General features: G+C 31.4%; 2 protein-coding genes across 2 annotated transcripts; one reads left to right on the top strand and one right to left on the bottom strand.

The window, feature by feature from the left end:
• Positions 1–33,716: 33,716 nt before the first annotated feature.
• Positions 33,717–99,888, top strand: LOC148282169 (diuretic hormone receptor-like). Its single transcript, XM_088225530.1, has 9 exons — positions 33,717–33,726; positions 34,934–35,132; positions 46,303–46,396; positions 48,757–48,850; positions 52,552–52,632; positions 61,122–61,204; positions 72,247–72,366; positions 99,569–99,754; positions 99,844–99,888. The coding sequence occupies exons 1-9, from the start codon at positions 33,717–33,719 to the stop codon at positions 99,886–99,888; spliced, it is 912 nt and encodes a 303-aa protein (XP_088081656.1).
• A 2,947-nt stretch (positions 99,889–102,835) lies between these two features.
• Positions 102,836–103,659, bottom strand: LOC148282170 (uncharacterized). The gene is made up of 2 exons (XM_088225531.1): positions 103,051–103,659; positions 102,836–102,928 (listed from the first exon to the last, which is right to left on the bottom strand). The coding sequence occupies exons 1-2, from the start codon at positions 103,657–103,659 to the stop codon at positions 102,836–102,838; spliced, it is 702 nt and encodes a 233-aa protein (XP_088081657.1).
• Between the last annotated feature and the right edge of the window lie 25,358 nt (positions 103,660–129,017).

Raw genomic sequence — 129,017 nt, forward strand, 5'->3', positions numbered from 1 at the left:
TAACCCCGTATCTTAATACTTAGTGTTCAGGTCAAGCCAATTTATTAGACTGGTGTCAGCATCATTATTCTATGTCGAAACATAAAACGCTTTATAAAATAGTAGATTTTAAATTGACGCGGACTTGCCATAAGCAATAAAAATTAGTTTCACGGTGAAGCACTCGGCGACTCTGCCGTGCAGAACTAAATTTAATCAAAAAAGAGAGTTTAATCCCCGTAAATCGCACCCCGTGGCAAACGGCAATTGAGTGGTATTCTAATTTTGAAAAAACCTTACAAAGAAAAATTAATTGCTAGTTGCTAGATGTGCGTTGAAAATGAAATAGATTCTACAGTGGCCTCATTTTGTAACTTATTCGTTTTGCAAATTCATTCGTACCGTGTGAGGGGGAACGAGAGCGAAATACGATTTTGATTGCGTTAGAGTGAGATAAATATATGACGAACGAACGAACTTACAAAACGAAATTGTGACTGAATGATCCTCGAGGTTTTTCGACACTTTTTATCCATGCTTTTAATTTTATAGTTTTTTTAGGCACCCGACTTGGATTTAATATTCAATAGTGGTTTTTTTTTCTGTACATAATTTATTATGCTTGTTTAACCTTAGATTAATTAACAGTAGTCACTGTTTTTCTAGTATTTTTAAAAATATGATAGATGTTCTGAAGAATCATTTGAAAACAATCATTTTGACCAACCCACATATAAGTTTTTATGCGTCGGTGCTTTTTTTATCTAATAAAGTTTGAATCAAAAAAATTACGTTTTTGCAGAGTAAGGTTATGATGATATTACTCAAAACAAACGTCCATGTATCATCACCCTAGACTGCAGAATTCTTAACTCCCAATTTCGCCAAAAATGAGATTTGAATGATATTTGAAAGTTTAAACTATTTTACATCGTCACACAAAGTGTACTAGCCTTCCTTACGCAGGTAGATACTCATGGGATCACTCAAATGGTATGAATTGCTAACTGGACAGGCATCAACCATACAAAGATTTCCCTTCCAACCATAACCCATAAATTCAAAATTGAGTCTCAGACATTTAAAAAGTGGTCTTCTAGTGGAATATAAAAAATAGATATTCAAGAAATCCCAGAAAAAGAGTACTATAAAAATAAATATTCATTCAATTTAAGCGTTTTCAGCTCTCAAAGACAAAATCTATTTTCAAAAAAGAGCTTCAGAACTAGATTTTCCTCTGAGGGAGGGATTTTGAGTGAGAAACTCCTTGATGGTTTTTTCAAATATTTTAGGTAGTTTATTTTAGTTTTATTTTTTCATGTAGATACTTTAAATGTTTTTTTTTATTGCATGAATATTTATTTTTTACGTTAAAATGCACTTTTTTTTTATGTTTTTGTTTTGTGCAGATATTGGTTGTTGAAGCTTTATACGTATATTCGTCCCAATTCAACACAGAATTTTGGTTTCATGGGGTTGGAATTTGTGTCTCAATGAAATGTAACGTACATATACATATTGAAAATTAAATAAAATAATTAAAATCCAAAAAATGAGATTACAGGGGAGGAAAATATGAAATAAATAAAAAACAAATTTGGTGTGGCTGGAAGGTAAAATAAAATAAGACTCACCATCTTACCTTCACGCAGCAAAAAAAAAATCAAGATACGCTGCAACTGATGTACTAATGCAGTGCCCTATGCACCACTCGGTGCGTAAATGGAATGATGATGATATAAATTTCCTTACTCCGTTTATTGGTTCTAGAAATATAGTGAAAAAACATATAATACGAGTATTAAAAACAATAAATTATCATACGTAAATCAGTCAACAACAAAACCCTTTTTTTAAATATCTGTATTCATTTACATAATTAAGAAATTAGGTTTTAGGTCTCTCCTGAAAAGTTGCAGTTCATGGAGTTACAAGGTTTGCAATTTAGAGAGACGATATATAAAATGTATTTTCTTCGAGAAACGATTATTCGAACTATACTACTAGTCCAACTCATTTCGCAAATATTTACAAATAATACGTTTAATACAAATAAACCCGAAAGTTGTACTTGGAGAAATCCAAAAACAAGCAGAATCTTCGCAGAAAGGACATAAGAGCTAAGCTAGAAAAAATACTAAAATATAATAGTCTTTTTTCTAGCTTAGCTCTCGCAAAAAAAAATATAAATAAATATATATATCATACGTTTATAAAAGTTCTTTCGCACAACGTCATTTTACTTTTAAAGCATCGAATATGTACTTTTATCTCCAGCTGGATATATTTTTATTTTATTTTATTTTATTAATTTATCTTTGAAACCAACGCAGTCATAGTAATAAACAATACATAAAGAAAAACAACAAATAACAAGACAAATTATGGGTTTCATATAGGAACAAAAAATATTTAAAGCTAGGTGTATATACAACATCTGGACGGAAAAAAAACCAAAAGTAAGTTTTTGGCTAATAATTTGATGAGCTGTTATTTGATATGTATTACGTAAATGCTGACGTGATATTATTTCCAATATGCACTTATTATTCAAATTTTAAGGCAAGATATTGTTTTTTATAGCTCGCTTCTTGTTTTGAAGTTAAAACCCATTATATATAGTGGGATTTTTAGAGACTACGAAGTTGAAACAGCTTGTTTCATCACTCTTTTTTCATTTTTTTTTTTCAAATATATATGAATTGTTTATTGTTCTTGTTCCAGAATGCCCAATCAATATGTAAAAATCACAGATAGGAGCAGGGCTAGCATAGAAATTTTTGAGTTAGCCTATGAAGAGGTGACTTAAGGTAGTAGTTTCAGAAATTCCGCATCATCATACAATTTTAACTACATTTCACTCTTTCGATTTATGAAAAAGAAAACACACAGTCTGTGATAATTGGTCGTGTTCAAATGCCGGAAAACTCATGTCCATTTATTATATTCCGTTCAATAAAAAATACCAAAAAGTTACAACTCACCTTGACCTTTGTTTCAACTTACCTTGGTACTAGGAGAGTTGTAACGCGGGGAGTTGTTTTAGTTTTGGTCAATTTTCTCGCTGACCCTGATTATTTCCACCTATTCTTAATTAAGATTGCATATTGTATAGGTTTGGCTATTTTATTTTTTATTTGATGGACTTATGCAGTCCAATCTAACAATGGTAAATACAATTTCGTATAATAAATACAAGGACTAATAAAATAAAATACAATTAAATAAAATTAAAGCTTGGACAAAAATAAATAAAAATGAATACCTCAAGACGGTCTATCTTAGTGAATTTTTAAATCTATATAAACTTACACCAAAAAAGTCCGGATCTTGTCTCGAGTCTACAATACGACACAATTGACACAATTGACACAATTGACACAATCGACACATTGGTGCATGCAAGCTATTGTTTGTGCTGTGTTGATCGAGGAACAGCACATCATTATTTCGCAACCGGCAGATCGGAACATTGAATGCCACTTGTTCCAGTAACGATGGTACATCAATAAAGCCATTTAGCAAATAAAACAGAAATACTTATGTAGTCAATGTTATTTCTACGTTTTTGTAGACTTGAGATTTTTAACATTGACTCCATTTCTCCGTAAGTGTAGTCTCCCCTCTTGAAGCCAATCATCTATGCTACTTTTCTTAGCAAAAGGCTATGTTGAGGTATAAAATTCAAATAAGTAGGGTTTTTTTTGGCTGAGATACACTAGAGAATGTAAAAACTGTTTCAACTCTCCTCTTTCCTCTGCACAATTGAAATAAACGCCGATTTCGACTGACTCTGAAAAAAAATCTTGAAAGCCCCCGGTTAGTATACAGCGTTACTCATCCTTGTCAAGCATACCTCGTTTGATTTAATAAATGCAGTTTCCTCAAATCGGAAGTGCAGCAACTATGCAATTTCAGCATGCTTACTTCGGCGTTTTCAAGCCGTAATTGCAACGAGACTTGTATACACAAAATTAGCATTATATCATGTTGCCTTGCTACGTAATGTGGCAGTTTATAGGCTAAAATTGCTAAAAGGGTGAATTAATTAAAAAGCGTATCGGTGCGACGCTACTAATTACTAACTAACGAGAAAGCTTTTTATTTCATAAATAAGGATATATTTTTTTTTTAACTATTTTATTTACTCTGTTTTACACATTTATTTTGAGTTGTATTTTGCACATGTGATAAAATATGTTATTTTTTAAAGATAATAAACATCTCATGTATTATTAGATAAACTTTGATAGAAAACATTTATGAGATGGGAATATAGAAATCTAAGCATTTACAGGGCTTATGAACTGTCATTGACTGCTTCAAGGGGTTATTTTTCACACTGTGTAACATTCACTATTATTAATATGTATGCATCATAAAAACTTTGTACTTTAAAAAAAATAGACTGGTTTATGTGACCATTTTTTACGTGTTGTGTAACATTCACCATTATGCCTATGTTTTATTTATTACATCCACATTTCCACAACTTCTCCTTAACTTTTCTTCTAATTCTTCTAATCTGTTAACTTTTGTTAAGTAAAACAGCCAAAACCTTTATCATGTGGTCGAGATTCACATATTAGGCAACGCCTAAAAACAAATAAAAAATACGGAGAAAATCCAGCTATTTTGCAAACGTTTGAACATACTCAAAAGATAGTTGAAAAAAAACTGTGTTTTTTTTTATTTCCTTCAATACCGGGATGTAGAAAAAATTTCCGTTATTGCAAAATAATTTTTGTATTCCAATAATGGAATAATTTTTGGATGGAGAGGGTGTATTGTACATCCGTTGGAAATTGGTTATGCAATGTAAATTCTGATTTGAGAGAAGCCTTCTGCTTTATTTCTGAAGCCCGATATTCCAATCTTTGCTGAAGGGAATGTGATTAAAATGTTTATCTTATCATCTGGTCCATTTCGCAAAAATCTATGCAAGCTTTCGAGACTTTTAGTGCTTTCGTGCTGGTTTTACTTAAGGAATTTAGTAAAATCAATATTTGTTTTACTTGCGAACAGATTTTGAATTCAAAGTTATTATTAAAATTGACTTTGTTTTTCAATAATATAAATAATACGCGCCCGTTGGTTTCGGAAATATAAAATATAATTATTCAAAAGCATATTTTTAATGTTTTTATTTTTGTAATATAATTCATTTGTTTTTTTTTTATTAGAGAAACTATTTATATACGAGTAAAATCATTATTTCTTACATTACATCTCATGATTTTTTTACGTTTGATAATAAAACCACGTGGGCAGAGAAATAATCTTTGATTTTTTTTTTCATTTTTTTACACTTTTTTGTTTTGTCCAGGCAAACGAAGAATACAGTTATGCCTGTGAAATATTACAAGAATATCAAAAACTATTTAAAAACAATTTTAAAAAAGGAAATAGAGCCAGGAGAAGTCCTCCTCGTAGGTTGACTCGATTGTCTATGAATCTTAGGTTCTGGATTCGCTTCCTGGAAAGAAAGATATAAAATAAGACCATAAGTGTACAACAGTGTAACTAAATAGATGATAATTTAAATATTAACAATGTTTTGAGTTCGTCCAAATTTTTGTAGATAAGTACTAGATTCAACTCCCAGGGGAGCTATTAATATATTACAACAGAGATAAAGAAAATTTCAGAGAAGGTACGTTTCAGCTCTTTGACTTCACAAACATCAACAGATGAAATAATTCAAGGAATTAAGATGTTTAAATATGGGCAGAATGGTGAATATTACAGAGTGTGTAAAGTAAAATTAAATTAAATAAATCCACTCCGTGGATACAATTTTTATAACATTTTTACACGCAGATGTTACGGAAACTATGCAACTAGTCACTAAAAATTTACTTCAAACAAACAAACTGTCACGCCGTTTCTCCCAGGCAGAGAGGAAAGAAAGCCACATAACTATGTTTTTGCATACATTTCTTGTTTTCATGACATTCATACATCTTCTCATGTACGCGCGCTGATTATTCCGACTTTTGACATATTCATCTGCAAGTATTTGTTGGATTTGATCATGCTATCTTTGTCGGTCTTCCCAAATATCTATGGTCTTCATTCATGAAAAATTTCACTGCAAATATTTTAGCCGTTCTTTATTTGTCCGAATGGAGTGAATACTCTACATGTCCGAACCAAAGCAGAACTTCTGTTTTTATTTTGTCCATAATGCTTATTTCACCCATGCATAATCTACGGATCTCAACATTTGTGCATCTATCGTACATAGTTTTTTTCATTTAATACTTTAAGTACAAAGAATAAGTACTTTGCTGGACTTCTTGCTTAAAGCAATATCTTCCAGCCATCCAAAAAACAGACTGGTCAAAATAAGATTTGGTCGAAATTTTGTTCTAAAAACCCATAAATATCTATCAAAGAATACATATATAAAATTTTAAGAAACTAATTATTTGAAACTAGCAGCTGTTTTTCAATTGAGAGATAAGGCTTGCACACAAAAACTTTTTTTTTTAAATACATTTATTTATCCATATTAAATGATAAGGAATGTGTAATCTGATAATGAGTTTGGAAGGAGAGAAAAAGAAGAACCAAAAAAAGAGAAAGGAATAAAAAAATATATTTCAATAAAACAGTAAAAACTTACGGAGTTTGGGATTCTGGGGATATATAATAATATTTCAGGCGTTTCTTGAAGGTAGCTAGAGAAGGTGCATTTTTTATATGAAGACGTAGCTCACCCCAAAGTCCAGCCTTCCTTTTACCACTGATTCACCTGAGATATTGCATTTCGACAGCATTCAGCCTACTTTCATCCCTGCTTTTCCATATTTCGCTCCCATATATCAGGGTCGGGACCAAGACTCCATTGTGAACTGCTAATTTTGCTTCTTGCGACAAACGTTTATTAGTCTAGATTGATTTAAGTGCACCGTTCACTCTGTTCCTGGCACTCATCCTTCTTTCAATATCTTTCTCAGTCATTCCACCCTTAGTAAATATACTACCCAGATACACAAATTCCTCTACCTGTTTTAGTATTACCCCATTTGCAGTGATTTTAAATTAGTAAATACTCTCATTTTTTTCGAAAACCATCACATTCAATTATTCGCCATTCATCAGCAAATCGCTTTCCTTGCGTACATTGTATAACTTTGTTACCAAGAATTGCAGTTCCTCTTTGTAAAAATTAATTTGTTTTTTTTTACTTGAGAGTTATTTATCTGTTTTACATTAAAATATAAATGAAAATAGTTAGTAATTCACTTATGTTTTAAAATATTTTACCGTCTTCCAAATTATGTTTTATTTGCTGTTTTTTTTATAACAAAAAAGCATGTCCGTGTTCATGTTTAATTCATTCATGTCATATCCAATATTTACTTTACATCCTTTTAATTAAAAAAACAAACATTAAAATCACTTCCTACACCTACGAAAAACCTGGGGTCTTCCTATCGGCTTTGCTCGTTTCAATTTCAAAAACCGCGATTTTAATTAAATTTTACTATGCTGCTTTCATTATCTTTTTCACCGTGAGTCTTACTTATAATCCTGTTGTAAAGTTATACATAGGCATAGTGGTAGAATAATAACGGGAAAACCGCCATATTACAGTTGTAGGAAAACGACGTTTTTCCATCCTTATTCTACCATTATGACAAGGCGCAACTTTGTACCAAGTTTATAAGAAAGCCCCCGTCAATTGGACGATGTGTATGGAGGGTTTATTTTAGATAAAGTCATTCTTTTTCATTACCATATCGTTATTACAAACAAAAACCTTGTAAAAATTCACAATATTTTTAATCTCGTTACGACAATAGATTTCAACATTTTCGTATTAATTATAAATTTAACTTAACACTTTTATTATTATTCAATATGTTTAAAAGCAGATAAAAAATTCAAATAAGAAATACGTATTTAGGGAAAAAGAACAAAATTTAAATCAAAAGGATATTTATTTATTTCCAGCTCACAAACAGTAAAAGATATCACAATATAAATACAATTTATAAAATAAAACATAATTACACTAAACATCTTTCACCAATTATATGTGAAAACCAATAGTCACAAAAGGAAAATTTAAAATTATTATAATTAGTTATTAGAATTTATATAAGATTAATTTTAATAAAATTTAATTTAAGATAGATGCAATTTATACAATCGAATATAATTTTACTAGATTATTTAAAAAGTCTCGTAGTAGTAATAAGTTTCTTTAAATGTATATCAATAATTATAGTAATAATAGTCACAATAAAATAAAATAAATAAAAAACAATGCGTACTCGTATGGACTGCGTACTCTTAGGCGTACCTGCCATAATATATTTTTGCTGGGACCCAAGTCCACGATTTTATCAGTCAATTTTTGACCATTGAGCATGTAAGAAAAAAATACACAAGTTAGTGACCGTGATATACCATAGAAAAATGAGACAATCTCTTGTGTTCAGTGTGGAATTATAATATGTACATAAATAAAGTTGTGTTCAGTTGTTCACCAAAAATACAGGCATTCACATGAAATATTGTAATATTTCATGTGAATGCCTGTATATTTAAATATTTAAATTTTAACTTTAATGAAGTGTTTAGAAATAAAACAAACAGTGAAATCCTCATAACGTAAATCCATTTCTTTCATAACCTTCCCCTAATCTACAGAAAATCTTACTCGACGCTAATTTAACACGCTTAAATACTTGTTTATATTCATAAATTCAACGAGTCTGTTCTGAAATTTTCTGTTGAGAAATTATTTTATTTTCGTTTTTTGCCTGCAGTAATGATGTTTGTTTACCTGTATTTCCTAATAAGCATACAAGTTATTAATGATACCAAACATGATTTGAAGGTATGTTGATGTTTTGAATTTTCATTTAAACGAGTAATGCTTCGTTGTCCAATTGAAATTATCTGACGAAGCTTCAAACTGAAATACAAGTTATAGGTCAATTTCGTCGTTAAATAAATAGGTGATAAAAGTTAAATGACTTGACAAATTCCAATTATAAAAGGAAAAAAAGTTAACTCAAAGAAATAGAAAATGTTAAGGCTACTTTTTAATACTTTTTTCGTAATTTAATTGCAGGAGAGTAATTAAAAAACAAATTTGAGTCAGTGCCAGTGTTGATTTTGTTACACGCAATTTTCTTTTGGGAATGTTTACTTTGTAATTTTTCATTTTTCCATTTTCGTCTGTGAATCTCGAAAATGTAAAGTTTGAGAAATATTTTGCAAAAGATAAAATGTTTTCATCTTCTTTTTTAAAGAATACGGGGGGTGAGTATCGGTAGCGAGCTGTGATTTATTTTATGGGTAATCTACAAAAAATGTTTCTTAATTTGTGGCTTCATATAAGCACATAAAATGACAATTCTTTTTCTGTGGTTTAGTGAAAATCAACTAAAACAACATTTTTTACTAACCATGCGATATATGTTGCTTTATTTTACACAATTTCAATACAATAATTGTACAAAAGTTTATTAACTAATACCACAATGACATTCAGCAAACATTTCCATTATTTACAAACTGGCTGATTAAAAAAATGAATTATTGCCAAAAACGGCTTATGCAAACGCCACATGTTCTATGTGATATGTCAGATAGAACATATTAGATATATATATATATATATATATAAATATATAAATATTATTTATATATTAGAAAATATTATTGAGTATGTTTATTTAGGATTAACTATCGATTGGTATTTTAAATGAGATGCTCATGTAAAAAATTGTGTAGATTAGATCAATAGTTAGTAAAATGTATATATTGAAATATTTTGTCCCTGATAGTACTTTAAGAATAATTTATTTGTCACTTTTTAGATACGCTTTAACCTCGTGGGCTTTTTCCATTAATTGTTGTTGAAAAAAAATTGTTCTGACAGCGACATGATATTACTATATCCTAATTGTATAAATCTATAAATATTTTATCCGTTAGAGATTTATTATGGCCCAAGATGGTTTCTCAGCATGCGTCTCTATCTGAATATAGAAATAAATTGGAGCATGTATATAATACTCGGTTCACTAGTGTAGATGGACTAGCTCTCCCTCAATTCAATAATAAATACGGGAAAGAACACTAGCAACAATTTATCAAAAATGTATAATATGCTCCCATTAAATATTAAAAATATAAAAAAACTTATCTTGCTCAAGAAAAAGACGCCCGATGAGAATCTGGCTTTTGGAACGCGGTTTTTTAAATGAAGGTTTTTTTGTTCTTCTTTTTAATTTTATTTTTTTTATAATTTGGTCAAAATGGTGAATGTTACACAATGTGTTAAGTGGGCACTTAAACTAGCCATTGACAGGTCCTAAGCCCTGTAGATGCCTAGACTTCTATATTACTCAGCCACCGTACGGGCTGGGCGTGAAATATAGTTCCTCTCCAACCGTAGCTTATAATCTTATAATAAATTTAAAAATACGTTGTTATGTGTTAGAAAACAATGAGTTAATGTTTATAAGTCGTTAGTGTGTAGTAGTGTAGTCATGTTTTAGACAAACAGTGGAAAAAAGAAGACTATTTATTTAATAGCATTGTTTTATACTTTATTCTTAACGAAATATGTGACAAATAGTGAACAAAGGAAACTTAAAAAAATAGTGCGCCTGTAACCTTTAAATCATAAAATTTTATGTGAATCATTAAAACCGTTTAAGAATGCATCAGCTTTTGACGCGAAAGTACCTAAATTTTGCTATTTGGAACACTACACCCATAATTAATAAATTACAACAGTGCTACTAAAAGTGAACTGACGTTTATTGATAAATTCATAATATTTCAAATATCTGCCTTCTAATAACATACAAAATGATAAATCAAACTGCTCATACACGCATGTAAAAAAGTGAATTGAACAGGAATGTTGCGTCTCATAAAATGAAATAATACGGACCAAAATGGATACCAAGTCGTTGGAACAATAGGCATAATCCCCCAGTCTACACACGTGCGTTTCCAGAAATTCTCCAGCAGCCAGTGGACCACATGGTGACGGTATCTACTTACTGTCTACAAAAGATTCTCTTCGGACATCTATCTCCCTTTGTTAACCATGGAGTTGATACAGTGCTTTATTTATTTAGTTTTTTATTGCTTAGTTCTTGGCATGAACACTTGACAAACTTACTACTATGCTCTATTTTTTATAAATTTATTGATATCATTCTAACTTTGCTAGAATTCCACTCGTCCATGCGCTTTGTAGCTGCACAATGATTGGTTATCTAGCTTTCATATATCAACTTTAAAATACCTAAATTTTGTAAATGGGGTCTAGAATTCCAATAGTCTATGCGCTTAGTAGCTGCAAGACGTGTTGTAATCTTACTCCTTTTATTATTCATATTATTATATATTTTTTTTATTATCATTAATACACTAAATTTATTTGTCAATTGTTAAAATGTGTAAATAGGGGCTAAATTTCTAACTGTCTATGCGCTCTGTAGCTGCAAGACGTCCTGTAATCTATCTCCTATCTGTTATAATTTTTGATTGCTCTTAATTGAAAACGAGGAACTAGAATCCCAACCGTCCATGCGCTCTGTAGCTGCAAAACGTACTGGGATATTTATTAATTGTACAGCGTCCTTGTGGTGATTTTCACAAAAATGGCGCTATATAAATTATCCAACTATTTATATATATTAAATGTTTTTCTTCTCTGTTGTAATATGTTAATTTAGTATCTTATTTATTTTTTCTTGAACTTGGTAACTATAAAACATTTCTATCGAAAGTCAAATATAATGGTAAGCTGTCCACACTCGTTTATTTAGACGATTCGCCCCTGGTACCCGTTGACTATGGTATTAAAGTCTGGAATTCGATCATTGATTATTAAAAAAAATAACAAGTAAATTTTAAAATCTGTAATTGGACAAAAGTTCAAAAATGATATGTAAATAGGATTGTTTAATGAAAGTAATTCCATACCTATTTAAACATTTTTTATCACCTTGACATTCATCCAAAACATTCTTCATTCGCTTTTAATATCAATTTTAAATGGTTTTTTACTTTTGTTTCCATATGTTTTTCATTTTATGTATAATGATTTATAGATATTCGATATTATTATACCTTTTTCATTTTTTCGAGTTATTCTTTATAAATACAACCGCAATTTGCAATTTGTGTTAAGAAGAATTTGAGTTCATGTGTACTATTGTTTCAAAAGAAAACTTGCGAAGAAATGGAAAATTTAATTTGGGTCACACTGTACTAAACATTCCAATCGGGGCCCTGAGGGGTGATTAAAAACGCGCTATCTTCATCGATATATATCAAGGCGGTATACTAAATGTTTCTACCAACTCTACCTATCTCGGTTTTACGAAACCGCTGGTTCTACCGTCATATCGATTCCTGTTTTCAGAAAGATATGGGTGTCTATGAAAAAAAATTAAATGGTAGAGTGTATTTTTAATAGTGAGAACGTTTCTTAAGATATGTGCGCATTATGTCATCACACACGTTAAAAAATTTGACGCATGTGCTACGTCGGCGCAAAAAACTTAGCACTTTCACTTAATTGGTGCGGGGATAAATCTCTATGAATACGATGGCAGTCGGAAGATGAAAAAATGTGCGGATGCGGGCAGCCGATTCAAAAGGCTAGTGGATGCGAACAGGAAAATTATGAAGATAAACATCTGGATGCAGACAAACAAATTATGTATCGTGCGGCTATAGGCAGAATAAATTATGCATAGAGAAAAAACAAGATTATTTATGTTGGTCGCAATGGTCATGAATAATTGTTCTCGTAGCAACCGTAGCTACCCAAGGCCATAGAAACGAGGAGAATAAAAAAAATGTGGATTGAAAGTTGGGAAATCATAGGGTGGAATGTACAATAAGTGGACCTTTATCAACTGGCGGTCCATCAAGCCACAAACCACTCAACCCCATCGACCACTCGCGCAACCAGTCATAGTGAAGGTATGGCTTCAGTATCTTCCGATTGTAATACTACCCTATTGGCTTAGAGAAGGAGGATTATTTTATTTATTGTAGTTCACAAACAATACATAAGACATAAGCATAACAATAATCACATTATTTCCTATTTTATTATTACCGATATTCTCTTACTTCGTGCACTCTTTATTTGAATATTTATAACTTCCAATCTTTTCTTTTACGCAGTTTTAACAACAAAGTATTTACACTCTTGACATGAAAAGTTTCGCAAATTGGCAAGGAACGGTGAACTATTTTTTAAGTCTTTGTAAAAATCTAACTACGAAGAATTTCGTATTTGAGAAAACGAGAATAATTAACTTCAAATGGAAATTAAAACAGTGTTTTCTTTAATATAAATTGTTTTATAAATTTTCACGAATTAAACATCAAATGGAACTTTTTGGGCCTTTGATCAAAAAATTGTGAAACACCTTTAGGTAATTATTTTCAGGGTTAAAAATATACGAGTATGTGTCTAGGTTTATAGAATTTGACTTTGTTGTAGATTTTTTGATTTAAAACATCTATCCACGCAATCACACAATAAATTTGTTCTAGACGAGGTAATTTTAGACGGGAAAGTCGATTGATTAAAATTAGTTTACGGGCCCTAATTTTCTTTGGGATCGGAAGATAAAAATACTTTTTTTCACTACAAAAAAATGTATTCTTCCTTCTGATTGCAAGCTTTGTTGTTACTCGTATATAAATGCCAAAGTATGTATTAAGTGTTAACATACGGTGTGTTTATTTAATTTTTAAATAAAAAATGACCACCAAAAATAAAACAAAATGGTAAATATACGTCATTCTTGCTTTTGGTTGTACACATTGCTTTATTTGATTACAATCCTTGCAAATGGAATGTCAAGTAGACAAAAGTAAGCATTTTTGACACCTTTTTCTGTCGAGGTTCAATAAATGGAATAAATAAGAAAACGAATAAGGATAATACATAATTGACTAATTTGTTATAAAATAATGAAAGAGAAAATATTTTTGACTAACTTGTTGTAATTTTTCCTTTTGTTGTTTTCATTTTTAAAAAATGGACGCAACTTATATTAACACTTGTAGTTAAGGTAAAGGTTTTACAATGAAACCTTTATGGTGGTTTTCGAGAAAGGTTTTCTTATTTAACACCGACGCCGCTAATTCTCTTTATATGTTATGCTCAAACGAACATTAACTTTGCTTGTTATTTTTTCCCATAAAATCGGGTTTTTGTTTTTTAATTGCTGTCAATCTTTTCCACGGCGTCTATATTTCGCTCCTTTAATAATAAACTGAAATAACTCAAAAATCATGATTGTTGGGAAATTGCAGTTAAAGTTTTGCAAGTTTGGCGTCAACTATGTTTTGAAGAATATTTTTAAATATGGACATTCTACAGAGATGTAAAGGTGTTTCACGCATTGTGAATAAAATATTCTTTCAATTTATATTTATAAATATCTAGTGTTAAGCATATTTTATAAGATATTTAAGTTTAAAAATACTATTAGTGACTTAGTTCTGTTTTTGATTAAAAAAAATAATTATTTTTAAATTTCGACTTAACACAAAACTTATTATTACAGTTTTGTTTTAAAAAAACTGATATTATGTATTAAACTTTAGGATATAATGTACTTTATTAGTAAAATATAAAATGACAATATTTGACTTTAGGAGTTATTACTGTTTAACACTAACAAAAAAGTCAATTATTATAATAACTTAGGTTTAATTCTATTTAATGTTAAATCAATGATAAAATTATGAATTGATCTGTAATTTAAGGTACCTATATAAAAAGTTAGGGGCTTAGAATATAATAACCTGACTACTAACTTGTAAATATCTTTACAAATAAATTTAATAATTAAATATAATAAGAAACACATTTTATTTTTATAATAATTTTATTGAAATCTTAATACAAAATCAACAAAAAATAATTAAAAATGAACTTTGCTTAGCATTATAAAAGACCTTTATTATTTTTTTATAATAGCAGTCTTGTTCTCTTATATTATTATATTATTATCTTAATAATATTGAGATCACTTAGGAATGCAGCAGTTATAATCACAATCAGTAAATAATATTTCTCTTAGAACTCTGTAATATTGACAGTAATGAAACAATAATTTTATTTAAAAGGAAAACATGACTGACTGACTGATCTATCGGGCTCAAATTTGGCATACAGATAGCAGTTATGATGACGTAGGTATCCGTTAAGTAGGGATATTTGAAAATTGCCGCGGGGTCGGGTATTACGTATTAGTAATATTATAATATTCATTGGCAGAAACGAGATCAAAAATAATTCTTAAGAATAGATTTAAAAAATAATCAATAAACATTTAGTAAAAAAAATCCGAATTTTAATAAGATGTCGTTATTTTTTATATGATTGTGATTACATTTTATTTAGGATGTCAATTACAAACCAGTATGTAACGATATCTTATTAAAAAATGGAATTATAAAAATTTGCGTAATATGAGGGGATTAATCCTTTAGTTATTAACTCTTTTAAGTCCTTCTTTTTATTTGCGCTTAGTTCCTGTTTTTTAGAATATACTTGTTTAATCGTTATTTCTTCGAGAGGTATCATTTTCTTTCGTTTATTTCTAACGTTCACTTCTTTATACTCACTGTCATAATAAGACGTTTTGTAACAAAATGTAAATGGATCGCTTTTAGCAATTTTTAAATGTTTGATTTCATTCCACATAACATTTTGACTATTTGTGTTGGTACTGAAATTATACCCCCACTCCTCTTGTAACTCTTTTAAATTTGAGAATGAGTTGAAACTCATTTCATGAACACTTATAGCTGGACTACTCTTTTTTGCGTTTTTGATTAAGGCAATATACTGGTCTGGAGTGTAAATAGGGCCAGACTTGAGATTTTTCTTGACCTCTTTTTCTATAAGACTGTGTACACTATCGGCCTCATTTTGGGTGTGGCCCCTAGTTAAAAATTTATGAGTTATACTGTTTATGTTTAAATAATACACAGCATACATATATAAGGTTGCAATGAACTTATTCTTGTTCTGTCCACAGCAATTGTCGGAGTAGAATATTATGTTTTTCGCAGCTTCTCCATCAGAACTAATGCCTTTCAAATATTCCCAGACACACGACCCGAAAATAGTTAGGTATTTAGTATTGGTAATAATATAATACAATAAGTGAACACAAAAATATCAGATTTCGCAATAAGTAAAACCTTACTTCTGTATCGTTTGAATGACTTTCATTTATTGTTAAATTATTTATAATCAACGAAGATCCACTGTCGCACAGGTTCACATTTTTACTTTTAGGCAGCTGAAAAAATAATAAATTTTTATACATTGTGCCCATGTTAAGCGAGCTACTCACACACCTGCCGCAGGGACTGTTGTCCCTACCGGTAGGACTAAACTTACATTAAATTTTACTTAGTCCTACCGGTGGGGACAATAACTTACTGGAAGGGCTACGTGTAACGAGCCAGATTGTCCCTGCGGCAGGTGTGTGAGTAGCACGCTTTAAATGAAAAAAAAACGTAGGTATTTAATTACTTACTGCGTCGTTATCAATATTCGATAAGGTTTCTCCAGGCGTTGAATTAGAGACTTTTTCCCTTTCAGAAATTTCGGATGATTGGACTAAGCCCATAATTTTTCGGATTCGCAATGACATTTTTATCTAAAACAGAAACAAATTAAATTATGCTAAAGAACATTCACATCACTTTTTAAAATAAACTGCATGAAATGATAATCAAACTATTTTTTATTATTATTTTTAACAATAAACCGATGTAAACTATAATGACTCAAACTAATTGTACTTCTTTTAGAAATAAAATGCAACAAGTCTGATTAGTGTTTCAAATCTATCGTAGTTTGTAATAAAAAAATGAGTTAAGTCTAAGTAGTTCAATATTATTTATACGATTTAAAAAAATAAAGAGGAACAAGTCTCAAAAACACGATTTACAATTAAAATAATTATGAAATATTTCCTTACCTTTTAATCATAAAATGAAATAATAGATATTCGTCCACGGGAACAAGGATTCACTTTGAACACTGTCGGCGTAACACTGATTCGTCGCGTGATGTGAATCCCGAAGGAAGCGGCCGAGTAAATCAAAAAGAGATGGACGATCTTCTATCTCGCTTGTATAGCTTTAAATAAGGAGCCTGTTGAACTGTACTTATTCTTTTCACGCGTTTAATTCGTTTTATTGTAAAATCTCGTTTTACCTATTTTTTGAGTTAATTCGGTTTATTTTTAAAGGAGCGATTTGTCCGCTAGGTTGCAATCCGCGATCCCGCGTTAAATGGCATCCACATTTTGGCAGTTCGATTATTTTTAGAGCACTTGATTCCCTCCGTCATTATTTCGATGTTTTTACATGAAATATAAAACGAATTTTATTTCAAATAAAACCGATATTTTTATATCATGTTAAATAATATTTGATGTTTTAAAGATAATATCGGTCAAATGTTCACCACGGCGATGTTTAATCCGAGGTCAAATTTTCATTAGTTCTCTAATTAGATTTGAAAAGTATGGTAAAAAAAATGTCTACCCTGGCAACACTAACGAAGTGTCCATTTTGTTTTCTTCGACAGTCTGATAGATGAAAAAATAATTCAATTTTTAAGTAATGCATTTGCTGCTTACACATACATTTGCTAATTACATATGAAATATTATCCCACTCTGTTTCTTAAAGATCCCAGCAGTATTTCTACACTCTAAAACCACACAACACGGCATAGTTGAATTCAAATCGGGAGTTGCGTACTGAGCGACTTCTACAAAATAACTTAAGGGTCGAAACGTAAAACTACTATTTTAAGATCAATTTAGGCGCCTTCTATTTGATGCGCGTATGCGGTTTCTGGACTATTCCTCTATACTTATGGTTAAAACTAAGAGTAAATTAAGAGTTTTTAAATAATACTTGTTAGATCAGCGGATTGTAGTGTTGTACTTTCTTCTAAATGAAAACAAGTAGTGTTCGTTATTTCTTTGATACCTCGGAGCTGTACAAGGGCTCCTTGGAATAGCAGCCCTTGTTCAGCCGAACGTGTTCGGGGAACCGAAACGTGTTTGAAAAAATTGGCATGTGTTCATTTGGTTTTTCGATCTACGTAATAATAAATGTGTCAATCCAGAAATAAAATGAAAAGGATATGGACTAACGTTTTCCTTCGTTCATAATTTTATTATTCATTATTTTATGTATGAAAGAACTGAAAGATTTAAGAATGGGACCAAAAATGAGTGGTATAACTGTTAACTGTCTTCTGTAAGCTGATGGTGCCGTGCTTCTTGCTAGCAGCAAAGAAGACCTGCAATTCTTGGTAACAAAAGTCTACAATGTATGCAAAAAATCTGTTTACTTATGAATGTCTATAAATCGAAAGTGATGGTTTTTGAAAGGGATGAAAATATAACTAAATGTGAGATAAGTGTGAACGGAGATATTCTGAATCAGGTAGAAGAATTTGTGTATCTAGTAAGTATGTTTACTAGGGATGGAAAGACCGAAAAAGATATTGAAAGGAGGGTAAGTGCCGGGAACAGTTTCGTTCAACAAATTTCGTGACAATTGTTTCGCCTTGTTAAGGCATTTTCAAACGAATATAAAAATAAAATAAAGTGTTCAGTAGACTCAAATCAGTGTTTGAATTCAAATAATTTTAGTTTAAATACGGAGTTCTACAAAATATACACCAAATCAATCATTTGATTAGGTTATTTTTATTTTATGTATGTATTTTTTATATACATTTATGGTTTTTTATTACCATATTCCAACCAACTCTTTTTTTGACTAGTCTTTTTTTGGTTGGCTGGAAGATATTTATTTTACCAATTAGTCCTCCAAAGTACTTAATCTTAGCACTTGAAGTTTTAAATAAATAAAATTAAAAGACATTGAGCACCGACTGATTCCTTTTTAAATAAATAATGCCAAAAACGGCCACTGCGAACGCCACATGTCCTATGTGATACATAATATGTCAACGGTATCATATCAAAGAAAAATAGTCCTTAAGAAAATTGTGTTCGAATTACTAGTTTTTAAATAGAGAATCTTTAAATAATACATGTAATCTGGAAGCTTGTTTTAGTTTTGTTTCATCGTTCACTGAGAACGGGTTGGGCGCTGGGCGCACTTCATAGATATTTTTTGTAGGATCATATTAACGGTGGTGGTGATTTATAATAAATACAAATAATTTTATTTTTTTTCCCATGCACGTATTTAATATAAAACATTATTATCGAAATTCAAATATAATAGTAAGCTGTGCATAATCGCCTATTTTGACGATTAGCCCATGCTGCGTATGCACCATTGCTGACTCACCAGATAACATTAAAATTGTTTGTTAAGTGGAAGCAATGCCAGTGACAGATTAAAACGCGGTCAACTGACAAACGAAGCTCGAGTTATTATGGCGGAGGTATGCGGCAAACATATCCACTTGACATTTCCGGTGCGATGACTCTGACATAATAACCGATCTGTTTTCGGCAAATCATTTCGGATCAACCTTATCATTGTGTGTTGATAATTTCATATGGAACCTTTTATTTTTTTAAATTAAAACTATGAACAAAAATATAATAAAAAATAGTTATTACCCTTTCCACGCCCAGTGGTGCATTAAGCACTGCAATAGTAAACTAAATGCGGCATATTTTAAGCATCCAGCAGCCAGCCATAGAAAAGTAAAATTGAGATAATGGCACTTTTGTGAAAAGAGTGAATAATCAAATTTACACAATAGTTTAATGTTTTTTACTGTAGCAAATGATAAAAAATGCAAGTTTTTGTTTTTTTATAAAAAAAATAAATTATTTCAATATGTACGACCAGATAAAATGATTTTTATGACAGCCAGATCTAATATTCAATGAAACCTCGTACAAACTCTGAATGTACGATGTGTCATACCTTTTTATGACTATTTGACATCATCAAATTTTAGAAAGTGATTATTACAGTTTTTTGTATGAAAACTGCGTAGCTGTTTTAAGCCGAACATAGAATATATATATGATTAGTCCTTTTCCTCAGGGCTCGCATTACAATAGGAAGTTAACATTTTGCTTAGATTTGTCTAAAAAATAAAATTATGTTTTCTGTTTGTGCATTTTCATACAAATATATATACATTTTCGTGCACAACATACATACATACATATATTCGAATTTCGTAAAAATCACTGACTTTGTGTTTTACTTACGTACACTTAAATAATACCTATTGTTTACTTTATTGTTTTGCCTTAAACGCTTTGAAAATATTTAATTACGTACAATAAACACAATCCACACAGGAGTATTATAAATTTATTTATTTTAAAGAAACCAAACAGTTGACAATGATAAAATAACATTTAAAAAAATACAGTTTAAAGACAGACCAGAAAAGTTTCTGAATAAGAATCATAAATATTATTAAACTGTGTTACAATAAAATAGTGTGTTAATGTGTATTTGTATGAGAGTAAGTGTAGATGTGCGTTTATGTGTATACGTGTAGGAGTAAGTGTTCTGATGTGTGTAAGTGTGAGCATCATGAAATAGTAAGTGGGATCGTACCGCAGCCAGAAATAAGGAGTCTTAATTTATATTTAAAAAAATTAAAGGGCATGTAAAATATATCTATAGATGAAAAAAAATCACTATGGCATACTCGTATATAAAGCATAATGAAATTGATACCTTAAAAATACATTTATATTTATTCGATACATATTTATTTGACCTACATACCAAGGCTGTAGTGACAGATCTACAATAAAGGTAATTTCAAAGCTTTAAAAAAATACAAGAAAATTACGGGAGGAAAAATTCGTTGAAAGAATAAAAAAAAGCTTTAAATGCGATTATCTCGGAACTTGCTTTAATGACATAATGAATTATGTCAGTAAAGCCTCGATATTGACTTTTACAATGAAACTCTAGAATTGTAATTTTATACCTGTCATGTAAAAGCCTTCTGGGCGTATTTATATGTTTTTTATTTTTAAGTTTTACTTTTTAGACCGTCAAAGATAATTTCGTTACCTTTTCCGATGTGATTGAGGTCCTGGTGCCAGTCTAGGAACAATAAAGTTTTTCAGTGTAAAAAACCGTTAAAATCAACACTTAATATTTACAACATTATTTTTGGTACGTGTATTTTGTACATACACAAATCTGGACTTCTCCCAAGGGGGAGTAGGTATATGTTACCTAATCTCTGTAGGGATATTAATAAAAAAAAAATTTAAAAACTTAATATTTACCTTACCAAGAATAGAACCAAAGACCTCAAAAATCGTTTGTAAAAATGCCAGCTATAAACTAAAATGCTGATTTATCTCTCCTTGATTTTTTTTTCTGGATTTTTATCTGACAGCCGTCGAGTCGAATACACTCTGTCAGGGTTCTGGTTCTATTTCACATAAAGAAATGTATTTTTTATTTGCCTGGAAGCACATAAAAGAAAAGGGGTTAGTTTTCCCGAGTTAACTAATAAACAAGATATAAACTAGGACCACGAAACAACAAAATCTGTTATTTCCAAAACATCAATTTGGGGAAATAACCCAAACTCCACATGGCCTTACTTCAAACTTCTTGTGTACTGTAACACATTAATTGGCTAAGTTTTAGGGAACATTGTAAGAATTTACGTAATTATACTACTATGTACTAGACAGGCGCCGTGGCGCAGTTGGTTAGACGGCCAACTGTGAAACTGGCGTCGTTGGTTCGATTCCCGCCAGTTGCAAAAAAAAAATCCAAGAAAGATTTTTTTCTGAATTGGTCTGGGTGTTGTGACGTATTTTCCGTTACCTATGTTCCCTCTATCCCACCTGCTGACAAGCCTCAAAATAGAGGGTTGGCTGGTTATTCCTTAATTTATTTTTATAATTATATTCAGTTGTTAATATCTATTATTTAAATCAAAACAAAAAATAAAGCTTTTTTTAAAATTTCATTTTATAAATAAAAGACGAGTCATACATTTATCTACAAATCTGGAATGTCCAGTGACCGGTTTTATCGCTTTCGTGACATCTTCGAGACTGGTATCTTTATTAAGGAGTTCAATGTATTTATAAAAAACAAAGGTTAGGACAGATAATTAGATTAATTGAAATAAACCTGACGTAGAACTACTTAATGAACAGACAACACACGTGCATTCTCCATTACTTTACCCATTGTAATATATTTTTACTAATGACTTTTTACCCTTTGTTTTTTAGAAATCATTATTGACAAAAATCACACTCACGAAGGGTGGGACACTAAATATAATTTACTTAAACTCATTAAAATAGCATTATATCAACTCATTAATTAACCCGATTTTTTTTCGATAATGATACTTAAGATAAAAATAACTTTATTTAATTTACTTTTATATGATTTTGAATTATTCATCCTTACCTTTGTTTTGTATAAATACATTAAACTTCTTAATAAAGATACCCGTCTCGATTATGTCGCGAAAGCGATAAAACCGGTAACTGGATATTCCAAATTTGTGGATTAAAATATCACTTGTCTTTTATTTATATAATAAATTACAATGAACTTCCATCAAGAATTTTCACTTACAAACTTAAATGTTTTAAATAAATTAAGCATTTGCATCCAAAGTTTACGTGAGTACTAAAAAACTTTTGATTAGTCTCTCACTATCGTTTCATTCTGTTAGAGATTTTCGGATTAATTTAACAGAATACGCACGTGGATGCATTATTCGATTGCATTATTCAAATGTGGGGGAGGCGTAGCTGCGACTTGGCCAACAGGCCTTGAAGCCCAATTACTGAGGTAAATTACAGCATAGTATACCCAGTTATGAGAAAAATCAGATTTAATTCTTGTGTTCTCACCGGAAATTGAACACGGAAACTTTGGTGTGTGAGTCAACCATCTTAAACACTACACTACACCATGGAGGCCGCCGGGCTATTCAGTGTATTATATCTATAATTTTTGTGTTGTTTTGGTATGGTTGATTGACAAATTTTTCTTCATTACATTAAAATTGCTCCGAACAACAAAAAATGAATTGTTAGGCTCAAAAGGGTGAAATTTCACTGTTTTTAGTTTTTTTAGTTTTTTGCCCGAGATCTTAATTGATCGACCGAGGCCCGCAGGGCCAATAAAACCAGGCTTGAATTGCCGATTATAGGCCCAATGGGTTGAATTACATATCATGTAATGGTCGGCGATAGCCGACTGTTGCGTAATATTTAATATAAATGTTTTGATCCTTTTATTTAAAATTTCGCTTGCACATAAACGCTTAGCACTAAACGTTGTTGTAAAATGACACATTGTATAAGAGAATACACTAGAAATGGGCGTTTCGGTTATTTAAAAGGAGTAGCAGTAACAGTTTATGTTTTTTTAAAAGTTGTTATAGGTAACTGTTTCTAAATAACAGTTAGGAGCTGCGTGGACAAAACATCTATCACAACTAACTGTTGGGACAGTTTCACAAAAATAACTTAAACAGTTACTTGTTACAAGCCACGCTACTCTTAACTGTTAAGCAAAAACCGTTTCAAGTTCCCTGACTAGTTTATCGTTTTAACTGGGGCAGATTCATACTCCTCTTAAAACTGTTTCAACTGTTATTTTTAGAATTTAAAAATTATTTTGTATATTTTTTTAAAACCCCTTTTGAAATAACAGTTTTTTTGTGAAACTGTTTAAGCTATTTCGTGTGAATATTTGTTTCATTTTTTTCATCGCCTCTGATATACTCTTGACTCCCAATGATTACAAAACGCCTCAAAGTTATTGAAAAAATTAACCCTCCATTAGATTAACCCATAATTATTTCAAAAAAAAATCCAAAGCTACATACTATTTATACTTCACCGTGAAAAAACCAATTTCTTAATGCGGTTTATCTATATTTTCTTTATATTTAATAAGGAAACCAGCGTGAAATCAAATAAATAACACAGTTTCTCAAAAAATCTTTGATTTAAAAATAAAAAGGAACTAAGATAATATTTTTATTCAATCCACTGGGATTCTTTTGGATTGAAAAGTATAATTTTTAAATAAACCCCTTTACTTTGTATCGATAGATTGCGAATCGAGGGTCTAAGTTTTTGGCACGACTCGACCTTTGCCCGAGGGATGACAAAGGGTTAGATAACTTATAGAAACCTAGACTTAAGATATAACCCTTCGAAGTATATGCTAGAGATGTTAGAGACGTTAGAGACTAATGTTGGAGACTCCCCATTTTTATTTACATTTAATACATGATTGAAATGTCACTATCTAAATGTTTAAGTGGTAATTTTCTCCTTTTTCTTTCCTTATCAGCTTTCCTTACTTTTTTTCATAAAATAGTGTTATTTTTTTTAGAAAATTTTTGTTTTAATTTTTTGTATAAAATTATAAGATTATGCACTATTACCTAAAATATGTCCATGTACTTGTAATTGTATAAAACAAAACGGTTTTAGTAGGTAGAGAAAAATTGTCTTAAAGTATTTTTTTTATTTATTTTTTTATTTTATTTATTTGGATAACCAACAGCTACAATTATCTTATATATGACAAAACAAATAACAAATTACCCTATTACAGGTTTTCACAAGTGGCATCACAGTAAGTTAAAAAAGATTCTCGAACATAAAATAAATAGTAATTTAATGTAAATCCAAATGAAAAGCAAAAATACTACGACTTATTTTAAAAGCAAACGCCGTGCGTCATTAAGATTATTTGCAAATGAATATATGTTTAATGATTTATTTATTAAATTGAAATTATTAAAATTTGCCATAAATATGAATTTTGCCTATAATTAGATGAGACAAGAGATATGTGAAGAAGAAGGTAATTTCTTAGAACTTTGGAAGGAACATTGATAGAAAGTTTGCATAGTAGTTCAGGACAGTCGATTGAACCAGAGGCAATTTTTAGTAAATAAATTATATCCGCTATTTCACGACGTTTTTGCAGAGGCAATAGATGATGTTTTTTACATATATGAATATACTGATTAGATTTAAACTCAAGTTTCAACCGGGAACACATGAATTTTATGAATTTTTAAAAAATATTTTCAATGCGTGATATCTGCACATTGTACATAGGATTTCATATTTGTGATGCATATTCTAAGTTTCTTCGCACTATGCTTGTTGCTATCTTATAAGATCACTAAGCAAGACAGATGTATAATTTTAATTAGATGAAAAAATACAGTGATTATCTGGTGATAATTGCTTGACCTCGGGTTACCAGAGGTAAATTTCGTAACCTGAGGTTACCATAGAGTAACTCGAGGTAGTTTTTTCACACAGTATGTAAAAACGAAATATTTTACCCTTTCTTACTCCAGCGTTTTCCCTTTTTGCATCAGAGACGAGTATGAAATTAATGAATTAAATAATAATAATATATTTATATCATCAAAAACAATGAAAAAATTTACATTTTTAAGAAGGAAATACGAAACACTAAGTATTTACTGAGATTATGATATATCGTTGGCTATTTAAAGTGATCACTTTATATACTGTGTGAAATTAACTTTTTTATTATGTTTGCACATCCATATTTCTCAAAATCTTACTTTTACTCTTTTGAAGATTTTTGTGAATTTAAAGAAATAAAAACTCTATCGATGTGTGAAACAAATTAACTAAAAATCATACATAATATAGCATGTAACTAACGTGCACATCCGCTTACTGTCAATAGCCGACTGATTGAACGATTTTTTTATTTTGTTTTTGTCTCTATCACATTAAAACACCGGCCTCGGAATAGCGTCTCTGTCTTTCTTGTTATAAGTTCTATTCCCGTTTTCTTTCTTATACAATAAAATCGATATATGGCGGTTTTGGCATCACTTTCATTTGTTTAATTATTCTTCGCATAGTAAGGATTAAAAAAATAGTAAATCTTTGAATGAATTTTAAAAAATCTAACATATTTATTCAAATTTCACTTTCCAAATCCGTTGTAAAAATTTATATTTAAAGACAACTAAAAAGACAACTTTATAAATAAAATAAATATAAGATACAAAGTATATAAAGTATTGAATCCTTTATAGACTAGTGTTACACCCCAGCCACACAAGAGTTATAGAGGTTCTAGATTCGATCCCCTGTAAGATCACAATAATATAAATACGTTTCGCACCCTGGATGTTCCGGAGTGTATGAAGTACAAAATGCGAAACATATTTCGGAGAGATATTTTAGGTGCTGAATTGTTATGATAAGAATTTGTTTTTTTTAATTTTGTTCATAATATAACAATGGATATAAAATGTCAAAATATTTTATGTAATTTTGAAAGCCTTATCTTTTCACGTTTTCGTGTGGTAAAATAAATAAAGAATGAAACCGAAATTAAAAGCTCCTTTACGCAATACGAAATTGTACAAAGCAAGGCTTACAAGACCTTTAAATTTCAACCCTAACCAAACGAAACGTAATGTAAAATATGAATGCAGAGATTTAAATTATTCAAAATACAATTTCTGCCTTTCAATCCTCTCGGAATTATTTATTTCTCTCTTTGTAATCCGCTACGCAAATTCTAAGCCATCATCCTTCGATTTTTTCCACCATATCCCTTGACTTTATCCCGCCGATTTATTTTAAAGGCGGTTTATCACTTATGGTAAATACTTTTTTGACGATTTAGCCATCAATCTGACTCAAATGCCATTTCTAAAAGTCGCACCCGCATTTTGTATCGGTTCAAGGGTTTATTTTGAGAGAAAAAATTCGTGGTTTTTAAATAATTTGATACATTTTATTTTGATTTGTGGATGGTAAACAAACTTTTAAATATAATATATTGTACGCTTTCACGCTATATCTCTATAATAGTCGTTCGTCTAGACAAGTTTCTGCCAAACTGTGTGCCGTAATAAGTCTCAGAGTGTGCCGCAAAGGAAAAGGCTAAAAAATATTCATATGAAATAATGCCTTTTCACACACAACGAATAAGTACCCAAATATAAAAAATCTAGCATATTATGCCAATTAAATTGTAATAATTCTGATTCAATGTACATTGGAAAATCAAAACTTTAATATAAGAGTAAAAAAACACATATCTTTTTCGGCCTCATGGTGTAATGGTCAGCTCGTTTGCTTACCATACGAGAGGTCTCGGGTTCGATTCCCGACATGGTTGATTTGAAATATTTATTCAAAAGCTATTTTTTACACTATAATATTTCATAATCCCTGGACTGATATCTGTACCGTAAGACTGATAATCTTAGCTTCATTTAACAAAAAATGATCAAGATACGCTCAGGTGTACCAATGCAGTGCCCTTTGCACCATGAGGTGCGGGAAGGGAATGATAATGATGACGAAAAGAATAATTAAGGTGCCCAAATAATATTTTTTGTGAATTCGCAAACCATCTGATAGAAAATAATCATAATTTTAATAAAAACACTGGATTGGATTTATAGCCTTAAAATATCTTGATCCTTTTTGTTACATCAAGGTATAATAATAAGGCTTTCACTTCAGGTACCAATATTTAAAAAAACATACATATGGCACATCAATATGGTAAACAAAAAACTCAAGCATTTGGGAAATCATCAAGGAGTTTCCTACTCAAATCCCTCCCACTAAGGAAAATCCAGTCCTTAACTTTCTTGAAAATATTTTTGTCCTTGAGAGCTTAATACGTTCATCCAAAACACTCTCGGTGCGATAAATGAGAGATGTGTATGAGCAAAAGTCGTACGGGTTTTGGGTATGACATAATTCATGCTCTGGGAAAACCTCGTACGGACATTCTGCTGAGACGTCTCCTTATTGTTCGACCAGAAGTGTGTAAGTGCTTCTTCGTCTAGGTACAGTTGTCTCATATCCAGCACCTTCATGTATTGGAACAGCTGTTCCGACATTGCATCACATGTCATTATATTTGAATCTAATTATTTTACTGTGTATTTTTTATTTTTTGAACCATTACACCACGAGGTTAACATACTTTATAGATAGAAAGTATATATATATATATATTGTTGGATAATTTATATAGCGCCATTTTTGTGAAAATCACCTCAAGGGCGCTGTACAATTAATAAATATCCCAGTACGTCTTGCAGCTACAGAGCGCATGGACGGTTGGGATTCTAGTTCCTCGTTTTCAATTAAGATCAATAAAAAATTATAACAAATAGGAGCTAGATTACAGGACGTCTTGCAGCTACAGAGCGCATAGACAGTTAGAAATTTAGCCCCCATTTACACATTTTAAAAATTGACAAATAAATTTAGTGTATTAATGATACTAAAAAAAAATAAAAATAATATGAATTATAAAAAGGAGTAAGATTACAACACGTCTTGCAGCTACTAAGCGCATAGACGATTGGAATTCTAGACCCCATTTATAAAATTTAGGTATTTTTAAGTTGGTATATGAAAGCTAGATAGCCAAAGTACTCTTACATTTGCTTTTTTATGGCATTTTTGTGTGCCGCGGAACAAATCCAATTCACCAGTGTGCCGTAATGCGGTGTAGACGAATGATTTCCAAGGTGAAATTTCGACCCCTGGGGGTTGATTTTGACTAGCAAAAGATCTGTTCCAGCAATACTAAATAAATGTGATCCACAAGGTGTAAGAAAGGAGGTGAATGCGCGAGTGGAATTTAAGGCGTTTCGTTCGTGACGTCATGCACAGGGACAAAGTTAAGTGTGCATATAACCGGGCTATCTGCAGATGCTTTATTTGAATTTCGAGTCTTTTTAAAAAATGTCCTTATCAAAGTTAAAAGCACATTTGGCGATAACAGATTAAGCAAAATTATTGTATAAGTGATCTTAAGGACAAAAAGTTTGTATAATTCCGGTATTGACATTTCATTTTCAGGCGAATGTGTGGTAAAACGATGTATGATAGGTGCACAAGTGTCGAGATCCGTGAAGTGTGTAAGGCTGAGACATGCATTATTGACAGAATTAAGAATGGGGTGCTGCGTTGGTTTGGACATGTAGAGCGAATGGACAGCGAAAGAACGACTAAAAGGATCTACGATGCAAATGTTGATGGATGCAGAAAACGAGGAAGACCGAGAAAGACATGGCACGATCAAGTCCATCAAATACTTGAAGATGGACATGTCAAAAGTAGGAATAATCAGCGTGCGTGCATAAGAAGATGTATGAATGTAGAGGAAGAGAGGTCTGTATGCCAAGATAGAGTGTTATGGCGTTCTATCCTCTCTGCCTACCTCTACGGGGAAACGGCGTGATGGTTTGTTGTTGTTGTTGTTGTTGACATTTCATTTTATTTTAATAGTATAATTATATATTTTTACTAAAACTAAAATCCCACCAAGCCACTTTTTGTAGCTTGTTGGTGAGTAAAACACACATCTAAAACACTTTCTGAAATGACGAATGATAAAACATACTTGCAGTATTTTAAGATTTCTCGAATGTTCTTCATCTCTACTACTACTACTACAACAACTATCACGCCATTTCTCCGTAGGGGTGGGCAGAGAGAATGGACCGCCACACACGTTTATCCTGGCATACATTCCTAGCTTCTTCCATATTCACACATCTTGTCATACATGCCCTTCGGTTCTGTCTGATTTTGACATGACCAGACTTAAGATTTTAGTTTATCTGATCATGCCACGTCTTCCTTGGTCATCTTCGTCTCACGTTACCGTTAATTTTTGCCATATATACTTGTTTTACCATTATTTTGTCTTCCATTCGTTCTACGTGACTAAACCATCTCAGAAACCCTCTCACATCAATTATACTTGACTCAGATTTACACTGTCGCCTGATTTCATCATTCGTAACCCTGTTATACATTGATTTCCCACACATTCGTCTAAGAGATCGCATTTCAACCGCGTTCACTTGGTTTTCATCCTTCCTCTGCAAGTTCCATGTTTCACTTCCATACATAAGTGTTGGGACTAAAACTCCGTTGTGCGCTGCCATTTCAGCTTCGATTGGTAAACTCAAAATATTTTTGATTAAGCCAACTGATATAATAAACTATTACATACCATCAATTCAAAGTAAATTTAAGGAAATTTTTTGAACCCGAGTAAAAACAGAACTCTATTTTAATTAGTACAACTGTATCATTATTTCCTGTTTTTCTCTTTAATTTGTATGTTTTTATACACATGTATATTTTAAAATATACAAGTATAGCTTAAAATTACTAGAAAACTATCATGGTGAAAGTCACTCTCAAAGGAGAAAAGCAAGTCTCTTGTTTTTTAAAGTAACAGTTTTAATGGGTAACTGAATATGTAAAAGTAGATTTAAATATAAAAAAATAATTTAAAATAACATTTATTGCACTTTCTTACGAGGTGGACTTTTCCTTTTTCCTAATTGATTTCCTCTTTTTAGGATTTTTACCTGACCGTAGTCATCAAATCAAAAACACTCGTCTAGGCTTTTAGTTCTATTTGACAAACAAAAATGTGTTCTTCATCCACCTGACTCGATTTAAATAAAATGCTTTAGTAAAGTAATTAAGCATGTTTTCGAAGATTTACTGTTTTTCAAAACAAGTTTCAAAGTTATGGAATTATCTTATAATATGATAAATACATTTATATTATACATAAATACAACATTTTTGAAAATTACAGGTGGTCCTTTCTGCTATCTAACTACCGATATGTTGTATCTTAATAATGACATGTTATGAAATTACTCCGCGTATGACGTCTCAAATACTCTTCCGCTTCTTCTCGGTCAGTTCTGCCGTTTGGTCCGTTGACGGTAAGTCAACCGAAAATCTTCCACAGCTCTCTTATTATGGGTAGATTTATATGAATTGGTGACGTCGTTCAAAGTTTTTTTGAATTGAAATATATTTTTCGTACATTTCGAAGAAACTTTGCCGTGTAATTTTATGCTTTAATTTTTACGGCGCTTAAGAAAATATGTTTTGTACTCAATTCCCCGTGGAGCTAAACTTCCGCAATATTCGGTGCTCTTTTTGAAAAGATTTCGACATACACATAGCATTATTGAATAAAATATTCATTTAGTTTTTTCAAATCTGGAAAAAATATTTTAGGTGAAAAGGGTAAGAGTAAATTATCTCTAAGGGTAAAGAAGAGTTTAATGGTGTGTAAGTAAGGATTCATTAAGAAGATAAAGTGAGGAATCTTATTACCGATAGTGAAATACTACCTACGTGTCGTCCTCTAGAACTCACTTAACATCTTTCCAAGTTTCACAACATATTATAGCGCAAATTATTTTCGTTTCGTAGAACAATGTAATATATTATTCTTTGCTACTTTCGTTATTAAAATATATTGCTAGAGAGATGAAGTCCGTTTTTTGAACGGAATATTTTTTTTTTATCATAGTCATTTGCTTCGCTCTTCTCAGGAAAGATCACTTTCCATTTCTCGACATAGCACTGACAACTCTTTAAAATCTGTTTAAAAAAATAAATAATTTAAAATTGCTTTCGTTTTTCAAAATTACAAATTTGAATGCAGTTTCTCAATAGGTGCTTCACCTTAAAAATGATTTAAGTAAATTACCAAAAATTATGAAGAAATTATTGAATAAATAAATTTAATATTTTTTGAGTCAGTTTTGTTTTAAATAAATAAAGATTAATCCTTATTATAAAGCCAGGTGACACACTCACAGGTAAAGTTTAATGTCTCTCAGGTAGACTTTGAAATCCGTTTGAGTAAGTTCCGCTTTGTGCAACAAACATGAAAAGGGGCGGGGGCACTGTTTCCTGTTTATTTGTCCGGAAGTGACCAAACTGGGGGGTTTCCGGCTACCCGGTAAGTACTGCGAGAAGTAGCGCTAGTGTAGAGGTATACAATAAAAGTTTGTGGGATGAAACTATTAATACAATTTTCACAAAGAGATTATAAAATTATTTGTTGGAAAAACGATATGATTTCGTATTATAGTTCTCCAATAATATTATTAATAATTTATTATGATTATTGTCAAACGTAGGAAATTGTATAAGTAATACTTACTTACTTAGATACTCAGCCTTCTTCTTAAGTCCAGTGTTGAACAAAGATATCCCATTTGAACCTCCACAATTCCCTGTCAGCTGCCACTCTTTACCACTTTGGACCTGCAACTCTTCTGATGTCGTCGGACCATCTGATCGAGGACTTCTCTACGCTTTTGCGTCCTGTTCTCGTCCTCCGGTCCATCAATTTTTTGCCCATCTATCGTCTGACATCCAAAAACTTTCACTAATACATCGATTTGTCTTACAATCACTGAGCTATATAAATAATACAGATGTTCAAAAATCAAAATTTAAAATATTACTTTGTCCCGATATAGACATCTACCGAAGTTCTACAAATCACAACAGAAAACTGTTTAAACTGTCTTAAATTTTTTAAATGACCATATAAGTCTTTCTTGTATATTCTCACATAAAGAATTGAACAAGTTAAACAAGTATTTTGTTAAATGTCCTCGGCTCGAGTAACCTCAGTAAGGAAACATTATTTTCATTTAAATTGTAACAATAGAGAGGAAAAACATTTTTGAGAGAGCCAATTATAGGTCATAAGCCCTGTAAATACCTAGACTTCCATATATAAATAAATAAATTGGAATCCCCTTCTCAAAAATGCTTTCTCTCTCTATTGCAATAAATTTAAATACAAATAACTACCTAGGCAGGAAATCCAGCAAGTCTGGAAACATGTCAACATTTTCAAAAAAATGTTGTTTTATTTTTATAATTTTTTATTGTTTATAATGTTTAAAAAAATAAAAAATAAATAAAGGCTGAATAGTGAATACTCAGTGTAAATTAATCACATAAATAGCTAATTTTTTGCATTTGTGGCTTCTAAATAAAAATATGTTATATTATATTTGCAAAGGGTGGGGCGGAGCTAGTTGAGCATAGGAGCAAGTTGAGAAATGAAATATTAAAAAAACAATACATCTCACGATAGCACTCGAAGAAGAATTCATTGCGCGACCGTTAGTTGCCGCATGAATAACTATTGAGGTGCATGGACGCTTTCTTTATTTTGAGACTACTCATTTTTCTCCTAGACTCGTACAAAAACAGCCACCTACACACAAAAATGTGTTGATGTTTTACGTATTTATTGTTCTTTTGATTAAAAAGAGCCATTTGATTACTATTTGACACACCTAGCGGTTTTTAAAAACCTTACATTCGTTTCCCAGTTGAACAAATATGTTAAACTTTAATGATAATGAACTCTGAATTTTTATTTTTGATCTCATAATAAGTCATTTACATCAAATCAACGTTTTATGGTATACCTTAAAATAAATAATTTTCACTGCATTTAGTAATAATATCTAAAGATTAAAAGTAATAATGTTTGTATGCTTTTGATTTTATTTTGTTGTGAAAACAATGTTTTTTTTCTAAATGTTATTAAAAATTTGTATATAAACACTTACCGACTTTTCTATGTCTACCGGTTTTGAGACGTACCCGTCTCTTCATCAGGACACCAAATAAACCAACATGCAAACCAACGTGCAAAACCTACCATACACCTTCACCATAGTTGTTGCACAAAAATATAAAACCAACACGACACGCATTTTAATAAGCACATGCACTGATTAGAACGAACATGCACTGATTAAATTATGAAAATATTCTTTTGTTTGAGAATTAATGAAAAAAGTAGAGGGCATGGAGGGAGGTAATATTAGTACCGGAGCTTAAATTATATATTTGATTATAAGCTGTAGTTTTATCACTACTAAGCCCATTCATTCTGATGCTCAACTGTACCTATACTTTTGCTCAACTTACCCCTCCCATGAGGCAGGTTGAGAAAATAAGTTTCTCAAGCTTGTGACAGTATCTTCGTAACAAGAACTGAAATCGTTTTATTTTCTCAAGACCTTTAAAGCAAGGTAAATTATTTATCTAGAATTGTAGGAATCATGTTAATATGATACACCGCTTAAGATTTATGACAGATTATATTAAAAAAAATGGGCAACTTGCCCCACCCTTCTCCATGTCATAAACAAGTTAACATTTAATTATCCTTATGTAAAATAATTCCGCTCAACACAGGTTTTTACCTCAAGAGCTGAAATACGTTCAACCCAATAACACTGTTTTTTCAAAATTTTAAATAAATAAATATAATCTGCCACCGACTGGTCGTAAACCCTGTAAATTCCTTAACTTCTACATTTAACTTTCTCATTTTTTTTTTCGTCTCTGTCGTAATATGTAAATATATATACAGAACATAAAAATTAATATGTCATGAAAAAAATCTTGAAAACAATAAAATATTAGGATTTAAAAATAAATCATTAGGTATATAATATTGTGTTACTTACTTAAGTTAGTCTTCAATGCAAAATATAAAATGAAAAATATTTACAGGTTACATTATAAGTATTAAAAAGATCTTTCAAAATATATTTTTTTAATAAGAACGTGTTTTGGCAATTTATCTGCTGGCATCAACCTCTAACCTTCGGCGACAAATTTCCTTAAGAATAGCAGCCTTTTAACCTTTTTCAACAATGTTTGAGTATGTCCAAATGCTTGCAGACTGGCTGGACCCTCTCCCTAGGGAGTTGTTTATATTTAAATCCACTTCAACTCTGTTGAAGTAGATTTAAATAACCTTTTTAGTATGAGGCTCTTACATTTTCATGGTTCTGGCATTATGTCATGTATTTTTTGTCTAATGTAAAAGCATTGTCTTTGTGCTAAAAAATTCCAACCATTTGTCAAGAAATCAAATTACTATTGTAATTCCCAGTCTCATAATTATGAAAAAATTATGATTGTGCGTCTCTGTTAGGATAAAACCTTAGTTCAAATGCACATAAATATTTTTAAAAACCATTTGATTTATTTTGCGTTATCTCTTTTTTCAGAAAATGCATCCCGTTACTGTTCTCCTAACGGGGTGTGGGATAATTATACGGACTACAGCCGCTGTAAAGAGAAGGCTGACCTCCCATCATCAGGAGACAGTGGAACCACCACTGAGTTGACGAGCCACCTTTACCTGGCCGGGTACAGCGTAAGCCTAGCGGCGTTGTTGCTTGCGGTCAGCGTCTTTTTATACTTCAAGTAAGTATTTTGAAACGAAGATTTACTCGATGTAATAATAAAAAGGTCTCGGCATATATTTGACTGATGACCTATAGTTGGGTTTTTCAATTTTTATATTTAATTGTTACAGTAAAAATCTTGAAAGTTTATTTAAAAAATCATAAATAAGTTCAAAAAAATAAATAGTAACTTTCATAACAATTATGGAATTCAATTTAGTTAGCCAATTCGAAAAAAATCAATCATAAACTTTTTTTTTCTTCATTTGTGCATGTTGTGTTCACACATAATTGATGAATAATTTCTAAACATAACAAATTGTGATTATTTTACCAATGTCGTAGGTATGTAATGTTTATTGTTTGTTAACCATGACAAATCAAATAAAAATAAAAGATACGATTAATAAAATTTATCAAAGGAAATTAATACCTCCAAAATTCATAACTTATCTCAGCCCATCTTAAAGATTCGCTTATCATTTTTTTTTTTTTAATGATGCTTAACTTAACTAAATGATTATACATATTAAGGCATAAAAACCTCAAAAGTATCCCCGTTATTGGGGAAACTCAAAATTTAAATTTAAAAAATCAACGAGCAATACAAAAAAACTAGGACAAACTTGATAAATAAACAAACTTGAGACTATCACTGCTTCTCACTTCTGTTCAATGTACTTCATAGTCCTAACGCTCTTATATACCTGCGTAAAAAATTTCAACGCTTATCAGTTCATTGTTTACCTCTTCGTTCTAATTCTCAAGGCACTCTCTTAATACCCATCCCCAATTTCTCTTTCCTCTCTAACTTATAGTGTCCATGCGGGTCGACTACGGAATCATCTCCCATCCACCATCAAAGATGTTACTACATTATCTCTGTTTAAATCACGTCTGAAGAAATATCTCCTTTCTCTTCCCTCCTTTTTTCATTTTTCTCATGAAGTAAAAGTTTTTATTTAAGGTAATTTGTAAAAAAATACGTTTATTTATATTTTTTTGTATCTTTAGATTTTTAATCTTTATTTTCTATTGAATATGTTATGTAACTTGAATTATAAAAATTCAATTAATATTTTTTTGATTGGTTGGAAGAAATTGCCATTTGACAATAAGCCCGCCAATGTACAAATAACATTTGTACAAAAAGTTAAATAAATATATATATATACAAAGGCAGGACTAAATGAATTGATATTGATGCTTGTCTTCAGTGGGGAAAAGCAATAAAGAGAGAGGAAAAGAAGAGATTCAGGAAGAGAAAGATGATGTTCCTTTACATGCGATTTAAACAGAGCTACCGTAGAAACATGTTTGATAGTGGATGGGAGACGATTCCACGATCAAGCTTCATGCACACTATATGAGTTAGAGCAGAAGGAGGAACTGTAGATGAGAATTAGAAGGGTGCTTTGAGAATAAGAACGAAGATATATATCTGAATGCATGTACAAGATTTGTAATCTCGTTTGATTTCACAATTTCAGCCCTTAAGTTACAACACCACGTCAGTCATTTTAGCTGGCACTCTCGCCTTCTCCCTTGCCAATTCTATGTCCCTTAGTTCCGCTGAATAAATTTGGAATCTCGTCACCGACGCCTTCCAGAATGGCGGAAGCCCGCACGCGTGAAGAGACCACAAGTTGAAGCTCTCCTGAGGCATCCGCATTACGTGTTCAAGCCAGGTCCACCGCCACACCCTCAAAGGGCTTGTCATAAAAGACTGCTCCGTATTTTATTTTTTTTTAATTTCGTCGCTGAAATGTCAGCATGTTTGTACATTATTATGTTTGTATTTTCAGAATTATGTTGTATTTGGTACTCTTTTAGTATCCTCAATGGATCAATTACCTTTTTATATCCGTTTCATATCCCCCCTTGTGTAACAAGTAATATACATAACGCTAGTGTAACAGCTTGCCGTGGAGTCGATACGAGATACAATTTAAAGCCTCGTAGTTGCAGGGTCGTATCTACATTTTCAGCATTTTATAATAAAAATATAAAGTTGATTCCAGTAGCTCAATCACAAGTAACTATCGACGTGCTAATAAGCGACGTGATAACAATTTCTCACTATGTTTGTTTATCGTATTCGAGATTACAATGGAACATCTGTGAACACCTAATATTAAATGTCAAAATATTTATGTTTCGCGACGTACAATCCTGCTGCGCAATCACACATTTGAATTTCACCGGTGTAAGTATGGAAAATATTCAAAAACTGCCATTTTAATTTATGTATTTACTATTTATTCAGCCGGTGGTTGGCAAGCCAAATGTCAATAAAGGAGTTGCCATAGTAATTGTAATTTAATCTTCACTTTTTTGTATTAAATGAAATTTTAGAAATGATTGTATTATTTAATGAAATAGATTAAAGCAGCTTGTATTCTGAAACCCAGTGCGTGTTCAAAGTAACAAAGCAATAGTTTCTTCACTATTAGGGAAAAAGAGCATTTTTTTTATTTATTAAATCAACTTTATAGAATTCATAAGTTAAGTATACCTTGATAAAGAAGCTTGTATAGATTTGAAACAGTCGGTAGAAAAAATAAAAAATAAGGGGTTAAAAACATAATTGTTTTATTTATTTTATAATAATAAATAACCACAAAGTTAGTGACTGGTAAATTAAATTTATGAAATAATTTTATTTATTGCTGCTTGCTTGATACCAAATGGTTTGAAATATAATATCTTGTAGAACGTTACCTCATATTTTACTAATTTTGTGATTTTGTCAAAAAGCTGCCCTTTTGCTTAAGACAGGCGCCGTGGCGCAGTTGGTTAGACGGCCAACTGTGAAACTGGCGTCGCGGGTTCGATTCCCGCCAGTTGCAAAAAAAAAACCAAAGAAAGATTTTTTTATTAATTGGTCTGAGTGTTGTGGTGTATTTTTAATTACCTTCTTTTATATCCTCTTTATCCCAACTGCTGATAAGCTTCAAAATAGAGGCTTAGCGGGTTGGGTTATTCCTTTTTTTTTTAAAATTGTAGTGTAGTATTTGCACAAAAATGTAAAACTAACGTGCTGATGGAATACTTGCTATTAGAAGTTTATACAAAAGTGCATGGAAAGTTTTTCAAATCACGTTTTTATAATCGAAATATTTTAATTACCTCTAAGAAAAAAAAATGCTTACAAGGTGGTTTAGTGAGTTTTTTTTTTGTTTTTAATTAAGAATGTTTATATTTTCGTGATAAAAAATATATTTTTTTACGTATTGATTTCAGTTGTTATTCCTCTGTGACAGTAAACCTCAGAATTCACCTACCTTCAAACGTAATCTATTTTGCTCCTGAAAAGGAGGTCAGGTGACTTCTCAAAGCCTCATAACAATGCTAGCAGTCTGTAGATAGTATCGATTACGGTCTTGAGTTGCCTACCCTATCAAACACTTAAATGGAGAAAAAAAACGATAACATGAGATTAATTCAGACGGTTTGTGGTTCGGTGGTAGTGTCACGCGCTCCTCCACACATTTTTTTCTGTATTTTTAACACGGTTATTTATGACTGATAGGAAATGGCACAAAAATTTAACAATTTGAATCATTCAAACATGTTTAAATAAGAACTGCAATAAAATGATAGAAAGCCCAATAAAATATCTTCTCTAAAATGTTCTTAATCTCTGTTGTAATATTTAATAGTTATATTATAGCAAATTATTTTACCAAATTTCAAAAGTGACACTTTCACACTTCCAGAAGTCAAACTAGAGGAGTGGTCATGGGGTCTATCACAAACTCTGAATTTGGGCAAAGAAATTTCAGGTTTCTGGGCCCCAAAATATTTCATATTTTACCGAACATTGTAAAACCATGATTCAAATTAAAAAAATTGTAAAAAATTGGTTACTGTGTTTAGGCCGAGAAAAATAGGAAAATTTACTCAAAATGCATTCTTAAATAATAAAAGGTATTTCATTTTAGTTTATTTTATTTGGGAAATCAACAGTTCTACATACATATTTATAGTAAACAAACAGATATAGTGTATAAACTAATAACAGATTCCCACAAAGTTAGTAAAGAAAGTATATTACATATTAAATAAATACATATAAGTTCATATATATAAAATGTTATTTTCATGTACTTATGTTATTTAATTTGATATTGTTTAACTGTTTAGTAAATTAACTAGTAGGTAGTAATGTAATTGTTTATTTTTGCATTGAAATGTCTGCCTTAAAACAGGTTGTACCTAGTTAGGCAGACTAGACATGATCCAGAGAAATATATTACCTTAGTGTGTATGCAGTAGATAAAGTAATTGTTATTTTGTTAATAAACTGTGATTATTATTATTATTATTATATGATTTGATTACATTCAAAATGGAATGTCAAGTAGACAAAAGTAAACATTTTGTGACACCTATTTCGATTTTAATAATACATCATTTTTTTCTCTACATTTGGAAAAAAATGGACACAATTCAGGTTAACACGTAATATTATAATGTACTCATATTGGGCCTTACTTATAAACTGATTTAAAATTAACCCTAGGCATAGTGGTAGAATAAATATGGTATTCCTATCCTTAGTATTTCCATTATTTAGTAGTAAGTGTATTGGTATTAAAACTTTGAGTAATTGTCCATTCAATAGCATTGTTTGAATGGACTTATTTATTTGGCGTTCGTAAATATGCTATGACGCTTTCAATATTTATATTAGGATTTATGATACTTTTACTGAAATACCAAAATACATTGATTGGAATATACGCTATTAATATTCATGACAATTTTATTTGTTTTTTGGTGGTATTTATTGAATACAACTAAATAGTAAATATTGTTTCAATCATCAGAAGCAATAAATGTATTTAATAACACAATTAATACATATCAACATTATCGGAAAACAATGATATTTTCTGAACGAAAAACAAAACAATATTTTTTTTTAAAAGAGGGTAGAAATAATAAATATGACGCTTTTAATCAACATGACGTGTAGAGTTTCATAAATAATTTTATTACAGTTGAGTTTGTCCAAATGTTCGTAGACAAAAGACTGGATTTCACCCCCTCGGGAGTCATTAAGATTAACAAATTACAACAAGGATGGAGAAAACCTTAAATAAGGGAATATAAAATGACAGGTCATAAGCCCTGTTAATGCCTAGACTTCCATATTCCCTTATTTCAGGTATTCTTTATCGCTGTTGTAATTTATTAAAATAATTTTAGTTAGAAAAATATTTCAACAATGTTTTATGTTCATCCAATTTTCGTAGACAATAAATCGATTTAACCTTTTAGGGAGTTGTGAAGATCAACTTATTTGAGATGGAGAACATTAAAAAAAAAACAGAATATGGGTTGAATTTTTTTCCTCCTTTTTCACAGTAGTAGCTGCTTGATTGAAGAATAATCTACCGAATAATGTTAGAAACGATCATTATTTATTTACATTTAAATCAAGATTGAAATGTCACTATCTAAATTTTTTAGTTGTTCTTTTCTCCTACTTCTTTCCCTCCTGACCTCTCTCTACTCTTCTTAGTATAGTGTAAATGTTTAGTTAATTTTTGTTTCAAATTTTGAATAAAATTACAAGATTCTGTATAGGATATGTCCATGTAGTTGAAATTTTCTCAGACTGAACGGTTTGTATAAGTAGGAATAAATTTCCTTAAGGCAATTAGCCCGCCTTTATATGTTTATAAATTGTTTGATGCATATGTGAGTTTTGGTATTTAATGGGCTTATAACCTGTCATAGACTGGTTTAGCCCTATGATCCATGAACATAGATTCAGTAGATTAAATGAACTTTTTATTATTGAATTATGTTATTTATGGCTCGAAAACTATTACGTAGTTTTGTAGTTTTTTTTTATGAAAAGTTGGCTCCGTGGTGTAATAATCAGTGCGTTTTCCTATCATGCAATAGTTTTCGGGTTCGATTCCTGGGATAGTTGAAATGAATCATTTATATCAAGGGGTGTTTTTACACTTGAATATTTCATAGTCCCCTAGACTGGTACCTGAAGTGTATGATATGTCATCTTATCTTAGTGTTACAAAAATGATTAAAATACACTACAATTGGTGAATTGATGCAGTGCCCTATGCACTATTTATTGCGGAAAGGGAATGATGTTAAGTAAAAATTAATGATGATGATGTATCTAAAAAAAAGTAGCGTTACAAATTTGTACCGTCGGGGAATATAATTATTAAAATTGGTTGTTTTTTCAATACCACATATTTACAAAATTATATAAATAACAAAAAACAATATTATAAGCAAACAAAGAACATAATAAGTAATTTTTTGTTATAATTACTTAAGAATGGCTAAAACTACTCAAAAACGTCCAAATATTTACCGACAGTGATTAGTTACATTAAATTCACCATCATCATTCCCTTTCCGCACCTAATAGTGCATAGGGCACTGCATTGGTACACCAATCTCAGCGTATCTTGGTCATTTTTGCTACATGAAGGTAAGAGTATCAGTTTTACGCTTCAGGCACCAGTCTAGGGACGTTAAAATATTTAATAGTAAAAACACGTTTTAAAATAAATATTTTATGTCAACCATGTCGGGAGTCGAACCCAAGACCTCCTGCATTGTAGTCAAACGCACTGACCACTACACAACGAGGCCAATACAGTTTTATAGTTAGATAGAGTATCATCTGAAAATGTATGGATTTAATAACAATGCTTTAGTTTGAATTATGTATGCCTATATACCTATATAGAATATGTCAGGATTTGTTCTGCGTACTGCCAGGGTTTTTGAAAACACCCGCGTACTGAGAACTCTTTACAACTTCTTGGTGCGAAGTAGACTCGAGAGTGGCTCGATGATTTGGGGGCCACTTGAACTGAAGTACTCTCTTATGACAGAGAAAATAAAAAAAAAAGTTTCTTACATATCTCTAAATGAGAGAGTGCGGTATTATCCTTGGCTCTACTCGACCGAGTTTCTCCAGGGTATGCTTATGTACGGACTGTGAAATATTCCAGAGTAAAAACACTCTTTTAAATAATATTTCACATCAACCATGTCGGGAATCAAACCCGAGGCTTCTTGCATGGTAGACAAATGCTCTGACCATTACGCCACGAGGCCGACTATTGTTTATAAGTAAGAGTTTAACTAGTTGTTTAATTTATTTTTTTGTACAACCAGTTAAAATATTTATTAAATTTATTAAAATATTTATAAATTTTACATTACGTTACACGTATTTTTTTAAATTTAATTACAAGCCTTATTTATTTATTTATTAACGGACATTGTCCATGTATACAATTAATAAGGTTTAAATGGAATGTCAAGTAGATCTAACATGTGAGCCTTTTTGACACCTCCTTCTGTTTGCGTTCAATCGAGGGAACAAAAGAGAAATTAAATAAGAAGAATACGTTTTTGACTAAGTTGTTTTCATTTTTTTTTTGTTATGTACTCTTGTTCATTGTCATCGTGTCCTTTATTTAGGAAAAAACGGACACAACTTATTGTCGTATATCTGAAAACCTTTTGCCTTTTGATATATTTTTTTTTTTTTTTTTTTTATATATGAAGTTGCATTATTCAATACCTTGCTTGCAATGTACAAGGTTAATATACACTTCAAAGCGACAGCCATTAACTTGTTTACTTAAAAATATTTAATTTACTGAAAAACTTTATTTCGTCACTTTATAAAAGGATCAGTAAGATGTCCCGGCTGTGACCTGTTTCAAGAGGTAAGGACAGAAAACTCGTCAGAAGAAGGCGGACCGTTGCCATTTGTCAACAGATCCTCCGATCCACCTGAACAGTGTTCGGCATTTGGTGTCCTGCTATCATTGATACCTTTTATTGCCTTCACTATATCTGTCATGTATAATGATACCTCTCTTGACAAGTCCCTGTGACTAATCACTACATGCACGTCGTGTAAATCCTCATTTAGACTTCTGCATCGCGCCTCCAGTTGCATTCTCTGCAGACTAAAAAAGGGGCAATGCATCAATAGATGGGAGACATCTTGGAGAGTAACATCATCGCATGGGCAAGTGTTGATCTCAGATATTTTGAATCTGTGTAAATAACTCATAAATCCGCCATGTCCTGTCAGGATTTGTGTGAGTTCGTATCCTGCACGCTGCAGTTTCCTAAATTCAAAAGCATGGTAAATAGATGGAAAAAACATTTTTGTTACCTTTCCTGTGGGTTCTGCTAAATAGCGATCATTCCAGAGCTGTAAAGTTCTGCTTCTTATTTTTCTCTTAGCAAAACTTATTGGGAAGTCAGCAAAATCAGGAACTGTTTTTTTTAATGTTGCTTCCCGAGCCTTTTCGTCAGCTCTTTCATTGCCAATTATTCCGCAGTGTCCTCGAATCCAGCCAATGTACACATTTTGCGATCGATTTTTTAATATCTGGATATCAGTTCGTATACTCATGACCATTGGGTTCACCGAATTACGATCCGCAATCGCGTGAATACATGATTTACAGTCTGTCAAAATCGTTATATGTTTCCATCTATTAGGCGGTTTTTTTAAAGCGTAAGCTATAGATTCTCTAATAGCGTATATTTCAGCCTGAAATACTGAGCAAAAGTGATCGAGTTTAAACTTCCTGGCAGGCAGTTCTCTTACGCCATCGTAGGGTACAAATGCTGCACCTACTTTGCCATTTAAAAGACTGCCATCAGTGAAGATCCTCAATTCGTTCTCTTTCATGTCAGGCAGCGTTTGGTCATTGAATCCATAGTCTATCTGGTATCGCTCCGCGGGATGAGGAAGGGAGAAAAAAATTCCGGTTCCCTGATAAAACCTGTCAGTTGGCAAGTCTTGCAGAGTGAGACTCTTCTTGACCTCATAAGCTTCTGCAAGCTCCTTGATTCTAAGGTCGAGTGGCATGAAGCCGCTAAGAACCTGAGCAGACACCAAGGAGATTGTTCTATAGCCCTTGCAAGACCTGATGGCAATTTGTCTCTGAATGGAGTCCAATTTCTTCCTGTTATATTTTTTATTTACCGCATCTACCCACACACTTGAAGCATATGTAATCAGGGGCTCGACCGCTCCTACGTACATTTGCTGCATTACCTCCGGTGATGCACCCCATGTTGGTTTAGCGGCCTGAACAAGTTTGTTTGTAATAGCCGCAGCTTTTTTACAAACATTGTCAATATGTTTAGACCAATTCAGGTGGCGGTCTATGGTTATACCTAAAACTTTAAAATGATCGACGAATTCCAACCGGACTCCATTCATGTGGATGATGGGCTGCTGGTCTTTTCTTCTAGAAATGAACATTGCATTTGTTTTTTCTTCAGCAAAATTTAGTTTGGCTTTTAATCCCCATTTTGTTATAATCTCTAGAGCATCTTCCGTTTTCTTTACGAGTTCATTTATTTTGTCTTCTACAACTATTAATAGGAGGTCATCTGCAAATGCAGTCAGTTCGACTCCACGGCCTAAATCCTTCTGAAGGACATCATCTACAATGTAGTTCCAAAAACTTGGTCCACATGAGGATCCCTGAACACACCCCTTGGTCGTGATTTTCTCAAGTGCAGCATCAAAGTGTGACAATTTAACTCTTCTTTGGTGATGGCCTTTTGATATATTTACGACCAACCCCTTTAAGTGCCATCAGCCACACCGTGATCATTTATACGGTATCAAACTCATGATATTTTGATCTTTGGCTTGACATTTTTATTTTCGCCAAGGGTTATTTATTTGTCGTAGTCTATACCCATTTGCTAATTTATATCTAGAGTCTTTACGTGTTTGATAATTTACCTATCTTAATGCTCTCACCTGCAAGGGGCGGGTGTCCCGAGGGATAATATTGTCTGTCTAAAGATTGGCTATTTAGATGCACCTTGCGATGCTCCAATCTGAACTCTTCCTAAATTAACATACCATCATCCCCTCCATTTGCTGAAAATGTACGCTTTATAATGGCATACATTGATTCCGGGAGGACACATTCAAGATTAGATTCCTACTTAGTACGTCGTGACTACGACGAATTATAATTTTAACTAATATTAATTATATGTAACAGTAAACCAACGAGTGTAGTTGGAGACATCATTGTTGTTTTCTGAAAGTAAATCAAATAAAGTAATTCACTATTTTCGACCCTGTTTTATTGACGACTGAACGGCGATTTAATTACTCTACAAAGTGCTACTCAACATCCCACGGCACATAACATTATGTTAACATCCAATAACTAGGAAATATTAATGATCTCACTGTACTGTATAAAATTGTAAACTCTCTTTTTGACGCACCAAAAATACTAGAATTCATTAATTTTAGAGTACCTGCTGTCAACACTAGGAGTACTTTATTGTTTCATTGCTCCAGTACTTCTTCCAACCAACAAAACAATTCATTGATACCGAGACTGCATAGGTTAGGTAACACTTATGGAACGGCTGCAGACATTCTGTCCAATTCTTTACTATCTTATAAGTCCACAATATCAAGTTCATTTGTAGCTGCTTGTCAAACTATTATTGACAATTCAATTCGATAATTAAAAAAATACTTACTTGTTTGTGTTTATTTTTATTACCATATACTTGTTTTTTTATTTTTTACTATTATATTAAATTGCATTATAGTATTGGCAAATACGCATTTCATAGAAACATATTTTTATTTCTTATTTTTTCTTGATAATATATGCTTGCTTGTTTATTAATTTAACTTAAAAATGTCTTTCTTGCTTACCGTAACACTCGATTTATTGTTTGCTTTACAGAATTTATTTCACAAGCTTATATCTTTGCATTTTTTGTTTATATGCTTACTGTTTTTTCTTGCATACCTTTGTTATTATTGTTTTTTTTTTTAACTTTGTAAAACTTTTTATTATATCCTTTTTAACTAATTTTACATATTTTTCTGTATATTCTGTGTTTATTATTTACTATGTTAGCATATATTCCATTTTTATTATTTGTAAATGCCTTTTGGGCGTTAATGAACAAAATAAATATGTAGTATTTTCCATACCACAAGAAGAATTAAATGGAAGGCTGAATACACTTAAATCGTCTTTTATTTTATTAATTTTAAATTAAAATATATAATCTTCCATAATCCATTCCTTAATACGTTCTTCTCCCTCTCTGTTGATATTATAAATATTTGTCTATTATTAAGTGCTATTTTCTGTTTGTTTCAGAGATCTGCGATGTCTCCGCAATACAATTCATACAAATTTAATGTGCACCTACATACTGTTTGGATTTATTTGGATACTGAACCTAACACTTCAGGCAAGTATTGTTTCTAAAAGAACATTTTTTACTAAATATTATTAAATGTTTCTTAATAATCACTGACAGACTTTCCAATGTCAACCGGTTTCAAGACGTACCCGTCTTTTCGTCAGGACACCATTTAAACCAACATGCAAAACCCACTATACACCTTTATTGTTATATACAAATATATTAAAACATTTAGTGAAACGTTTGACCACAAAGTCAATGCTTTAAATATTAACTATATATTTACATTTTTTTGCGAGGAATTGGTTTTCATAAACACAAATGTAATTTTGTGAAACAACTCCCGAACAAATTAAACAAACCACAGTTATTAATGTCACATAATTAAAAATTTATGTTAACACGGACAACATTTCCCTTTACAATATAATTAATTACTAGTTACTTTTTAAAAAGCCCGCAGGGAATTAGAAACACGTTTAATAATGAGAAATAATTTCCTGAAAACTTTTTTATTCATATGAATCTATCACCTTTCAACCGTTTACTATTTCCAATTCTTGAAACTTGACCAACGAAACAGTTTTAAATTTAGAAACATATTATTCAAAACACAACATAGATATTTAAAATTACATATTTTAAAGCGTAACTTATTATTCTGTTTATGAGAGTAAAAAAATCATTATAACTTCCATTTCAAGTAAGGCATTTTCGATTTTCTATTTATACATGGTTTGAATATTACACTCGCACGCGTGCTGGCCCACTATAGAAAATGAAAGTATGGAGAAAACTAGCGACATTTATTGTTAAAATGAGAAAAAATCTAAATAACATGTTAATGCATATTTATTTAATTTAAGTGATACAAATTAAAGATAAATTCCAAAATTTTCTTTATATCTGATTTTCAATTATTATTAAATCGAATATATTTTTTACAATCCTGTGAGTGATAATAAACAAACAACCTTAAGGCAGAATGGTGAATGTTACAAAGCCTGTCAAGTGATCACTTAACCCAGCCGATGACAAATCGTAAGCTCTGTAAATGCCTAAACCTTCATATTCTCAACAGCAGCATATGTGTTAAAAATACGTAAACTTACTAAAAGTATAACCTCTCTTTTTCGCTTTTCTATACATACATGGTTTGAATATAACATTCGCATGCGTGCTGGCTCACTCAAGAGAATGAAAGTATGGATAAAACTAGCGACCATTACCTACTACTAATTATCTTTTGTAAATACTCTCCTTGGACATAAACTATTATGCTAAAAGTAAAAATATTTTAATATTTGTACAATATAATATTTTTGCCATATGTGTGTTTTTTAAAATTATTTTTTGTGTTTCTTATCCTATATTTATGGTGATAGTATTATTATTATTATTTTTATTATTTAAATCTTAAAGTAGGGCACACATATCATACATATTGTTATGTGTGTTCTAATAATAACATTGCAAATATATTTAATTTATAAATGGTTTATCACATATGTCTTGACCATTACTTTAAATTTTGATATGTTTTTTTCTTCATAAATATTTTTTTCCATTTCGTAATACTTTTTAATTGCTTTAAATAAAATTGAATTTTGTGACTTTGCCTTTTTCCTAAATGGAAGTCTAATTTTGTTCTTTTCTCTAGTATTGTGATCGTGTTCATGCTGGTTCCGATCAATTTTTTTCCAAAATTCTGTTTTTTTATTAGAGTTTATAATTTTATGAACAAATATCGTTGTATTGTAAAATATTCTTTGTTTATATGTTAATAATTTCATTTCATTTACCATCGACTTTACCCTCGTATATTTGTTTTTTTTCAAAATGATTCTAAAGGCTTTATTTTGTAATACAGTTAGTTTATCTATGTTTTCTTTGTTTGATAAAAATAAAATGCTACTACAGTAGTTAACGTGTGGTTCAATAATTGCTTTGTAAATAGTTTTGCAGGAGTCCTTATCAATAAATCTTCTGATAGTATACTCATGTGTCTGTGTCAACTAATTGCTCATCCCATCTCAACACAGGACTTTCAGCCCCATGGATTGTGGACTAATGTCTTAAATAATGTGCAATAAACATATGTGTGTAAATAAATAAATTAATAAATAAAATAAATAATAACATTGGTTATTTCGTGGTATGACATTCTACAATTCTTTTTTTATAACTATGTATAAACCACCGAATTTTGGAGACAAATTAAAATATTATGGACAAATGTTTGACAGTTCTGCAGTATCTGATAGCTTCTTTAAAAAAATATCTAGCTTTATCAATACAGATCGGATAGTACACGTGGGTACTGTTGAATTATGAATAAAGGATTTTAAATCTAAAAATGTTGTAAGTTTATGGGTTATAATATGATACTTACGTTTGTATTACAGATGTCAGTGCAGAGAGATGACGTGTCCTGTTTGGTTCTTATTGTCTTCTTCCATTATTTCTACTTGACAAACTTCTTCTGGATGCTGGTAGAAGGTACGTGATTCATTCTTTACTTGACATTTTATTAACTCTTTCATAAAAATACATTTATCTTTATTGCATTCTGGAAAGGAAGATGTGTGTTTTCTTTGAAAGAATTCAATTGTTTTAGAAAAGAAAGATTTAATAAACATGCTGGAATCGAAAAGATAAATCTGAGAATTTCTTTATCACGTCAATACACAAAGTCAATCTACTTACAGCCAATTTCTTAGCAAAAATCAAATTTATATAGTTTAAATGGGCGAAATAGATGTCTTATTTTTTTTACACGCTAGAAATTTTGTTCATTTTGACAAAAACGCAACAATAAGGTAATATCACAATTCAGGTGTGGTATAATTTGTTTTGTGTGGTTATGATAATTGTATAGAATGATTATTTTACCAATGTGGTGGGAGGGCGAGAATTAGCGGGGAGCGAAGCCCTAGGGCTTCTACGATATTATTGAGCGAATTGGACTGTATTTAATTAATGTTTTTCATATGTTATCATGTGGCCAAAATCAAGTTGCAAAGTCTAAATTTTTAAAATGCTTGAGGGCAATTATTATTAAATTACACATGAGAAAAAAATTTACTTTTTTTAATTCTTAATGACAAATAGATTTTATGCTGACGTTTAGTTCAAAATCCGTTATTCCTGTTCGCGCAAGAATAATAGGAACCCGAATTGAAACCACGATAAAAGATGTGAAATAACTTTAATAATTAAGTCTAGTAAGTCTGCTAAGTCTCTATTATTATAATATATATAATTATAATATTAATTAATCGACGTTTCGTCGCAGACTAGCGGTTTTTTTTATTTCCAACACCCGCTTCCAGACAACTTACCAGCTTGGTCAAATGATAATGAGAAAGGTCAAGATTTTTTTATTTGTTAAGTTTTTATGTTTCGCGTTGTAGGATGTACGATTTGTTTTAAGTTTTGTATTTCTGAAATTAATCAGCGTGTGACGTCGGCTCGTCGTGGACTATAAGTTAGCCGGAATTCATCCACAACTCTCTTATCATTGGTTGATTTATTTAAACAAGTGACGTCGTTACAAGGAGTTCATTTAAAAAAAAAAAATTTTCGTACATTTTCATGAAACTTTGCCGTATAATATAATGTTTATTTTTTACCGCGCTAAAGAAAATATTTTTCATATCCAATTTCCCGGAGGGCTAAAGTTTATCATTCAAGATACGCGCGGAAGGCTTAACTTTCGCTTCAATGCAAATGCATTCGCGCAAAACATATTTAAGCGCCAAAAATATATAGAAAACTTTAGATCATATTTCCCTTAGTGAAAAATGTTTTATCGTTTAAACGAAGGATTAAAATTACCAAACGAAATATTTTCGTAAAAAAAATCTAAATGGCAAATATTTTAAGTTAAATAACAAGTCTGAAGTCAAGAAAAAAAGTGTTTTCGACAGGGAAAATCAAACTAACTAAATTACTAGATTTTCGTAAGATCAGAAAAATGCGATACAAAACCAAAATATTATTTTAAAAACCAAAAATTTAACAAACAGAAAATCTGCGTCGATAAAAGTCCTAAGTTTCATGTTTAAAAACTGTAAATGAACAAAAAAAACAATGTAGGTATCTAAGCGACGACAAAAATTATCATAGAAGCTTGAGAGTAAAATTAATCGACGCGGATCTTTTGATTCCAATGATCACGTTACTAAATATCGGCCAAAATATTGTTTGGTATTTTTTTCTTTCCAGCCACAATATATTGTTAATATAAAGGTAGGTATTAAATAGAAAAAAAAATAATTTTAGATAAATAACTCGTTATTATTATGTAAAACAGTATGTGAAGTAAATTGTTGGTTAAAGTTATTTTGGCTATTAGCCATTCACATTAAATGGTAAAAAATCAAAAACGTGTTTATTTTTTGTAATTAAAATAACTCTTTTGCAAAGAAATGTGTCGTATTTTTTTTATTCTGACAGTTTTCTTATTAAAAAATAAAAGATTGATTTATTGCGTAGTATTCGCTTGAAATGTGTCAAATTAAATAATCTTAGTGTCAAACTGACAAATATTTCCAGCAATTTCAGAAAAACGTATTAATTTTGATAGCCGTCTGTCAAAAGTTTTGAGGTGGTAACCTTTTGTTGATCAAGTAAAATTATTGCCCTCCGCTTTAAGTGAGTAAATTTTATTGGAATATCTTTGTAATGCTTTGTTTTGGGAAAATCTTAAATATTAAGCTTCGCATTTGATTGCAAAAGATACAAATAGGAGAAATACTTGTCAAATAATTGAAATCACACTTTCCATTAAGTAATAAACATTTAAACTCTTTTATATGTCGACTTTTGTGAAATTTGTAAAGTAGCTACTAAAACAAGCCAACTAAAGGCCTTGTAAATCCACTTCCATATTCTCCTTCTTCTTCTAATTAAACAAATTGTACTGTCAACAACACGATATATCAAAATCTTTATTGTATAAATCTTTAAATATTTTATCCGTTGGAGCTTAATTGTGGTCCAAGATGGTTTCTCAGCATGCGTCTCTATCTGAATATAGAAATAATTTGGAGCATGTATAATATACTCGGCTAACTCGTGTAGATTCAATAATAAATACGGAAAAAGAACACTAGAGTACAATTTACCAAATATGTATAATACGCTCCCAATAAATAAAAAAAAATTAAAAACGTATCGGACTCAAGAGACAGACGTATGCTGAAAATCTGGCTTTTAAAACGTGGTTTATTACATTGAAATTTTTTTGTGTTTTTCTTTTTTATTGTGAAAAATGCATATTTTTCTGCATGTAACATATACTCAATGCATATGGGAATACATTTTTTTTCCATGGTAATAAGAGTTTTTATAATATGTTTTAAAATTTAAGAAATAAGATTTTATACTCGTATATATATTAGAAATTCATTATAAGCACTTGATGAAAAACTGCATTTTATGCATTTCAGTAGGACTTGATAATTTGTAATTAATGTGATTGATAAAAATATATATGTATTTTTTTAATAATAAATTTAATAAAAGGTTCATGTTTTTTTAAAATTCTATACATATCTACTTTTACACATCTAGTAAATGTTATCACTGTAACTGTACAAAAAAGAGACTAACTCTTGTGCTTGGAGAGTGACTTACACTTTTGTAGTTGTTTATTTATAAGAGTTTGTATAATTTTAAATACGAGTACATCTCATTCTCATGAAAAAAGTAAAAACATAAGATTTATAAAGAAAAAAACATAAAACAATAATACATTTATACTAATAAAAATTAAATGTAGTTTTTACACGTGTTCAAAAAAATTCTTTAGATTTACTTTAAATTTATTTGTTTTTATACTATTTTTAATAGTTTTTAGTTCATTAAGAAGATTATAATTATTTTTTACACCTTTGAATATAAAGCTATTTTGTCCATGACTGAATTTAGGAATTTTAATATTTTGTTGGTATCGGAGTGATAAATAAATATCCATCTTAAAAATGTTTTTCTTCAGTGTTGCAACAAATTCAGATCTAAATGACTCCCTCTAAATCTAGCATGTCTACAAACATTTTGACATATTGAAAACGTTGTTTTCTTTTTTGGCTTAGTTTGGTAATCAATTAACAAATACTCATTTTTTTTAAAACCACTGAACTTCCACATTGCATTATTTTTTATTATAAATTATAATTTTGTGTCTCTTTTTTTAGGACTTTACCTGTATATGCTCGTGGTCAAAACATTTACAGGAGAAAATATCAAGCTACGTGTTTACGCTTCAATTGGATGGGGTAAGTTACTTATAATCATCACCATCATCAAACTCGTCCGCACCCTTCGTGCAAAGGGCACTTCATTGAAACACAAAATACAGCGCATATTGCTTACATTTTATATGAATGCCAGGCAATCAGACTAACGCTTAAAATGCAAGTCCAGGGACAGTGAAATATTGGTTTCAAAACCACGCCTTAAAAAAAATTTACAATACAGTTTATTTAAATCAGTACTAGTGAATAATTTTTGAAATTATTTTTCTCATTGGCATTTCTTATGTTTTGGATATGTTATTGTGTGCACATATTTATTATTTTATTTATGTGAGTATATATGTTTTATTATAACAATTGTTTAAAGCGTTTATTACGTGGCGTGTTTTCTAATAAATTAAATAAATATATTACCTCCCGTATCTGATGGTACATAGGCTACTACATTAAAAAACCAAATGCAGCATATCTCGAGCATCTGTTATATGCGCTAGTCCAGAAACAGAGAAATATTGCAGTTTAGAATTGTTTTAACATATCTGTCTGCTTCAAATCCATAAAGACAAAATACAAAGTGCAGTTTCAATGTCACGTTAAACGTAAGCATGAGACCTAAAACAATTGGTCACATCTTACGAAAGAATATTTTTCATTAAAGAAATGAACAAAAAAAAATTTTCAGCCAGGAACACATCAGATTTAAGAAAGAAATTATTAAAAAAAAATATTATCATAATTTTTTTTAAATTACCACTTGATAACACTGTATATTTTTTTGTACTTATAATTAGAAATCAAACACTGATTTGAGTCTACTGAACACTTTATTTTATTTTTACAAATATAAACATATAAAAATAAAAACTTCGTGACAATTGCTTTGCCTTATTAGGGCATTTTCAAACGAATGTGAAGATTATTTGGATTGAATGTCCTTATATAGTTATATAATTCAAGGTACTTAAGTAAAAAAAATAATAATCTTATGAACGAAGTTTTTATTTTCATATGTTTATATTTGTAAAAATAAAATAATGTGTTCAGTAGACTCAAATCAGGGTTTGATTTCTAATTATAAGTTTAAATATGGAGTTCTACAAAATAAACACCAGATCAATCAAAATATTTTTTTGTAGTTTATATTTAAAATATAAAATATTTATTCACCAAATTAAAAAACATATTTTCGTGAGACGTCACTCCCCTTTATCTACACAAAAAATTTAATTGGAAACGTTTATGGTATAATGGAAACGTTAATGGTATATTATATATATTAAATCTGAATATTGAAAAAAAAAATGATCCTGCCTGTGGCTCAAATTCGAGGGTTAAGGGGGTCAAAATAGGTGGGGGAGGCCTCCAGCAAAATGGTGGGTAATGAGTAAGTAAGCATGAGTTTTGTCAGCGCTGATTTTCATGCAGACCAGTGCAATATAAGTCCGCAATAATGAATAAACAAAAAGCGTGTTTATGTTCATTTCTGTTTGATGGAGAACATTAATATATTGTTAGCATATTAGTTCGCAATCATATGCATCAGTAGAGCTGGTAAATTCGCTCTGTAATTAGTCGATAATTGATCACATTAGAATGGAGACAATAATAAAAACAATTTAGAAATAAAAAAAAATCATTGAGAAGGCAAGGATTACAATCTGTCATTTATTTTTTAATTTGACACTTTATATACATATACAATAAATATACATATAAGGGCGGGCATATTGCCTTAAGGAAATTTCTTCCAACCTACCCAAACCGTTCAGTTTGAGAAAATTATAAATACATGGACATATTGAATCTTTCAATTTTATACAAAAATTAAAAGCAAAGATTAAGAAAATTAAATATAAACATAAAAAAAAATAACACTATACTATGAAGAGAGGAAAGGGGATGGGAAGGAAAGAAGAAGGATAAATGAACAATTTAAATATTTAGATAGTGACATTTCAATCTTGACTTAAATGTAAATAAAGAAGGGGCGTCTCTAACATCGGTGGGTAGATTATTCCATAATCGAGCGGCTACTACTGTGAAAGAAGAGGCAGAAAAATTAGAGCTATGACAGGGTATTAAAAGGGTTCTCTCGTTACTAGAACGAAGAGATAGTCCGTGTTGTGAAAAAAGTTGGATGAGCTCTCTCAGATAAACAGGCGAAGTGGGATTATTTAAAATATTGTGAAGAAGTGATAGAATGTGAATGTTTCTTCTATGCCTGATACTGTACTTATTTGCTGGTTCAAGTTATTTCTTTACACACTATATAATAATCACCATGCTTTCTCTGTTTTAAACGTCCATATTTTTTCAATCTTCCATCTATTGATAAAAAGTAGTAAATTAAAAAAAAACTTTTTTTGATTGACTTGAAAACTTGGAGAGTCTTATGATTTTCCTAAATATTGAACATCTGATTTGTAAAAATCTATATTTATGTTGATAAGATTATAGCTGTAAACGCCGTTTTCAATATCTGGTGAAATAACTATCCATTTTAATAGACTCCCTAGCGCGTTTAATGCAGTGTATTCAAATATTTATGTTTAAATATTTGTAAACAATATCAATTTAAACTTTTTATATTAAAATTATACTTTTTTGATAATGGATGTCGTTAGTTTTCTCTATTCTTTTATTTTCTAAAATATTTATAATTTAAAATTTCACACATGAATATGAAGAATGGTAAATATTACACAGCTTATAAAATAATCACATAACTCAGCCAATGACAAATTATAACCTCTGTAAATGCCTCAACTGCTACATTCTGTTGAAAAAATCTAATATGTATTTTATTTTATCTTGGTTAATTTTTTAAAATAGTCTATCTTCTCTTATTTACAATCTTTTTGTTAATTAGCTCATATTCTCACATAATTTAAAATAATTTTCCGTGAACTGTGCATATAAATCATAAGTCCTTAATCTTAACGCTCAGAAGTTAAACCTTTCAACCAACCGGAACTGTTAAATGAATTCTGGTTATTGCTATCATAAACTTCAACCATTTTGACAAGTAGGTAAAAAGAACAGATAAATTATATCGTTAAATAAATCTGTTTATATGATTGCCAAAAGAATTTCAAGAACTTTTTGCGATTTAGAAAATGAAGAGTAGAAATGACATTTTATTTTGTGGATTGATGAAATTTTTATTGTTTATTCTATATAAAATTTGCGTTATTAAAATAAATAGTATTGTTTTTCCGATCAGTATTTTCAGTATGTTGAAATGTTTGTAAATAAGATTTCGATTAATTCCTATCGGAAGTTTGACAGATATTTCAAGAGAGAGGAAGAACTCAGTGCTTCAACAAACAACGTCTACGCGGTTACTGTCTGTTACTTTATCTATTCATCGTGTAACGAATACACTTTGACCCTCAACATTTTCTCTTCTTTCCACTTTCATCTGGGTTGGAGCTCCCATCATATCCTCAAACATCCTAAACTATCAAGAGTCGCGATAAATGCTATCCTCAAGCATAAATCCTACTCCATAAAAAGTCGTGATAATAAAAATCAGTATCCCTTTGATTAATGAGTTCGTGGATTATGCTAAATATTAAACATGAATAACATAATTACTTACATCGCACTTAGAGGCAAGTAACAATATATTTATTTATTCATTTATCAATATACATGGCTCGAAGTGCCTTTTACTTTAAAAAAATACATATTGTTTAGAAAAAAATACTTTCAATAATAGACAGTAGATAAACGTGAAAAAAACATAAAAGTTTATATGTACATATTATAACACAATAGTTTCATTCAATGAACACCTTACATATTGTGTAAAAATAAATCACTAAAAGGTGTACATATAAAAATTAAAAAGTACGAAAAATGTTTTTTTTTGTTTGAAGATTTTTTTTTAAAAAAGGACAGGAATATCTTTAATCCTAGGTACATTGAACACAATAAATCATTTTAAAATGTTATTTATGGTATGTTAGTGGTTTGCAACATAAAATATAGACAAAACAACATTTTTATCTGATCGCGCCACTTGCCTGTTGGCAGATGAACGTTCTAAATGGTCAGGTTCGCGGGATTCGTTATCCTTATTTACTTAGCCTCAGGACCCTGATATAATGAATGCAATTACCTACCTTGTACTGTGTTCTGGCACCTTTATTGTTAGGAACTTCTCTTGCGGCAGTCGGGATCAGATCAGATCCTGTAGTCAGGAAGGAAGGGCACTTGCCGTGTTTTCTTGAATATTGAATGCGACCACACGACACGGTGGATTTAATAAGTTATTGATCGCAAAAATAACTTATTGCGATCGTGGTGAGAATATCAAAAGAACATGCACACACGATTAGTTCAATTGTTATTATGGGGCCGGGAGAATAATTGGTCCCCACGGTAAGCATTGCAACATCTTAACCAGGGCCCAGTTGGTGGCAAATAAATTTGAACGCCTCAACCGAGTCAATGTGCTATACACACATATAGTAATGTGGCGTAATCATCACCCATTCATCTTACTCATTACGTGCACAATTTTCTATACAGAGATGTCATGTTATATTTAAGAAAAGATAAAGGTACAATAAAGAGTTCAAAAAATAATTTTAAAAAATTAGAACATACCCAGTATTGTTCTTTTTTCAATTAACTTTTTTTTAAGGTACAGGTGTGAAACGTATCCCTTCTGCAAAAAAGATTCGAGTGTATTCAAAGCAAGATTTGATATTTAACAGTGATCAATAGAAATATTCACAAAAATAGCGTTCTATGTTTAAAAATAAAATGACCGCTAAGCGTGATGATCAATTATTATATTAACAATTAGGTACCTATATAAAAATAACTTTTCATTCATTTTGTATTTTGGTTGGTTTCATTGTTGACTTGTTTAATTGGGTCAATTAATTTTACGTATATTGACGGTAAAACAAAGTTTTTTCTTATAAAATTTCGGCCCCTAAAATAGAAAAATTTACAAAATCACACAAAGTAAGCTAAAAATAAAATTCTAAATACATCTCGATCATTTGAGTGGGGAACAATTATGTTTTGTTGCATGATTTAATTGTAATAGTATTTAAAATATTACGACAAAAGTTTTCATCTAAATCCGGATTTATCGTGTACTAAATTTTGTGCTGCAAATTTATTTGCATTTTTTTTTGCAAGTCACAAAAGTAAACCCCCTCATTATAACGTATTTTAACATAAAAATATAATTTAATCACGCGATATGAATAGTTTTTTGTAAACATATTTTTTAATATATTTTTTCAAAATATTTTAATTTACATATTTATTTATCTATTTTTGTTCATTTTCAATAAATGCATTTAAACTTTTTTTGATATACAAGACCTAACTTTATAGAACCAAAGTCCTGTGTTGAGTTGGGATGTGGTTGGGACGAATATATGTATGAAACTTTTACAGGCAATATTATCATATTTACTTCATACCCGTGTTACAAAAACATTTTAAAAAAATACATGGCATATCAAATATAAAAAGAAGTATGCAACAAAAAAACATTAATAATAATATATATGAAAAATAATATACATTTTTGAAATATATATGCAAGAATAAAAAATAAAATTGAAATATAACCAACTCATATATTTGAAGAACCGTTCTAAGGAGCTCCAGACGCTCTTTCAAAACGTGAAATACTCTCAGTGCGATAAAGGAGGGGTGTCTCTAAGCAAAAGTTATCCGGGTTTTGGGTTTAACATAATTCATTTCCTGGGAAAACCTCGTAAAAATGTTTTGCTGAGACGTCTCTTTATGTTCGACCAGAATGTATCGGTGCCTCTTTTAGGTAAAGTTGCCTCATATCATAATTAATTTGTGACTGTACGAATATTCTCACGATTAATCAGTGTTCTGACAAAGAGATGGACACGTCTCAAATCCGGTTGACATATAAAAGTCGGTAAAGTGGTTATAAATAAATAATTAACTTATAATATTTTAAGTTTTTACAAATATTTGTAGACAAATTCTAGATTTAACCCCCTAGGGAGTAATTCTTAATAAAGAACATATTACAAGAAGTATGAAGAAGAAAATATGGAAACCTGGGCATTGAATGGACTAATAAAAGAGATTGAAGTATATCTGTACATATTATATACGGCATTTCTTAATATCGCGTTTTTTTATATTCTACTTGATTTCTTTAATTTTCTGTTGATTATTTATTTATTACTAGCGAACCCGACAGACGTTGTCCTGCCCGAACGTTGACTTGCTATTAGCTGGTTTAGTAAACGTTTTTTCGTAAATAAGGACACACTTATTATTTTTTTAATTTTTTTGCTATTTATATATTCGTAATAAGGGTTAGTTTTTCGTTTTCTCGCCTCATGTAATTGGCTAAGAGTCCTCGTTGTGCTAAAATCAAAACTGTGCAAAAATCACTACTCTAGTGCCATTATTCATGAAGGAAATACGTGTTAATGAAGCAAAGTCAGACCGCGTTTTTCTAAAATTATGACACTTAAATCATGCTCAACGCGATTTTAGTTATTTTTTAACCGCCAACTGGGTTTTGACGTGACCTTGACTTTTAATTCAAAAGCAAAAGAAAATAAAGAACTAAGATAAACCAGATCTTGTCTTGAGGTAGTATTTTTTTTTCAATTGTCCTCACTTCAATTTTATTTAGTTGTGATTTATTTCATTTGTACTTGTATTTAGTACAAAAAAATGTGTTTTTCATTGTTAGAATGAACTCAATAAGTCCGTCAATAAATAAATAAATCAATAATAATAAAAGAAAAATGACTGTGTCGTGAAAGCGTGCAAAACTGTTCGAATAAAAGGGAAAATACTTTTCATTGAAGTACAGACATAGGTTTCTAGGTACTTGTTTATGATTGAATTCCAAAATTTAAAAAAAATTAGTATTCAAATATTGAATTTAATTAGGTACCTAGGTACTTGTTTATGGTTTCAAATAAAGATTTATTTTTGCAAATGTCAAACTCTAAGCTATTTATAAACCGTGGTACATTTTGTTTAAAAATTTGTTTTCAAAAATGTATCAAATGTCAGTTAAAATTACCTAAGCATTTCTAAAAATCCATTAAAAATAAGTTAATATGAAGAAAGTTAAAATACAAACCTTTTTAACATGCAAAATAACAACACTCCCCGAATTTTTTTTAATGCATTTTATGTCATGCATTTTAGTCGAATAAAACGCTGGAAATTCGATAAAAAACACATATTTTCTCCTTACTTTTTTTCTGAAGAAAATATTGAAATTATTACTCTTTAAAAACCTAATTCACGTAAATTAGATTATTTTGAAAAAAATTGCATGTAAATTGGTCCAGTAGTAATTAAATCCATAAAAGACAAACATTCATACATTTAACATATTACAACAGAGATGAAGAACATTCAAGAGAAGGTAATATAGAAATCTAGGTATCTACGGGGCTTATGACCTGTCAATGGCTGGTTTATTTTATTTTATTTTTCAAGAATTAACGGTACAAGTACCTTTTACATTACATACATACATAAGTATTTACAGTGGAGTATATACAGTAACAACTTTTTCAATGCTTACTTAGAAAGAACATAATTAAAATATTGATTCCAAACAAAAATGTTTTACAAGTAATTATTTATAAGCTGGAAATTTCAATAAAAATATATCACCTAAATCCGAATGTTTATTACCCAGCGCATGTAGACGATTCAGTACTGAATTGCTAGAATATATTGAGATATGATTGTTGCAGTGATAAAGTTGAACTAGCCTAATCACTCTAACTGGTACTTTAAAACCAATGAGGGCCAAAATTTCAGGGCTGTCCAATACTGAATTAACGATTTTAAATAGAACTAATAAATCATTAATAGTTCTCCTGTCCCTTAATTTAATCAAATTTAACATATTATTTAATAAATAATCATAGTTACGAAATTCATTACGTATTCCTAATTTAAAATTAACATATCTCAAAAACTTATTCTGAACTCTTTCTATGGTAATTTAGTGAGAGGCATAATAAGTTTAAGTGGCCACTTTACACATTGAGTAACATTCACCATTCTGTCTATATTTGAACATATGTATTCCTTCAATTATTTCATCTGTTGATGTTTGTGACATTAGAGAGCTTAAATTTGGACAAACTCAAAATATAGTTGATAAATCCACCTGGTCCATGAAGAATAGATGCGTAGACTTCAATATTACCTTCTCTTGAATGTTCTTCATCTCTGTTGTAATATGTTAATATAAACAGCTACCCGGGGAGTCGAATCCAGCCCTTGTCTACAAAAATTTGGACAAACTCAAAATATTGTTGTTACATTTATTTGTTTTTATATATAGATAGGAAAGGGAGTTGAAGTAAATAAAAAAATATCTCAAAGTTTATTCTAAGTAATACATACGGCTATGTTTCACTTGTTGACTTGTTTTCATAAATACCAATAATTAGTTAATAAACTTATGTATAAGTCTCAAGGATAATTGAATCATTTTTTCATTTCAGGAGCACCAGCTTTTTTTGTTACACTTTGGACCATCGTCAGAGTTCTTGTTCCAGTGGAAGTTGGAGCTGCTGAACTAACTGAAGTGAGTGTTTACACCTAATATTTATATTTTATTTTATTTTATTTTATTAGGGAAATCAACAGTTTTACATACATATTTTTAGTAAACAAACAGATATAGTGTATAAACTCAGAACCAATAACAAATTTCCACATAGTATACAAAGTTAGTAAAGAAAACATATTACATATCAAATAAATACATACAATTTATACATATAAAAATGTTATTTTCATGTTCTCAATAATCAAAGATTTTTTAAATATTTATTTTAAGAACATTAAGTTACTGTAAATTGGGCGGGATAAATACAAAAATGCTTGAAGAGAGAATAAGGGGGGGAGGGGAGATGTACATATTTATTATTATATTGTCTACTAAGTTTTATAATACATTTTTAGTGTAAATTTTAAATCTGACAGAGTAATGTTTGTGTGATCTATATTTTTAAATTTTGTATTGTACATTGAAAAAGTCCTACGAAAAAAAGCATTTTTAACATACGATGTTTTACTTATTGGTACATGAAACAGGTAATATAATACCTCAAGGGCCCTTTACAGAGTGATTCTATAGTTAAAGCATTTAAATTTGTAATTAAAGTACAACAGTTAATTTTTATCACATACTACGGATTTTTTTTAAATGATAAAGAAGTAAATTTGGTGGTAGCTTAGTGATAATTAAATATAATTTAATTTTTCTAGATTTCGTTGGGGAAAAAGTAATTTCGTATTTTTCGCTTTACTTCAATGCTTTATAAACAGTGTTACAATCATCCGATTTAACTTAAATATACGCCGTTCTACTTGATTACTTATAATCAATGAGAATTTAACTTTGTAGTGTCTTTTTCGTAAAAGCCCTTGTCCCTATTGGCAAAATATCTAATTTTCACAGGCATCTATTGAGACCAAATTTGTTATTGCCTCAAGCGCGTTGGCCATATAAAGGAACAAGTAGTAGTCACTTAGTGCCAGGTTTAGACTATAGGATGAATGCATAAGAACTTCTCATCCGAGCTCCCGGAGCTTCTGGCGCGTCATCAAATATCTATGCGGCCTGGCGTTGCCCTTGTAAAACACGATTCCTCTCCTATTCACCGATGCTGGCAGCTTCTGTTCGATCGCCAGCTTCAAACAGTTGACTTGTTCATAGTAGAAAGCAGAATTGGGCGTTTGGCTATAAAGGAGCAACTCGTAGAAGAGTTTTCTCTGCCAATCTCACCAAAAACACAGTAACACCTTCTTGGCCGTCAGTCCTGGCTTGACCACGGTCTGGGCCGCTTCGTTGAATTTCGACCACGATCTCTGTCTCTCAAAATTATCGTTAGTAACCCACTTTTCATCACCAGTCACCATCCGCTTTAGAAATGGGTCAATTTTGTTGCAATTCAGCAGCGATTCGCAGATGGAAATTTGGTCCATGAGGTTTTTTTGCGTCAGCTTGTGTGGTACCCAAACATTGAGTTTTTTTTATTCCAGCCTTATACAAATGGTTCGAAATGGTTTCATGATCAATATTTAGCTTCTTGATAGTGCTACAATTGCTAAGATGACGGTCTATTTCGATTTTTCCTTGATTTTATCGACATTTTCAACGACAGACCTGCCAGAGCGTGGTGCATCACCCACCTCCACTACACCAGAACAAAATTGCTCGAACCACTGTTGTGCAGTACGAATCAAAAGAGTATTGACCCCGTATACATTTCAATTTTTTTTGGGGAATTTCGCCGCGTATTTTCTGGTAGTTAAAATGTAAAATATGGCGAATTTCTTCCTTTGAGACCCCCATACTCGACGCACGACAGTTCACGACTGAACCGACCAAGCGCAATATTGTTCAAATAGCGTTCGTAGTATACACTCACACCTTTATAACGTCGTATGGTAATGATCTGATCCGACTAATAATAAAAGAGATATACTTAGTTGAAAAAAAAGAGGCGTGAAATACGAAATTACTTTTTCAAAACCAGTATTATAATGTAAGTATTATTTAAAGATCGAATAGATAAATAATTTTATTTTTTTTAACTGACTTCATGATGATATAATAGTTAATCAAACTTGCAAATTGGCAAACGAAATTTAAGAAAATAACACAATGAGAATTACTTTTGTCTTTTTACTGGCACTTCTCCTATTTTTTTGTCTTTGGGAAACTTAATCAATAATTTACGTTATCCAGTTAAAATGCATTTGTCTGAACTTTGAGATACGGGAGAAAATAATAAAAACCTTTGTTAAACTGTAGGGCTGGTATTTGGAAAGGAGCCAAAATTCTGCGTTGAACTAATGAGATACTGCACTGAAATAATAGCAATGCTGCTGTTAGTTCAAGATAAACGGCCTTCTGAAAAACGTGCGATTAAATATTACTAATGCAGTGCAATTTAGCCTTTTTCATAATTGCACAAAATAATAGAAGTTTTGCAACCGCATATACACTAGCATAGGTACATGACATCGAAATACACATTATACAATTTTTCAGTCTTGCTTTACATGTCTTTTAAACTAGCTAAAGTGCTTGAAAAAGGCAAACAAGGTTAGGGTAACCCTGGGATATACCGACACCGTAAAGCTATTTTGTAGATATTATTTATAATTTAGGTTACTATACCAGCTCTTAAAGCTTAAAACAAAGAAACATAAATTTGGTTCAATTTAATACATTTTATTAATCAATCCAGCTTAAAGTAGTTAAAATATAATTTTTCTAAAATAATTTAAAGTAGCGTTGATTTGTCCCGTTTGACGGAACAAACCGACATCTACGAGTAGTTCTAAACATTTTTTGAACATTTTTTTTCTTCTGATTCAACCCTAACTGTAGATTTTGCACTCTTTAAAGAACCAGTTCGAGCATTCAGTGCACTGGACCCACTCTTTACCTAAGCAAAGCTCTAATTGCAGGATTCACAAAATTTAGAATATGATTTTAATTCTTAGCGCATTTCTCGGCGTATTGAAGGCAGTAGCAGCAGTTAGCATGCACATTTCATTTAGTTTTATTGGTCCTTCTGCTTAAGTCTTACATTTAGGTATTTACACTTTATCTTAAAATCATCGTTGAAAAATCTTCAACTAATTACGTACCATAGCCCACATGCTCTCAAAAAAATAGCTTGGTTTGGAATATATTACACAAATCAAAATAGTGTCCGTTTGCAACTGTTTGTTGGTGTCCGTTTTCCACGGAAGGTAATATATTTTTATTTGTGGTACAAAACCAAGATTTTTCTAGTTGTATTATCTTAATCACCATGCCGAGTCATGCAGACATGCCATTAATCCAATAATAACATAACCTCACAAAATTCAAAACTTTGGTTAGAAAATATTTTCAATTGATGATTTAAAAATATCGAATATAATAAACACTCGCGCAATTAAGCTCATTTGTCTTAAATAGTACCCAAAAATTTATATTACAACATCTGATGTTTGCCGATTTAAGTTTTCATAGTACTAGCAAGTATATTTAGAATGATTTGACGTAACGAAATTGCCGACTTGCCGATTGCAAGATGTATATATACCCCCTTTGTCGATTTGTCCCGGGCTTACTTTTCTATGGATATGACTACTGGCATATAGTAAAGAATTTAAATACTTAAAAAATATATGTACACTAAGAAAAAGAAGTAAAAATTACTTTATTCAATTCGTTATTTCTAAAAGGTGGCGCAAAAGTTGTCACTCAATGTTCTTTAGCCGTATTTTTTTTATGAATGAAAAAAAATATGTTTGCTTTTGAATTGTATTTATTTAATGTATTTTTTTTTTTTTCCCTTAAGTCAAAAAAATTATAAACCAAGTGGCCGCGGCCAGAATTGATGACCATGCGGTCCCGATTTATGGTATTTCCCATCACTTTTTCCAGAATATTCGGCGATAGGTTCTCGCATTCTTGACAAATATTCTCATTGAGGACTCGTGACTCCTAGAAACTCCACAAAAAGAAATCTAGAACGGTTAAATTGAGCGATCTTACTGGCCAGTGCAAATCACCAAAACAAGAGATTAGGCGACCCGGAAATGCAGCTCTTAGAATATTGATTGTGGCTGGTTCAGTATGCGCCGCTGCTCCATCCTGTTGAAATCACATATTATCTAAGCCAATTCATAATATTGAGAAAGAAAAAAGTCGTTAAGCATGGCTGTGTACCGCTTGCCGTCCACAGTACTCGTTTGGCCCGTGGAGTTTTCGAAACAATAAGAACTGATGACGCCCTCAGCGTAAACACCACACCATTCAGTATTTTTGAGCAAATGTAATGGCTCTTCGTGGGCTTTACGCAGATTTTCAGTGCCCCAGAATTATTTATTCTGCTTATTCACATATCCACTGAGATGGAAATGGGCCCCATCGCTCATGTTGATTTTCAATAAAAAGTTATTTTCTTCATGGTCGAGATTTAGGGAGGCTTGAGCGTAGGTTACACGCGCTTGGCGGTCAGCGGCTAACAATTGATGCACTGTCTGCTCTTTGTAAAGGAACATTTTCAATTATTTCACCAAAATTCTCTGTTATAATTGCCGATTGATCACAAATTGCATAACTCATCGTTAGGTCGATATTCCGAGGTCCTCTGCGACTTCTTCAGCCACTGTCGCGATATTCTCAGCAGAACGGCTGCTCCGGGGCCGGCCGGACCTGGCAGCATCTCGTTTTGTCCCATACTCTTTTAGGCGTGCGGCTAAATGCCGTAGTGTTTGCCCAGTAGTTTGTCGGACGACCGGGAAATATGCGCCTAAATTCACGCTGCGCACCACCAATGAATTATTCAGAGGAGTAGTGATTTGTGTCTTGTTAACGTGTATTTTGTACATATTTACTTAACAAACGTCAAAGAAAAACTGACATTTGCCTCCATTTGCAAAAAATATGGCATTTTCCGATAGAGTGATGACTTTTGCGCCACTTGTATAAAAAAAACGTGAACACTGATAGTATTGATCAACAAAAAATTATTTTTTGTTCTAGAAAGAAAAAGTTGTGATTCTGGTAGTATTTTTTCTTTATTTTATTTTTTTATTTAAATACGATATCAGTTTTCCCTATCACGCGAGGTTTCCAAGATACAGGAACTTATAATTTCAAACATTTTAATACTTTCTCAATTTTTATCTGCACGATATTCGAACATTCTGACTAACCTAGAATATTCGGTGAATAGTACATCAAACTTTTCTTTTTTTTTTTTTTAAATTTTTATTCCAGTAAAATGGCTATAAAGTGCAGAGCCAATTCTACCATTTAAACATTATGCATTAATGATTATATTTGTGGACGCACAAATGCTCCTACATTAGTTTTTGCATCATTAACTTTAAGGAACTTCTGTTTGAGGTCTATGAAACGAGGAGTTTTGTCCGTAACTTTGACAAAATTCTGTAGGTTAAGGAGAAATTCCGAATACATGTTTGAAAACAGAATAATAATATGCATTAGGTCCAAAATCATGATAACCAGGGAATCACACTTAAATATGATCAAAAACTCTAAAAAATACCTTAACTGTAGATATGGTTAAAATTCTTACGAAAAAGTTAGCATATTTTTTTGTATTTAATATTCAAGACATTGGTCTTCTAATGGAAAGTTGCAACCGGCCATGAAAAAAAAATCAAATAACCATTCTCCTAGTCTGATTTGAAGATTGAGGATTAGGAGGACTAACCCCAAGTAAATGGGACATCCATATACAGCCAGGGGGGAGAAGAAGACTAAACATAATATGGAATGCAATTTTTTTAACCACCAGAGAGGTGGCTTTTTCCAAAAATATTATCAGATTGTCATTCGGGCGTACAAGCTATAACTGATACTCGGTCACTAAATCCATCGATTGTAGATATTTTGAGTAACATTAAGCATCTAAAAATCAGAGGGGTGATCATTCAAATACGCTGGATAAGAGGACATGCTGGTAGTTGAGCAAGAACCGCAACTTGTAAAAGAAAGGCACATTTCTTCTCAGAATTCCCCCTTAGCTTTGCCAAGCGCTGTATAAAACAAAATACGCAGCAGCATTGAGAGGATCATTACCGCGCTTCTTCTACAGGTAAAATCACTAAAATGTTTTTTTCCCAAGCTGGCTGATGCAGCAAACTTCCGTCGTCATCACCAAAGCACTTTCAAAACAACCCAAATCTTTACCGGACAGGGAGCTATGAGGAATTACCTATATAGGTTTAAATAAAGGAATAATGACTATTGTCCATGCGATGATATTTCTTCACAGAGTATCGAATATCTGTTATTTCAGTGCCCGTATTTCAGTTCTTGAAACAGAATGCAAAAAAGATGGAATATCTTAAACAGATATTTACATTGTCGTTAAAAATAGTTATCACGCGCTATTGTTCTTAGACTTATGGGGATTGGACTCATATAGGTGATAAACCAAAATCAGTGATCAAACGTCCCATTTCCAAGATAAGTAGTAACGAATTTTTTCGAGTACCTAAACCTTGTACATGACACGTAAGACTACTATCCAGGGGTCCAAAAATATATTTATTTATTTTTTCAATGGATAACATTATATCATAAAGCCAATAAAATAATAAATAAATATTTGCATTTGTTCTGTTATTGATTAAAATATTTTTAATTTTCATTGATTTTGTATGGCATGAACCGAGTGCATAATTATTTCCTGCCGAATGCTATCCATGCTATTTAAAAAATCAATTTGAATTAAACATACCACTTCCTCCATTCTCGAAAGAGTTTGTACATATTTATTCTGCTTGAGTAAGGAAAGGTTTTTAGCTCATATATTGTAGTATTATATTTAGTTATAAAGGTGCTAAACATGCTTTTTTTCTTTGTTGTTCTCAATGTGTGTTATTTTTTATGTTAATTTTAATTTAGTCCCAAATTGAGTCGTTGTAACTCCTGGGAGTGTAATTCATATGTATTATACTTTGAGTTATATGATTTATAAATAATAAATAAAAAGATATAAATATCAACTCATACGTTCTATTACATCCAAAACACCTGTGATCAGAAGTTTTGTATGATATTTTATACATATATATGTTCGGCATACTAAATGGTATAATCGATGTTTCATCACTACTGGGACAAGTAAAATTCAATATTCCGACTCGTAGATTGAGAAACAATAAAGTACTGTTCATCGATCAGCATAGAACAAACTATGGCCTAAATTCTCCAATGACCCGCCTTTGTCGTATTGTTAACTCAAGACAAGATCTGGACTTTTTTGGTTTAAGTTTACAACGATTTAAACGAGCACTAAATAAACAGTCCAGATCTTGTCTCGATGTCCCTTATGTTTGTCAATGCTTCTTTCTTTTTTTTAAAAATTTTTTAAACTATTCTTTTATTGTAATATTTAAACCTTATAAATTGTATACATGGACAATGTCCGTTAATAAATAAATAAAATAAATAAAATAAAATATACCATTGGCGATTCTCGATTCTCGATATTGTCAGTTAACGTGGATCAATAAATTTCACTTCACAAAATTTTATTTACTAATTTTAATATTTATAAATTTATCTTGGCCTTTAGGAGTATATTAATTTTATATTCTTCATCAGATAAATAAATGTTTACGTTCAATTAAATGAACCGTAAAATTTAAATTATCTTTATATTCTTACCAGAATTGTATTATGTTGTTATGTGTGTGTATATTTAATTTATAATAAAGATACTAGTCTTGAAAATGTCGCGAAAGCAATGAAACCGATAACTGGTTATTCCATACAAATACAAGTGTGGATTTAATCATAATTAGTCTTTTAAGTCGGAAGTAAATAAGATTTTCTGTTATCTAACTATCAAGAAGAATAAAATCTACTGTTGATCATTAATAAATACGAATAATCTTTTGTGAATTTGAATTTAAGATGAATGTGTTTTTAGAGATTTTTCCTACTTAATATTACTTTAAATGAAAAGGGATTTTAATTTAGGAATTCAGCAAATTAGCGTAATAAACCACAATAGTTTTGCACGCGTACCATAGTTGTTTCTTATTCCCATCGTTAATTTCAATCAAAGTGTTGATTAAAAAACTGTTTCATCGTTAGACAGTAGTAACATTTTAAATTAATCCATTATGCTTCGGTATTTTGGGATTATGTTCATACAACTTTAGGTTTGGGGTCAGTGTAGTGGATTGTATTTAGATCTTAACTCTTAATATATTCCAATGAGCCCTCATTACCATATCCAAACAGAGGGTTGGACCTTCATTAGGTAATTCAATTTCACCCTTAACTTATCACTCTTACTTTGACAATAGTTAAAAGTCATACGCTTAACACGATGAAGTGTCGCTCTACCAAACAATGCTTGTAATTTACGTAACAATGAAAGGTTTAATAAATTTGAATTATTTATCATTATATTGCATTATTAACATGTCTTTATTAATGATTTTGTCACGTGCTTGAGATTTGACGTACTTATTAATCGAATAAAATGAAAAGTTTTTTAAACTGAAGAATTAAACCGATTACGTCTTTTTTTACTTCCGGTACCACAGATCAGCATTATTTAAATACGAGTATAATATTTATTTATTCTATTGGGTAAAAAACACTAAATACAGAAATATTGTCATTTTTTGTGTATTAGTGTAAGACACTCATGCACACACTAAAAAAATTGTTTACACTTAAGACATTAATTTAAATTATGTTTCATAAAACAAATGAAAAAATTTTATAACTATATACAAAATATGTATAAAATTAGTTAAATATCTGATTATCTCAATATGTCGATGATTTTTTACTTAAATTTACATAATATATTAAAATAAAATAAAATCACTTTTTTTGTATGTACCGCTTATATTTTTATAATTTGACAAGCAACTAGTTTCGGCAATACTATGCCTACTTCAGGGTTAATTATAAACTAACATAACATATATAAATTTTTCACAGTGAAGGTAGAGTGGGCGTGGCTACGGAAGTAGAGAAGAGATGAGGTTTGTGTGTGGATTTAGGGAGAAGGGACATATTTTAAATGGGACTATTACTAAGATTCATTTGATTAGTAATAATATTTACATTTTTATTTACAGCCTTTCTAATCTTCAATATTTCAAAATAATCAAGTGCGTATCCTTTTTTGTTTATACGTAAAATTTTGATGCCATATTTAAAGTTGAATGAGTGACTATTTGTTAGGATATGTTAAGCAAACTCAGAACAATTATTGTTTTTAAGACATTTTATATGTTCTTTAACTCTAGTTTTAAAATTACGTTATGTTTTTCCTACAAAAAATAACTTGCAGTCATGGCACATCAACTTGTAAATGCATGATCAATATAATTTATCAGTTCTTTGTTTAGTGTTTTTTAGTATATTTCCTATATTATTGGTTTTCAAATTATGAAAATATAAATGGTACACAAAAACGAAGTGATTTTATTTTATTTTAATATATTAAATAATAATGTTCCACAAAGAAAGTGCTTCAAACATCAAAAATAAATTTACACACATTGTCACAAAAAATATCAGCCTCGGTATATCTTTCGTTATATTGCTCGCATATTCTAGGTATTGTTGATTGTTTCAAATAGTTTGTTGACGCGTTGTCTGAGTAAAACTGAAGATTTTGTCGTCTCGGTCTAGATGGCACATGGAATGGAAATCTTCCAAATAGATAAGGGGAATCAATTTTATTATGTATTAATTTGTATAAAAAGGACTGGTGTAACATTATTCTTCGATGTTTAAGAGAGTTTATTTCATGGTTCTGCATACTTTCAGCATAGTTAAAGAAGTTAAGGTTTAACCGGTAGTCGACCTGTTCAACTATTTTTGTGGTAATAGAATATGAAAGAAAGAATATGAAAATTAACTTGTCATAACTCTAGAGACTTTAAGGTGAGATACATGAGTTTAAAATCTAATTCTAATGACACCGACCAGTAGAATTGACTAGTAAGTAGACTTGATGTGCGGTATGTGGTGGGCAAATTGTATATTCAACAATGTTTTAAGTATTCCAAAAATATTGTAGACAGGCTGGATTTCCTTTCTAGGAAGTTACTTAGATCCAAATTTGTTGAAACTGAGAGGAAAAATCTTTTTGAGAAGAGAATATGGAAGTCTAGGCATTTATAGAACTTACTACACAGTATATAAAGTGGCCACTCAAACCAGCCAATGACAGTTCATAAGCCTTGTAAATGCCTAGACTTCCATATTCCTTTCTCAAAACAGTTTTTCCTCTCTGTTTCAACAAATTTGGATCTAAACAAATCCCCAGGGAGGAAATCCAGCCTGTCTACAAATATTTGGACATACTCAAAACATTGTTGATTAAACTTACTTGCATAAAAAGTACAAAAACTAAAAAATTGATTTCAGGCATTGCTTAGTAGGTGAATTGGTTCAACAGATAAATCTCACACATATGATACAAGTTTTCGCTCTTTTACTTCACAAAAGTCAACAGATGGAAGAGTTGAGGAAATGTGAAGAATGATGTGTGTAATCTGGTCACTTAAACAAGCCAGTGACAAGTCGTAAGCCATGAAAATGCCTAGACTCCCATATCCATAAAATTAAATACCAAGTTACTCACTATCTTTTTGTGTTTTTTGTGAAATACCCGAGACCTATTGATTTTTTAAGTACTTAAATTTTGAGGGTGGTTTTGATTTGCTGTAAATAATTGTGCTAGATAGGATATTAAGTGATAGATCTAAAAAGTGGATCTTAAAGCCAAGATCACATTGTTTTGTCATGTTGAAGAGTGGTGTGTAGCAGAGCTATCTGGCACATTAGCTCTACGTATTTTATATGGTGATAATAACGTGAACTTAAGAAAAAAGAAAACCACTTTAGAGAACCAAAGTATTTTATAAAGAAAAAAAGTAAAATTTATTGTTAGAAAGGGTAAAGATTTCAAATATCTGAATAATTTTATTGGATTAGGTTCCGAAAGTACAAAAGTGCGAGAATTTTTTATTTTTTTTTAAGTCTTACTTATTTAAACTAGGTGATTTTCACTAACATACATGTTTTTATTCTTACAGCTCGCGGGAATGCCAAACGTTTGCCAGTTTATGCGGGAACATCCTTGTGACTGGATTTACAAAGCTCCAGCTATGGCAGGACTCGCCCTAAATCTTCTTTTCCTGATCAGGATAATGTGGGTGAGTTATACCTTCCTGAAAACAAACTATTTCGGTAATTTTCAGGTCTCACTCAGTTTGATTTATAATAGTTTTGTAAATCATTTATTTTTATTTATTTATTTGTTGTTAATACAAATAAGTATCAAAGAGTGTTTTTTTTTCATTGCGTATTTTAAATCATAATTCAAAACATATTTTATCGGAATATTTATTTTTCATTAAAAAATAGAATCTTTATTTTAGTCACAGTGTTTAATAATTGTACACAATAAATAACGACACATGTTCAAAGTGTACTTTTTTTCTATTATTTCTGTTTTATATTTTTTTTTGTGAAAAAAAAAATGTTTACTTATAATTAACTCAAATATTTTAATTTTAGGGGCTATTTTTAACGAGTTGTAAATAACTCACTATCAGAAAACATTAATCCATTTAAGGGAGAGTGGTATTCGAACCTCGGACATCTGATCCGCGGGTCTTCAAACTAAGGGGACTACAACCCGATTCTAGCTTACTAAGTTTAAGTTTTTATTTGCTTACGCCATGACTAATAACTGTTTCTGAATTTCACTTAAAATGACCAAGCATGGTAATATCTACAAAGTCGAAATGTTCAGTTGTTGAAATCTTTTATCGAGATATTTTGGCCATTTTTACCAATTAGTTATTTTTTATTAACCTACCAGGTGCGTGCGGAAATAGTCTAGAAATAAACAACAATTCTTTGCTGACAAAAACAGTAAGGTTTTTCTTACTTTCTGTTATATTTAGGTGTGTCACGTATGTAGATATAATATGTACACCATGTGAGGTCCATTCATAGAACGCATGGAACTATTGGTTCCCCTAAATTTAGACAAATAATGTTTATAAAATAGCATGTTTAATAAATTAATTATCAGTCATAATACCTGACATTTAGATTACTATAAACAAATAATGTAATAAAAATTGTTTTAATACACAGTGTGTAAAGAGGCCACTTAAACCAGCCAATGACAGGTCATAAGCCCTGTAAATGCCTTGACTTCCATATTCCCTTATTTAAGGTATTCTCCATCCCTGTTGTAATTTGTTAAGTTACAATACTACTTAAAAATACCTACGTAAAAAATCGTTAAACAGAGTTTGTTATTTCTTAAAAAAAAACATTACTGTTACGAGTAGTTTATCAAAAATCAAAACTTATTTATCGTGACAAATGACGATAAAAATCATGAAAATTAAAACATATTATTGATATTTAGGCGCTTTTTAACAATTTATTATTTTAAAAACATTATACTTTATTATCCTTACTAAAACATTTATATTGATATAAATAAATAACACTTATTTTTTACTAACTATAACAGAGTATTTTTTTTCCATTAAAAAAATTATTAGGATTACTGTTGTTTTTCTAAACAACTTTTGATTTTATATCATAAAGTAATTCAATCATTACAAAAGTCCAAAAAGCTAAGGAAAAAATATTGTAGTAATAAGAACATATCAAAACTTATGTATTTTAATAAACGGATTTACTTTAAAAGCCTCTCATTAAAAAATGCCAGATGTTTAAAGGATAAAAAATGCTAATTAGTCTAACCTAAAAAGTTGGGTTTTCGGAGAAACCGTAGTTTTTACCTCTCGTATACAGATTAACGCATTTAAAAATGAATGTTGAAAAACACTTCAAATTTAATTTTTAGACCGTGTTATTCAGAAATCGGGCAAAAACCTGTAAAATGGAGTACAGTTTACTTATATCATAAATCAGTTACACTTACAATCGGTTATCTATTAATATTGTTATAAAATGTGCTTTCGATATTGCGTACATAAAAGAGTATTCTAAATAACGTATTTATTTTACTAGTATTAGGGATAACTTCTAAACGGAATTTTCGTAATATAATAATACCTCAAAGCTTTTTAAAAATTAATACTATAAATGGCTTCGTGGTCATTAGGTCAGTGCGTTCGCCTGCGCAAGAGGTCTCGGGTTCGATTCCCGAAATAGTTGACATAAAATATTTATTTAAAAGGCGTTTTCAAACTAGAATATTTCATGGTCCCTGGACTGGTACCTGAAGCGTAAAGCTGATCTTCATGTCCCAAAATTAATCGATATATGCTGCGATTGGTGTACCAATACAATGTCCTATGCACCATTAGGAGAGGAAAGAGAATGCTAATGATGATGAATTCTATAAATTTAAATTTTGATTCGATTTTAAACTTAAGTAAAACTTTTAGTAAAACTATCCATATTTTCATATTATTAGTTAAGTACTCGCAATTTTCTCTACCCAGACTTACATCTACATCATCATCATACTCTGAGGGTAAAACGGTTTTTTATCTATATCCCATTCCTTAAAAGCAATCACCTGTTTATCATATGCGGTATGTCCATACATTGGATGGAATCAATTCTTTCCTAAAATTTTGACCTCGAAACAATCAGTATCATTTTGTTATTTTATATTATTGGTTTGTTATTTCAATCGTAGATATTTGAGATGAGTTCGATTTTTATTCACGAATAACGTCTGAAAAATTGAGGCAACCCCTCACACAACCTTTTGACTGCGCAGTTATGCGCAGACTGGTATAAAATACACTGCGCTCTGACTGATTCTAAAATACGGAACTGTGCAAGTGTTTTAGTTCCTTTAAAACCGTCCCTCGGTACTGAATTTCACAAGTCCGCGCATGCGCAAATAGAGATCTATAGTATCTTTGGAACCAATTCTAACAAACAAAAAATTGGCTTTATAACAATTTTTGCACTTAAATCGGATGACACGATGACATTATAATATTAAACTATTTAACATAATTATTTTTATTTTTGCATGGAATTCTTTAGTATTTATTGACTCGGCGTTAACATTGTGGAATAACATATTGAATTGTATAAATAAAACACTTTGTTTTAAGTCCACTGAGTTTATATATTTAACACGACATGTTTCGGACACGCAGTACTGTCCATCTACAGGTGTATTTAAAAACTGTTTTTAAATACACCTGTAGATGGACAGTACTGCGTGTCCGAAACATGTCGTGTTAAATATATAAACTCAGTGGACTTAAAACAAAGTGTTTTATTTATACAATTGAGTTCTTTATTAGTTTAATTTAGAGCTCTTCAAACTTTACCTGTGTGTGTATGTATCTAGTACCAAGTGACTGCTTCCCTAATCAAAAACCTCACCGCACGCTCCTGCTATTTAAAATTATTTTTTTCTGAATCTTTTAGTTCTCTCTCCAGGTTGCGGATTTAAACATCCAATTTTTTTACATCCATTTCAGTTTTCTTCCCTACAGCATCACCGGGATGAATATCTGATTAATTTTTTTTTAGAAATATCATTTTTAACTTCGGGTATTCTAGACACAAAATTCTGAGTGTCTCTATTACATAGTGTTTTATTTTGCATTTCTGCAGCTTTCAGTTGTGTCATTAGAAGACTCTGTTGCTCGTAAAGCTGGTTATATGTAAAGTTTATTTCCATGGCTTGATGTAGCGACGCTGACATTTTATTCGAAAGAACTGTAGCATTTTTCTGCTTTTGTCAACTGATATTTTCCAAGAGACTTAGTAGTATATTTTATCTCCCATTACATTTTTGTTTCTCCTGTCTTGCAGATGTTTAGTGATATTGTGTCGTAAACATTACAATAACTAAGACATGTCAAAATATATTTAATGGTGCTGATAGCAATATGGCAGATTGTTTTTTGTTACATTTCGATCGTTTATTTTGACAAAATATTGTTTATTAAACCAACTGGTCTAAGAAAAAGTTAAAATTATGAAAATTGTTTTCTAACGTTGTCTAATATGCTTGAAATAATTCAATAAGACGAGTCTCGACCGCATCAATGAAATTTACAGCTCAAGATCATGAAAATTGTTATCAAGCGTTGTCTAATATGCGTGAAATAATTGAATAAGATGAGTCTCACCCGCATCAATGAGATTTACAGCTCTCTAACTTTACAAAAATCAACAGATGGAAGAGACGTGGATTTTCAAATACAAGCAAAATAGTGACAGGTCATAAGCTTTTTGAATGGCTGCACCTTCATATTCTCTTCTCTAAAATATTTTCCATCTTTAAGGGTGAAATCCAGTTCTTTTCTACAAAAATTTGGAATAAAAACTGTTAATTATATTGAAAAAAACTAAAGTCTGATCCAAATTGACTTTAAAATATCTCCTATCAAAATCCCTTTAATTTGACAGAAGAGATTGACGATTTTCAGAAAATAAATAGGCCAGTCTTAAGCAATCTTGTCACTGTCTGCATTAGTGCCTTACTTTTAAGAAAAAACTTTATCTTTCTGAACTTAAAAACACGTGACATTGATAAATTATCTGGTTTTTGTTTGCACTTACAAAAACAGACTTTACTCAACACAAATATTTTTCGTATTATTTATTTAGAAGCAGTTTTACTAAGAGTGGCTTCAAATCACGAACAATTTCCTAAGCGAGTCCGTTATAGCTAGAATACATTATTTTAAAACCACTTTCATATCATTCATAAAATTGAAAATCGAGGGGCTAAATGAAAACTAACGAGACAGCTGATGTTAAAGTCCCTGATTGTTAGCAAAATCTGTCAAAAAAATTATTAAGATGGCGAAATATGATATGTGAAACATATATATTACTCTTTTTGTACAGATGGAATGTCATATCTGTTAAAAGATGGCCAAATATGGCATATCTTTACCATATTACTCTTTTTCTAAAGATGCTTTGTCATGTCTGTTGACAGATGACCTAATATGATATGTCAAGGATATGTTGTTTTATTAAACATGACTTTTTTTCTAAAGATGGTATGTCATGTCTGTTGAAAGATGGCTAAATATGATATGTAGAACATATCTGTTTAAATTATTTATATATATTGTGGTGCACACAGTGTTATGTCGGTAAAATATAATGGTATTATAACAAAAAAAAACATTAACTTAACACTGCACTAATTTGTTATTTTCATTGTTTGTTTTGTATTAGAAACAATATAGATGTTCATTAATACCTTGTTTTTAAAACTGTCTGAATATTTGTTAATTATCTTCGTTTTTTTTAAGTTAGTCTCCTTTGTTAATTCTCAAATGTAATTTAAAAAAAGTATATTGTTAAGTGTCTTCGGCACGGAAAACCCCAGTGAGGTCACATTATTTTTATTATTAATTATAGTTTGTAAGCAAAAAATATGAATAAATTAATTAATATACCACTGATTTTCTCAAATTGAACGGTTTTAGTGCTGCTCAAAAAAGAATTACGGATATAACAAATTACAACAGGGATGAAGAACACCTTAAAGAAGGAAATATGGAAGTCAATGCATTTACAGGGCTTATGACCTGTCATTGGCTGGTTTGAGTGGCCATTTTACACACTGTGTAACATTCACTATTTTATCTATGTTCGAACTTCCAAATTTCTTCAATTCTTCTATTTGTTGATTTTGAGCCGAAACCTAAAGATTGTTGTGAAAAGATTCATTTAACTGAATTATTTCACAGACTAGGCAACGCCTATTCCATTTCCAGGAAACATTGGCGTCTTAAAGAATATAGTTTTACCCTTCAAATATCATATTTTAGTCAAAACTGACACTTTTAGGGATAATTCAAAGCTTTATAAGCTTCTTTATCAAGGTATACTTAAATAATGAATTATATCAAGTTAAGTATACCTTGATAAAAAAAGCTTGTATAGCTTTAAAACCAGTAGGTAGAAAAAATAAAAAATCAGTGGTTTTGTTTATTTTATTCAAATGAATAACCACAAAGTTAGCACTTTAAATACAAAATTTATATTAGTAACTTTTGCCTGAAAGGCGACGAAATATGAGTAAAAATGTACATATATATATCAATAGTTCTGCATCTCTGTTGAAACATCTTTCAATTTTCTTTTTGTGGTATAAAATTTACTGCGTTCTAAATTTTGTGAAAATTGTTGTTTTGTCAAATGTCGTAAAAATTTGTTTTTATTCTTTGAATCGGCGAATTCCCTAAATCGGGGAAGGTATTAAGTCACGCGAAACATATCAAGTGACAAAAGGTTTTAACGAGGTCGCCACCCGAATATTCTCTTTTTACGTCTATAAATCACACCCTGGCGTAGTTTTGTCCTTTTTCTTTGTTTTTTGTGATGTTTACATAGTATCCACCAGAAACAGGGGTGCTATTTTCAAAGAAACGCCTTTTTATCTCGTTACCCGTTAAAACACAAAAGATACAGCAGTATTTTGTATTCAAAACCGTCACTTCTAATAATATTTTTACACGCGATCAGTAAACATATTTTTAAGTGGTAGTTTTACTAAACATCAGTCTGCTAAATTAACGAAATGAAATTGTATATTTTTTTTTGGGTATTATATTTGTAGCTAAATTTACCTGAAAACTATTCTAACGCAATTAAAAGTAATTATTTTCACTAATTGCAAATTTTTAAAAGGTGTTTACCACAAATGGCTTTGCCGCAGGAAAAACACTTGTATTTAGTCATCCTGTGATTTTAATAGGGACATAATGCGCAAATCTGGCATTTGTTTGACTGTACTTGCCAATTACTTTCAATTTTAAGATCATTATTGACTACTGACTTTTTGACATCTCTCCTCAAAGTTACAGTATTGAAACGTTTCCGCAACCATAGATAATGATAGAATCAGACATTTTTTTACAAATATTTTACGTTTTAAAGCTCTTGTCATTGCTTCCCAATTTAAGAAACATAAATTTTAACGGAGTGGGGCGAGGGCGCACCAGGAGCACATGAAAACACCAAAAAACGATTAAAAAATAAATAAATTACAGATTGTATTATCAGCGCTATGATTTTAGCGCATATTCTCGGTCAATCAGCCGATTGGTTCGATGACGGTAAGTAAACAGGACATCTTTCACAGCTCTCTTATCATTGGTTGATTCATATGAACTAGTGACGTCGTTTGAAGTAGTTTTTAATAAAATGTTTTTTTCGTAAATTTTTGAGAAACTTTACAATTTAATGCTCTAATTTTTACCGCGCGCGAGAGAACCTTGTTTGCATCCAATTTCTCGTAGGGCTGAAGTTCTTCATTATTTACGCACTTACATAGTTAGCAATATAGTATAATGGAATAAAATAGCTAACGAGCCATATGGTTGACTATTTCAAGACATATTCAGTTAAATTGGATAGAATTAGTCTCAGATGTTATCTGACGTCTTAGTCTAGACATTTGCTAGTATGCATGTTATGTCTAAATGAATGATCTTATTATTTTGCTTGTAATGATAATGCATTTAACAATTATCATTTTAAACCCTCTTTGTGTGGAATAATTAATTTAACTTCAGTTTTAAAAAATTGAACCAAATATAATTTCAATTTAAATAAATTGAAATATTCATGTATTGTTTTTAAGTTTTAGAAAAAAATAACATGTTTCAAAACATATTTTCTGTGCCGTTCGTTTTGTCTTGCTCAATATTAAGAAACGTGTTTAACTTGTGAAAAAAATGGGGGTTTAATATTTAATTAACGTCTATAAATAAAGGACAATTATTATACTTATTTAAACATAGTTATTTTAATTCATGTACATAAGAGACATGGTTACAATTTATGAAGGTACTGGACATTAGACATTTATTTTAAAAGAGTCATTGACACATATCTGGTAGGGTGAGCCGATAATTTTCTTTTCCGAATTTTGAAATTAAAGGTGTCTAAAAAGTTGCCTTTTGGATTACTCGGGGTTAAAAAAATTATGAAAAAATATTTGATACTACTTTTGGCCCTCAACCAGAGCTTGAAGTTTTCGAACAAGTCAATTTTTTGCCCTAAACCGGCTGTCATTTCGTATTTAAGTAAGAAAATCAGTCGAATTAAATTTTATAATCTGCATTAAATCTTATTATATGAGCATTTAAGGGAGTGAGTTGCACTTTGTTTTGTAATAAATGGGTAGCATTGTTTTAATGTGCCATTGTTTTTGTCAATTTTAGTCAGGCGCTCAACGGAATCAGTTCCGCGGAGTGTATTTTTTTGCATTTCGGTAGTTTTAAAACGTGTTCGAATTTGTAATGTGATTTAAGTTATATTTTTACGAACAAAAAAATAATTTTATCAATATAGATAATTGAAAAATGTTCAGACAGTTATAAACTTCAAACTTCTGTTGAGGGCCAAAATTATTATGGAATATTTTTTTAAATAATTTTTACGTTCAATGCGATCCAAAAGACAACTTTTTAGACCCCTTTCACTTTGATATCTAAAAAAAAACTTCACACATTATCGGCCCACTCTAATATCTGGTTATGCGGTTACAAGAGGAGATCTCAGCAAAATGCTCCAATCTGGTTTTTCTGTAATTTTAGTTATTTAGTACCAAAACACGTACGACTTTCACGCAGAGCAATTTCTCGTGTGTTGCCCCAAGACACCATGTTATTGACGAACATATTGAGTTCTTCAAAACAAAAGCCATTTTCAGGGAAGTGTACAATTTTGGATTGTGTCTAAGGGATGAGACCGTTGCAGGAAACTGCTGTGATATATTTCATAGATTTATATACTATTAAGCGTATTGTCCAGATGTTATATTTTTAGTATTCTTTAATGATATGCATACTTCCTCTTATTGGACATATCTATTTACGGAATTATTTAGTCCATTTAAAAATAGTTACTTTATTTTTTAATAATTTATACGGGTACAATTAAATTTAAATATAACTTTAGTAAATTAAAGCTAGGACAAAACTTTTAATAATAACTACCTCAAGACAAGATCTGGTATACCATAGTGATTGTTTAATACACACGCATCCTCACACAAAAAAAAAACTCGCACACATGCACTTCTATGAATTATATCTAACTGAACTGGATTTTTATAATTGTATTTATGTGGAAAACTGATTTGGCTTTATTTTATGTTTTTTTTAAAATGTTGTGTATATTTTTTTGTATTGCTGTTGTTTTTCTTAATAAACAAAATCAAAAAATAAAATTTAAGTCTAGAAAGACAATCGACGCAATCTGGACATTAATGCATACAAGACATGGTTTTTGCTGTGCTGATCAAGGAACAGTCCTTTTTTTCTACCGGTGGATAGAAACGTTGATTGCCACTTATTCCAGTAACGATGGTGCATTAATTAAGCTATTTAATAAATCAAACATAAATATGGAGCCAATGTTATTTCTACGTTTTTAAAGACTTGAGATTTTTAACGTTGTATCCCAACTCAACATTGGGCTCTTAGCCTCATATAAATAGGTAAACGTTATTCTTTTTTTGTAATATGTATATTTGTATGAAAGAATAAATAAATATTAAAAAAATACTTTTTTAAAAATCAAAATAAAATAATTATTTTTTTTAATCGCAGAGGTTCATTTATTAATTTATTTAATAAGGTAAAGACAGCATATTATATAAAAACATATAGACAATTTGCTGTACTTTTAGTGTGGAACACCCGTGCAAACACCAACAGAAATACAATGAACACAGTATAAATATATTATTAAAAAATCGGGTTGTGGTCCTGTAGCTAGTGGCTAGTGTCTCGGACTCACATACCAAAGGTCTTTGGTTCAAATCCTACTCTACCTTAACTTGATTCCATTTTCTTATAGTGAGTTGTTTACAACTCGTTGAAAATGGTCCTCAAATAAAATATTTGGGTAAACCTTAAGAACGCAAATATTTCTTTCTAAATAAAAAAATATTTTTTTTTAAAATTCAATTTAGAATATTTATTCAAAAACAAATTTTCAAAATATTTTTAGTTTTGTCAATAAACTTTAAAGACAAGTAAATTTAAACCACCGTGGAGTTTATAGTGATCGGTACATATTACAGCAAGACAGTCATGACTGGTCACTGACAGCTTAAAGTGGTTACTTAACACACTGTGTAACATTCACCAGTTTACCTGTGTTTAAACATTTGTATGTCTAAAAGTGTTTTTTTTTTTATTTATGTGATGTAAAAAATTTGGAACTTTTATTGATATGGGTAAGATTCATCTGACTGGATTATTTTATTTACTAGACTACGAATGTTTTTTTGTTGTTGAAATGTTTGTAGTCACGGACTAGATTCTCTTCACAAAAATGTTATCCGTCTCTATAGTGATATGCTTAACTTGATAATTTCCTAGTGGCTGAAATTTAAAGAAGTATTTGCAAAAATATTATTAGTGTTTTTGGCATTTAATAAATTCAAAATAATTATAAGACATCAAAGGGTTGACGAAAAGTAAAGTTTATTATGACATTTAAGCTGTGACGGGTGACAGCTATCAAATTACTTTGATCTTCGTAGAATAGTAGCAGATTACGAGGACAAACGTACACCCACGCGGTCACCTACCCTTATAAAACAGACAAGGGATGATTTTATCTTCTTCAACCTTAGTAAAAGCAGCGGTGCATATTTTTGAAAGAAAATAAAAATATATGGTTTCCGCTTTCAAAAATCATTTGATGAAAGTCATTCTTTTTTCTTAATATTTGCACAAAGCGATAGTCTTTATTTGCTTCAAAACGTATTTTTTATTTTTTAACTTATTGTTATAAAAATGGAATTTACAACGTTAAGATAGACTTCATTTACTTCAAAAATGCAGAACTCTATACACCGTCAGATGCAGTCCGACCGATCAATATAAATAACCCTTATAATATTGTAAAAAAAAAAAATGCTTAATTTGTTTTCAAATATCACGATAGAGGCGTTTTAATATTTCAATGTAATTGTTACTAGTTTATTGTAAACAATAGATGGAGTTTTTCTACTAGTCTGACGATGTCGGTCACGATGAAGTCCGATCAAAAATAAAAATTAATAATAAAAATTATTAATAAAAGTGATATAAAACTATCCACGTATTTTTTTCTTTTTATTTCTTTTTATTATTATTAAAAAAGCATATAATACAAAAAGTACATATTATACTCCCAGGAGTTATTAAAGTAACTCATTTGGGACCGTCCATAAGAAAAAAAAAAAAAAAAGAAAACGTTATTGTATAAGAAACATAAAACACCATCTATATAAATTACATTCATAATTTTACTATCAAAAAAAATAAGAAATATTTTTTACTTGCGACATTTCTGGATTTTTTATTCAATTTTTCGTATTTTAGCTCATCGGGCCGTTTATCATATTCGGAATGGCCAATATTTTCCAAGGACCTACTGCCAAACTTTGTTGAGCGAAACTTAGAAACGTGAAGATTCCTTGAGTAACGCGTATTGTAATTGTGAATATCATGACCAAATGTGTATTTTAAATTTGTGTGAGCAGAAAAGTATTAAATATTAATAAAAACATATTGACAATTACGACTTTACGCCAGATATAAAGCATTTGATTTTTTAATATCTTTTTTAAATATATTTTACCGTGAAATCTTGACAAAATAAGTATATAATAACCAAATGGTTAGTACATACATGATTAATAATAACGTTTCTACCTCTCTAATAGAGTAAAAACTCGTGTTTAAAGAGGGAGTTCGTTTTATATTTATTTATATTTATATTATATATAGTAAACATATATGTTTACAATATTTTATTTACATTTTTTTTTTACTAACAGATTTCTTAAAATTAGATATTCTAAAAGATACAAAAATTTCTACCGTATGGAGCTCAGGATAGGGTGAGTTTCATGTTTTTTTTAAATTTAGAATGAAATGTTTTAATCTTTGTTTTTGATTTTAAGATTTCTGGAAGATTATTAAAGTTTTTTTCGATTTGTCTTTAATACATTTTTCGTCTAAGCTTTTGTCACATTTTCTTGATTAAACATCCATGGAAATCATTAGAAAGTGTACTCTGCAAACTTTTGTGCACCATGTCAAACGCTATATCTCTTTTCGAGGGTAAGATGAACCTTCCCCACCCTGCCGTATCAAATTGCCCTCCCATTCTCGCCTTATCCTTTAGTCAGTGTTGAGCACACATAATTTATCTTAAGCTCTATCGCTGGCACTTTGGGACTTATAGATGATGTGTCTGTCGTTAGTTCTCAGACATAAAGGACCTTAAATTTACACTACAAAGGTATAATGAATAAAATGATAATTTACGTATTTTTTTAGGAGACAATTTTGTTGTATTCAACAAAATTTATTTTGTTGTGTAAATCAAATGTTGATGGATGCAGAAAACGAAAAAGACACGGCACAATCAAGTCAATCAAATACTTGAAGATGGACATGTTAAGAGTAAGAATAATCGGCGTGCGTGCATGAGAAGATGTATGAATGTAGAGGAAACGATATCTGTCTGCAAAGACAGAGTGATATGGCGTTCTATACTCTCTGTTTACCCCTACGGGGAAACAGCGTGATGGTTTGTTATTGTTGTGGTTGTTATAGTAAAAAACCATCTCAAGGGCGCTGTACAATAAACTTTCCAACGCGTCTTACAGCTTGGGATTCAGTTCCCCGTTTCCAATTATCACGTCTTGCAGTTACAAAGCACACAAACGGTTAAACATCTAGCTCCCATTTATATTTTACAAAATAAAGTGACTCAGATGTGCTTTTAACAAAATATAAACACATACAGATAAATTCTAGATGACAACATATACTGCTGCTACTGAGCGCATGGACAGTTAGAAATATAGACCCTATTTATAGTTTATGTTAGAATCAATTTAATTAATCAAGTTAATATGAAAAAAAGCAGCACGCAAGCAAGCAACAGAGAGGGAAAACGGGAATCTAGGCATTTACGGGGCTTATGACCTGTCATTGGCTGGTTTAAGTGGCCACTTTACACACTGTGTAACATTCACCATTGTTCATGTTTGAACATCCATATTTCCTCAACTTTTCCATCTGTTGACTTTTGTGAAGTAAAAAAACTGAAACCTTTATCACGTGGGTAAAATTCATCCGGCTGAACCAAATCACCTACTAGGCAACGCCTGAAAACAGTTTTTCAATTTTTATACTTCTTCTTTTGCCCGGTAGTTCATTGTTATTGTAACAGTTAACATACTTAATTCACAAATTTATCTCCTAAATTGAGAAAAAATAGTATCTGAAGTAAATATATTGATATTTGGAAAGTTTTTAAGCAACATAATACACGTGTCGGGAAAATAAAAGCCAAAAATTAAGGTAAAATGTTATGGAAAAATATTCGAAATCAATTACCTGTGAAAGCTGTCTCTTTTAACACCTTTGACGCTGACTTTGCTGCAACCAACCATACTGCAATTCACCGTAGTCGATTTTTATTTTACAAGTTATTTACAAACAAAGCCAAGCACAGCCTTGTGGCTTTTGCTGTGTGCTTTTGTAAGCATCCGATCGAACCGTTATGTTTACGTTGTCAAACAAATCAGAATGGCCACCAATTTGTTGCTAAGCAACAAACCAACATCACTTGCGTTCTATGAAACATGGTGATAGAGCTTCTCTATAGGTTTACGGATAATGTAAATAAATAAAAAATAAACTCTGAGGGATTAACATTGTACTAAAAAAGAAAGTATGAAGCAATCATAAAAACATGGTGGCTAAAGATATAAACAAACCAGTATATGTTTTCGACCAATCTGGAACATTTACCTAGGTTTTCGTTTTATGGTAATAGATTCTCATTTTATATGGCAAATTTATGTCTGACATGGTTTTTGTTATACCGTATAAAACTTTATTTAAGATATTTCATCAATACCTTTAATATGTAATAATATTGTATAAACCCTTACGTATAATATTTACTTAACAATATTTTGAGTACGTCCAAATGTTTGTAGACCGGCTGGATTTCCTCCCTGGAATCTCTAAGTTCAGTCATATCACTCCACTACTTCGAGAACTACACTGGCTACGTTTTCCACAGAGGGTCGAATACAAACTCTGTTGGCTTATGTATAAGTCACTGCACAACTCTGCTACGGAATATCTAAGGGAACTTTGCATTTCAGATGAACTAGCTGACAGGCGGCTCACGCTTAGATCAGCTATGTCTACGGCGAGAGGAAAAGTTATTATACCTCTACGCAAACAGCGCACTAAATTTAGTGAACGCGCATTTGCGGTCGCAGGCCTTATGGCATGGAATGCTCTCCCAGCAGAGGTGAGAGGCTGTAAAAGTAAAGTGATGTTTCGGAAAAAACTTAAAAACCACTTGTTCTCTAAATCATTTGAATAAATCCGTAGCATGTGTCAACAAAATAAATTGTTTTAATTAAATTACAAATTTAAAAGCTTCAATAAAAAAATATGTATATAGAATCACTATGTAAAGCGCCCTTGAATATTACGAAAATGGCGCTATTTAAGTTATCCATAATAATAATAATAGGAAGTTGTTTCAATCTTTTTTTTTTGCTACAAAGGGAAAATACTTTTGAGAAGGGAATTTAGAAGTCAAGGCATTTGCAAGGCTTATGATTTGTCGTTGGCTATTTTAAGTGGCTACTTTACACACTATGTAATATTTACCATTTTGTGTATGTTTAAACATCCGCATTTCCTCAACTCTTCTATCTTTTGACTTTTGTGATGTAAAAGAGCTGAAACATTTATCATGTGGATGAGATTAATCCGTCTAAACCAATTCATCTACTAAGCAACGCCTGAAAACCATTTTCAAATTTTACAACAAATATATATCTGAATAACTCCATACAGGTAAAATCTAGCCTATTTGCAAATATTTGGAAATACTCAAAACATTGTTAAATCAACTAACTGGTAAAAGAAGAAGTATAAAAATTGGATATGTATGTTTGTCGGAGTAGACAAAATTTACCTATCAGAATAGAGTCCCGGTGCCGACCATTATTATGAAGGTAGACTTAATGCCGTCGAAATACTATCTCTCGGTCGAATGTGTGTTAAAACTTTGTACGATAGGTGCACAAATGTCAAGATTCGTGCATTATGTAGGGCTGAGATAAACACTTTCAATAAAATCACGGCGTGATGGTTTGTTTGGTTTGTTGTAAAACAAATAAATCACAAAATATTATATGGATAACATATTATTTTTTCAATAAAACAATAGAAGAATATCACATACTACGAATACTGATAAAAATATATATATATATAAATATATTTTTTTTTTTTTTCAAAATTAATACGGATATTGTTGAGAATTTTTTTCATTTACAGAAAATATCTTATAAAATACAGTTATTACTTTAAAATATTATTTTTTTTCATCAAGTCTATGGTGTTTGAAGTCGCCAATTTTGTTGGACAAATTTGGACGTTCACACGGTGTTACTCACGTTAAAGTTCACCGAGAAGTGTGTGGCGCTGGCTCCTGAAGGATTAGAGATCGGGATATAAAACATATTCGATATGGTGTGAAAAAGACAAAGTCCTTATTTATAGCAAATTGAGGGGAGAGATGTGAGAAAAACACGTTAGAAAAATATGATAGCCATTAGTACGTGTAATCAAGGCCTTTGCAACTGGTGACTGGAATATGAGATATTTGTTTGTCTCAAATTTTTAATGTTTAACGGAAAGTTATCAAAGAAACACTACTGATTTCAACGGATTTCAGCAATCTCGTGTGGTTCAGAAAATATTTTATTTATTGATTCATTTTTACTTTTACATTGTTTGTATTCTTTTTTTATACAGAATAATGTTCCCTCACTGGAGTGTCCCGTGCCGAGGGAAATATTTTTCAAAATATGAATTTGCCTAAGATTAGCTCATTAACAAAGTTAAGATAATAATACCAATAAAAAAAGGTAATTAATCCAATTAACCTAATTATCATATTAAACAATAAAAACTCAAATATTCCTAAAAAACTAAACCAATTTATATAGACCAATAGAAAAAAATTCGCAAACAGTGCACACATTTTACCTATTTGGCTTGATCCACTCATCGATCCGTGCGTAACCCACCTCCTCTATCATTTTACTTTATAAAAACAAAGAAATTTAATAGAATAAAAAATAGTTACAAAGAATTTTGTAGCAGTAGGCATATTATAATATTTGTACTATAAAACAAAAAATATTTTTTTTATGTATTTTTTTTAAAGAAATAAATATTGACCAAACATCTTCTACACTGTACTATAAAGAAAGGAGGGGAGTAAATAGGGAAGAAAAAGCGGAGGAGAAATAAAAAACCTCAAGTACTCAGGAATCGACATTTCATGCGTGATTTTTATTTTTTTTATTTTTTTAAATTTATATTATTACTAAAATTTTACATTTTTACAGTTTTAACATTTTAATTTTCAATCTTTACTAAAACTAAAATCCCACCAAGTCACTTTCTGTAGCTTGTTGGTGGAGATTATATTTATACTAATTTATATTATATTACTTACATTTATAAAAACAACGAATTAACAGATATAATTAACAGCCGGAAAGATCAGAATATACATGTTTATACAAATAATAATTGTAATATTTTTTTCATATTTTTTTTTAAATTAAATTATTTACACATAAGCTACTATACTAATAAAAACTTTAGGTGGGGTAGCCACTTTCTTATTTTGCTCTTGTTTTATTGTGTGTTAAATTTAAGTTCTTATGTAAATAAAGAAAAAGCGTCTCTAACATTAGTGGGTAGATTATCCCATACTTGAGCAGCTACAATGTGAACTAAAAATATATTTGAGTACGCCTATTTGAGATTGTTTATCGTTTATTATAGTATGAATAAAACACATGCGTTGAAAACAGTAATAATAAATAAAAACCACATTAAAGGTTGAAAAAGACAACAAATCTACTGAAAACCTTGTTGATGTAGATAACTAGCTTTAAGTTTAAAAGTAAAACGATTTCATTGATAAATGAGCGAAATGATTGGACATTCAAAATTAATATCGATGAGGGCACTGACTTACTACATCAAATAATCTGTTATGACGAATCACCGGTAAGGTGATCCATCTTACCGGTGCCAGTCGAGGGACATTAATAACTTATTTATTTACAAAGACTCTTTAGTCTAGAGATAAAAATAATTTGATTAATTTACCAATCGAATGATGAGTAATTGAAAAAATTTAATAATCGAATGATAAGAAATTTAAAGAATTAAATAATCGAAACAATCATCTTCCGGTATACCATAGATTATGGTAAAAAGCGTTTCGGTTATTGTGCCCTATGCTGGGGCTGGGACTGAGGAGATGCGGTAGTTTTTTTTTTAATAATCTCTTTATCCTAAATACTTTATTTGCAATCGATCAACTATTTTTTTATTTTCTGCTTATTAGTTTAAAGGAACTCCCTATCTAAACACGAATTTTTACTATGGAAAGATAGAAATGTTATTATTAATTATGTATGTACAAACTATTTGTAAGTTTATACTTATTTGGTCAATATTTTTTTTCAATAAATAAATTTAAAAAAACAATTATCCACTCATATAGTACTATTACTTTTTCGTTCGAATGAATTACTGCATTCGGACTTTCGTTCGTATCAATTTAGAAGTCGAATGCATTCGATTATTTTCATTCGAATGAATCATCTCTTCTTTAGTCATTTCTTGGCTAAGCACATCCATATTGATTTTTAAAGTCAACCACTCAACGTTTCAAATTATTTGAACTCATCGAAAAAAAAACCACCAAAAAATCTTTCATTGTCCGTTCTTTCGCTGTCCATTCGCTCAACGTGTCCAAAAGAAATTATAATTAAAACTTTATTTCAATAACGTAATTCATTTTGATTAAGTTAATGTGAGTAACCTTTATCTGCTCACTTAAAAACAGGTGTTCATTTTAACAAATTTGGTTTTTTTATTTACGTAAATATTTTGTTTTTTTCTTTTAAAATTACAAATGTTGACTAATTCTTCATTTAAAAAGTCTGTTTTTTGGTTTGGTTGTAAGATTTTAAAAATTTGTTCAGCAAATCGTATATATATTCCACTTAAAGATTTAAAATAAAATTAAATCAGAGAATAGCCACAAAGTATGTGCTTCAAATAAAAAAATAATAAAAAAAGTTTTTTAATATATTTTAAAAAAACACCTTTCCTCTTGCGAGGGGTCAATAACTTTACTTTTGGTTCATTAATAAAATATCCCGTTTTTCTGACATGAAACCTAATTCACCCCTTGAACGTCCTCTAGCAAAACATGGCATGATAAAGATGGCACATCGTGGGACGTAGATTAATGTTTCCTGTGAAGATATTGTCGCTTTTTTAAACGAATCTGATAATAAGAATCGGGGTTAGGGTTTTTGGCACTTTAGGTGACCTTTATTTCGGGAAAGGGGGACAGTAAATCTGCTGTATTACTTCGCTGCATGTCTTCAATTTATTTATTTATTCATTCAAAATTAAAAAATTAAATATTTATGAACTTATTACTTTGCTCATGTTCGCAGTTTGCTCGAGTATGCCTCTTCTGTTTGGTCTTCACAATATGTCACACATAAAGAAAAGTTTGAGAAAATTCAATGGACATTTCTTAGACATCTTAACTGGAGATGCAGGTATACCGATCTCAATTATATGTCTTCCTGCAAAAAACACCACTTGCTTACTTTAGAAGATCGCCGTCTACTGTTGGACATGGGGGTGCTTCATGACATACTCAGTTGACGCCTTGATAGTCCGGCTCTTTTGTCAGAGTTATCATTAAATGTCCCCGGCTACCGCACCCGTCACACGTCGAGCTCTCTATTTCATGTGCCAGCAGTTCGTACGAACTATGCCCAGAACTCTCCACTTATACGTTTTGCTAGTAAATATAATTTGAACTTTCCCCTTATTGATCCATTTGATTGTAAAAAAATCACATTTAAAATGCGCGTCTTAAAACATACTTTTTTGTCTTATACTTAGTTTCAATAATAAAGTTTTATTTTATTTTATTAAATTTTATCTCTATTTCTTAATATTTTATATATATTTATATTTTCGATACCTGACACCCTCTTTCCAATATAACACCCACACACCCACCCTCTCACTCACTTACACTCACACAAACACACTAGTATGTATTGTACGTGTATTTAATGTATTTCTGTGGATATCTGTCATTGGTTTTATTCTCTGCATATGTTATTTGTTATATTTGTATTACATGTATTACTGTTGATATCCCCAATAAATAAAATTAAAAAAAAATAAAAAAATTAAGGCTTTTTGGGCTATGCCCGTGTCAAGCCACAATAAATAACAATAAAAATACATAGTACAATTAATTAGATCAAATTATAATGACATAGAATCACAATCTAGAAAAAAATGTAAATGTAATAAATAATCATATTCCAAAGAATACAATGCAAAATAAAGAATCAGAAATAAATTATAAAATATAAATTATACAAATTAAGAATCAGACATAATCAAATATACAAAATAGTGGTATCATTTAAATCAACAAAATAATAGTAAAATATGGTAGTATTAAAAAAAAATAACACAAAATAAGAGCATGATTTAAATCAACAGACAAAGAATATATATATATAAAAGCATAATTAAAATGATAATTGAGTTATGTTTTCTAGAAATTCACTAAATTATAGTAAGAAATATAAGGAATAGGAGCAATAATTAATAAAAGCATTTTCAGTGAGACAAAATAACTTATTTTAAACCGCCATTAATATGGTTTATTTCTTGCAGGCGTGTTGACTGCCTTGCAAAGTACCCTCTGACATATTGACAAAATGTTTCCCCACTCCGTTATTTAATTAGTACGAGAGCATTATAAGTTTCAAATTAATGTCTTTTTTAGTACTTAATAGAGATGAAACGGATATCCAGTAATTATCCAGTATCCGGCTTAATTTAACCGGATTCCGGATCGTAGCTCAATATGTAATAAGTGTATTTCAAAAATTGATTTTTAATTAAAAACATATTTGTGTGAAAAAAATAAAGCGCAAGGGGTAAAATTACCCAAAATTGTTTTAATTATTTAATAAATAAACTTATAAACCATATTAATATGTAATACGTTGATCGAAAATTGATCATAAAAAATAAAAAAAATACTTTTACCGATCTTAATTTAAAGGGCGTTATTTTTTTTGTTTCTAACCATAAGATAAATTCTAGCACCGGGGAGTTTTTATTGTTTTATTAGACAATACCGGATATCCAGCTTAGGGGTTTGCCGGATATCCGTTATCCGGTCAAACCACTATCCGTTTGATCTTCACAGTAATAATTTACTACAGAAGCCCTTCAGCTTTGTTGCATAGAACAAAAGCGTTCCAAACTTTTGGTTTGGTTTTTAATTCAACAACAAACGTATAACGAACGGTTTCTGCTTGCGCTTGCAATTCTCGACCTTAGTACCTAAGGCCCGTTGTATTGTTATAAATAAATTGAAGTTAACTTCGTGGTTGATAATCATCGAATGTTTTTTTCCGTAATGGCTTGGACATACTAAAATATTATTGTTAAAGTCAGCCGGGTTAAGATTATTTTTATTTTATAATTTTTGTATTATTATATATGTATTTTTAATTTTTAATATTTGATCTCATACTTTTTTTCTTGTATTACCCTATGTTTTATTTTTAATATTTTTATGCTTTTTCATCATCATCATCATTCCCTTTCCGCACCTGATGCTGCATAGGGCACTGCATTGGCACACCAATTGCAGCGTATCTTGAGCATTTTTGTAACATTAAGGTAAGATGATCAGTCTTGCGCTTCAGGTACCAGTCCAGGAACTATGAAATATTCTAGTATGAATACACCCTTTCAAATAAAAAATTTCAAATCAACCATGTCGGGAATCAAACATGAGACCTCTCGCATGGTAGGTAAACACACTAACCATTACACCACGAGGCCGACAAATGCTTTTTAGCTTGTATTATGTATGTAATTTTCGATACTCATAGAATCTTAGAATTTAAAAAATAAATTAGTATATAAGAGCGTTTCTGTTTTTGTAAGTTATATTATGGTTAAAAGTATACAAACGTCGTCTGTAAATAAATATTTTTTCTGCATTCCAAATGAATGAGTGTTTCTAATTCAATTTTTAATAAGTTTTGTTCATTATAATAATATAATATTTTAATTTAAATAATATTTTATGAAAGCATATGTTAGGTTCATAGTCCATAATCGATAATACACACAACAATAACACAAAAAAGCAATGTTATCATTTTCCATACAATCCAATACAACATTATAATGCAACTCTAACAGTTTGCATATAAATCGGGAGCATTGTTCTGCAGTACATTCACATCGTCCATACCATGAAAAAATTAACTACAAAGGAATGAAGTCTATAAAAAGGCCACAGAACGCAGTCAAAGTCAGTCAGCCCAACAAGTTCAGTGCAGTCAGTCAGTCCAGCTCGACAAAGTCACTCAGTTCCAGCATGTAGTTACTTCAACTTCTAGTCGCCGTATCACTCGTGCGACCGAATTCATTATTTATTCGCCATCTAATAAATAAACATCCTTGCAGCAACCTCGCGTCTTCTCTGTCAATCTCTAACTGGGGTAGGAGCTCCAATCCTCAGCTACCAAAATCCTACATATATACTGTGTTACATGTTTTCTAAATAAATAAATTAAAAAAATATACGAAAATTTTCAAACGCAATATTATACATTCATATTCTACTTATTCTCCATGAGCAAAATACTTGTGCGTATCTATTATTTTTTTATTTTATAAATTTATTGCATAAAATAAGTAAGGATATTTAATAACGGGGAATCTGTATAAAACTAGTGAATAGAAAATTAAAACGGAGTGTTCTCTGTTTAGGATAGTCTCCATCTAACATGGCTCAGCCTGTTCTAAGATGGAGATTTTTTTAACCTTTTAAAGCATAAGTTATTCTATAATCATTTTATCGGTTCTCCTATGAATGTGTGTTCTAAGTTTTAAACGTTACAAAGTATTTTCAGGCAAAGTCAAATAATTCAATAAAATCTCAATCACATTAATAGAGATTTCAACTCCTTCACTAACATCGATTGACTTCATTTACTGACAATTATTGATAAAATTCCATTGTAATTACAAAATAACATAAATTTTCATATACTTAATAAATTATAAATTAAAAATGGTAACTAAACTTTGATGGTAGTGTGAGATGATAGTGTGTTAAGATGATAGTGTTTAGCCGAAACCCTCACAATAATGCTGTATTGCGAATAAATGGTCAAACAATAGAGAGAGTGACTAACTTTAAATACCTCGGCAGTCAAATCACTTCTGATCTGGATCCGGATAAGGAAATTAGATGCAGAATTGAAATAGCACGATCAGCATTCAATGGCATGAAATCATTATTCTGCAGTGATAGTCTTTATTTAAAACTGAGACAGAGGATGGTCAAGTGCTATGTGTGGTCAATACTGCTCTACGGGGTTGAAACATGGACTCTCAAGGTAAACTCCATGAACCGATTAGAGGCTTTTGAAATGTGGCTTCACCGGAGAATGCTGAAAACCCCGTGGACAGATTTAGTGACCAACGTGGAGGTGTTGAGACGAGCCAGTGCCGAAAAAGAACTACTGTCCTCAATAAAACAGAGAAAACTCGCATATCTGGGCCATATCATGAGCGGAAGCAAATATACGCTTCTACAGCTTATTATGATGGGAAAGATCGAGGGAAAGCGTGGGGTTGGAAGGCGACAGATGTCCTGGCTGAGAAACATCCGCGACTGGACGGGAGTGCGTAGGGTTGAGGCGCTGTTCCAGTTGGCGCAGGACCGGAATGCCTACTCTAGAGTGATCGCCAACGTCGGAGAGACCTGATATGGCACAGAAAGAAGAAGAACTAAACTTTACGATATATGCACGAAAAGCGATTTGTTAACAAATATTGATAAATCGAAAGTTATGGTTTTTTAAACGGATGAAAGAATAACTAAAAATGCAGTGTGAACCGCGATATAATGAGTCAGGTAGAAACATTTGTGCATATGGAAAGTATGTTTATTAGGGATGGAAAGTCTAAGAAATATATTGGAATGAGGGTAAGTGCCAGTGTAAACGGTACACGCAAATCTACCTTGAAAAACAAATATTTGTCGCAGGAGGCAAAACCAGCAGTTCGCAATGGAGTTCTGTTGCCAACCCTTATGTATGGGAGTGAAGTAAGGAATTGGTAATACAATTATGAAAGTAGGCTGAATTCTGTCGAAATGAGATCTCTCAGGTGAATGTGTGGGAAAACAATGTATGATAGGTGTACACAATAATGTCGAGATCCATGCATTATGTAAGACTGACCAGCAATATTGACAAAATCAAGAAAGGATTGCCGCGTTGGTTTGAACATTTGGACAGTAAAAGAACGGGCAAATTGATTTAGAATTTGAATTTTGATAGGTGCGGAAAACGATAACCCAAGAAGATTTTAAGCGCTTTTCCGCTTCGACATGGACGAAAATTTTCTCACATTTTATTGAAATATTTTACAACAAAGTTAATGCATCAAATATTAATACTCAAATTGTAGTTTATTTTCCCATTCTAGGTAACTCCCACTATTTTACTCGTAAATCTTTAGCAGTTTATCTAAAACATTACGGTTTTACCTTTTCCGAAAAGTTCTATCATGGATCAGATGTTGAGTAAAACCTTTTACTAAGTTATATGTTGGCCCGAACCTTCATATCAATTTCAATGAGAGCTGGCTTGACTTCAGTTGTAACTTTGAGTTAATGTTTTGCCATACCCTGTAAACATTAAATAATTCAATTGGATGTTAAAACATAGTTTGTACATCTAAACTTTCATAAATATACATGTGTGTCGTATATCGATCGATTCATCATCATCGCCATTTCCTAGTCCGTACCCATAGTGCATAGGGAACTGCATTGTTTATTATTTAATACATCAATACAAAATGTACAATTGACGTTTCACAGCAGAAAATATGCGACTTAAAATAACAGCTCAACTGCCACATATCAAAACCTGGTAAATGTTTATTTTTTTTAATGTTCAGAGAGGCCAAAGAACATATTCAAGCATGGCCATCATCCATCGAACAATTTGAAATGTTCCAAATCTCATTGATTCAATATTTTTAAGCCCTAAGGTACTGATTTATGTTTTGTTCTAGTCACTACACTGTATTTTAATTATCACGTTATTCTGAAAAACGGGAAAGGGTTTGTGTACCTTGGAAGAAGATGAAAAACCTAAGATGGTAGAACAAAAAGAGAAGTCAACTGCCGCATACATCAAACAAGGCTTGCGTTCAAAGATTTTCCAGTCAAACAGCATGGTCCTGAAGCTTCGCAAGCAACTTTCCAAGACATATGTATGGAGCATATTAATGGTTTTTTACCGGAAGAGATAAAAAAGACTAGACGCGTTTGAGATGTAGTATTACCGAAAAATATTAGGAATTTCCTGAAAAGATCACATCAATAATGACGAGGTTCTCAGTAGAATCGAAGAAGGGAGGCACATATTCAAAACCATCTCAGAGAATCGAGCCAATGAATCGGCCATATTATACATCATGAGGGTCTCCTACATGACATAATAGAGGGAATGGCTGAGAAGACGAATTGCAGAGGGCGCCCCCGACAGAAGTATTTAGAACAAGTCCGCGAGGACTTGAACTGCGCCTAACTACGTTAACAGCTCTCCAGGGAGTTAAATCCAGTCCTTGTCTACAAAAATTTGGACAAACTCAAAATATTGTTGATAAATCCACATGGTCCATGAAGACGTATAGAAATTGAAAAAATATTTTTTTCAAGTGTTGCCTAGTGAAAGGTGTAGGTGTAGGTGAAACAGTAGTATGTAGGTGAAATAATTTAATTAGATGAATCTCACGAGCATAAATAAAGGTTTTAGCTCTTTAACTTCACAAACATCAACAGATGAAAGAATTGAAGGAATATAGATGTTCAAATATGGGCAGAATAGTGAATGTTACACAGTGTGTAAAGTGGCCACTTAAACCAGCCAATGACGGGTCATAAGCCCTGTAGATGTTTAGACTTCTATATCAGATTCTCTTAAATGTTCTCCATCTCTGTTGTAATATGTTTATGTAGCATATGTTTGTATATTGTGACGGGTAACATTTGCTACTTGTCATAGAAAATAATTACAACCAATCTTTCTAATTTTGCCTGTGGCGAACGCATCTACCGATGTGGTTTTCAATTAAGCTTTCTTCCGTGACATAATTTGAACTGCGTGGACGGTCGCATAGCGCTCTTTGGGAAAAGGGACTACGTTGCTTGTAAGTGATCTTGATTACTTTGATTCAAACCGATTTAATTTCTCTAGACATCCCAATAATCTTTTATTTAAATCCACCTAACCGAATATCTTATGTATATATCTCGATGTGATAATAAAATCACATGGCCAGCGCCACGTTAACAAAGTTTTATTAATTCAATGTTAATGTATTGCGTAGTACTAAAAAAAGCAACAAAATGTATTTTGTCTAAATGGGAATAAAACGCATCAAGAAACGGTCTTGTGGGTCAAAATATGGGTATGTTTTTAGAATCTTTCTAGGCGATGAGATCATGGCTTTTTAATGGAAGCATCATTCACTGGACCCAATGACAGATCCAACCAGACGACCCGTAACTTCAGATAAAACACTTCAAATCATTCAAGCAACCGGCCAAGATGACATTTTTCAAGACTCCGATTTCCACACGTCGCCATTTTTTTATTCTTATTTATGCAAGATTTCGGTCATGTAATTTTGTATATTTTTAACAAAAAAATGTTTCATAGGTATTTGTAATGAATTCTGAAATCAAATTAAAATTTAGCTTATAAAATTAATGTATTCCTGTTGTGTTATTAAATTCATATGCTGAAAAGTTTTTATTTCAAATATTTTCTCTCTAATTTATTAATGTTATTTGTATAGTTAACTTCGAGCCCATTAAGACCTGTCATGTTCTGGCGTTGTAGCTTAAGCTAGGGTTTCCTAGGACAGCGGCGCCCGTACCTTAACGGCCGTAGTGAACGGTGATGCGGTGGACGGCCGTCGTAACGGTGACTAGAGAGTGGTTTTATTTTTTAACGATGTTTTCAACACCGTTTTCCTAGGAAACCACTCTCTAGTCACCGTTACGACGGCTGTCCACCGCATCACCGTTCACTACGGCCGTTAAGATACGGGCACCGCTGTCCTAGGAAACCCTAGCTTTAGCCAGTGGCGATTGATTTTGTGAATGAAGGATCGCGGGTTCAGGAATATAATTTCGCGTCAACTCTTTCGAACTTCAACTTAATATTTATTTATCGATCCTTCACGAACAAATTGTAGCAACGTGCCTTAGAAATCAGCAAACAAAGGTTCGTTTCATATCACTACTTATTATCATTTCCCTATCCGCATCCAGGTGTATAGGGCACTGCATTGGCACTCCGATCGCAACGTGTCTGGATCATTTTTGTTGCATAAAAAATAAATTTACCAATCTTACGCTTTACGTGCCGAATCATTGGCAAAATTTTAATTATCTTCTAAATACTAAAGACTTTTAATTCATAGACAACCCTCGTTCATTAAAATGTGAAGGTGATACCTTCTTTAAAAGCTTACTCGGACGGAAAATTTGTTGTAAAAGATCCCCTTCGAAGAATATCCTTCCTATTTAAGTTCCTGCTTGTTTATTCTTGCCAGGTGTTAAACCAATTTACCTTTGGCGAAGTCCTTGGGAAGAATGATCGAGCCATTAAGTATTCCTCTTAGCAATGTTGATCTTTTTCACTTAAAATTATCAATTTTAAATAAAAGTTCTCTTTTAATCGTATATTGTCCTGTTCGTTTTTGGGGTTTTTTTCGATTATTTTTTCTTATTTTTATTTTACACAAATAGTTCATATATATAAGGTATGCCTAACTAAGTTTTTTTCCAAATATTTTTATTATACATTAAAAATAATGTACAAAAGTAAACAAAATCTAGATCGCGCAAAACTAATAATAAATTAAAGTTTATTGGCGCGTTTCTAATACATTTTTATTTTTTTCTTTTGTAGTAAATTATCACAAATTATCAAAATATCAAAAAAATCATTTGTCTGAAAAAAATACAGAATTTTGAACTTTGAACATAAGAAAAAATAAAATCTTGCATAGAAGAAAGAAATATGAAATAATTTATTTTTCAAACGGTTTTCTTTTTAATTTATATTGAAAATTAATTATATTGACAAGAGAATTTTTGATCCATCAGGTGTTAATTACGAAGTTACGCTCCGCCAACACTCTTGAGACTCAACAATACCGCAAGGCTACCAAAGCTCTTCTGGTCCTCATACCGCTACTTGGAATCACCTACCTTCTAGTGCTCTATGGACCAACTAGTGGGTACTCCGCTGAACTTTTCGATTACGCAAGAGCTATTCTCCTCTCCACACAGGTAAGAACTTTGAATGACATAATTAAACATATAAAAATGTTTTTTTTGAAATATGCATGTTATTACATAAAACAAATGTTCGTCGTAAGAGGCAAAATGAGCTGTTCACAGTGGAGTTCTGGTTCCGACCCTGATGTATGGGAGCGAAGTATGGACCATGAAAAACAGGGATGAAGAAGGCTGAATGCTGTCGAAATGTGATCTTTCAGGCTAATGTTTGACTAAACTATGAACGATGGATGCCCAAATGTCGACATCCGTATATTATGTAAGGCTTAGATTAGCATTATCGACAAAATCAAGGAAGAAGCTCTACGCTGGTTTGGACATGTAGAGTAAATGGACAGCGAAAAGACGGCCAAAAAGATTTACGATGCGAAACTTGATGGATGTAGAAATGAAGAAGACTGAAAAATTTTAATCTGACCAAATCCAACAAATATTAAAAAATGGAAATGTCAGAAGTCAGAATAATCAGCGTTCGTGCATGAAAATATGTATTAATGTAGAGGTATGTATTAATGTAATGTAAAACGAAATTTATGTTTTGTTTGGTGAACTATCGTACTCGGTAAGGAATACTTTTTAATTATTTAATTATTACAATTTAATAAGAAATAGTGTTTTATTTCAAGATAAGTTAAAATAGTCTGACTTAACCAAAAATGCACCGGTACGCTAATGAATATCCAGTTTATTAATTACTTTTTCGACGCATAGCCCGAAACGCGAAATAGCTACGTGGATGTGTCGTGCTTTCTAATGACGCAGGCGGGGGTTCGAGTCCATAGGGGTTCCATTATTTTTTTTTGCAATGATGTTTTTTTAAATTGACTAACTAACTAACTACCATCACGCCATTTCCCCAGAGGGGTAGGCAGAGAGGATAGACGCCACATCACTCTGTCATGGCACACTTCCTTTGCTTCCTTCACATTCATACATCTTCTCATGCACGCACGTCGATTATTCCGACTTTTCACATGACCACTTTTCAAGAATTTGTTGTACTTGATCATGCCATGTCTTTCTCGGCCTTCCTCGACTTCTACAACCAGACACATTCGCATCATAAATCTTTTTTGCCGTTCTTTCATCATTCATTCGCTCCACATGACCGAACCATCGCAAAAGACCTTTCTTAATTTTGTCGATAATGCTTAACTCAGCCTTGCATTCTGCTCTAATTTCGACATTAGGGCACCTATCATACATTGTTTTTCCGCACATTCCCTGAGGGATCGCATTTCAACAGCATTCAGTCTACTTTCGTCCTTTTTTCCAACTCCATGCTTCGCTTCCATACATTAGGGTTGGTACCAGAACTCTATTATGAACTGCTAATTTAGCCTCTTGCGATAGACACTTATTGCTACGACAGACTTTAAGGCACCATTAACTCTGTTACCGGCACTAACCCTCCTTTCAATATCCTTGTCCATATTTCCATCTCTAGTAAACATACTACCCAGATATACAAATTCTTCGACCTGTTTCAAACTATCTCCATTTACTACATCTTACATTCAGTCATAGTTACATTTCTTTCAAAGACCATGACGTTCGACTTTTGCACATTCATTAGCAAATCACTCTCCTTGCACACTTCGTAAACCTTTGTAACCAAGGATTGCAGTTCCTCTTCGCTGTCATCTAGGAGGACTGCGTCATCGGCGTACAGAAGGCAACTGACAGTAAGATTACTCATTTTCGCTCCCACATCCATACTTTTCAATTCTCTCATACATTTATCCATGTATATGTTGAATAACCACGGTGACATTACACATCCCTGTTGACTCCTTTAGGGATGTCAAACCAGGAAGTAATGACCCATTTACCCTTACACACGCTACACTATCTTTGTACAAGGAAGCAATAGCGCGGACAAGGTTGTCACTCACTCCATACGATAGAACCATCCATAATTTTTTCCTATCAACTCGATCAAATGCTTTTTGCAAATCAACAAAAGCGCAAAAAAGCTTCTGGTTTTTCGCCAAAAACTTTTCTGTCATATTGCGTAATGCAAATATTTGATCCATACATCCTCTACCATTCATAAATCCACTCTGTACATCCCATACTTTCTCCTTGGTCACGTTTCTTACTCTTTCTATCAGTATTCTTCCATACATTTTGCCGACAGCGCTCAGAAGACTGATAGCTCTGTAATTCCCACACTCCACCTTAGAACCCTTTCCCTTGTTTAACGGCATAACAACTGCTCTCCTCCAATCAGGTGGAGTCCTTTCCTCCTTGAGACACAAGTTAAAAAGTTTATGTAGCCATGTGAGAATTAATTTGCCACCCGACTTAATAAACTCTGCTGCAATACAGTCATACCCTTGCGCTTTACCATTCCGCATACATTTGACAACGCTGATAATTTCTTTCATACTAATCTGACTTACCTCATCATTTGCGTTCAGACACACCTCGGATAATGTCGATACATCGGCACCGCCCGAGTTACCAGTGTGCGATTCATAAACTTCCTCAAAGTATTCCTTCCATCTCTCTTTTATTCCACTCTCACTAGTCACCATTTTTCCATCCTTATCTTTAACAACTGTCATGCCTCCGCTTTCACTGCTACTCCTGGAGTTTTTCACAGCTTTCCAGAAAACTTTAATGTTTTCATGGAAATTGTGTGTCATTTTCATTCCTTCTTCATCCTTCAATTTTTTCTTCCGTTCACATACACCCTCCTTAACCTTTTTCTTACTTTCACCATACACGCGTTTAGCCGATTCATATCCAATTGTATTCTTTTTTACAGCAAGCAAATTTATCCACGCATCCTTCTTTTCTTTAACGAGTTTTTTGACTTCGTCGTCCCACCACGCATCACCTTTCTTTCTCCCTAGCGTTGTCACACCGCACACTTCTTTCGCCGCCTCGCACATACTTATTTTCAAACACTCCCACATATCGTTTATACCCATACATTCTACATCTTTTTCGTTCAGTCTGTGACTCACAGATCTTTCAAAATTATCTTTTATGTCAGCATTTTGCAGTTTTTCAACTTTGACTCTAGAAGGAGCCTGAACTTTGTTTGTTTGGGACCGCCATCCCTTAAACAGAATCACCCTTGAGACCACTAAAAAATGGTCTGATTCCATCTCGGCCCCTCTGTACACACGTGTGTCGACAGTTACAGGCTTCAATCTAGAGTCAATGATGACATAATCGATAATCGACCTTTCATTTCCTCTCTCCCATGTGTATTGGTGGATTCCTTTATGTTCGAAAAATGTATTTGATACAAAAAGGTTCCATTCCAGGCATACCTCTAGCAGTCTTTTCCCATTGTCATTCACTCTTGCATCCCCAAACATACCTAGAGCTGACTCCAGCCCATCTCTCCTTGTTCCCACCCAACCATTAAGATCTCCAGCCAAAACTATCCTTTCGCTATCTTTTTTCCCATTCATCACATTCATTAGACTCGTCCAAAACTCGTCCTTCTCAGATTCACAGTCGGAGTTGACAGGAGCGTATCCTATGATAACAAGCAATCTTGTCAGTCCGACCTTAAATCTGACAAACATGAGTCTCTCACTTACAAATTCATATTCATTCATGCCCTCTATCATTCTTGGCGATAGAAACGCAGCAACACCCCGGCAAGCTCTGTCCGTCTCAGGGAGACCGGACCAGAGAACCAGAGTATCACCGTGCTCCATCGAACCACTCCCTTTCTTCCAAGTCTCAGAGACACACAATAAATCTATACATTTATTCTTCATTATATCACACAGTTCATTCATCTTATCAGTCATACGTCCTCTTACATTCCAAGTGGCAATTCTACATTCCTGAGAATTCCTCCTCTTTGCGCCCCCCCGAGAGAAGCGACCTGATGGGTTGCGAGCCTCATCGCGGTCAGCTAGCGGCATTCTCCCATTCTACCATGACATTAAAACTAACTTATAACTTAACATTCTTCCCACATAATACTAAAAATATACACTTAATTAATTATCGACATTATATTGTACTATTTAATATTAATTATTATACCCCCTCATACTATGCTACCTAAATGCTCAACTATAATAAATGAAAACAATGACCAAAATTTTTAAATTGTATTTTTTAAATTAAATGTTTGTGCTACATTAGAAAATATTTTTACTGAAACTATTAGCTGCTGGAGCCATTTGTTAGGAATTATTTATCAAATATAAAATAGACTTGTTTTTTATATGCCATACTACCGCTATGGACATTTTATCAGAATTTTCATAGCTTACCAATTTAAAAACTTACCGCTCGCCACTGCTAGGTTGTAGCGTCTTCTTCTTGCGGTGCCTTTTCAGGTCTTTCTGACGTCGGTGATCACTACAGCAAAACCATTTCGGTCCCGTGCTACTCTCATATTCCGCAACCAGGACAACTGATTATTGTATTCACTCGTTATAGGGATTCCTGGGAAAAGATGACCAAAGTAGTATCCCGTTGCCTTCTCTGGAGGATTTTTCAGTTGGGGTTACCTTCCCCTAGCTCGTGGTGCCAGAAACTCACCTTTTATCCTCTCGTTATCTGCTGTGATTGCACCGTTTTGGGTGTGATCCCATTGCCCAGAGTTCGCGACGTGAACGTAGTGTTGCCGGTGGAATGCAACTGGGCATTCGCAGCATTTAAAAGAATCACACCCTCCAGCAAGATGTGACTCACTGCGACTCTACTGACAGTTCAAACCTCAGAACTTTTATAGAAAACCACATATTTAAAAAATAAAACATTAATTAGTTAATTCGTTCATCTTTAGTTGCTAGGGAAGCAGTTCTTTTGTGTCCTACTTATTTTTTATGCAAAACGAGCTTGAATATTTTGTGAAGTTTTTAACTCATCTGTACCCTAGAAGCAAAAAAGAACCGCTTCAACAAAAACTGTTTCATAATTAGATAAATTCGTTACAAAACGAAGTGATAGTATAATATCCCAGCAGATCTTCACACTAAAGACTGCGGATTCCTAACCAGTAGGACGCGTCTCACTTGGGGGGCCACGGCTCCAAACATAACCGGCGTACTAAAAATTATGCCATTCATCCCATTTTCGGCAAATAAACACTGCGTGTTTTTTTTCCATTATCAACTGCATTTTTGTGGGCGTGGTTTTTTTAATTCTGTAAAGAATCAAGACAAAACAAAACAATAAACTACGTGTTGAAAATAATCTTCGCTGTTCACTAACTACGAATCAGCAATTCGTTGATAAAGTGCAGCCCCAGTTCTCTTACTAGTTATAAAGACAAACTTTCGTAAGTTGATATCTTTCGAAATATTTGCAAACAGACTAGATTTTCTCCCTAAAGTTTACTTTTGGTTTAAATTTAGGTCTTAATTTGTTGCAACAGAGGAAAAACAAAGGCAAAATGGTGAATGTTATACAGTGTGTAAAATGGCCACTTAAACCAGCCAACGACAGGTCATAAGCCCTGCAAATACCACGATTTACATATTCCCTTCTAAAAAACTTTTTTCTCTCTGTTGCAACAATTTTAGATTTAAATAACAATATTGATATGGCAGGATGATCTTTTTTTTTAAAGTTTTTAAATAATATTAAAAAAAAAATTCAATGGCATTAGTATTTATAGCCATTACTAACAATAATGTCACAGATAGTAAAAAATCATAAAAAGCTTAGAAAAACCAAAAACCAAACGTAAAAATGTATGTCGTTGGTTGCGCGAGTAGTTAGTGGGTTTAAATGGTTTGTGGTTGGATGGACCGCTAGTTGATAAAGGTCCGCCTATCCTTCATCCCACCCTGTGATTTCCTAACTTCCAATCCCCAAATATTTATTTATTCTCCCCGTCGCTATGGCCGTGGGTAGCTACGGTTGCTTTTGGAACTATTATTCATTTTCATTGCAACCAACATTAACAATCTTGGTTTTTTTATCCCTGCAAAATGTATCCGCCCACATCCGCGCACCTTTTCATCTTTCGACCGCCACCGCATTCATAAAGATTCATCCCCGCACTAACACTGTGTTGTGTGCGCCGACAAAAACGAAAGACTACCGGTAAGAAAAGATTTGTAGATTTTAGCATCCGGATTCCTGTCCCTTATCCTCTTTCCTGACTTCCCAAAGGTAGGATTTTGGTTTGCTGTATTTTGTTTGGCCGCAGACTATTTTTGTCCGCATCTACTATTCTTGCGCACCGCACTTTTCTTACCCCGTAAAATTAACACATATCAACAATTCAATCAAAAATAAAATATTAAAATTAGTATATGACCTTCTCTATCTAACAGCAACTAAAGAACTTTTTGAACAAACTAAACAATTAAATGTAACTGAACTCTTTAAACTAGAATCTTTAAAATTTATTCACAAATTAACCACTTATGTAATTGTAGACGAAGAATTAAAACTTGAAAAAAACTGTAGTAAACATGAACACAATACGATAATATCATAATCTTTTAAAACGAGAAAAGGACAATCGAGACTTATAAACCATGGACTTAAATTATACAATAAACTACCAGACAAAACTTAACAAAAGACAATCTTTACAAAAGATGTTAAAAATATTATTATTTAGAGTAGAATGTGAGTTTTAAAAGTGAAAATATTTTGTTAAATGTATGTAACCCGTAAGGGTTTACGAATAATTTTTTTTTTTTTTTTTAAATGTATAAAAAAAATCGAATAATCCGACGCAAATTATAAAATTTGCCAGTGAGTATTTTAAAACGGTATACTTTTACGACAACGTGATTAGGAAATTATTTATATTTTAAATAATCCCGCATATTGGATAAACTTACAGCGAATCCATTTATAGGTTTGAATCATCAAATTTATTGAGTAAATTAATTTAGTGTGAATATAATACTGTATTAGAATTTAATTAACGATGCTTTATTTCTCTCTAAATCAATTTATTACATTGCGTCTCGCCTCAATAATAATTACTTCTGTCTAAAAGCTTAAATTATGATTGTATTCTATATTATATTCAGAATGGTGTCAATAATTAGAGATCTGAAAGGGATTAATTTAACACTTGTCAAATTGGTAATGCTAAATTTATTTACATTACAATTCTAATTTGGTATTCATCATACTTATCAGTAATGTATTTAACATGTTCGTGATTAAACTAACTGGTATAAAAATGAATGAGAATATTCAGCCGTTACCTAGTAGATAAAATAATTCAGCCCGATAAATCTCATCCACATCGATAAAAATCTCATCCATTCACAAAAGTCAGTAAATGGAAAAGTTGAGGAAATGTTGATGTTCAAATACTCGTACAGGCAGAAAGGTAAATGTTCGCAAACCAGTCAACAGGTCTTGAGCCCTCTAAATGACTAGATCTAAGTAAATAACTAGCCAAGTACAAGTCATAAGCTTTGTAAATAACCTCAATCATTTCTCTAAAAGCCACGAATAATGTTTGAAGTAAATTCCGACATTTTTGACATTATGTATTGATTTATAAAGGTGTTTTTTCACAAGAATACTTCATGGACTGATTGTCATATCTTTCCGTATCAATTTTTTTTTAAATACGCTCCAGGTAGGTGTTCCAATACGGTTCCCTATAGAAAATTACAAGGCCGACCCTAAAACGGCTTTCATATGTGGAGAGACTGGAAACTTCCGGTCTCACAACGCTGCAGGAACGGCGAGAAAGGGGTGACCTGATAGAGACATACAAGATACTCAAAAGTCACCATAGCTGCCCAAATTTGGATCCCATGTACAAGCCTAAACCAAATGCTTATCTTCGAGGCCACAGTCTCAGGCTGGAGAAAACGAAATTCAATTTAAATCCACGGAAGAACTTCCTGAGCAATAGGGTTGTTGATGGATGGAATCAGCTGGCACAGAGCTGATCTTAATGTGTAGTCTCAATGAGTTCAAAAATGGACTAGATTTGTTATCAAAATAGTTAAAGTGCGCCAACAACTAGCATATCAGTTTTAAGCTGCTCGCTTAAAATTAATAATAATAATTAATAACATTAGGTATGAAAAAAGAATTTTTAATACATACATTTCATTGATTTACGTTTCAAATATGTTTTGATTCAAACAGATTATTAAAATAGACAAATGATACTTTTTTTTTGTTTCTCTACCGAATATTTAATATCAATTATCATCCGATGTTTTTCATACTTTTGGTTTTGCTATTAAATAATATTTTTGAAATACACACGGTTTTAAACATTAAAAACCATTTATTTTTTGTATATTTCAAATTTGGCTTCATTATTTGATCCACGTCCGATTTGAGCAATTAGTTGTTAAAATTATTCTAATTGGAGGACTTCGATAAAGTGCTAAGAAACTTATCAAAAAGTAAAAATTATATTTTTTTATAAATATTTTTTTCTCTGCAGCTTTTTGATGCTATTATATTTATATCTCTAAAATCCTGATTGATTTTAAAAAAAAATTATAACTTTTTAATATTATAATTAATATTTGATAATGAAAAACGGGGAAGCGTAATATGCTTGTTGACTCGATTAAAGTCCGTATTGAGAAAATTTTATTTAAAAGTTTAAATCTCAAAATGAATTCAAATAAGGTCTTAAAATTATTGATTGAAGTACCTCTCTGTAATTATTATTTTATGGTGACTTATTAAATTCTTAAAATACGCTGAAAACGGTGATGTAACGTCTTATTACATAAAGCAAAAGATGACGAGTTAATTAATATTAAACCATTAGAAACGGTTCAAAAATTTATTTAAAAAATAATGCTTCACAAAAATCGCACTTTTCCCTCTGTCCAATTGTTCAAAGAAGCTAAACTTTTAGATTTAAGACAAAAATATTGTTCTCAATATTTAAAATACATATTTAATAACCAGAGTGTATTTACGATTAATTTAAATAGATCAAGTCAAAGAAGGGATCGCGTGCTAGAAATACCACATTGTAAAACGAAGCTAGCCCAGAGCATGCATATTTAATAGGCCCAAAAATTTTCGATTATTTTTTTTCTGATAATATTTCATTGATCCCAAACTCTCAAAATTTTCCTTCTTTTAAAAAACAAGCACTGTCCTGGATTTAAACTACAGATGTAAACTCTTTTTTTCTATGATATATTTTGTTGCCATTAAGGATATATTTATGTTTTTTTCGTTTTTTTTTTATTTCCTTTTTTAATTACTATAAAATATACCTTATAATCTTTTACATAATAAATTATTTTCTCTTTTTTAAATTTAACAAAAATATTATACTTGTCAATTTATTATAGGAGCAAAAATTATTGTATACCCACGAACAGGCCATGCCTTTGTGGGATATTTTTGTTTACCATTTTTACTGTTAATATGTATTTCACTGCTATGTAATTATCCTTTATTTTTTTAATACTCTGTTTAAATACTCTTAAAAATATAATAAAAATTAATTATGAGTATATGGGCTTTACTCATAAATTTGTCATAAAGTGCTTCAATTATAAATTTTATTGAAATATTTTACTGTTTAATTGTTTTACAGATCCAAATTATTAACGAGGTAAGTTTTTACGGAAAACGATTTAAAATAATTATTTTGTCTGTCTTCGACAAATCAAATAAGATGAGGGTAATATTGACTCCGGAAATTGCTATATTGAGTACAAAATTGGCTGGCAATTCCAAGAAAACTCGCGACTTGACGAACAAACCTAATGTACCGTTAAAATGCTAATCATCATTTCCACCCAATATTGATTTTTATTCCAAATTTAGTAATGTTATTTTTTGTGAAAATTAGCATTAGACGTTTTATACATTTTTTTGAGCTAAGTATGTTTGTAATAGGTATATAAAGGGATGAATGAATGTAAAAAGTGGTACAAAGTTGGTAACCTTGGATCTAGAGGTCCAAGGTTCAAACTCCGCTCTACGACAACTTATTTCCCGTTTTCCATCACGACTGTTTTCGTAAACAATTTTCAGAAAACGCTCTGAAAATTTAAATATTTGAGAAGAAACGCAGTAACCTTTCCTTTCCTATTGTTATTTTTTTATATTTAAAGAGAATAAAAAGAAAAATACTCGAGTTTTTATTATTTACTCAAATATTCAAATTTTCAGATCATTTCCTAAATGTCTAAAATAACTTGTGCTGGAAAAATGGATATTGAGTTGTGATAGAGTGGGATTCGAACCTAGGACCTTTGGCCCGTGAGTCCACAATACTACCACGGGACCACAACCCGCATTATTCCCATATTTTTTTCTGTATTATATCACAAGAGTAATATTTTTCTCACACAATATATATATATATTTTTCATTAACCCCTACGCTTGTTTTTTTGATAAATTGTTTATTATGGAAACTAGAACAATCCAAAACACTTTAAAGCGTTCAGTGTTACGCATTTAAGCATGACATTCAAATACAATACGTATTTTTAAAAAATCAAAACGTACTGACACGGTGAATTTATTTCTGATATTCTTTCCAAAAAAAAACCAACCAAATCGGTTTAGTTTTGAGGTGCGAAAAACGGAACAATAAAATGCCAATTTTGTCGATTTTAGCTAGGCATCAGTCCAACATGCAGCTGTTTTACATTTGTAAAAGACAAGAAGCTCCAATTCAACCATGGCTTCGTAAGCTGGACGATGCGACGAGGAACCTTATTAAGAGGATTTGAATTCTGGTGATGACAAAAATTTCCTCAAAGATAAGGATTATCAATCCTAATTAGATTAAGAACCAAATGACGCAGAGGAAGTACCTCAAGATAGTCCCAATTCTCAGAGGGCGAGGTGCATATAGGAGATTTTTATGAGGGTGTTGACAGTAACCTTTGGTCAAAGAACGCACCACCAAATACAGGAAGGACAACAGAATGTTATTTATACAACATGGGCCCTTGAGAGTATAATACTCTAAGCATGGGCCTAAGTTAGCTTGACAAATAAACATCGGGCAAATTTGTTCATATTTAAATTTATTTCAACAGAGAGTATAGAAGTATATAAGAATATGGAAGTCTAGGCAGTTACAGGGCTTATGACGTGTCATTGGCTGGTTTAAGTGGCCACTTTACTCACTGTATAACCCATGTTTGAGCATCCACATTTCCTTCTCATTGAAGGGAGATCCTTAAGGAAAAGCTTAAGCCTACCATTAGCTGTTATAGAGTCCTAGGGGACTCTGTCAGCTGCGCATAGAGGAAAGTTATTACAACAATTAACTAACTAAACTAACTTTTCCACATTCAATTTTTCAACATGTATAAATTTTTACTATTTATATTTTTCTATTATTATTTTGTATTTTGTTTTGATTAATTTGCATATTGTTTTGATTACTTGTAAATTGTTTTAATGTGTAAATAAATATTCTTGATTTATATATCGAAGAGTATCGACTGAACACGGAATTCTCTAACAAGTCGGGACATAAAAAACATATAATTGTGTCAATGTAAAATTGTGTATTTTGTGCATTAAATAAATAAATAAATAAAATTATGAATATTTCCAAGGAATACAATCTCTATGCAGATTAAGGAGGGGGGGGAGAATGTGTTGACAGAGGCTAACACGTCGTCCCCACCCCTCAGGTTCCCATCAATACCTCTGTTTTTTTTTACAAAAATATGTATTTACACACATAATTTACATAAATAAACGTATCCAAATATACAAAAACGATTTCTTAAAACTATAGTAACATAACAAACATAACTTACACAGCAAACATAAGTAAAAACACGGATATTTACAGTGAGAGAACGGCAACTCTTCCATCTGTTGACTTATGTGAAATAAAAGAGCTGAAACCTTTATCACGTGGGTGAGATTCATCCGGCTGAACCAAATCACGTACTAGGCAACGCCTGAAAACGTTCGATGTTTTCCCTCTCTGTTGAAGTAAATTTAACTATGAATAACTCCCTAGGGAGGAAATCCAGCCAGTCTGCAAGCTTTTGGTCATACTCAAACATTTTTTTCATATTTGTTTATTGTTGGTCGTCCCAAATTGGGATCCAAAACTTTTTCATGGTTTTGTAAGAGAACAATATTTTTTGTAGCTGAATTTAAGATCCCAGTGATTTTTTTATTATTACAATTAAAAAAACAATTTTGCACAAGCCGTTCATTTTAATATCGCGAAATAAAATGGTGTGACGTATGTATCCCGCGCGACCACTAGCGTCGCATATTGAAGCGCGACCTCTGTGGGGTTAAGAGCATCAGACGCTTGCCTCACACTAAACATGAGGTTTTGCGTTTCACTCCCGGTGAGATCTCGAGTCCCTTGCTGTCATTTTCAGCTGAAATTGGGTGGATATAAAAAAACACGTAAAACAAAAATAACGTCAATTAATAATACCAAATCATTATTTTTCATTCAACGAAATTTATTCCGCTTAGTAATTTATAGTTAAACAATAATACTCTTTTTTTTTGAAAGATCTAAACATAGAATTTAGAATAGTCCAGTAGGAGCGTAGAATCATATTTGAATACATCGAACTGTGTCCAATAATCCCCCCACCATGCCCTATTTTCACCACTCGCATTCGTGATATCGATGCGAAATGTTGCTTGATGGGGAAAAAAATAATCATAACACAAATGTAAGGTAAAAAAAAACAATCTGTTAATTTATTTTATATCTCTAAAATTTTCCTGTGCACGCTGAAACATTGATTCACACAACAGAATAGATAAGTAAAGGGTCATTTAATGAGAGTGATTGAACTTTTAACTTAAAATATAAAACAAATTTTATTTTACATAAAACAGAAATTTTTATATCATGTTAAATAATATTTGATGTTTAAAAGATAATGTCGTTGAAATGACCCCCACGGCGTTGTTTAATTCGAGGTCTATATTTCATAAGATTAGCAAAGTAGGGTAAAAAAATTTACTACCCTGGCAACGCCAACGCGATTTTCATTTCGTTTCTTCGATAATCTGACAAATGGAAAAATAATTCCATTTTTAAGTAATGCACTTGCTATTTAAACATTCGTTTGCTAATTATACATGAAATGTGATACCATCCTGTTACTTTAAGATCCTAGCAGTATTTCTACACTTTAAAAGGACACAACACAGCATAGTTGAATTCAAATCCGGAGTTGAGTACTAAGCGACGTCTACAAAGAACTAATGGGTTAAAAAAAATTATACGTAGTTAAGTCACCTTCTGTTTGATGTGCGTATGCAGTTTCTGGACTATTCTTAATTCTATGGATCTACATTTAATGCGATTTCGTTTGAACCTATCTTAGTCCTAGACTGAAATTAACCAGGACCAACTTGATATTTTCTAATATTCTAGATCTTTCTATGATAAATTAAAGTGATTTTAAACGAAAATATGAAACTTATTATTTATAGACGACGCTTTTATCATTTTTTATTGAAAAATGCAATTTTTACGTTTCTTTTTAATGAAAATTTTACAAAACTTGGTTTGCGGTAACTTAACACTATATTAATCGTAACAAATATCATAACAACAAATTTTAGGTCTTTTTCACAAAATGGTGTACAAAACAATTTTTTCAACTCTTTTTTTCGTTTAGAATCACTTAAAGCCATTGTAACCCCTAGTAAATTTTTTGGGTACAAATACGTTGACCTAACGCTTTATTCATTTACTAAGATTACATCATTCAAAAAATACCTGTATAATTTATTTTTTGATTAATCTATTTCCGGACCAGACTCATTACATTACGTACATTAATACATGTAGGTAAGATACGCAGTCTTACGCTTCAGGTGCCAGTCAAAGGACTATTAAATATCCTAGTTTAAAAATACCGGTTGAAATCAATATTTCATGTCGACCATGCATTATTTATTACACATATTATAATGAAATATATTATTGTTGAGCGTGTATCTACCCAATATAGTGATTACGTGTCCTAAATCCTTACAATTACCACTGACCCTTTCAGACCTGAATCAATTCTCGTGGAAACAAACACTATTGTACAATTTATGCGCCAAATATTTTTTGTGATAAGAAATGAAGTACCTACGATGTACTTCTGGATCACTTTTATTCAGCGCTAAGATGCTAAGGCTACCAGATTACAGAGAGTTTCTTCCGTCATCTTTTCTCATTTGACAACGAGAAAAATTTCCGTGTATGTGAGCACCGCCAAGGAGACTTATGACCTCAGACGCGGTGTGCGGTATGGGGGGGGGCAAGCTGTCTCTGTACTGTTTCCTAAAGCGTAAGGCTGATCACCATAACTTCCATGAAATAAAAACGATCTAGATATTTGTGATTGGAGAGCCAATGCAGTGCCATATACACCACTGGGTGCGGATAAGGAAATTATTATGACGTTTATTTGAAACAGGCTTAAAATATCATTTAAAAGGGTGACATGAATTCTCTCCAAAACAAACAAACCAGCCGGAAACCAGCTGTTTGACTAAAAATTTAACTTTTCCATATAATGCAAACATAAACAGAAAAAAATAAAGACGTACTTAAGGATACTAGTAATAAAAAAATCAAAGGAGTAAATAAATATTAAAGTCCACCTTGCGGTTGAGTGTTAAGGCCATTTACCTACCTTGAAAGAAGCCTTAGGTTTGATTCCCGACATGATTTTTTTTTTTTTCTCATTGGAATATTTCATAATCCCTGGACTGGCACCTGAAGCGTGAGACTGATCATCTTGCCTTCATGTACCTAATAAATTATCGCGATTCGCTACTATTGGTTCACCAATGCAGTGCTCTATGCACCATTAGATGCGGAAAGGGAATAATGATGGTGATAAAATTTCATTATTATTCTTATACTCGTATATACATGTTTCATCACCAGTCAAATGAAGAGTCACATTAACAGTATTGATCCGTGAAAAAAATTTCAGTCGGAGTTTTTCCTTCAGTGAGCAGGAACCTTACGACAGCGAGGACCTTGCAGATGGCGGGATTTCTTATTGGCATTTTTCCCAGAAACGAACACTACAAGGCAAGATTTAAAATTAACGAGGGTCGCCGGTGCTCGTTGTGTTCAGGAGATCCCTTACTACCAATCGGTGTTGCCAACTTTTGGAGAAAAAAAATCTCACTTTTCACGAGAGCCAAACAGTGCTCTTACTTATGGATATGCAAGCATTACTACTACCCACTCTAGATTACGCTGATGTTTCCATGGCTGATTAAGCTGTGAGCAACTCGATAAACTTAAACGACTTCAGAATACATGCATTAGGTACATTTTTGGTCCTAGGAAATATGACCACATTTCTGATTATCGTAGGCAACTGAAATGGCTCAAAATTAGACAGCGGAGAGACTATTACTCCCTCTCACTTATATTCAATTTACTTCATAGTCCTAACGCTCCTATATACCTGCGTGAAAGATTTCAACGCTTATCAGTTCATGGTTTACCTGTTCGTTCTTATTCTCAAGGCACTCTCTTAATACCCATCCACAATTTCTCTTTCTTCTCTAACTCATACAGTGTCCATGCGGCTCGACTGTGAAATCATCTCCCATCCACCATCAAAGATGTTACTACATTATCTCTGTTTAAATCACGTCGGAAGAAACATCTCCTTACACTTCTTTAATCTCTCTTCCTTTCCTTTTTCCTCTTTCCTTTTTTTTCCTTTTTCCCATTGAGTAATAGTTTTGATTTAAGGTAATTCATAAACAAATACGTTTATTTCTATTTTTATATATCTTCAGCTTTTTAATCTTTTTTTTCTATTGAATATGTTCTGCAACTTGAATTACAAAAATAAAACTTTTATTTTGTTGGTTGGTTGGAAGAAATTGCCATTTGGCAATAAACCCGCCAATGTACAAATAACATTATGTACAAAAAGTTAAATAAATAAATAAATGAGCAACATGTGGTCGAGCATTGTCATGTTGAAAAATCAATATCTCGTGTCTGGTCTCCCATGTTGTTATTTGTACAAAAAGTTAAATAAATAAATAAATTTGCCTCGTACATATAAAAGATTCAAAATCGGAACTCAATAATTGTTGTTATATACCTGTTTTGCCACTATCCAATTTCTCGAATTTTTTTGAGAAAGTCGTGTTTTAAATATTTTTTTTTTTTTTTTTTAATATGAAAAAATCTTACAATTACAATAAAGGCTCAATTGAAGTACTTACAATAGATTTTAATGAATAAATGTCACTTCACTATTAATTTATATTTGGGAGATGCACCGGAGTACCTGTATTTAATCTAAATATTACAAGCACTGGGCATCATTAGAATTAATTGAATTTTTTAAGTTCGTATGTTCTCAACTTTTTTTTGTAAGCCTCCAAGAAGTTTTAAGGCAATAAATGAACCATTCGATTGTGTACTCTTTTGTTTTCTTATTTTGTTGTATGTTTACAATGGTAATGAATTTTTTTAATTATTAATAATAATAAACGCGGTTTTAAAGGATTAATAGCGTTACGATAAACGAATTCTTTCCATTTGATCTTTAAGATAAAACATTTCTTTTATTCTCTAACTTACCGTGATTCTCTATGGAAAACTCTTTCTTTGTTAAATGCTACTGCCTTGCGTACATTTTACAATTCATATTACGTCGAGCATATTCTTCTGAATAACATTCAACTTGTAACTGTTATAAATATGTTTACCTATTGTGTAAACGATAAAAGGTTCTTTCAGCCATTTTACAATACGGAATACCAAAAGCTGCGAGTATATTTGTCATTCAAATGTATACTAGTATTGAATTTATTTAATTTTTAAAAATTGCTATAAATAATGGATATACGCTTTATTTAATAAAAACTTTTTCTAGAGAAAACTAGAGAAAAAATCAATTAAACAAATTTTAAATATAATATTTTACGTAAATATTATATAGATCTACAAACATTTGAAAAATTTTACCAAATAATATCACACCTTCTTTTTATACTATAGAACGAGTGCTTGTGAGGTGATTTGATGGATTACAGTTGAAGTTATTTATTAAGCAGTTACACACGAGTTACATCCTATTATTTTGTACAGAAGGAATTTACAATAGCGAACACTGGCAGGGAGCTGGTGGCCACGAAATGTCAATATGAAATGTAATAAGTTCTTTCGATGCACGGCGTTTAATATCTTGTCCGAGCTGATGTTGCAGTGGACTACGCGTTGCGAGTCAAAAGCGGAGTTCGGATCTGTCAACCTCACGGCTGTTGGTGTTGTCCTCCATAATACATATTAAATATTGGTAAAATATTGTTAAATAATAAAGCTAATAGAGTTTATTAAATAGTTCAGGTATTTACCAATTAAAATGCAATTCTTGTCCTTCAGTTTACGTTGGAAGAACATCAAGAAATTTTAATGTTCGTGTTACAGAACATGTGAAGTGTCTTCAAAATAACAATTTTTCCGAATTCGTAAAATACCTAATCAATTTTAATGATGTAATTAAATAAAGATACTGGATTTAAAATGTTACATTCAAATAATAAAGAATTATACGATGTTGTTTCTATGTTGTTTTAAATAATGATGACGCTTAAATATTTAAACCGATAAAACCACCAAACGATTGTATGTATCTGCAAAAAGATCTGGACCGCCTTTCTCTATATTGTGATCGTGTTATATTATATTTAAACTAAATGCTTTCATATCACCTTTACTCGAAACATTAATATCATTAATCATCAATATAACCTTATTACCAAATCTATCAAGAATGTTCAAATAACTCGGTACCTCGGTGTTCTTTTAAATAGTAAACTCGACTATAACAAACATGTCTGGCACATTACGGGTGATACATTTAAATTGTTAGGTTTTGTCACTAAAATGTTTAAAGATATAAATACCCTAAAAATTTTGTATTACGCATTTGTCAGAAGTCGGGTTGACCATGCAACTAATCTGGTCTCCATATAAAAAAACGAGTCTAGTTATAAAACTAGTCTGATTTCTTTTTTTTTCTCGCAATATTATTCTTTTCTTTATATTTAAAAATGTTTTTCCTTTTTTTGTTTTTTCATATTTATGTATTTATTACGTTAATATTTTTGGTTGCTTATGTGTATTTACCTACTTGTTACTATTGTTATAGTTATGCAATTTTATAATTTTTTGTTATGTTTTTATGTGTGTATTTTTTGTTTTTTCATATTTATGTTCAATATATGTTAAAGGCAATTTTATCCGTTTATGTAAAATAAATAAATATAAAGAAAATCACAAACATAAAATCGAAAAAGTCCAAAATAAATAAATTAATTTCCATGTACCTTTTAAACGTACCCGTCACAAAAAAATATTTTACTGCAGCGATGTAAACCCTAATGCAGCAAAAAATTCGTGCATTTATAGAATATGCAACTTATATAATAATATTATTGGAGCCAATGCGAGTGATATCTTTGACTTGAATTTAATAAATTCAAAAGGAAAATCAGCGACAGCATGCAGGCATTGTCTCCGTGGGTGAGTAGTGATGAGTAAATGCAATATTTTTTTTTCATTTAATTTTAAATATACAATGGTAAATATGTACAGACATTTTATTTATGGTTTTCCAATTTTTATTCTTGTGTAATATACATTTATTTATGACACATTACGTATTTGATAATTACAAGTTTGAGATCATTTTTATTCTAGTTTTAAGTACCTATTATGTATATTATAACCGTATTATTGTACATGACTGTAGATTTCAATAAAAAAATATAAAAAATATAAAAAACATTACGAAAAAGAATTCTTTGCCTTTCGTTGAGAGGCTGTAAGTATTTTTAAGATGCTTTGGATTACCTTAAGAAGACCGATTTACTTTGAAAGTGAATATATAAATGAATTTTTCATTTACAGAGAGAGGGAAGGGCGTGAGAATAAAACTGTTGTGTTGTAGGCTTGTAAATTCTTCACAACACACGTGTGCTTTACTTTGTCCTCGTGGGAAATTCGAATTTAATGTGCGAAGGCAATAATTCAGGTGGACGGAATACATGTGTTGCCCAGTAGAGGTAATAAAGCTTTAATAAATCCAATTGTGCGATCTAAATATTTAAATGAATAAACAACTTACTCCATTTTTTTATTCAAATTATTTATTGACGATTCTTGATAGAATTCCATTGTAATTATTTAATAACGTATATTTACATATTAGTTATTAATTCAAAAATACTTGGTACACTTCCACTCATTTATTTGACCAATTAGCGCTTTCATCTTCTAATAGGAATCTCCAGACTGGTGACTTTTATACAGTGTAAGGATAATTTACATAAAACTGTATATTATTTTAAGTGTAGGTACATTTAAAAATAAGTTGAAAAAAAAAAACGAAATATTTCAATGGATCAGATCAAATTATTGAAACATGTGTTGGCGGTGTACTGTAAGAGAGGATTCTATTCTATGAAAAACATTTATTGTTTTATTACCAAGTACAGGGTCCAACCAAGGGGGCAATCAGCTAACTTCTTGTTATTATTTGTAATTACTTATGTCATGTGTTGTTAAAGATGCTTGTTTAAGGAATAAAGCCACTCCAGCGTTTCTAAAATAAGCTTTATTTATTTGAAAGTACAATGAAAGAAATAAAACGTATTTTTTTAAAACTTTATCAAACAAGGTTGAAAAGATTTTTTTTTGTATTTTTGAAAATGAAAATAACGGCGTTTGAACCCAAAACCTCAAAGTGTCTTCAAAGTAAAACGTTCCGCGGCCTGACAGATTTCTCTTGTAGTTTTGAATCTAGAACGAAAAACATTATTTCTTATAAATATATACAAAAATCTATAGGACTACCTGGAGAAATCATAATAGAAAATACCGCTTTAAGCAAAAAATCCTACGGATTCAAAAGAAAACTTTAATTTTTAAGCCAAAAATCACATACATTATTAACAAATTACAGCAGAGTTGGAAAACATTTTTGATAAGGGAATATGGAAGTTTAGGTATTTACAGGGTCATTGGCTTGTTTAAGTGGCTAGTTTACACACTGTGTAACATAATTAATTGTTTATAACGAGAAAAGTTAAAAACCAATCGCAAATTTCGTAGTTCGATGGAAAATGTATCTGAGATATCAAATGAATCGGTGCTTTTTGGCTAAGTTGCGTGTTCGGCCAGTTTAAAAAACATATTTTAAGAAACACGCGTTTAAAGTTGGAATTAATAAATAACAATATAAATTTTCGACTAACTTTTAATCCGCAATGACTGCACCATACATTTGGCCTTTTAAACTATCATTGTCCGCTTCTTCTTCCTTTTTGGTTGACTTCAAAAATTGTTGAGCGTCTTAAAACTCTGGAGAAGCGTTACCCGTAATGTTACTGTACCTAAAGCTTTTACCTTTATTTTCCAATTCAAACCAAAATGATTGAAAATATAAACAAATTGCAACTTAAGTAAAAGCTCCTGACTTGAACACGTTTTTTTTTCTTTTTCCGCGAATAGATGTATACCGAGGAGTACAGAAGCTCTCGAAAACTATCGACATCTACATCTTCTCCGACTATCAAAACTGAATTAGTTACTTGAATACTCCTCGGAAGATAACGATGATTTCTTGACACCCTATTGACTCACAATTAACCTGAAATATCTTCTTCAAGTTTACCCTAAAATTTTTACTTTTAACGAAAATTGTCGTTTATAAATTATAAATATACATAAAATTTTGTTTATTTTTAGGTTTTTTTGGTTCTTTATTGTTACACATATAACTTTTATGTACGCTATAGAAACTTTAACTTATTAACTATAAAGAAAAAATTAGAGGGTGAAAGCGCTAATTGGTCAAAATAAATAAGCGGAAGTGTACCAAGTATTTTTTTTTAATTAATAACTTATATGTTAATATAAGTTATTACATCATTATAAAGGAAATGTTTGTTGAATACGGCTTCTGCGGATAATATGGACCTATTATTCTGTACATGTCGGCAGTTTAGTATAACTATTAAATAGACTATTTTAATAATTTTACTATCTGCTTTCTATTCATTAAATTCTACCTTATATTTGCAGTCTGCATTATGTGAACGGTTAAACAACCGGAAAAGTAATGCATTCTACAATTGTCAAATAATTATATAAACGATCTTAGAACTCAGGATAACTTGACAGCTATAATAAGCACCCGAGTACAGCCAAATGTAATCCGACACATCTGGACTGCAGGTTTCGGCTGAGCCAAAGTTTCGTCGAAAAATTGGCCGAAACTGAAACGGTGGCTGAAATTCGTTTATTGGCCGGAACCGAAGCTAAACAACAACAACAAACCCTTATACCGTTTCTCTGTAGGGGTAGGCAGAGAGGAGAGAACGCCATATCACTCTGTCTTAGATTAGATTAGATTATATTTATTTATTTATGACGAAATACATCGTTTTTAACTTTACATATATTTACATACATTTTATTAAATTACATTAATATTACACCACAACATACATAATTTTGATAATACAAAGATTATGAGTCTAACAAATGAATACATATATCTAGGATACAAAGTCAAACTTGGTAACGAGCGTATGTACACAAAATCCGTACATGTTAATGTAAAATGAATGAATAGTAATAAACACAAATAATTAAATAAATGCTAAAATCGACAAACTCAAATAATTTAAACAAAAAGTGGTAAAAGAAAAGTTACTTAAATAATAAATGTTAGAACACTCGTATATAAAAAGATTGAGAATATTTCAATTTTTAAATGCGATAACGGCGATATGTATATTTATTATTAAGTAGTATTAATCTATAAAATCGCGATCCTTTGCCTTCTACTGTAAGAAGAATATACCTGTAATAAATTGACTATAAATATATATTAGATCAATCATAGCGTAAAATTTATGGCCGCGATCAAAATTTTATGACAAATATTCTCGGCGTTGCGATCATTTGACTATTTTTTTATCTTCTCATAAATACAGAAAACTTTGTCGTTACACGGGCCAAAAGTAAATCTTTTTTGTATAAGAACTGGGATTTTTTTCGGATACCTTCTGAGATTTTTACGATTTATTGGAAATGCGGTTGATTTTTCACATATATTAAGTATTATGGTAAAAGCAATATAGGCTAAGGTTTTATTTTAATGATCACACAAAATTTTACGTATTCACAAGCAAAATAATAATTATTTTGATATCAAACCAGGGTGGCCTCTGTAAAGGAATATTACGCGTTTCACTCAATTAAATGTAAAAAAAAATCTACACTTGAATCTTTCGATACATGACAAATATAAAAAAAAATATTAGAGTCTATAAGATTGTACTAGTTTTGATAAAACTAATGTTTCTACTGCGCATAACTTCACCTTTGCATTTTAGGCAGCCAATTATCGCTCGCTACGTCGCTTTAAAATCTACTTTGGCAAACAAATGTTTATCGCAGGAGGCTAAACTAGCAGTTCACAACGGAGTTCTAGTTCCAACTCTAATGTATGGGAGCGAAGTATGGAATTGGAAAAATAATGATGAAAGTAGGTTGAATGCTGTCGAAATCCAATCCCTCAGGCGAATGTGTGGTAAAACGATGTATGATAGGTGCACAAATTTCGAGATCCGTGAAGTGTGTAAGGCTGAGACATGCATTATTGACAGAATCAAGAAAGGGGTGCAGCGTTGGTTTGGACATGTAGAGCGAATGGACAGCGAAAGAACGGCTAAAAGGATCTACGATGCAAATGTTGATGGATGCAGAAAACGAGGAAGACCGAAAAAGACATGGCGCGATCAAGTCCATCAAATACTTGAAGATGGGCATGTCAAAAGTAGGAATAATCGGCGTGCGTGCATGAGAAGATGTATGAATGTAGAGGAAGCGAGGTCTGTATGCCAAGATAGAGTGTTATGGCGTTCTATCCTCTCTGCCTACCCCTACGGGGAAACGGGGTGATGGTTTGTTGTTGTTGTTGTTGTTATGTCGCTTTATGTTTATTAGTTGGACTGACCACGGACCTTTGGTCCGTGAGTCCAAGACACTAGCCATGGGACCACAACCTTTCCGGATAAATAATTTAGAAAACATGTTTTACGTAATTTCATATAATATTATATTTATAATCATTTAGGGACATGCAGAAAACAATATTTATTTACAGACGTTCGTATATTTTAAACTATACTTTAACTTTCAAATGCAGAATAAACATTATGGTATATTGTAAATTAAACTTAATCGCCAAAAAAAACAAAAAAAAAAAAAGTTAATTGTTTCAATTCTAAGCTATGATGAGTATTATAAATGACATATTATACATAATACAAACTATAAAGCATTTGTCAGCGTCATGGTGTAATGATCAGCGCGTTTGCCTACCATGCAAGAGATCTCGGGTTCGATTCCCGACAGCGCTCTTCAGGTGATTTTTACAAAAACGGCGCTGTATAAATTATCCATCTATGATAATGGTTGATATAAATTATTTGTAAAAGGGTGTTTTACACTACAATATTTCATAGGTACCTTACAATCTAGAAGAATCATCATCAATGATACCGTCTTACTTTACAAAATTTGCAACAACAACTTAGATTGCCCTCAACTGCTTAAGAAAATTAAATTTCGTATCTCTTAACGTACAACTCGGCTGCAACAATTGTTTCATGTTGGTATTTCAATAACGAATAATAATAAAAAGGCATCTTTTCCCAGAATTCTAAATAATTAAAACACGTTTTTTACTGAAATCGATATATATATTCTCGGTTTAAACAAGTTTAAAGAAAATGCTAGAACCCTAATTGAAAATAATCATTAAAATTTAATCTTACTGTACCTACATCATATTTTATTTTTCGTACTCTTTAATATTGTCATTAATTAATTTGTTTGAAAGAAGAAAGGAGGGAGGGCTGATTTGGGGTTACTCCGTATGGATTCGCTGGCAAAAGCATTTTTAAATAAACAAAAAAAAATGTTTTTAATTATTTCATTATCATTGTAATGTTTTATTTATTTTTTACGTGTGGAATGATGCGGAGTGGCTTTTAAAAGATACGCTTTTTTTCTTCTTTTTTTGACATTTTATTTAGTAATGTATAAAAAACTTTAATTGGCCTATAATTTTTGGTATTTTTGCAAATATTTTTTTTGCTATAATGGTTGTTGTTTTATTTAAATACAAAAATAAAATAATCCCTCGACTGGTACCTGAACCATAAGACTGGTCCTCCTACCTTCATGTAACAAATATTATCAAGATACGCTGCAATTGGTGTACCAATGTAGTGCCCTATGCACCATTAGATGCAAAAAGGGAATGATGATGATGATAAATGCTGTATAATATACAATTTACATGACTAAAACAATATTTTCCTTCTAATATCCAATTTTTAACCAGTACGTGTCCGTTGAATTTTGTTGGTACCAAAATAATTGCATCAAACACAACTGCCCTAAATAAAGCCAATCATATGTTTTATTCAGTTTTGATATACAAGTATAATAATATGAACATTTACAGCTCAATAATGCAATATCTATTCAAGGGGGATTTGGAGCCAATTTCAAATATCGAACATGTCGCGTATGCTAAGTAATATTATGTTTGTGAAAGCTCATTAAAATAATATTATATATCAATATAGCAGGCGTTGGGTATTGTACGTTGAACAAAGAATTAATATTATACCTAATATATATTTATAAATAAATTACTACAAGTAAAAAAATACCGGGCTTTCTTTAGGATAGTTGTCAATCAATTTGCATTAGTATATATATATTTATTATATAAATAAAAGAATAGTGATACTTTAATCCACAAATTTGGAATATCCAGTTACCGGTTTCATCGCTTTCGCGATATCTTCGAGACTGGTATCTTTATTAAAGAGTTAAATGTATTTATACAAAACAGAGGTAAGTATAGATAATTCAAAATTATTAGAAAGTAAAGTAAATAAGGTAAGTTGAGCAAGTTCATCAATATAAATATTTAGGATGCTGGCTGAATGATGAATGGGATCACTCGCAAGAGATTAAAGTCAGAATAGAGGTGGCGCGAGACTGCTTTTTCAGAATGCGCGACCTTCTTTGCAGTAGAGACTTTAATTTAGACCTCCGAATGCGCATTACTCGATGTTACGTCTTCTCAGTACTTTTTTATGGCGTCGAAACGTGAACACTCACCCAAAAAACTTCAAAAAAGATCGAAGCCTTTGAAATGTGGTGCTACAGGAGGATATTAAAAATCTCCTGGGTGGATAGAGTCCGAAACGATGATATTCTCCGACGGATGGAAAAAGATAAAGAGGTACTGAAGACCATAAAGAAAAGAAAACTTGAGTACTTTGGGCATGTGATGAGAGGCAAAAAATATAAAATTTTACAAGTCATTCTACAGGGAAGGATTGAAGGGAGACGCAGTGCAGGTAGAAGGCGCATCTCTTGGCTTAAGAACTTGCGCGACTGGTTCCATTGCAACACTCAGTCCTTGTTCAGGGCAGCTGCCAATAAAGTAAGAATCGCAATGATGATTTCCAACCTCTATCGGGGAGAGGCACCATAAGAAGAAGAAGAAGAAGAAAGTAAATAAAGTTTTTTTTTAAGTTCGGGACGATGTTCCGCTTCTTACACGCTCGGTTGAACCACAGGTGCTGGAATGCCATTCTTAGCTTAAGATTTATTTTTTTACGCAATCGTTTCAGGGTTGCTGTGTTAGCGTTACCTAAAACATTTAAGTAAAAATTCTTGATGGAAGTTCATTGCAATGGCATCCAAGCACCTGTGGTTCAACCGAGAGTGTAGGAAGCGGAACATCGTCCCGATTATTTTTTTTATATCAAGATACGCTGCAATTAGTATACCAATGTAGTGCCCTGTGCACCATTAGGTGCGGAAAGGGAATGATGACAACTATAATACAAGATACTCTAATAGGGATCTGATACTAAGTGAGGGGGTCAACACTGTTCTGGCATCGAGACAACACTATTACCTAGGCAAAAAGGTCCATAACCTTTTGCCAGAATCGTGGAAAGACGGGAGTGTTGTCAAGTTACGGAAGGTGTTGACCTCGCTCTTTCATGACATTGGTCGTAGGGAGTCAGAAAAATTGGTGCATGCCACGGATTGGAGATTCTTACTGGATATCGAAAATAAAATATAAAAAATACGGAATAATTTAAAAAATATATATTTATAACAACCAACCAGGAAGTTTCGCATAAATAAATTGTCTATGTTTTTATGAATATATATATATGTGTATGCGCATGGGTATATGTACGTGTGTGTGTATGTACATGTGTATATATGTGTATATATATATATATATATATATCTGTGTATATATGTGTATTTCTGTATGTATATGTATCAAAATGTGTATACGAATAAGTTTACATTTTGTTTTTCTGTGCTCTATATTAATTTGTTAACTATTATAATATTTTAAAATGTAATTGCCTACCTTGGAACGATGTATGTACCTTTGTTAGCTGGGCAAAGTGAACATGGAATTGTATTTTGATCAAGAGTGTAAATAAATAATGATGTATTCCAAACTCCATGAGGCCAAAGGCCATGTGTTTAGTTGGGATACATAATAAAAAATGGAAAAATAAATATTATTTAAAAATATAATTATGAAGATTTTAACACAAATACCTATTCTTTATCACTATCTTTTGTAAAGCTATGTAATTTCAACATAAAATAGTAGTTAATTTATATATTTTATGTCGCTACGATTTACCGTTAAGGAGTTTTACTTTTTACCAAACAATTCCTATAAAAAATTTAGTTGAAAAAATAAAGTATATCTATGAAGCCATTTTTAATGTTATATACTCATTTTACTTCGATACGACTAACCATTAAAATTAGTTTTATTTTATATTATTTTTAGGCAATAGGCTTTTGCCTGATTGCCATTGTGCGTTGAGAAGATCACGATCACAAAGCAACGATGGGTCATGTTCACGTAGAAAATGGCTCATTAATTTTAAAAATATCATTTTAAATGCCGTGTCTAAATTTTGCGTCGCTGTGGCATATTTTTCAAAGAATGGTAAGATCACCAAGCATCTCCGGATAAATTTTACGTTGTAAATAGCATCAAAAGCATAAAACTATGATTTTCCATCACGTGTTTAAATTTTATATCTCTTTGGCTTACCGTTGAGAAAATCATCAAATGTATGTTAAACGCCAGGTAAATTTTAAGTTTTTTTTAGGTGGTTTTATTCTTAGTAAGTCATGTGCGGATCATATCCATAATATAAAATTCATTATCCAACAGAACAATGAAATGAACTAACCCTTTGCGTGTTGCTTTATTGACTACTAGAAAGCATTTGATAATCCGCATCGACCATCTCTTCGAAAAATTCTCAAGACGAATGGTATTTCTTCCATGATTATTGATGTTATAAAAGCGATCCACGTAGACAGCAATTGTCGTGTGAGAGTCGGAAGCTTTTTTAATTATTGATTCGGAGTCCCCACTGGAGTGAGGTAAGGCTGGATCCTTGCACAGTTCCTATTTATCATTTTTATGGACTTACCATACAAATCAATACCACCTGATTGAGGCATAGAAATCCACTCCCTCCTAAAGTTGTGCGACTTGGAGTATGCAGACGATGCGGTTTTTCTTAAAAAGTCTGTTTATGATTTTCAGGAAATCGTTAACAAACTGCAGGAAAACTCTGCCCGTCTGGATCTTAATATTAATACAAAAAAAACTCAGATATTGTGCAACAAATCCTGTCCTGAACTTGATCAGCCCTTCTTTAATAATGGACAGAAGATCGAGAAAGTTGACAGCTTTAAATACATGGGAGTTTACATAACTAAGGATGAAAGCATGCACAAAGATCTCGCAATCCGCCTAGGAATTGCTGGAGCAATTTTTAACATTATGCGTGTTGTCTAGAACTCTTTACTTGGTCAAAACAAAATGCCAATTATTCAACTCTTGTATAGTGCCAGTACTCTTATATGAGTGTGAATCTTGGCACCTTACCTAAGCCCAGAACACCAAACTCCTGAGTTTTGAGAGTAAGTGCTTGAAGAGAATATTAGGTATAAGGTGGTTTGATTTTATTACTAACATCGAAGTCCAAGAACGGACGCAATAGCCTCCTATAACGAGCGTCTTGAAGATGCGGTGGCTGACCTGGCTTGGACACATGCTGCGCATGCCTCAGAAAAACCTAAACCCAAGTTGCCTCTTCTTTAAACCTGCGGGCTCACGCCGAGGACGGCGTCGATGACGGTCTTTCGACTTTATTCAGCGGAACTAAGGGGCGCTGGATTGACGTGGGAGCAGGTGAAAGTACTGGCTGGCAAAAGGGTCTCCTGGAGGTAACTGGTGATGTCCACATGCTCCGCTTAGGAGCGGATGAGGAAAAGAAGAAATTTATTTTTTTAAATATATAAACTGAATTTAAAATTATACTTTGATAGTTTCCTTCTTTAACCCTGCTGCGTGCCATGTAAATGGCTGTTTCTTTTATTTTAAAATTACTCAGATGCTGCTAATGGTACATGTTTACAATACCAGGTTTATTAGTATAAATGGGCTAGCCAGTCCTAAATATAAAAATAAATAGGGCAAGAGGACAGACAATATGTAGCGTGTTACCGAACAATATTAAGAATAGTGTGCTGAATACAAAAATAAGGTGTTTACTCAAATTGTGGTTGATGAAGAAAAATTACTTATATTGGCGACATGTGTTATTAAATAAAATATGTAAATATTAAATGAAATTTCAAATGGCATATTATTAGATTGGAAAAAAAACATAGGAATTAGATATAAAATATAATTAAAATCCCTTAGGGCTATCATGTCTCATCTCTGTTTTTTGTGCTCCCAACCATGTCACCAGATGTCAAAATTTGCAATTTTCGTTTTTATGTCCCAATGTCCAGAATATTTATTTATTTATTTACACATCAACGGTTCAAAGAACCTTTTACAAAAAAATAATAATATGCAGAAATAATCACAGCAGTGCACAATAATCATGTAGTACATAGTATGAAATAATAGAGTAATTAAAACTAAACAATTTAGTAAACATATAATACAAAAAGTTGAAAAGAAACATAACATTTCTAAATAAAGATAGCAATAACCATGAGAAAATCTTACGTACTAAATATAAATATAACACAGTAGTTGAGAATAACTAGATAATAATAAAAAAATTAATACAACATTAGTACTTAAAAAATAAAAGTTTTTTGAGCAATAAAACAAAAATAAAAAAAGTTAAATTACTAAATAATAATACCTCTATTTAGTGAA

This window comes from Micrasema longulum, unplaced genomic scaffold (assembly GCF_059751315.1).
Source record: "Micrasema longulum isolate JH-2025_06_02 unplaced genomic scaffold, ASM5975131v1 h1tg000369l, whole genome shotgun sequence".
NCBI classification, from domain to species: Eukaryota; Metazoa; Arthropoda; class Insecta; order Trichoptera; family Brachycentridae; genus Micrasema; species Micrasema longulum.

What these genes read in the sequence shown, in the direction of transcription:
- LOC148282170 (XM_088225531.1), bottom strand. Translation starts at nt 103,659, where the DNA reads ATGCCGCTAGCTGACCGCGATGAGGCTCGCAACCCATCAGGTCGCTTC. An exon ending in ATGGGAAAAGACTGCTAGAG is followed by an intron (nt 102,929 to 103,050) that starts GTATGCCTGGAA and finishes CATTGACTCTAG; the next exon opens with ATTGAAGCCTGTAACTGTCG.
- LOC148282169 (XM_088225530.1), top strand. An exon ending in TCCTGATCAGGATAATGTGG is followed by an intron (nt 72,367 to 99,568) that starts GTGAGTTATACC and finishes TTGATCCATCAG; the next exon opens with GTGTTAATTACGAAGTTACG. An exon ending in CTATTCTCCTCTCCACACAG is followed by an intron (nt 99,755 to 99,843) that starts GTAAGAACTTTG and finishes GTTCGTCGTAAG; the next exon opens with AGGCAAAATGAGCTGTTCAC.